The sequence below is a fragment of the Leguminivora glycinivorella genome, chromosome 5 (genome assembly GCF_023078275.1).
Source record: "Leguminivora glycinivorella isolate SPB_JAAS2020 chromosome 5, LegGlyc_1.1, whole genome shotgun sequence".
NCBI classification, from domain to species: domain Eukaryota; kingdom Metazoa; phylum Arthropoda; class Insecta; order Lepidoptera; family Tortricidae; genus Leguminivora; species Leguminivora glycinivorella.
The window spans coordinates 4,422,172-4,566,350 of record NC_062975.1 but is presented as its reverse complement, the minus strand read 5'-3'; the positions used below and the strand labels follow the sequence as shown (position 1 = coordinate 4,566,350).

Genomic DNA, 144,179 nt, shown 5'->3' with positions numbered 1-144,179 from the left:
ATATAAGTATTTAAGTATGTATATCGTCGCTTAGCACCCATAGTAGAAGCTTTGCTTAGTTTGGGGATAAGTTGATCTGTGTAAGGTATCCCGATTATTTTTATTTTTTTAAATTAATATTTTATATGTACATTATGATTTCAAGTTCAGTATTTTTTCAAGTTCTAAGTTGGGCGATTTTTGTTTTGCGTTTTTTTGAGACACATTTATTCTCGTAGTAAAGACTTATTCTGAGTAGAAAAATTAAGAAAATATCGGATAAAAATGACATTGACAACAGAATAGAAATCGGGGCATGTATTGATAGCCTATCAAATTTGTATTGATATAAATATAATGCTTATGAGTTGTCACGAACGATGTATGAAGGATAAAGTAATTTCCTAAATGAATTAATATTAAGGTATAAATACATTTAGTGTCGGTTATAACTCAAGAAGTACCGTACTTATTTGACAATACGAATTAAGAAACATAATGTTAGTTATTAAGAAGCAAATGGATATGTGTCATTAGATATATGTAAGTGGAGAATTATGACCAAAATAAAATTAATGTTACGACACTTTACTAGTGATGTTATTGTCCATTGACTGCATTATAAGACCAGTAATAAATAACTGTTGTAACAAACGTACGCCGCAGCACATGTAAGCCGATGTGAAACATTGATTCAAGTAATAGTTAAATAAATCAAACATATCACCTGAATTAAGTATATTTGCTGAAAAACTGCATTATTGGAAGATATGCATTGCATTTTTTTTAGTATGAATAGGTAGACGTTTGACCATGATCACACCTGATGGTAAGTGATGATGCGGTATACGGTGGAGCATGCTTACCTATGAGATACCTATTTACTCTTGCTTTCTTGAAGAGACCTGGATTGTACTCATGTGAAAACACAGACTCAGGCAGGGCATTCCACTCCTTGGCGGTTCGCAAAATAAATGTTGAAGCGATGACTATGACATCTGACTAGATAAATAATGTCGGTTTAATTAAGTAGGTATGTAACAAGAAACTAATTTATTTTATTATGTAGGTACCTAAAAGGTAACCTATTGTCATGCTGTTGTTTCAGTATTAATTTAGAGTTGCTGAAATTACCTTAATGAAAATCAGCCGCTCCTTTCATCGTCTGAAGTGATAATTTCTCACCCGACATATTTCACGCACGCCTCTCGTGTTATGATTATGACGTAGCACTTAAGGCGCGTTCAATTTTCGACACAACCACGCTCACCTATCAAAACAAATTACCCTTGTAACTTAACAAAATAATCTCGTAACAAAATAGCAACCTCAATATCCGAACGAAATCATTCAACTTTTTCAAACTTAATCTATATCGGCAACAAGCTGTTCAGAAATTCAATTTATAAACAAGTTAGCATCTCGTTAAAATTCTTCGGATGTAATAAGGCAAGTTGGCTCCTTTGTCAGGCATTTGTTGAATTTAGATCTTCAGTCGGCGAACTCGCAACATTCTTGCGAAAGTTGGATAATAACCCCCCGTTTTTGGTATCGCTTATAGGTTTTTGAGCTATTCGCGAGTGCTTTAAGTTTTGTGATGTGTGGTGAACTTATATTGGTCGATCACTTTACAGTGAACGAATATCGTCGTTATGCGGGACGAAGTTGTGAAATTTCCACGAGTACTTACTTGTTTTGATCTTGTAAAGTTTCTTGAACATTTTAGCACTTAAATGGTATAACTTATGTATACTTGATTATAACTTTATAACTTAACAAGTCTCATTTGTAGATATATAATCACGCCATTTTTATAAGTCTTTTATTAAAGTGCCTATTTAATGAAAACAGGTAATTTAGGTACACTACTTCAAATGTTTCAGTTATTTAATTGGTGAGGTACAAATTAATATTGGCAATTTTATTGTAGCCGACTCTTAAACCAATATTGTGGTTTTTAAACAGATGTAAGGGTTGATTGGGTGGGTCCTTGCAAAATAAGATTCATAAATCGTCAGATCACCATCTATCTCCTTGCGTTATCTCGGCATCTGCCACGGCTCATGAGAGCTTGGGGTCCGCTTTGACAACTAACTCCAAGATTTGGCGTAGGCACTAGTTTTAGGAAAACGACTGCTATCTGACATAAATCGTCAGATATTTTCAGCTAAAAAAAACACTGATTCAAGTTACCTATTGTTAAACGCATAATGATAACAGTTCAAACCTAGTATTGATTTAAAGTGTTTATTAATTGATTGTCTAAACAAAGGAGCTTCAGCTATAAGGATATTTCAAGCATAAGAATCTTCTGTAAGTATTTTTTTATATCATTTTGTTTTTTTTTAACCCCCGACGCAAAAACGACGGGGTGTTATAAGTTTGACGTGTCTGTTTATCTGTCTGTCTGTGGCATCATAGCTTTCGAACGGATGAACCGATTTAGATTTTTTTTTTATTGAAAGCTGAATTAGTCAAGAGTGCTCGATGAAAATTGGTCGGTTTTCAAAATGTAAATTTTGTAATGTGGTTATTCGAAAGGTTGTTGATGTGCCTAACTTGTTGAGAGTTACATTATGGCGACGATCTGCGTAAATTCAGTTGGACGTGTGTAGTTTAGGCGACAATGAAGGATTAAACAGCGTGTGATGTGCCGTAATTTGCGTGGCGTGGAAAATTACACGTACGTAGCGGGTACATAAGGCTGCGGCCTTGAATGTGGCGATTTCATTTCATTTATTCATTCATTTAACTATATAAATTGTAGACTGAAATAGATACCATACAATAAAGAAAAAGCGATCAAGCCTATTGGTGGCGAAGCCGTGAATCGAAACCGGGTCTCCAGATAACGCGGCTGAAGGGATAAACCGCTACACCACTCCGACCGCGACTTAAAAAAACAAATCAAAAAATATTTAATAAAAATAATTTAATTTGTTCCCTACATCGATATATCGTCACTACTTTAAAAAAAAACTTGTATCTTCGTCTGTCAATGAAAAGAAAATTGTAGTAAGTATGTATGGAATGCATATAGACTTACTGCGTTTTAACTTTGAGGAGCAGCGTGAGATACGAGATTTTTTCAAAGTAGTGACGATATATATTGGGTTTGAACAGATAGTAATAATATTTATGTCCCAAGACACGGGCAAGGGCAACATGCGCTCGGTGCATGCGCGCCCTTACAATCCATTTAAGTGTCAGAAGGGCATCTACGTGTTGGCTTACGGTTTCTATCATGGGAAAGACATCCAAAATATTTATAACATTAAAAATAACTTTAAAATTACAATCTAAAAGTAACTGTCAACAGTAAAAAATGATAGTACTTACGCTATAGAAAAAACATTTTTTTTTCTTTATACCGCTTTTCCGTATCGGCGCGACAGTGTCAGACTGCGTTTCCATCGGCGTCTAGCGTCAACGATTGTCATGTCGGTAGGCCGGCAGGTTTTGATTGAAACCTCAGCTCTCTCGGCCACAGCCTTACATAGCCCCACTAAATTATGATTTACCGCCGGTATTAGGTAGAGTTATGTAAATGAGCTCATCTCCAATTCCCACGGCCCTGAGTTACGGCGGTAGCATTGATTTATAGTAATTGACCGTCATTGGTCATTTATTCGATATTTATTAGCTTTAACTTTCTAAACATGCAAATGCGTAAGTAATGCTGCCTATGGGAATATATCGGTTTTTATTTAGCTAAAATCGGGTATGAAATTACAGTTAAATTTATTAGGCATCTCACGATTCTTATAACGTTGCTATAAAGTTTAATTTCACTAAATTCGTCGGGAAGGTTAATTCAATGTCTATGATATATGTATGTTTAGTTTAACTGGTTATACTGATCTTGTGTATATGATTTGCATACTTACTCCTTCATTGTTACTATAATAGTTATTTGTGCAATATGAGAGCAAAGTTGATATTTCCATCGAAAGACTACAATTTGAGTCTCGAGGTAGCGAAAAATTATTGAAGTTTGAGTAGTTGCTAACGGGTGGTAGGACAGGAATACGTGTAAATGATTCTGACGCTTTGTTTTCCTCACTTTATCTACGCTTACCTGACTTATTTACTTTTCTTTACCCGGTGGAGCCAAACTAGCGAGTCATTACACATCTATCTGCCCGCGCCATTACCCGCCGTTTATCAAAACGTCATTAATCTCCGCGAAGTGCAGCGGTGATTAAGACTTCTTGCAGGATCCGGTGTATACTGGCGGACAGTTTAAGAAAAAACTTGCGTAGGTCCCAAATAATACGGAATTGTACGAGGAAAATTCAAAATCGAAATTTGCAAACTAAATTAGATCCGTTAGGTAATGTTAAAAGTGACGTTTTTGGTTCGCATGGCATTTTTGGACACTGACAGCTCAGATCCATATCAATATTGAATAGTAAAAGTCCGACTAGTCTGCGTCTTGGCCAAATGTTTGGAATTCATAATATTAATATCATAATCTGGCAGTTATATTTATATAAAATGATATGTAGGCCACATCATATATTATAACCATAATATATCGTGAATGATATAGGCATATAAGTTTACATTTCAAGAAATTTCCCAACTATACCGCTGACTGACCGTTGGCTGACCGGTGGGACTCACCGTTGCTGAGGCATTGGGTGCAGCTAAATGCCCCACTGTGTGTTAATTTATAATTATTAATTTTAATTTTATGTTCTTTACTAACCCTAGATCTAAGTGTTAATGTATTACTAACAAAATATGGACTTTTGTTCGAAATAAATGCTTTATTATTATTATTAGTATACGAGTTAGCCACGATATCTCATATTTTACAAATGAGGCTACCAGATAGTAGTGAGGGATGTATTATAAATTCATTATTCGTTTCCCTAGTTTTATTTCAGCGGTAAATATAGCGCTAACCGAAGATAATATCACAGTAGCTTACACATAACTAAAAAGACAGTAGGTATTATGCATAATAAACATACAACAATATACAATCACGCCTGTATCCCATAAAGGGGTAGGCAGAGCACATGAACTACAAGTCTCAGTGCTACTCTTGGCAAAAAGGGGTTGAAAGAAAACGAAAATATTGACATTGCAGTGACAGGTTGCCAGCCTCTCGCCTACGCCACAATTTAACCCGTATCCCACAGTCGACTACTACGACACCCACGGGAAGAAAGGGGATGGTGAAATTTTTAACCCGTCACCACACGGGCATTATGCATAATATGATTTGGAATTTGTCTGTGACAAAAAGTAGGAACTTAGTAGATATATTAAAGACATACCCATTTACCGGAACTTTAATCTTATACTTTTAAACGAGCAATTCTTGTATATTTATTTATTTATTTATTTATATGTATATTTATTTACACTGACGATCTCGGAAACCGCTCTAACGATTTCGCAGAAATTTGTTATGTGGGGGTTTTTGGGGGTGAAAAATCGGTCTAACTTATCCTTAGGTCCCGGAAAACGCGAATTTTCGAGTTTTCATGCGTTTTTCTTCGCGCGCCATCTCGTGTGCAGTAGTTGTACTGTTAAGACAGAATTCTTTCGGTCGATGTAAGTACTATTTATTGCAAACACTAGATGGCGACACAGGTCAAGGCTAAAACGAATAAAAAATACACTATTTGAGTTTTTGTGGCGAAATGCGCGCCATCTCGTGTGGAGTAGTTGTGTTGTTAAGGCTGAGAATTCTTTCGCTCGATGTAGGTACTATTCATTTTTGAACTAGATGGCGACACATGTCAAGGATACGAAACAGAACCGAGCGAAGCTCGGTTGCCCAGATATTAAGATAAAAAGTTACACTTTAAATGAACTGCACTGTAAACTCGTTCCTTTAATTTTTAGTGAAGCCGAGGCGAGGTCGTGGCTAAGGGTTGTAATGTATCTCGCGCTATTGAAGCTAGGGTTGGTGTTCATTAATCAATTTATTTATGCTTCCTAATTCTGTTGTAAGTACACCGATACACAGTTTATTGAGCGCTTGGGGAGAAAGAATAATTAATTAAAAAGCTTTGGGGGATTTTGAAATATGTATCTTCTGTTTTCGGCTTTGCGTAGAGTATGGTGGTCGATAACAGTTTTGTGTCCCTTTTTTGGCCAGTTTCCGTGCCAATATAAATTTTACATCTTTTTGGTACCTAGATATTGCGCAGTCTATAATTCTGTATGAGTTATAACTTATAATTTTTATAAATTTAACCATTAAGAAGAGTTACAAATGTGATTGTTTCATCGCAAAAAAACTCGTTTAAAATTAAGTGACTTGGATAAAATTCGTTGCTACGACAATTAAATTAGCAACTAAAGATGTACTATATAGTAGGTAATAAAACTGACCCAAGTTAACCCTTCGTCTGTGTTTTATAAGAATCCTAATATAAGGCGTTAGATTTTAACTATATCAAAGTTAATTTAATTATTTTATGTCACTTTTTGACAGTAACATACGACGGGTTAAAACAAAAATAAATACAATGACACTTATTATACTAGTTTTGAAATTGATTTTACAAACCAGAATAAACACAACAGCAAAATCGCAAAAATATCTCACCACATAGTACTGAATGCCCTGAAAAGCATAATTTCCGTCCTCAGAGCATTTCCGTCGTTCGATCCTCAAAACTTGACCGGGAAAGCTAATTCCAAGAACTCGGATAACTAGCCTGTTTACAAAAACCGCCAATACTTAGCTCCACTTATTCTCTTCAACTTATCAAGGCTTTTCTAAGGCTAAGAGGAATTAAATTAGAAACCCGACCGCTCTCCCTGTCCGGCAATTAAAGCCGGATCAAAGAGCGATTTCTTTCTTTATTTTATTTTGCACGACCGTAAAGATAAATTATGGTTTTTAATTTCGGCCATGATAGCGGCGTAATGACTGAAAAGTCAGGGTTATTTTTGTATATTTAAATTTTGTATCATCATCATCATATCTGCCATTTATCGCCCACTGCTGAGCATAGGCCTCTCTTCTAGTAGGCCACTTCTCCCAGTCCTGGGCTAGTGTCATTTAGTTGTGACCCGCTATTTTCCGGATGGTGTCGAACCAACGAGCCAACGGATGCCAGGCATTTCTGACTTTTTATGATAAATATAGAGAACTAATATAGTTACCATACCAGAGGGGTAGGCAGAGATCACGGATTTCTATTTACTACGATCCTGACAAACCACTGCCTACCTCTGGGAAACAGGCGTGATTGTATGTATGTAATATAGTACCTACTTCAGCTCGGTGACTGAATCTGTAAAGTTAAAAATAGTACATTACGATACAAGTGCGTAAAAAAGGAAGTTCGAAACGAGTGGCGATAAATTAAAACACGACCGAAGGGAGTGTTTTAAATCGACACGAGTTACGAACCCTTCGGTCGTGTTTTAATTTATCGCCACTCGTTTCGAACTTCCTTTTGTACGCACTTGTATCGTAATGTACTGTTTTATCATACGATACGAGTCATACGATGTGGCAAATTACCTATATTATTTTAAAAAATCAGAAAAGTTCATATTAAAAAGTTCTGCTGAAACATTTTATTGATATTTTTACCTCTGGCTTTCCCATTTAACCAATAAGAAAATAAAGAGAATCAAAACTAAAATTTTCAATGTATTTTTTTCGGCTCTAATAAACTTTTTGTAGTGGACATGAAATCCGTTCGTCAGCGTGAATACCGAAGCAATATATTGTGTGAAGATATTAAGCTTTATTCAATATCCTGGGCGCTGCATTTTTTTAGTTTTAACTATACATTTTTTTATGATGTTCGAATGTTGTTTCCAAAATACACAAACATATACAAGGTGCTCGCGAGGAACCCGCATAACCTTAACCACGCGTTTCTGAGGCAAAAAGAAAGAAAGAAACGTTTTACGAATTTGAAAACTTTTTGCAATTTTTTTTTTTACTTTTTTGAACGTATTTTCATATAAGTAAAAAGTAAATTTTATTCATACAGTTGACAATTAAAATGAGTTTAATATTTTTTTTTTGCAAAATCCAAATTTTTTTTTAAGTTTTTCTTGTCACATTTTGGCATCTATCAATGACGCCTGTGAGACTATGCCCCATAATAGCGCATCAGCGCCGTTAATAAGGCCTTTTGTACTGAGTAACAAAACGGAAATGTTTTTTAATCGGCAATAACTCTGAAACTAGACGAAATCTAGAAAAGTTTATATGACATTTTAGTTTTAAAATGTGACCAAGAATACGCTGCTAAAGTTATTCGGGTTCCTCGCCAGCACCTTGTATACATAGGTTCTATAACTAATTAATCTGAAAATAAATGTTGCATAAATTGAAGGAAATTCATTTATTTACACTAACGAATATATAAACTAAAATGGGTATCGCACACGAAAGTAAAAGTCTAAGAAGACCACGTATAAAACTTTTTTTATGTAATAGGCAGCAAACGTGCAGACGAGATAAAGATAAAGATAAAAAAAGTTTATTGCCACAAACTAGAAATCTTAATACTATACAAGCTAAACAATTAATTATTAAAATACAGCTTTATCCTAAATAATTACTTAAACAATAACAGTTCTTATTCGAAAACAAACTCCAAATTCATATAGGTATAAGTAGTTTTAGGCAATGGGCCCCAGTCTCAGCTTGTGCTAGATATGTGGTGTGCATATACTAGCGCTGATTTTCAGTCTACGAGCCGCCTGATGGGAAGCAGTCATCGCCGCCCATGGACATAAGCAACATCAGGGGTGTCACTTATGCGTTGCCGACCTTTGAGAACCCTAAATAGCTAAAACTGAATAGATACCTTAAATCTAAAGTTGTGATATGCAGGATGATTTTGCAAGTACTAGCCGAACGTTGTTTAGTGAATTTTGAGGTTATAATAATTTGATTTATGGTTATTCAAAATTGAAAATAATTTGATATAAGTACCTAAGTTTTCATTGTAATTTTCTTTTCTTTCTTTCTTTTCTTTTGTGAATATGTGTATCTATGGACTAAAGTTGCCTGAAATAAATGATTTAATAAATAATAATAACTTTTATTAAGGGACCAATTCTGAAATCGCGAAGAGAAATTGTCCGTTTCATACATTTCGAAAGACGTGACGCCGCTCATTTCTATGAAACGTATTTTTTTTATTTCGCATTGGTCCCATAATAAAAGTCGTTGTTCATTATGACCTTGATGAAAAAAGCATACATCCATCTTAAAGGCTGGCAACGCACCTCCAACAGTTCTGGTGTTTCGGGTGTCCATGGGCAGCATCCTATCCCATATAAAAGGACCTCAAAAGACACTATGCAAAAACGACCATGTTTCTGTTTCTACTAGTTCAGCGCCACGTGTTCTAAAAAACCCTTTCCTTCAATAACCAGGTCCCTTTCATCAAGAATTGTGCTGAAGTTTGTTCCGTCACGTCCCTTTTTTATTCCCGATAGTACTGGCAGACTGTTCCTGTTAAATTATGAACGCCGCTGCATACAAATGCGAGTGGGATTGCGATCAGAACTGAAGTTTTAGGTTTATTTGTCGCTAGACTTAAGTGACACGGGAAGGGGGGTAATTGCTATTTGGATAGCACTGATCTGACAGTACGAGCAAAATGTGTAATATGATTAGAATCAAGTTCTAGGTACAACGCAAGCGAATTTATAATAAGTAGTCGTAGTTCAGTGTCGAACTCGCGGTAAATCTACGTAAAATGTTTTTTTAACGAGCGAAAATAAACAATTGAAGAATGTTCGTTACTTAAAGATACAAATCTTAATATATTGAAAGAGAATGGAGTCTCAGTAATAATACTAATAATTATCAACGTAAGTTTGTAGTAGCATCATTTTCTCTGCCATCTCTCGACATAGGGTTAGAGTTTTAGAATTTCAGTTAACAATTTGACCCATACTATTAAGTGATATATGCCGAAGTTGTTTGTCATCTAACCGAATATCAACCAAAGGTGTGGTTTAAGCAAGTATCAATTTTAGACTTGTTGTGGGCCTTTATTAATATTTTACATAAGTACTTCTTTCCCATCACGGAACAATGGTATTCCGGACCTTTGGGAGGCGTGCGCGGGGCCGAAGCCAACACGTAGAGGCCCTTTCAACACTTTAATGAAATGTAAGGGGTACACCGAGCGGATGTTGCCCTTGCCCGTATACATAAGTACTTATTATTATAATATCTTTGATATTAAACAGTGTAAACCTTATACAGGCGATAAATTAAACCAGACATAAAATTCCTTCGTGTCATCATTAATTAAAAGTTGTTTTTGTGATACTCTTGATTTTAACCTTAATCATTTTTGAAAATTTTCTCAGCAGCAATGGACTGTAAATATGGTTGCGATAACAGTTAACGAGCGTTTAACGCGAATGTGTTTGATTTCATTGCGGGCGAATTATTTTGTATAGAAACCATTTTTATTCTAATTTCAAGTATAAGTTATCTAATTACACTTTTTATGTCCTATCTTCTTCTTGTCCTAAGCCTTATCCCGTCATCTAGGGTCGGCTCTCCTTGTCTGCCGTTTCCACTGTTCCCGGTTCTGGACTACGGTGTTGTCCACTCCTATCTCTTTCACTTTTTATGTCCTATATTCATCGTATTTAAGAGATTCTCCCGTATTAGATTTACACACTGTATACTTATAGGTTTGGTATGGGCTACTTGTAGTTTTCACTCGGAGCTCGTGAGTAATGTGTGCGTACAGACAATGGCTGTCTGCGATGACAGGCCATTTAGCCGCGTGACATCTCTACACGTTTCCTTCTGGTGTGCGTGCAATGTACGAACACCGAGTATATCAATAGAAAATAGGGAAACTCAGTTAAGTTTTATGACCTATTCAAAATTTGTGTAAATACAGCTTAGAGTTTGTAGGCACAAAGTTTGAAGAAAGTAAAGGTGGAGAGTCCCTAACACATTATAGCGATATTTTCGAACTCTATTTATATAACTGTTATTAATTATATGTACCTATGTATGTATGTATAAGCTTTATTGTACATAAAAGAAACAAAAGAGACACAGTTACAGAGTCAGTAATATACAATGTAGGCGGACTTATCCCTTAATGGGATCTCTTCCAGTCAACCTTTGAGGAAATGAGTAGAAGCGAATTAACGATGAGTAACCAATTTAAAAATGTACAAACACTAAAAGAATTAAATGCAAATTTTGTATTTTCTAATTTTGTAATTTTGTGTAATTATGTTAGGAAGCGGTACTTAGTAATTTTAGTTTCACGTACAGTGAGGAAAATTATTCGTTTTATCACCATACATATTATACTCATTACTCTCTTACTACATATATTAACACATAGGTGACATATTATGGTATAATTAATGATAAGTACTTTGATATTGTTTTGTTGAAGTTTTTGTCTAAGAGTGTCTTCTCTATCGGTCACAAGTAAGGCTTGATTGAACTTTACTTTTGTACACGTACGTCAGCATTAATAGTGTGAAACAATGCTCCAAAAGTATCTGATCTCCTGAATAACTTTTCTAATTATAGATAAATCTGTAGAATGCGCGGTCAGAAATGTAAAGAGTTTTTTTTTCTGTCTCTTTTTGATTAGAGGTTACAGATGGTACTTACTTGTCTTGTAAAGTGTTGTTTGATCCGTTACATTTGATGTTGACTGTTACCTAAATCTCAATTCACAAACTATTATGACATCTGTCACTGTATTCAAGTCAAGTGAAAAATATAATAAGTGAGTTGTCATAGTGTGAACTGACGCCTGTACAAAGGTGGCACTTGTGGAGACATCGCCACAATGGCTAGGGCTGCTACAAAAGGCACTCGCTGCCTTCCGCCGCGGTCGGATGCGATATCATATGCCAACTTTGGTATAGATCTGAAGTAGGAAAAGTGTCAGGGCCGCGTGCCTACGTATAAAAAAGGTATTAAGATTGCTATTTCAATTTTTGGCAACCTTATTGTGATACTTGGAGGATCCGAAAAATGCCGAGATTGCCGAGATCGAGGATTTACTGGTCGAACCTAATATCATCGGCGAAATGAAAGCCCACAGATTTAGCTGGTTCGGTCACTTAGAATGGGGGATGATCGGGTTATCAAAAATGTTCTTAGGTCGACCGACTGGGGGCCGATTTTTGAGTCTCACTGTCACTAAAATACCGGTTGAAAACGGTGAATTGTCTATTATTTTCAGTGACAATTTTCTGAATTCGAACGCCGTGAGACTCAAAAATCGGCCCCCTGGTGGCCGTCCGGCGGGTCGACCGAGGTATCGTTTAGGGGATAGTGTGGCGGCGGATCTGCGTCAGTGACTGTTTCGGTTATTGATTGAATTAAAATAGACGAAATCCCGAAATATACTTACTAAATTATCACGCAAAAATCTCTGAACATCACATGTAAATCAAAAATTCAAAACGCCATGAGTCCATCAGAATTTTTTAAACACAGCCGGTTTTAACCAGATATTGTTTTAAAAAGGATGTCGATTAAAGGCTGTGTATACGCGCTATAGCCAGAGGATGAGCAGCTACGAGGGATGTGCGAGGGACACGCACCCCTTATGTTTCATTAACGACGGTCGTTGTAGACTTGTGGAGGACTAGACATGGCACAGATTACCTTTTGCTTTTATGCTTTTTCATCTTTTTAGTATCTAAATCACATGACAACTTTTAGTAAAGCCTGACCAGAAATATAAGACTACGCGCCATGTTGCGGAATTTCATTAGAACTACTTTCTTCATACTATACTGAACTGTCACCGCATACATCAGAACAGCGCGCAAATAAATCTGTAAACTAGAAAGTATACACAAGAGGTCACCACCGACGTTGGGTGCAGTGGCGATGGCGCGACGATGCTGAACTTCGCTGGACATGTTAGCAGCTTAGAGCCAAGTCTGGCAATGTTGCAACACGTATAATAGGATATTTCAAGATATTTGTCCCCTATTATTATAACCCTGGCTGTAGTTATAAGACTCAAAGAGGATTGCACCCCGCATCAGTAGGACGACCTTGACACAGGTATACCTCCGCAGTTATCAAACTGACGCGTGTATTTAAATCACTGCTTTGATTTTGAATAGTGCTGCTCTCATATTGTGGGTTCTCTTATGTTAAATCTTATCAATTTAGTTCCAAGTCTCAACGGCTGCTGCTATATAGCATTAATTACGTATATATATACGTAATCACGCCTGTACTCATAAGGGGGAAGGCAGAGCACATGAAACTACTCAAGTTTCAGTGCCACTCTTGGCAAATAAGGGTTGAAAGAAAACTAAACTGTGACATTGCAGTGACAGGTTTCCAGTTCATATTCCAGCACAGTCGACTTCTATGACACCCACGGGAAGAAAAGGGGTGTTGAAATTCTTAACTCGACATTACGTATATTTGTGATAATCAGCATCTCGTTCTTCTTTCATGCACGGTGCAAATAGTCCTTTTCCTAATTCTGCGTGTTTCCTAGTCCAAGAGCGTCGACACAATGACCCCGCGTAAATCTCCGGCCCCCGGACCAACACCGGAATTCATAAATTATGATTCACTTGCTCACTGAAAACCTTTTTTATGGTAACGCTTATTCGGTGAAAAGCGGCCATTTTTATTTTACTCGCTTGTCGCTTAACATTGTTTTTATTGAGGGGGACGCTCTCGGCCTATATTCTTGTTTTCGGTATTTGGGTTTACGTATTTTGGAAAAACCGGGGTGAATAAAATACTATGTTACAATATAAGGTTCCGGGTGTAGTCCAGTTTATGTAAAGCGGATCAGGAAATAGGCTTGTTATTTTTACCCATGTAATATGGAGGAATGAATGAATATTCTATAAATTCAGTCAAGTTACGAGCTTCGTGAGTAAAAATAAGGAGACAGTATATTTCAGACATTGAAAGTTGAAAATTGGAAAATTTTATAGCTATAATTAAACATTCATCATCATCCTCCTTGCGTTATCCCGGCATTTGCCACGGCTCATGGGAGCCTGGGGTCCGTTTTGACAACTAATCCCAAGATTTGGCGTAGGCACCAGTTTTTACGAAAGCGACTGCCCTCTGACCTTCCAACCCGAAGGGTAAACTAGACCTTATTGGAATTAGTCCGGTTTCCTGACGATGTTTTCCTTCACAGAAAAGCGACTAGCAAATATCAAATGACATTTCGCACATAAATTCCGAAAAACTCATTGGTGCGAGCCGAGGTTCGAACCCGCGACCTCCGGAACGAAAGTCGCACGTACTTACCGCTAGGCTACCAGCGCTTTATATAGCTATAATTAAACATTATCGATGTATTATATGTGTAGCTCCATTTAGACCACTCAAGAACTTGAATGTAATTTTCGTCACATTGCGATATTTTGGTTGATCGACTAAAATCATGCTAGATATCTAGGTACTATGCGTTGCCTGCAAGTTGATGAACCGTCTACATCCGACAAGAATTGTAGAAATTGGAAAGTCGCAATTGACATTGTCGCCTCGCACGGAGTCTAAAATAAATTGATTTGCAGGGGACGACACTACAGTGTTGCCACTTTTTAATTTATACAATTTCAAAGACTCTAAAAAGGGCTTTTACGCACAGATATGTCATCAGAAGCAATAAACCGTGTCAATGACAGACGCATAGCATAGCATCTTGACATAAACTTTATAGTGACGGGGGGCACTTATAAATGTACATAAAACGTCATAAAATTTACGAACTGTAAGGATATTCACGCCGAATTTTTATACGACTGGAGTTTACGGCTTTTCATCTTTGACTAACATACAATTTACAAGAGATGAGCGGGGATATAAACACAATGTATGAACCTTCAAATCAAGAGTGAACAGGCATCTTCTGGGCGAGCTCACTCCGTCTTAGGCCACGTCTTTGCCTTTGGCCACTGTCTTTGCCTTTAAAAATTCATAATCTTAAAAAAAACTTGTATGCAATCTGACAGTTCAAACTGACACTGACAAGACACTGACAGATCTGAACTGTCAGATTGCATACAAGTTTTTTTTAAGATTATGAATTTTTAAGACTTTATAATTTAAAAAAAAACGTCAACATGTTTTAGACTAATGTAACCGCTCTCAATGTTTTTTGTTCATGCAAAAAAGAAGCTTAAGACTCACTTAGACGGCGTGCGAATACGCTTTCGATTTTAGTTACATTGCAAGCTTTTGAGGTTACATACGATTCAGTGCACCGATCAGGTACCGCAATAGTTATTTGTTATACAAGAGTGCAAAGTTGTATTTTAACGCCGAGTGTGGAATTGAAAAACGAGCAAGCGAAAGGAGTCTATAGTTGAACCACGAGCGAAGCGAGTGGTTCGAGAACAGAATCCTGAGCTTGCGATTTTTTCAACACACGAGAAGTAAAATACATTTGCACTCGTGTGTAACACAAAACTTTTCCCCTCACTATAGCGAGGAAAGTACAAAACGCAAAAAACGCGTTTATTACGCGCTTCCAGTAGTTCCACAGGTGGTAAAACATCTTCATCACTAGATTAATCCACTTTTATCAATTTTAAAGCAGAAAATTTGCCTCTATTCAAGGTCAAATTGCCTTATCCACTAGTGGATAAAATGCGTTTTACCCGCTGGTATTAAAGGACAAAACACGTGTTTCCGAGCTAGTGAGGGGAAAAAATATTATGTAAATGGTCCTTTGCACTGGTCAAACACCAAACATATAGGTAGACCCTTATGTCTAACAAATAAGGTGCCGTAGCCGAATGGCATTTCTGCGACGCGAAACGAACTCGAAACGCCGCGAAAAAGAGCGTTGGAGATAGATATCTACGAGCGTTTCGTTTCGTGAGCGTTTCGTGAGCATTTGTGCCATTCGGCTACGAACCCAGGTCTCCAAATGGATAAGGATAAATTCGTACGATGTAGATTGAAGATGACGTTTACATTCAAGAGGCTTTAAACAGTACAGTGCTTTATTCACTGTACCTTTTAATACTCAATAGTGGTCTATTTGTAATTCTTTTTATTTAGATTTTGGTTCGTTTACAATCTACGGTCAACTGGGGTGACTTTAAAACGCAGGGGCTACTTTGAAAATTTAGTTTTAAAGTGATACTGTAAGTAAATTCGGGATTTTCTATGGTACATTTACAAGAATATTTATTGATCTAACTAGTTGTATGAACAGTTTCAGTAAATAATGAATAATATTAATTTTAAAGCCGTTCAAAGACCATCAAAGTAACCCCAAAATTTCCTAAAGTCACCCCGGTTGACGGTACATAATTTGAACATGTAATCATCATCTAGGTAGGTATTCATTCGAAGTATCTCAAGGTTAGGTTAAGTTAGATTAAAAACATATTTTAGAAGTAAGTCCCCATGTTTTTAAGAAATATGCGGATTATCATCATACGAGGATCCTTATGTCTTAAGTCGAATAAAGTAGTTTTCATCAAAATTCTTCCTTAAAACATCCGTCCTTATTGCAGATGAGACATAAGGGTCCTTTAGTACAACAACGCTACAATATACACTCTCAAAACTATAATTTCGCTTTTAATTTATTCCCATTTATTTTCAATAAGACTGTACTTCAATAAGAGTGTCGAGTTTCTTATAAAGTTTAGCTCCAAAATGCTCATATCTGTCTGCGCCACGTGTAGGCTATAAAGCAGTTGTATAATAGTCGTAAAACAGCATCGCCGCTTTACTCGACTTTAATGATCGCTTGTTGTCGTCGCTCGCTACTGACATGATTCGCGCAACGATGAGTCAATAGTAGGCGAGGGGTTGAAAAAATATGGCGATGATATTGAAAAGGACATGGTTTTGATTTTAATAATTTTTGTTCAGACATAATCTTCTTCTTCTTCTTTGCATCCTGTTACCCTCTGCTGGGGTGTAGGGCTCGAATCATATTTCTCCATTTAGTCCAGTCTTGGGCAGTTTGGGTGACCTCCTCCCACCCCATGCCTAGCACCCTGAGCTCCTGCTGAACCGAACGACGCCAGGTCGATTTAGGGCGGCATGGTTCGCGCTTTCCGGGTACATTCCAGGTGAGGGCCATTTTGGATACGTGGGTATCAGGTTTTCTGAGGATGTGTCCAATCCAATGCCATTTCCGCGTCTGTATTTCTTCTTGTACGGGTGCTGTCCAGTTATTCTCCATAAGTGGGCGTTTGTGATCCAGTTAGGCCAAAAGATACGCAGGATCTGCCTCAAGCATTTGTTCACAAACACTTGGAGTTTTGACATTAGGTCTTTGCGGACAAACCAGGTCTCACACCCGTACAGTAATACGGCCTTTACATTGGAATTGAAAATCCTCATACACACATAGACATAATACACAGCTTATCCAATTAATATGTTAATTGCTCAAGTAGGTACTAAAACACTTAAACAACAAGTTGTTTTACCAAGGAATCACGAATTCATAGATGTGACACTGAATGTATGTGTGTGACTTTGCTATAGGTACGTAACTTGTAGGTAGGTAAAATACGAGATCTATTTCCTGCTACTTAACGATTATAACGATAATAAATAATTTGTAATAAATAAATTATCTGGAAGAGTTTCTATTAATTTAAATGACAAAGTTTACCGAATTTGTTAGGTTATTGCCTAGTTATATTTTCATCATTTTTCTCTGTTCGAGCTAATGAAACACACACAACATAAAAACTGCTTGATTTTCAAATTTGATTTATACAGGCGACGTTATCAACAATCTAATAATGTTTTCTAAGAAATTTAATTTAAATTGAAATCACCCCTTTTCGATCCGCCACTAAGGTGAGCACGCAATGTCAAAAGGCATTTTGCAAAAAAAGAACTCAACACTACGACAACTGCTCATTCACATATCGGAGACCGTTCGAGTAGAATTAAGTAATTGTAGAATATTAAATAAAGGTTACCTTTTGTATGTTGGCAGAACGATGAATACAAACTAAAAATGTATTTTTGTCAAAAATAACGGATGAAACAACGCACCAAAAGTATATGTTACAATCTGAATAACTTTTCTAGATGTACTTGTACATAGATAAATCTGTACAGTTCGAGGTCAGAAATGTCAAAGTTTAATTATATAGGTAAGTACTCGTATTATATGTAGACCACATCTCTTTTTGTAAAGCGCTTAAAAATTCTACTTTTGGTTCCGAATGTACAGGGTACAAAAGGCAAAAAAAACATAAATTGTTGTGCTGGCGACAATTTTTAAATATCTTAAATAAATAAGTCTACTCAAACCGTCCAACAGAGAAAATCAAGACGTCTCCCCTTTCGTCAAACATTTTCATTTAACCCCAATCATTTTAAAAGCACGCACCCTAATTGCGCCCCGCGGTGCAGCCGAGTGAATCACCATGTATAGGCTTTTCCGGGAAACAATGCCTTATAAGTAGCCGTTTTTAAGATTCGCTGTAGCTGGAAAATTTCCTTTTTGGAGTGGTAAAGTGGTAGAAATGTACCTTTTTATAGTTTCGACTGTTTGACTTGTTAGAAATAAAACTAAAACAATACTGTAAGTAAATGATGATCTAGGGCGTAACAAGCGCGGATCCAGCTTCGTGCCCAGGGGGGGGAGGGGGTCACGTCGTGGTAAAGGCCCAGGCCCCAGGGGGGTCACCTCGGCTCCAGGGGGGGTTTTATAAAAACCCCCCCCGGTTTTATAAAAAATGTATTATGGGATATAATTAAGTAGTAATTTTTCGTATAAATTGATTGAACTGTAAATGTAACACTGCTTCCTTCTATTTCAAATATTTAATTCAAAAGATGATGATGTACGAGAATCAACATTGCCGCTCGAGTTAATATCATAGGTACATATATTATATTACTTTGACGACCGGTCTGGCTCAGTTGGTAGTGACCCTGCCTGCTTCGCCGCGGTCCTGGGTTCGAATCCCGGTAAGGGCATTTATTTGTGTGATGATCACAGATATTTGTTCCTGAGTCATGGATGTTTTCTATGTATATAAGTATGTATTTATATATTTAAGTATGTATATCGTCGCTTAGCACCCATAGTACAAGCTTTGCTTAGTTTGGGGCTAAGTTGATCTGTGTAAGGTGTCCCCAATATTTATTTATTTATTTTATTTATTTATTACTAGCTTCTTCGCTCGCTTCTCGGCTTCGCTCGCGCTTAATTCGATAATTGCGGAATGCTCCATACAACTACTTCTTCCACCATTTTACGAAATTGGGGGGTTATGTCACTCTCTATCTCTAAAGATGGACAAACAAACAGACACACACTTGCCCATTTATAATATTAGTATGGATATGCATTGGCAGTATAGACTAATTATTTAAATCTTTCAGTAAGTAATTAAAATTCAATTCAATTAAAAATATACTTTTTCTACTCGTCGACTGTAATCTGTCAATTAGGACACCACAGACTAAACTATAAGTGCTAACTTTTCAGTGTTGGATACTCTATGGCAGTTCCGACTCAACTATAATAATATATGTAATCTCATTATAGTTGACTTTAAGTTAACTGTAATAATTTCAAAAATAGAACATCATACAATTTCTATACTAATTTGCGATACCTGGCAAATTTGTCTGCATCTGAAATACATTTTTTTTTATTTGTCGCGTTATCGGCCAATCAGAGACGGTTATTACAAACAATTGGTTGCTAGGTAATTCGATGTTGATACAAAGGTGAACGACGCTATTAACATTAATTTTAACTTGCATGAATGATGATATTTCCGTCCATTGATGATGAAGATGATGACTCGTAGAAAAAGTATTGTATACAATAGTGATATAACTAAGCTTTTCACTCTCGTACCGTACTATTAGGCCACTCAGCAAGCTTCGTGGCCTGAACATGGTACTCGACTGAAAAGCTTTGTATCACGATTGTATAAAATACTAGTGTATTTCCAAGTTCATCATTATGACATGTAAGTAATACTATGTTGACATTGCAAGCCGTTCTATACAAGTTTAAAACAAACCTTCGTCACATAAAAGAATAATACAAATTTTATGAAGTAATATGAGCTCAGCAAGTTGTTATCGATTTCCAATGCACTTGAGGTTTTAGTGTTATGGGTGTACTAAAAATACAGCAGATGTTACCATTCTACTGCGATAACAGGCCATTGCTGGTGAATCGCTTGTTCAACATGTGTGATTTCTTACAAAGGTGGCATATGTTGTGGTAAACCTTAACATGCATAAGATTTGGCTTAGGCAGTCGTGCAGCAGTAGGTACCAGCCGAGGTCTTTGGCTCTGAAACCATTGGTGTAGGTAAAAGAGAATTATGTTCGCGATTTGTGAACTTCGGTGTTCGCGACAGGCTCCTGGATGTAGTCAGTTCGAAACCCAGCTCTACTTAACGAGTTTCTGAGGAGATAATTTTATTAATAGGATGATGCGCTATTTAACATAGTGCAGAAGGAAGCAGATTACCATGGTATGGGCATGTAATGCGGAGGGATGAAAGCAATGTTATAAAATGAGTGGTAAATATGAAGGTAGATGGCGACAACGGTAGTGAAAGGCCTAAGAAAAGATGGATGGAATGTGTGAACAATGATATGAGAGTGAAAGGTGTTAGTATGGAAATGATGGCTGATAGAGAGAAATAGAGAAATGGAGGAAAAATCTGCTGCGCTGACTTTAAATACTGGGAACAGGGCAAGATAATGATGATGATATTTGTTAAAAAATATATATTTGAATGTCAATTTATGTGTGTACGTGTTTTGTTGTGTTGTGTGTGCACATAAAGAAACTTCCCAAAAAGTTGTATAAAACCTTTTAAGAATATTGCTTCCTGTACACATAATAAACGTTTTATGAACACACGTGTAAATACCTGAGAGTTACCTTTATTCATCAGCGTAATCCGGTCCCTAAACTTGAGTTTACGCGAAAGCTCCCAAGAACTAAGTTATAAGCACAGTTACCAAGTTACAACCGAGTTCAAGTCGACAGCACCTGTGCCCTGAAAAGGGTGTTTGAATCAGTCCGCGTCTGGAGATATCACGAAGTTTCGAACGTGTATACATCTTTAACGAAGTTTCGAACGTGTATACATCTTTAACGAAGTTTTGGGCGAAGATCGGTGCGTGATGAGTTGAATAAATTTGAATTTGAATGGGTGCCTTTAATTTGTAGATCGCCTGATGTTATTAACGCTCGGTATTCAAAAATAAATACAATTTTTTTATCCTTTGTAACAGAAACCAAAGTACACATTAAGTATACATATTAGAAATAATATGCCAATTTAATAAACCGAGATACTTAAAAGGAGCATTGATCAGATACCCGAAATGTATGTAATTGACAACACTTCATATCTTCAACTACTACTTTTATTGTTTGGTTTGAAAGAACTCTATTATTTAATGATACATATACGTATTTTTTTATTTTTCCCAAAAACTGCTACTTCAATGCGAAAATTCCTTTTTATTACTACTTCGAACAGAAAGAGCGTAAGTTACAAACGTCAAGACACAGCTTTATGACGTCACATGTGTTGGTTCATACACCTAAGAAAATGACGAAATTATTCCTAAAAAAAAGTTTTAACAGTCACTTCGCCTTTAAACTATATTTAAGAATTTTTTACTAAAAATTACGAAAAAAAATATTGTGAGTGTGTGTGTGTATAGTGATCTACAGGCGCATATCTCGAAATGGTTTCCGATTTAGGGATATTGAAAATTTTGAAACGTTGTTAATTATGTACGTCATATCGCAGACATTTTACTCTGGTCTGGGATCGAACTAACGTCTGCAGCATTCATGATCGTACATGCCTTACTTAAATGCACCGCCGAAAATTAAGGGTTTAACCCGAGGTTAATTCACCGAAATTCATCTTCCACAAAAACTTCAAAACCAACGTCCATACTAGAGCCGAATGGAAGGAGGGTCTGGAGACACCCACCCCTGACGACAACACCATCATCTGGTATACAGACGGGTCCAAGATGGCATCTGGTACGGGCGCAGGCATTTATGCAAATGACTACAGAGGTAGTATCAGCATGGGCAATTATGTCACGGTCTTCCAAGCCGAGACATATGCAATAATTGCCTGTGTACATGAGAATATAGTTAGACAAATCCAAGGTAAGACTATCTATATACTCAGCAACAGTCAAGCGGCACTCAAAGCCTTCACATCGCCCAGAGTTACCTCTAGACTGGTATTAAACGGCATCCAAGCTCTTAACAAGCTTGGAAGGCAAAACAAGGTGCAACTGGTATGGATACCGGGGCACGAAGGCTTCATTGGCAATGAAAACGCTGATGAACTTGCCAAGGCCGGATCTGCAGACAACTTCATAGGTCCGGAACCTTATGTGGGCCTTTCACAAGGAACCATCAGAACGGCTATGAAAGACCAAACAAAGGTTAGTCACCAAAAAGAGTGGGATGCCCTGGTTGGTCTGAAGCATTCAAAGCTCCTTATGCAGAGGGTAGACTCTGGATGGAGCAAAAAGCTAGGGAAACTAGGCAAAAGACAACTCCAAATTATAACGGGGGTGTTCACAGGCCATTACGGGGTCAAAGGAATTTTGGCCAAGATGGGACACGCCGACAACACTGATTGTCGCATGTGTGGCGAAGAGGAAGAGACCGTCAGACATTTAATGTGTGAATGTCACGCCCTCGCCAGACAAAGAATGAAGAACTTTGGAGCAGGCTACCTGGCACCAAAGGACTTCAGAGAGCTACCCATGAGCCTCATCATCCGATACGTGGAGATGGTCGAGAAGCTCCTGAATAGCTGAAGGATCTTAGGATCGTAGGGGGTAATTGCACAAAAGATCCCGATGGGTCGAACTGTATCCGTAAGGGCCCCCGCAGATTTAAGATAAGATAAGATAAGAGGTTAATCCACCATTTTATATGGAATTTGAGAGTTGACAGCCCACTAAGCTTGAGTTAAGCGGGTGGTGCAAGTAGCCCTAAGGTATTTAGACTACAAATTATCATCATCATCATCATTTTAGCCATTAATCGCCTACTGCTGAGCATAGGCCTCCCTTCGTGTACGCCACTTATCCCGATTCTGGGCTAATCTCATCCAGAAGTGCCCCGCAGTTTTTCGAATGTCGTCCACCCAACGAGCCAACGGATGCCAGGCTCTTCTTACATCCGATAGCGGCCACCATTCGGTCAACATTTTGGTCCACCTGCCATCACTCTGCCTGCTACAAATTATAATATTGAGTAACATATTTTGATCGATTGCTAGTTTTGTATATTTTATACAAGTGCTCTGTTTGCTCCTTTATCTCTTCCATTGTCCATTTCATTCAATCGATTCAACAGATCCGGTTCGAAGGATCAAAAGGCGTTATAATCGTATTTCTACTTATTCGTGGCGCGAAATTGAATTATAATTGACGGGAAGGCTGGTGTCCAGAAAAGTGCCCGGGTGACATACTTTGCCCGAAGTTCCGAGAATATTTGGAGGTTTATCTAGTGGAAACATACGAGCCTGGATTACGGACGATGACGCTGATAATGATACCTAAATGAAGCTAGATATAAACGATATCGCGATAAGCTTTTTATGGCCTTTCGCTGTTTAAGTCCTTTGTGACCAGTGCCGTATTTTAAATCATCATTATCCTCCTTCCGTTGCCCCGGCATTTGCCACGGCCCATGAGAGCCTCCTGGGTCTATATTAATTCGCATAACTGAATACTCCTAATATGAATTGGCATACCGTTTATTACGCATAACGTTTAATACGCATATCATTATTTCGCATAACGGATTTCGTATAATGCTAATGCGCATAATGTAAATTGTTATAACGATGAATTGGTATAAGTATAATAAGCATAACTTTGTTTCGTAGAATGTTTAAATGGCATACAAGAAAATTATATTTTCACCACACTAACGGGTAACGGCTTACTTTTCTGTTCGAAAACAGATAGCAAAATTGCATTTTATCCACAAGAGTGCAAAGTAATTTCATACAAATTTTAACTTGATGTCTTAAGCTAGCTGATAGAATTTTACCTACAAATGATGATTTTGAATCATAAATATTGAAGAAATGGATGGATTTGATTTAGTTTGATGTTTTATAGTCAGTATTTTGTTCGTGTTGGGGTGGTGAACAATTTGGTTTTCAAACTCGGTGGCAATGTTTAACGTGCCGTACGAAGGTTAATGTGCCTTGAAACCCTCGCAACGCTCAAGATTCCACTTTTTGAACCACTCGCTACGCTCGCGGTTCAATATTGGAATCTTCCGCTTACTCGGGTATCAGTATCGGCACGTGCGATCAGTGAAAATCTGAACGATGAAATAATATTATTTAAATATAAGTACTATCCATTTTCAATTTCTTTAGTAAGGTACAGCGGGGCAAATCTAGACTAAAAGGCAATTGTAACTAATCCATTTTTTCCATTATTACACTATTTCCATTATTCCATTATTTCATGTACCCACTGAACACGCTTTACTACATAACTGGTAGACACTCTATTTTCTGAAAAACACTTATGAAAAACGAAAAAACTTAATAAGTAATGTATAAATAAAATAAAGAGTCCTTAACTCAAATAATCTTTTTAATTTAAGATTAGCATATAAATGCATGTATGTTTCTTAAAATTAAACAGTTTTTTTTAATAATGCAAACATTGTAAAACATGGAAGAAATTGACCAGTTACATTTGCCCCCCACTCGAGATTTGCCCCGCTGTACCTTACTTACCCCTATTTTTTTCATGCTTAATAAGTGAGACAGTATAAAATTAAACACTCAAAATCGAGCGCTCGAAATTGGAAAATCAGCCCCTAATTGATCCAATCGCTTGCTCCATACAGTTAGTAAGTATGGCAATTCATTTTAGGATAATTAAAGTTATACGAAATAATAGTATGCAAATTTCAATTATGCAGATTCATCGTTATGCGAAATAAGAATTATGCATTTTTAATATTATGCTTATTCAATGTTATGAACAATTATGTTATGCCAAATCTGTTATGAGAATTCAAATTATGCGAATTAATGATAGGCGAAATAGAGGGCACCCGAGCCTCCTTCCGGTCCGCTTTAACAACTATTAATTTAAATTTTTTTAATGAAATAAAAAAATTCAATTTGTTAACAAAATTCGAGTACATAATTGCGACCAGAAGAGAAGAGAAGGAATACCCGGAGATACTAAGGCATATTGTATTACCCGATCGAAAATCGTAAGCTTTTAGGTCAGTGATGCACAATTAATCGTAATTATAGTGAGGTGTCCCTGCCAAGGAGTAAGTTTGCCAGAACACAACTAGGATGCAGAATGTGTGAGTCGGTAAGCAACACCTCTGTATTCGCAGACGTCCATAGGCTACGGTGACTGTCTACCATCAGACGGGCCGTATACTTATTTGTCACCGACGATTAAAAGTAATCAAATCATGGTACATTTTGCCCATTGGGCGTTTAAGTCTTAAGAAAACGCCCGTACGTCCCGAAGCTATCAGGACCTCGCCCGGGGCCGGAATTTGTTTGTCTCTCTCCCTTTGACGAGCCGTATTTAGGACAAAAAAACCCTTCCGAGGGACAGTTAGCCGTCTTCATTTCGCGTTGTTTACTATCGACTCGCCAAATACAGCCTTTATCTCGTTAGGTGCATTTAGGGTTTGTTTGAAGGGAAAAATCATAAAATGGTTCTGAAATGACGGTGCGTAAATATATGATTTTTTTTCTTCTTTATGTAAATTATATGTATAGCGTATAATTTGTGTCATGTATTATGGTGAAAAATTTCCAATGCTGCTTAAATCTAAGACTGACTGTATTCTAATTGGGATGTTTAACGATATGCGTACGTTTGCTAATGGGCATTGGAGCACATTTGTCATTAGTTGTATCATTTTATAATGTTAAAACATTAATTGCATAAAATATACACGACATTGCCTTATAACTTTACCATCGCTTTTGAATTTTATTCAATCTTTTTGAGAAAATTTCTATGATTTTTCTGTTTTATTTATTTAATTCACAAGAACGATTACAGTAGGTATACCAGTTACACTTGCTGCTAAAAGTAGGATTAAACATATTAATAGTTTCTAAACAAAGAAACTCATTAACAACAGTATTTAGACTATTAACTATTATACATTTACTAAGTAAAGAAATAGAATATGTTGTGTAGTATAGGAGACATTCATCATCTCATGTACGTCACATGTTAATGCACTCTCTTATTTCTGATACACACTCATAACTTTACTTATTGTAAAGAGTTGTAATATAATCAGAGTGAGTTTTTTCTCCTGAATTGAATTATCGATTTTCTTTGCATTACTTTAACAAAAAAGGCATTTCCAAAACCCAATTTCCTACATGCGGCTGTTTGGCGGTTTTTCAGCTCGGTTAACCCGTGCTAACCTTCACGGATGAAAGGATACCATACCTGACCCGCTACCATGAGTGTTAGACGATTAAGAATACGTCTCTTGTGAGAAAACCGGACTAATCCCATTATCCCAATAGGGCATCTAGATTGGAAGGTCCGACTGTCATAAATAACAATAATAAATAAATAAATATTATAGGACATTCTTACACAGATTGGTTGAGTCCCACGGTAAGCTCAAGGAGGCTTGTATTGTGGGTATTCAGACAACGATATATATAATAGATAATCAAACGAACTTACCTGTAAGTGATGTTCGATGACTATTAAACGATGTGATTCGCCCGAGTGATTACACTATACTTTACATGTAGTAGCACGCGAATGTGCTGCCATCGTACACAATTTTAGAGTAACATTTTTAACAAAAAAATATCTCGCCTAAATTGGGGGTATTTCATACACGTTTCTTATAAAAAAGGCCATCAAATACGTGTGCTATTTCGTGACCAATTGGGTAGAATCTGGAGCTTGACCAGTTCGGGTCAGGGAGGGTTGTAATCACTCGGGCGAATCACATCGTTTAATAGTCATCGAACATCACTTACAGGTAAGTTCGTTTGATTATCTATTAAACTTCTGTGATTCGCCCTTCGTGATTACACTATACTTTACATGTAGATGTTTAGAGTTACACGAAATAGCAGATTAAATGAAACATGTATGTTTGAAAAATATAAATAAAACAAACGTTTACGTCAGTTTAACTGTAATCAACAGACACTTCAATTATTATTACCATGTAATATTGTACGAGCAAATACTTCGGACGAGTCCGCCAGAACATCTCTATTATAGAACCTAGCGAACGTCAAGGAATTATCTGACCAACCGGCGGTCTTCTTAATCAGTTCTATATTAACCCCGAGCCGGTTGGCTGCTGACGTACTTGCGTGTCTCGTACTATGCGATTTGAAGATCGATGTATCAATACCACTCTCGAGCAAAGTGGTTTTGATCCATCGACTCAAGGTCTGTGAACACACTTTTCTAAATGGTTTTTTAAAACTTGTAAAAAGAAAATCACAATCGCTTGGGCGATTGGTAGATGAGACAACCAAATAACGTTCTAAAGTCCTTGCAGGACAAATTGACTGATTTTCATCGAAATAAGGCAGAATCAGTTTTGGCTGAATGCGATTAACTGCGGATGTCTTAATGTTATCTGTAATGTTAATAATATATTTCTTATTATATTTATGAATATTACTTAGCTTGATTAACGATAAGGTTTGCACACGGTGTGCCGTAACTAATGCCAAAATAGTTATTAACTTCCTAGAAAGATGCTCGTAAGAAAGGCTTTCATTTGGATACCAACAACTTAAATGATTAAGAACGATTGAAGGGTCCCAAGTAAAATCATATCGAGGATTTGGAGACCGCAGTTTGTATACTCCCGTCATAAAACGTTTCACAGTTGGATTATTTATAACATTATTATTCAATATTAATGACAAAACTGCTTTCGCAGTATTAATTGATCCAAATTGACAACCTTGATTAAAAAGTAATGTGAAATAATCTAATACTTCTGCTACGCCGACATCAAAAATATCATAACATTTTTCCTTACAAAATATATACCATTTCTTTAAATAACAATTATATTGCTTAAGTGTGGTTTCTGTAAGTGACGCTAGCATGATGTCTGCCGCTTCTGCAGGAGTGCCTTGCCTCATGAACGCCGCCCGGACAACACTCCGGCAACCAGGGTAAGGCTCCTGTGCAGCTTGTGTTCGACACTGTAAGGGGAGGACAATAAATTTGGTTTAGGTGGGAGTTCTATTCGTTCAGAAATCAATAATCTCTCAAAAAGAGGAAACCAGGGTTGTGTAGGCCATAGTGGCACAACAACAATGCCCTCCGCTTTATCTGTTATTATCTTTTGCAACATCCTAAGTATTAGACAAAATGGTGGAAAGGCGTAAAAGAAATACGACGACCAAGATATGGTAAACGCGTCGATATTGTACGCGTCAGGATCACGATGCCACGAAACAAATCTAGTACATTTTTTGTTTATTCGACTCGCAAAGAGGTCGATCTCTGGACTTTTGTTTAAAAAATTACAAATTTTCCGAAAGGCGCTGTCGGCTAGCTCCCACTCAATGTCTGCATGTTTCCGGCGTGATTCTGCATCTGCTATATCGTTGTTTTCTGAACGAACGTACGAAGCAAATATATGTATATCGCGTTCCTCGCACCATTGCCATATCTGTCGGCTTAATTCACTCAGATGTGGGAATCGAACACCACCCATGTGATTGATATATGAAATCGCAGTGGTATTGTCTATCCTTAGCAAAATCTCACAATTTTTGTAATCTTTAGCAAATATTTTTAAACCAAAAAACGCGGCAGTTAACTCTAGACAATTAATGTGTTGCCCAAGCTCATGACTGGACCACTGACCACTGGCTGTCATATCTGAGCAACTTGCTCCCCAGCCTGTTAGCGACGCATCAGAAAATATCTCTAATTGATAATTTCCTGTCTTGATCGGATTACTACATGTTTCTATATTATATATCCACCAATCTAGATCATCATCTAAGCTACCCGGAATGCTAATGTATTGATCATAGTCATCATTTTTACTTAAATAAAGAAATTTGATTCTTTCCAATCTCTTAGTATACAACCAGCCGTATGGTACTGCCGGACAAACAGAAACTAATAATCCTATCAAATGTGCGAAATTACGAAGTTTACATCTTCGAATGGATTTAAAGTATAAAAGTTCGTCTTTAATCCTCTCTCGTTTTTCGCATGGAATATTAATTGTCAAATTTGCAGAATTGAAACTAAACCCAAGAAAATTTGCCGTTCGACTTGGTGTACCTATTGATTTATCAACATTTATTGTAAATCCTAATGATTCTAACAAGTCTTTCGTTACATTAAAGTTATGTAAGCAGTTAGAATACGTGTCACCGAAGAGTAACAAGTCGTCTAAGTAAACGACTGATAAAAAACCTTGATTGCGCAAAAACTGCACAACAGGACGCATTAACTTCGTGAATATGTACGGAGCAATATTTAGGCCGAATGGACATACCAAGAATTCGTATGTTTTGTTTTTCCAAAGAAATCGTAAATATTTTCTGTAATCAGGATCAATATTTATCGCAAAATAGGCGTCTTTCAAATCTATTGAACACATGTAAGCGTTTTTTGATAAAAGTCTCATTGCTGTCCTATAATCTTCGAGTTTGAAGTGCGGGGTACATATAAACTTATTCAATGATTTTAAATTTAGAATGAATCTATTTTTTCCATTACTCTTTTTAATAAGAAAAATACTGGACAAGAATTGATCCTGACACGGATCACATTCTTGTATGGCACCAACACTAATAAGTTTTTTGACTTCCTCGTTCATACTCGTCTCGTGTGCAACCGACTCGGGTTTGTTAACAGGAATATTCGATTGAGATATACAATCCGATATTGGAATACGCACACCACGGACCCAAGACAATACGGTGGGATCCTTGGTAATGCCTAACCATACTTTATAAAAGAATTGAAGTCTACCAGCCTGAGGTTGTGTATCAGCATCCGATGCTAGCGGCGCGAGGTCCGGGTGTGCGGCCGCGGCGGCGGCGCTCGGCGGTCGCTCGCGCGGCGGGACGGCGGCGGCGGTCTGCGCCCGCCACGCGTGTAGCTCGTCCTCGCTGGCGTCTGGCGACTCTGGCGAGGCGGCGGCCGCGACGCCGACGACGGCTGCCCCCTCCAGTTTAAAGCCCTCGATGTCGACGGTCCTGCTCCTGCCTGTTGGTGCTTGGGCGTCCATTTAGGCTTTGTGACAGTCGGTCTCAATTCTGCTCCGGTTTTAGTCATTGCTTTTATTGACTTCAGACTTTCTTGTAAGTCTTTACCAAAAAGCAAACTATCGCGCTTTAAGTCCTTAATATTATCCTTGATCTCCTTATTTAAACTAGGCACCAAGAAATTACGCCTGCTCTGAGTCTCTGAAAAATGTAAGTGACATAATAGTCTACCTGTATCGCTCAGTGACTTTATGATCCCCTGTTTGTTGTTGTCTAAAGTTGAATCTGTTGTCAAGATATTCGACAATGTATTGGCAACTCCTGTTATAATAGTCGAGAGCAACTTTTGCTTGTCACTTAGAATATTATCCCGTTTTAAAACATTATCATTACACGCCACCTTAATCTCGGGATTGAGTATAGGAGCTTGCGCTAATTTTAAATTTTCTGGTATTTCGTAACGTTTTAAAATATCATTCTTAATATAAGTCCTTCATACCATTAACTAGAATGTCGGACCATCTCGTCGAGATATCGTCGTGAATGACCAAATGTTTCTTCTTTTACGGGCTCATCGCCCAACAAACATAATAAACCGGGATCAAGCGCGGTCACAATCGGCGTAGATTTTTGTAAACCAATTTGTTCACCGGTCACCAAGGTGTGTGGTGGTAGCTGCGGATGTAGGCGCGGGAGCGGGCGCAGCCGGCGTGGTGGTCGCGGCCGCGGGCGCGCACGCCGGCGCGGCGGCGGCGGCGGGTGCGGGAGGGGGCGCGGGGGCCGGCGCGTCCACCGCGCGGGGCCCGGCGGCGCTTTTATTCTGTATGACCACCGATCGCAGCCCGCCAGCAGCAGGCAGCGCACCCGACGTTGAAGCACCGGCCTCATCATCGGTTAAGTCGTATACAGTATTGTTGGTCAATGGGGATTCTGTAACAATACGGTCAAATAGCCTTCACAATGCTGCTCTAATTTCAGTAACAAAAAATAAGTGTCCATTATCTTTGACCCTTATCTCTGGACATGATGTTTTCAATCAGAGACCAACGCTTATACTGGTCAGACATCATAAGCAGCTCGGTGATCTTTGTGAATTGCCCATTTGGTAGGGTAATAGGTAGTGTTTCTACCGCCTACTTCCGCGATGTTGGATGTTATACTATGACTACGTACGTATCTACATATCTATATACCTACGTATAAAATAGTACATATAAGCCGTTGTAATTAACGTAATTAATGTTCTTAAACATAGGCAGTCGTGCTACAGTCTCGCGGACTGTAGTCTAGACTGATAGCATTGACAATTCGCCGCAACCAGGTATTTTACCTATAGTATTCCGGCATAGCCTCACGGACTGATGCTCTAGGAATATATGTGCTTCCCTTTTACACAGCGATCAACCTCTCGGATTGAACTGAAGGTATAAATTAGGGTCGGTAATAGCCTTACAGACTATACTCATTGCACAATGTATCTATTTAATAAAACAAAGCTGGCATGTACATAAGACACAAGATCAAATGATTAGACGAAGATAACTGAAAATCTTACCTTCATATTGCGAATCCTCTAGCAAGGGATCGGGTTCACCGATATCTTGGTCCGCATACTCATATTCATTATCTGTATATGAGGACGTACTAGGGCTATAACTACGATGACGGCGCCTGCGACGAATCTTCAATCTTTTCCTCTCGAGACTTCGGATTTTTCTTTCCAAGTAATCTTCCTCATCTTCCTCACGATGTTTGCGTTTTCCCATTTTATCCGCAAACACAAAACACTACACTAAATTTAGTAAAAACACAATTATTTCACTAACAAAGGAAAAGTACGTGCACGTAATAGACAAATACTTATATAGATAGAAAACGCCCATGACACAGGAATAAATATTTCGTGTCATTTGTTTGTGTGATGAGCACAGATATTTGTTCCTGAGTCATAGATGTTTTCTATGTATATAAGTATGTATTTATCTATTTAAGTATGTATATCGTCGCTTAGCACCCATAGTACAAGCTTTGCTTAGTTTGGGGCTAAGTTGATCTGTGTAAGGTGTCCCCAATTTTTTTTTTATGTCATCAGACGTCAGTGGCTTTCTTAAAAACTAGTGTCTACGCTAAATCAAAATTAGTAGCCAAAGTGGACAGCAGCCTCTATGAGCATTGGCAGAATGAAGAGATAGCGCTAGGAACAACAAAAGTGAATAGTGCCCTCAACCGTTACTTACTAGAACCAAATACGAGTACATATATTATTGCATAGGCACATATGTTATCGAGTAGGTCGAAGGTAATTTAAAAGTCAAAAACATATGTTATGTGGTTGATGTACGTTTTGTACTCAAATTTCTGCCCCGCACAGCTACACTGTGGAATGAATTGTCGCCTGCGGTATTTCCGGACCGACACGACCTTCAAATCTTCAAGAAAAGAGAGGCCGGAAACGCACCGCCAACACCTCTGGTGTTTCTGGTGTCCATGGGTGGCAGTATCGATTATGTATGTTTTGCCGCGATGAGGGAAGGGACAGCCTTTTAAGAGGCCGTGAAACCCATGATATGTCTAGGGTACGTAGCCGAATGGCACAAACGCTCACGAAACGCTCACGTATTGGCGCGACACAGCCGGACTACCTTTTGCGGCGTTTCGTTTTCGTTTCGGATCGCAGAAATGCCATTCGGCTACGGCACCTGGTTTCAAAACTTAGCCCGAAAACGGGCAATAAGGCACAATGAGGATCGCTTTCGTGCGGACTGCCATTTTAGTTTTAATTGTGACAGATGTGGTAGATTATGCCGATCACGAATTAGGTTATACATATAGCCACAAGCGGTGCAGTCGCTGGATCAGAGATGTTGTTTAAATCGTTTGTAAAGATGCACAAGTCCTAATGATGATATATATTTCCATTCCGAAAAAAATCTACGAGCTATCGGTATTTATTTCACGTGCCGATATGTAGGTACTAGATAGGTTTAACGCATTCACTGACAGGAGGCGTGATTTTTAAGTATTATGTACTTGTTTTTATTATGTATCTGTATGCCAAATAAATATTTTCTATTTCTATTTCTATTTTTTTGTGCGCATTCTAAAACCAACGTCAGTATCCCGTGGTTGAGGGTCTGCTCTTGTATTCGGGCCACGTAAAACTGTGACGTGACCAGTTTTCAGGGTAATTCGGGACATATTTCAACAAAGAGATCTCGGGTCCGCATAATATGCACACACGACATGTTTTGCCGTAGGGATATTATCTGTTAAAAGTAATATTTTACAATTTTTTTACTTGTTGATATTTAACAAATTATTTCCTATTTTAGATGGCACTTTTTTGCTTACCAGTTTTAATTAATAGTGGTAGGGTCACTACTACCTGCTAAGCCAATGGTCATGTGTTCGAATCCCTGTACAAGCATTGTGTGATGAGCACAAATACCTGTTCTTGAGATATAGGTGTTCCCTATGTATGTATACATACATAAGTATTTACAAATATTATTCTATGTATCGCTGTCTGAGTACCTTCAACAACACAAGCCTTCTTGAGCATAGTTACATTAGTTACTTACCGTGGAACTCAGTTAGTCTATGTAAGAAAAACTCACGAAAGCTCGAAAATTTGCGCGTCTCGGGACCTAAGACTAGAATAGCTAGACTAGAAAGAAGCTAGATCGATTTTTCGCTCCCGAAAACCCCCACATAACAAATTTCAGCGAATCGTTAGATTTAATAAATTGCTCATTTAATAGTTATTTGTTATACAAGGGGGCAAAGTTGTATTTTAACGCCGAGTGTGGAATTGAAAAACGAGCAAGTGAAAGGATTCTATAGTTGAACCACGAGCGAAGCGATTGGTTCGAGAATAGAATCCTGAACTTGCGAGTTTTTTAACACACGAGAAGTAAAATACATTTGCACCCGAGTGTAACACAAAACTTTTCCCCTCACTATAGCGAGGAAACTACAACGCAAAAAAATGCGTTTATCACTGCTTCCAGTAGTTACACAGGTGGTAAATCATCTTTATTACTAGATTCACCTACTTTTATCAATTTTAAAGCAGTTGATTTGACTTTATTCAAGGTCAAATTACTTTACCCACTAGTGGATAAAATGCGTTTTTACCCGCTGGTATTAAAGGACAAAACACGTGTTTCCGAGCTAGTGAGGGGAAAAGGTTTTGACTTAAATCTAAATCGAAATCGTATTAAATTTATACCTTATATTCACTTAAATTCGTCAAAGTTGCCATGAAAATCCTACTCACTATAGGTAGGTACTCACTATCTCACAGATATCTCTTACACAAATCAAACAACATTGCTGGGACAAAACGCCACTGTGTCCATTGATTCTCCACAAATAGCAAATCGAACTCGAAATACCAAACAACTAAATCTAACAAAGTATATTCTTCGGTAGCCGAGTGAACGGCGAGTAAGTAGTTCCTTCAATTTCGAACTAGAAAAAACGATACGCTTTTCAAATTATTAAGGCGAAACTGAACTTGTGTTACGGCTTTCGAGATTGCATTGGTTAGAAAGTTAGGTAAGCGGTGGCTACTGAGCTTCTGCCTTTTTGAATTTTTAGAAAAAACCCGGCCAAGAGCGTGTCGGGCCACGCTCAGTGTAGGGTTCCGTAGTTTTCCGTATTTTTCTCAAAAACTACTGAACCTATCAAGTTCAAAACAATTTTCCTAGAAAGTCTTTATAAAGTTCTACTTTTGTGATTTATTTCATATTTTTTAAACATATGGTTCAAAAGTTAGAGGGGGGGGGACGCACTTTTTTTTCCTTTAGGAGCGATTATTTCCGAAAATATTAATACTATCAAAAAACGATCTTAGTAAACCCTTATTCATTTTCAAATACCTATACAACAATATATCACACGTTGGGGTTAGAATGAAAAAAAATATCAGCCCCCACTTTACATGTAGGGGGGGTACCCTAATAAAACATTTTTTTCCATTTTTTATTTTTGCACTATGTTGGCGCGATTGATATACATATTGGTACCAAATTTCAGCTTTCTAGTGCTGACGGTTACTGAGATTATCCGCGGACGGACGGACGGACGGACGGACAGACAGACATGGCGAAACTATAAGGGTTCCTAGTTGACTACGGAACCCTAAAAAGATGTAGTGCGAAAAGATTTGCCTTCGTATTGTTACGGAAACGTACGAACGTGTCATGCTATTTCAGTCAGTCTCAGTACACGACGTATTGACACCGTTTGAACTAGCATGACTAACGTTTTCGGAAAAAAATACAAAGAAAAAGCTCTTCGCACTACGTCTGTACGTCTTATTTTTTTTTTTTATTAAAAACAAAGATTACAGTTATACAGTTTCTAGTGTTATCGCCAAACTTACGTTTAACGGCGAAATGAAGCACTCATTTTCAAAGACTATGCTATGGTAGACTATGCTATTACTACGCTATGGTAGAATTTTATTTTAATTGGGGAAAAAACTTGTCATTACAAGAAAATACTCTGTAGTAAATGTAAAAATAAGTAGAAAAAGTAGTTTTTGTAGTAAATAAACCAATACGTCAGAAAGCCTAATAGCGCGTGACGTCGTAAATAACGGGACGTCCCTCTGACGTCACGGGAAATAAATACCGCCGGTGATTTAGTCGCGGGCGGAAAAACGACTAGACGAGCGGGAGGTTTAGTTGGGATGGAAATGTTATTAGGATTCCACGGTCAACAGAGGCACTATCTGCTAGATTCGAAATTTGATAAGAATCGTCAAAACGTAGGTGCTATTAGATCGGAAATTAGGAAAGTACATCAGAGTCAAAAATACGTTTCTTTAAAACGTCACATTTGAATTCCGGTCCGGCCTACGGCAAATTTTTGACGTAAATTTAGTGTTGTGTCGTTGTCGCAAGTTTTAAAAGGTATTTACTTTAAATTTCTACTTTTTTTTGCGCGTAAAAAACGACTTGTATCTCTAAATATTCTTTATTTACTTAATTAAATTACTTGTATTAAATGCCTATTAGATGTTATTTTCGTGTGGTACGTGTTACTTTCGTATCATTTTTTTTTATAAAAAAATTAAGAAGTATTAAGTAAAAATATTAAAAAATTGGCGTAGAAACTCTAAATCCATGGGGTCCCAGCGCGAACAAGTTGTTCACAGACATCGCGAAGCGTCTGGTTGAGGTAACTGGTGACCGAAGAGCTGGCGACTTCCTCGCACAACGTATCAGCATTGCGATACAGCGAGGAAATGTCGCCAGTATCCTTGGTACAATGCCTCAAGGGCCTATTTTAGACATAAGCTAGCTTTTAAATATGTTCATTTGAATAAAGAGATATTAAGAAGAAAGTAAAATCAAAAATACCTTAGTACCTATATCACGTTAAGTGTATAAGTACTTACTAAATGGTTTTCCACGCAATGAAAATTATCACCATTACAGAGTTAATAAAAAAAATGTGGAATGGACTTATTTATTAGGAACTAGCTTTTATCCGCGGTTTAGCTCGAGTTAGAAAGAGACAAAAAGTAGCCTATGTCACTCTTCGTCCCTTCAAGTATCTCCACTTAAAAAATCACAACAATTCGTCGCTCCGTTTTGCCGTAAAAGACGGACAAACAAACAGACACACACACATTCCCATTTATAATATAAGTGTGGATAAGTAGGAAAAAAATCCGTTTATTTTTACCTAAATTCCTACCAGTACGCCCAAGTACAAAGGCCTGTAAGACTCGTTCAACAAGACTTCGAAGTGGACAGAGGAAAGCTAGTTTGGTTGAACAAAGCCCAGTTTAGTTCCTCGTGATTAAAGTTAACGAGTTGTGTTCGAGTTGGCGGCAGGTGGCTTGGAATCTTCGCTACGCGTTAAAAGGGTACACTTCAAAATGGGAATGGAATGAAGGCTCTGTACTCTAAGAATAAACTATTATTTATAGAAAATATTTATCAGCATTATTCAGTTCACACCTATTATTTAAGTATAGAAAAAGAAATGCATTCTTTTAGTGTTACTCTATACTTTTGAATAAATAAAAATACTATGCATTTGATATTCAGATAACGGTTTGTCGTTTTTAATTAAGCAAATGGATAGAAAAACAAGTTACAGAAGTAAGTAATATTCGTCTAGAAGTCTCGTAGCTTCTCTCGCAGTCTTAGAGGATAAAATAAAGATATTAATATAGATATTTCCTTGTCTATTTTAGGTAATATATAAATTGAGCAATCTGAGCTAATTCCTACTAGTAGATCTAGGTCAAGCGGGTAAACTACACCAAATTGTAATCAGCCTGTTTTTAGATTAGTGATTAGTTACTACGGATACAACCTATTTTTACAGGATTGCAGGCACCCTTTAGCGAGTACCTGTTGGGTAACATAGTTTAATTTTACACAACTCAAAGTAAATTACATCTACATGTCCCCTTCTTAAGAATTTAGTACTGTATTTCTGTTGATTATATTATCTTTGTTACCTAACTGAGCTTTAAGCTCCAGTATTATACCTACCTTAGTAATAAGTACCCAAATGAAAACCCTCCGAATGATTTGAAGTGGTGAACGGTGTTGGTCACACATACTGTAATTAGCGAGGGAATTAAGACTGAGTGCAGTGAGGGATTCAAGCGCCCAAGACAAAAACAGTTTTATTCCCGAGGTATATACTCTACTTTTCTCACCTTATGCGAGACAAGAAAAAACAGCTAATTCTTGAAATGGAGCTATAAAATGATACCGCCGCAACTTGTCACAACTCGTTTCTGACAGCATTTCAACAAATGAAGATCGTGCGTCAAATGAAAATCGAGTCGGTCGCGGCTTCGGTTTTTGAAAATCGAGTTGGCCATGCCCGCCGCGGGCATTACGGCTTAACGAAATTAGACTTTATCGTCATAGCAATAAGGTGCAATTATTTGGCAATTACATTATTGCGCCGTGTGTAATAATGAATTTTCATACAACATTATAATTATCACGGTTGTTGACAAGGGATATAATGTCATGCTTTCCGTGAAGTTCTAATGACATATAATCCGACTTTGTCGAGCATGAGGTGTGAAAACACTATTATACAATACAATACAAATACTCTTTATTGCACACCTTAATAAAATACAACAATACAAACAAGGAAGCAACACGAACAAAGGTAAACAACAGGCGGTCTTATCGCTAAAGAGCGATTTCTTCCAGACAACCTTAAGGTAGCGTAGGTATTATTACACTTTAAATAAGCCATGTTTGTAGTGACTGTTTGTTTACCTAAATAAATAGAAAAAAAAAAAAACCATAAAAATATGCTTTAATCAAAATTCCACTTGCGCTAATTATTATCTGCATCTAGAAGACGGTAAGATGAGCTAAAGATTTATACAATTTACTGATATAAAACTTTTAAAACTAGTTTAAAATTAAACTGTGCTTTAGTAACTGATATGCGCGAGTTCTTAAGTCGAAACAACTTTGCACCACCAAGTGGAAACTCTTCAACTAGAAACCACATCGAACTCGAAGCGGCACCTCGTCTAGACTTGTCCTTTTACTGAACTACGAGTAGAACTTGTTTGATAGAGTACATGACAGTAAAAGCTGAAATCTTTGAGAACTCTTAGTTTACTTTCAAGTTTGTCGGTTGATTTTATAGTTTTTATTTGAGTAAAACGCTATTGACTTGTGTGAGAAGTGGGGACGTTCAAGTTGAAACGGCTCATATTATTTTTATTACATCGTATTTTATTTGTTTTCTTCTTTTATAAGGTTCTCAATGAACAAACTATCCACTGTTCTACGTACTTAACCTATTGTTATGATTGGCTTACCCTATTAATTATTAGTGATGTAGTTCAGAATATTTATGAGTTTAAGATTTCTGCATGTATGCATTTGTAATTTAATGTTTGTAGTATACTTTTCAATAAACCTTTTAATATGAAACCCTAGGGAACATTTCGGAAGTTTAAGTATTAGCAAGTAATGTTTGCGCAAGGCGAGATTTTTGCAATTAAGTATGTATTTATTTAATTAAAACTAAGAAATAAATTTTAGAAACCTAAACTGAAGAAGTGATTCTATTGATCGATGCTATACCTACATTCATCGTGATAATATTTGCAAGCAATTAAACGCAGGCATAGCAATCAGAACCGTGATTTGTTACTTTATCGCATATTCCAAACATTTTCCGACAGAAACTGACGAAAATGCTTTCATGTCGTAAATGACACGACGTCATTTGAACCCCGTCATGATCAACAATGCGCGTCCCTTGCACCAGCATTGCACCTAATTTATGTCGTCACGGCCTATTACTGCAGTGCTAATAGGTTTACCGCGCCTTGGGGAGGGCTGTCTTGAGGTTGACGATAGATTTAAGAATCTCGAATGCATGAATTCGCCGTTCGAAAGTTTGTGGAAAACGACGTAATGCTACGACTATCGTACGGCGAATTCATGCGTTCGAGATTAAAACATCGGTCCCCTGGACAATGAATGTTATGAGTGCTTGGTATTTGGGGATTGACCGAATGCGGTTTATGTAGAGGGCTGATTGATCACCGAGTATTTACTTAGGTTTGTGTGGCAGTTACCTACGAGGTTTTATAAAAAAGTACATGGCTAGTGAGTAGTGATAATAATTTACTACGAATGTGAATTTTTGGATTATACCTACTACGTCGGTGACAAATAAGTCTATCTGATGGTAATCAGGTACCTTCATCTATGGATGGCTGCACTACAAATATTACTCGTACATATGCGTTGTCGACCCCTTAAAAATCGGTAGGTCTGTATTCTTTTTGAAGAATTCCATACTTACATCAGTTAAAAACGCCCTTTAGTCGCGTTTTAGAGATATGTTATACAGATGACATATATATTTAACAACTTTCTCGTGAATTTGTAAGCATCAGAACTAAAGCAACATCATTTTGTTACAAGGAATAAAATTTGTGTTAACGATTACTGTATAAGGTACTTTATATACTACTTTTGAATGTCTCCAAAAATCCCATTCACATATAAAAAATACATAAATTATCTACTATCAACAGTACCTACATTTTATCGACTATCATTAGAGTCCGTATATCTCGTTGCACCGAACGCTAAGCACGATGACGTCAGAGGCATCCCCATTGCATTGAATTTATGACGTCACGGCCTATTAGTCGTTCCCGGAATGTCGCTAAAATATGTTTAGTATGACTTGAGCGAGGGGACATGTATGTACAGTCAACCAATCCAGGCCACTGTAGAACCTTTGCGCAGTAAACGTCAATGTGACTTCTTATGGCGAATAGAACACGGTTTAAATGAGACAGGGTTCTAGAATGGCCTAGGATTCAATATGGTTGACCGTACATGTATAATTGTATATGTGTTGTGTAAGATATTACTAAGTTATAGTTTGGAGGGTGCTTGGTGAAAATTGTTTGGTGTTTTCTGGTGATTTGTTGATGGGACTTGTGATATGTATGTGTAATGTTATAGTTTTAGTAAGAGAGTTTTCTTTTGTTATAATTAGAAATCTTTAAGGGGAAAAAATTGTTTTACTCAATCTATATTCATTTTAAAAGCTTTTAATATTGTTATCGTTATGGTTACATACGTGTGATTTGGTCCATTGAAAACGACGCATATTTGATTAGGTAGAGGTAACATTTACCTATTACTTAAACTCTTACCTACTAAAACATAAAATATAGCATGTGCTCATTTTATCTTTTTAAATATAGCATAATATTTAATACCCAAAATAGATGTAAGTACTTGATTGAAACCATTTCGACAGTCAATAAAATACCATAAAGTAATAATATCACCATACCCATAAATTACATCAAAACAAACCCCGAATTGGAGACCTCAATCAATCTCAGTGTCAAAGTGTTTGGCATTTAGAATTCCCATACGATTTCAATTCTTTTCATACCCCGTCATTGTGCCATAATAACTTTGTGCCTATGGAACCCTACGTTGTGGAACCCTCCGCGGAACCCTCTGGCTCAACCCTCGTGAAGGAATGCACTCCACGAGGATATTAAACTCAAATCATCGAGGGTGAGGGTAGTCAGTGCAAGCATAGTCCAAGAGCAGCACCGTATTTTTTACGTACGATACAATATAACCGTAAAATTTTCTGTAGGGTAGAATATTTAAGGCATAGGCGCTTTGTTTATAAATAATCAATATTGTAAATAAAATAAGTCTTAGCGTTGTAACAATGCTAGCGCGTACTGATTTAAAAAAGTCGGATATAGTTGTGAACTATTTACGACAACCACAATGAATGGATTGATTAATGCAATTAATTATGAAACTTTCCATACGATAAAATTTAGTAAACAATTTAATGGTCAGAAACAGGTTGGTGCAATCAATCTTTAATGTGCCTATTTTGTAATACTTAGTTGAGTGCTGATATTTTTTTTAGTAAAGTAAATAAAAAAGGAGATTGCTACATCTGTGCATATTTATTCGTCTATTTTTACATACTAGAAGTTAAGTTGATGCATCACTTTAGGTAAAATTTATTTACTTTTTTTGACGCTGCCTCTTGGCCTACCCTCTTAAGTGCAACCACCGTCCACCGAATGGTGAATGCAACTAATGACCGCCTGTCACTGGGATGAGCAAACCGATACTTGCAAGTAACGGCCCCTTAATTGTTTTTGACAGTTTACAGTACCTACTCGCAGTTAATGCGAAAAGTTTAGCTTCAAAAAGTTACCTAGCCGTAATAGCCTTAAATACTTTGGAATAAGGTGCTAGCGAAAAATTGTTAATTTCAGCTCTTAGCTTAAGTACCTTTTTGAAAACTCATTTGAATACAAACCATGTTTTCTTTAAAATATGCTATACAGTGACTTGAGTTTGAAATTGCAAATAAGGTAGGTATGGTAATAATACTTATAAATTTGGAAGAATATTATGTTGAAAATTCTTTTAATGAATGAAATAAGAAAACGCTTACTCATTTCGATGATTAAGCTGCTCGTTTTTTTTTCTATACCAAAAACATATGTAACTCCGTATAGACGGATAAAGTCTAAAAATAAAACGTAAGTACTTCAAAACCATAATGAAAAAGGTACGCGCGATATTCCATACATTATAGTTACCATCTTGGATTTTTTCCATTGATTTCTTCCCGACATCCGATATCGGATCGGATAATGTGAAAACGGACTTATTTTCAGTTTTGCATATTATTAGACGCTAACCAACACTGAAGTAAATACCTACCTTGTATTGTACGCGAAATAGTCGTAACAACGTCTATTAGATATACGAACAACATTCCTTACCACAACGTACCGACACTTCAGTCTGGGTACTAACTTAGCTTAAATAAACATCATTTAGTATGCAACACCCCGTTTCAAGGCACCAAAAGCACTCGTACGTAATATCTCAAAGAGCAATATATCCTAGTAAACATAACCCTAGATCATACGAACACGAAAACCGCCGCGTCACCACTAAATCTTACGCGAATTTAATATAAAGACCGTCCCAAATCCTACCGCCATATTTTATTTATAAGTTGAACCCCGCTGTTCGATGAAGGCTGTATATCACTCCTTTCAGACTGGCCACAATGCCTTTTATTCGCTTCAGCCTCTTAATTGTGGCTGAATGTGTATAGCTCAAGCCTTTTTGTGGAATTTGAATTTGTGAGGGCACCTTCAAAAGAAGCGGTGACAGTCGTTTTCTTTAATAGTTTTTTGGGAACAGTGATTTGGAAATTGTATAGAAAACATAAGCGTAGGTATTGAACGATCGGAACAACTACTGAACGTTGGTGCTTTATTTTCGTTTGCCAATTCATTTAAAAACAATTGCATAGGAGCTTTAAAAAAAAAACTGGTTATTTTATTTTTTCTTATTGTGTCTTTTTGTATATTACATTGTTAATTAAAAATAATGCTAAGGCATTTTTGTGTTAGGTAAACTCTTCTTTAGTAGTATCAGCAATAAACCTGATGCACCTTGTTATAAGACTTATAAGTAGTCTAGTGTGCTAAGGAGTCTTGTTATGTCGAACAATATATTTTTACTTAAACGTCTGCAATCTGAATTACAACTGCAACAACTGCAGTTAATAATTGAATATGTAGGTCACGTTAAACAACTTCTTTACAAACCTTACACCCACGAGTTAGGTATTCCTGTCTTTCAGTACAAAAAACTCCGGCACCTTGTTATACTTCAGCGGTAGAACGGAGCTAGCGGCATCATAACTGCAGGCGGTCGTGGTCCCGCATCAAATTGCACTTCCCGGATATAACGCTGTTCTAGAACTGCCTTTATTCTGTTTTATCAGTTTGTCTGATTCTTCTTTCAGTGCCATCTCCTACCGGAGGTAACTTTAGATACAGCCAAGTGGAATAATGACCGAGTGCTTTGTTTAAACCATGTTACGAACGTGGTTTAAAGAGTTTAAACAAAGCCCAATTTATGAGCCAGCAGTTACGTCGTCGTCTGGATGATCTTTTCATTTGGATCTTTCTCTGGATTATGAGTTGAAGGAGAACACTTTAAATCACGTTCGTAGCATGGTTTAAACAAAGCACTCGGTCATTATTCCACTTGGCTGTATCTAAAGTTACCTGCGGTAGGAGATGGCACTGAAATACTTCTCGTTCCGCATGATATGACTAAGAGACTGTAATTTGCGTTTTTTCGTTGTTGCAACTGCAAAACTCGTTCGTTAGTCACTCTATCCGTCCGTGATTATTTTGTTTGATTATTCGAGGTAAATATTACTCCCCCATTTCTACCTTGTGTGGGACGGGCTAAGAATTGCATCACCGCTTTTCCTCTCGTGGGTCTCCTAGGTCAACTCTGGGACTTACTTACTAAGTACTTGGGTTCAATTCAGCTGAGCTAGCAATATGTCACTGCGATATCACTAAAATCGCACTGACGATTTCTTTCGACTCAATACTTATGTAATTGATAAGAGTGGCACTGAGACTTCAGTCATCTTGGACTCTGTCTTGACTATCCCTTTTGGGAATACAGGCGTGAATGATGTAAATATAAATTAATAGAAAACTTACGCCTCGCGGTTTTTATAATAATAATAATAATAACGGCACCCTAGGTTAGGTTTTTTATAATGTGTTTATATATTTTGTATTGTTTTGTATGTGCTTTTGTATTTTAATTTTATAATCATATTATAAAATAGCCTAATCTAAGAGAAAAGATAAATAAAGGAAAAAATAATAATAATTTTGTTTATTTCGAATATCATGATCCATACATTACAATAACTAAAGATCGTTATCAGCGTGCTGTATTGGTGGCAGAGTATGGTTGACAAAAAAACAAATACACAAGTATTTAAAACACTACATATACTTAACAAATTATGAAATATATACATATTTATCATTTCTTAGCCAAATTACATTGAATAAATAACTAAAATTTGTTCAACATATTTGGCTTTCAGTTGTTCACGTCGATTAGAAAAAATCCATTTTAAATAACTAAATGACCTTTCTACGTTGACAGAAGTTACAAGAAGGTTGTTATAAAATCTAGTTATTGTGTCATATCCATACTGTGAATGAAGATACTGGGATTATTCGTGCACTTTATTACACTCCTCCGTGCTCGTCTTACTTCGTGCACTACTTTTGACTTGAACTACTTGAATAACAATTCTAGATAATTAGTCGTATCTAGAGTGCATTTGATTATTTGGATTTAAATAATATAATTACACTTCGCGTAATGTATTTTTATGGCATACATAATTAATGTCATTTGACGTATATTGTTTCAAAAATATAGGTGTAATCCTAAGAAGGGTAGTATTTATTTTGTAGTTAAGAACAAAGTGAATATTTAAATGTATTTGTTTTTTTTTGGCCAACCGTACCACTTGCCACGAAAAGTGCACCCTGATAACGATCTTTAACAATAACAATATTTACATTAAAAAAAAACTAAAAACTAATTTCTTAATTCTAACATACCTTAATAACACACATCATCAAACCATAACATATAAATTAAAACATCACTTTCTACAAATAAATTAAAAAGAAAGAAATAAAATCAAATAAAAATAAAAAACAAATAAAATAAATATTTTAATACTATGATGTCCCAATTTAAAATGTCACGATTTGTAAATACATGCAATACCAATTCAATAAAATTTACTAGCACTCGTATTGTCCATGTGCATAGCATTCCACTTAACAACTATTGGACTATGGAAATCGTCAATAATAGTGTTCAGAAGGCTGCTGGGGCTGTCCCTAACACGGCGCATCATGGAGGCCACTCTTTTGCGCATTATGGCGTGAAAGCCATCCACTCGGGCCTCGGTAAACATCCCCGATGTTTTTAGTGAAGGTTAAAATTTAGAAAACGTAATTTTAATAAAACTTAAAGTACTTATGCCTACTTCGTTTTCATAGCTCATAAACAATGAGTTTTATGGGACATATGTCCACCGCATCGAAAACTGTATTACTATAAAGATGACTGATTTCAAGTATAAATAAATAAATGGCACAGTACAGGTACATTCGATATCATACTATCCATAGTAACTAAACTATAAAATATAACAGCTTATCCAGTAGCTGTATAGGAACCTTGCTGCTATCCCCAGCAACACTACGGGCACGTCCTACCTGACCCAGATTTTTTATATCTCTACAGAATGAAATTGCTCGTAGTGGGGGTAGTTGTGTCGCGGCTTTTTGTTTCATTACCCGCGCATTGTGCGCCAATGGATTAAAATGCATTGTTTTTATGGGCCAGTTTCTATTAGCCTGTTGTTAGGAATATTGTGCATGTTTTTTAATATTTTCTACACGAGACGCATTCAGAAAAGTAATGTTTAATAGTAATTTGATATAAATATTCTCCAAGTTTGACGCATTGATATATGAATCCAAAAAAAACCCCAAAAACGAATACAACGACGACAATGTAGCACAATATGTAGGTACTGTCTGTGCACGTAAAAAAAAAGACTTATTATTTTTTTTCCATTGCTGTACTCTTTTTTGTGTTATGGTAATAAACGTATTATTTTTTTTTAATAATATTTTGCTCACTCACCGTTTTTGCATCGTTAATATTTGTGGTAGGTAAAGTGTGCCTGCCATACGGGGCTGTAAGTGTCTGTAAGTGGCTCTGGTCTTTTTGGTCATTGACACAGGTGTTTTTTTGATACTTTTGCTACTCACGTAGTAATGTATGCTCTAATGTGGCTGGCCAATAAGCTTTCCAGAGTTCAACGCCCGCCCGGTAGTTACTAACTGGATAGACTAAGCTTATTATTTACTTTTGGGTTATTGAGCAAGACGTTAACCTGTAAGAGGTACAGTCAGCAAACTATAAGCTTGACATCTCTGCAAACAAACGTACTTATCTGTGTGTATAGTGTTGCTGACTCTTCAGTGTTCATGCAATAATACTGTTGTGAGTGTTGGAATTAACATGATCCATTTACGTTTAACCCTTCGTCTGTGTTTGATAAGGATTTTAACATAAGGCGTTGGACTTTAAAAATGTATATCAAAGTGAATTATTATATGACAACTTTTTGACAAAAACAGACGACGGGTTAAAGAGTTCGATTATATTTGTGTTTTTTTAAATTCTACATGGGCTTACTCTTGGCCACTGACTTAGCTAAAGGCAAAGACGTGGCCTACGATAGAGTGAGCTGGCCCAAAAGATGCCTGTTCACTCTAAGAGATTTGAAGGTGTCTCTGAAAGAAGAAGAAAACAAGTTTATATTATTAAGGTTCTACTCGCAAGTCTTATCAAAAGATTTGTACGTTCGACTCAGTCTATGTAAAAGATTTTCCGAGCTCAGTATATCTATTCAAAACCTTGCGCTACGCTGCGTAGCACTTGGTCATACGTAGCACATTTTCCGCATTGAATGTAGCGAAATATCGCTAAGATACAAGTGACGAATATAAAGAGCAAAGACATAAGAGCAAAGTCGACGATACAAATTGCAACTTCCCTAGTAACATTTTGCTGAGACAATGAAACCATACGGTTCGTATAAACGCACAGAGAAAAATGTCAATTCTAATAACAGCTCCGTAGTCAAAGACGTTGCAGATAATGGCCGTACGTCCATTATACTTTGTCTACCGGGGTGTACTTCCTATGCATCGGTCGCAGGACGTCCGTAGGGGCTGCGCGCGACGCAAAATTGGCAGTGAGACGCTCTGCTGGCCACAGCGGAATATTGCAAATTGGGGACTGCTGTATCGTGTGGGCATATCAGGGTACATAGCCAATGACACTATTGCTTACATTTCGTAAGTAATCTCTCTCTATCGCTCGTCTGTAGGCCTAGCACATGATGTCGCCGCGAGATACACTACCCATCCTTAATGTCATTATCGTTAATAGTACAGTTAGAAGAAGACGTGTCCTCTCCTCTATCTCGCGGCAATTATGTGCTAACCCTGCTGTATTGGCACGACAGGACACTCCGGACAATGGCGATCAAACATATGAAAGAGGCGCATTCCTACGCACACAGTCTAAGCTCGTGTAGGTGAACGCGTATGAGTGCTTGTATGAGTGAGATATGACAAGTCGATAGGTCGCGTTTTTGACAGGCAATAACTATGAAGTAACCGAGAGCAGGTGGGCGGCACTCTCAGCGGGGAGCGGGAGTGGCCATACTGTACGATAGTACTCTTTATTACCTCTATACTGTGGCGACAGGGTCAGTTGCCTTTTTATCGGCACGTAGCGTTAACGAAAGTCGCTTCGGCTAGGCCGCCGGAGGGATTATATCTGTGACGCATGGATGACCACTGTGATCGGGGTCTCAATTGTTGGATAAGCGAGGTGCCTTATTGTTACAAATGTTATGTGCACATAGTGGGTAAATAATTGTTTGGATCCGTCTGCATGAACGGTGTAAGCACATAACTGTGCCTTTTACATTACGCAAGTACAAAGTATAAATTACGTTCATATTTATTTTATTTACTACGGAGAATGTCCTAGTTCACCTAGCTTTAAAGGTATCGTCTTAACGATATTCCTTCGGTGTTGGGCGTATGCACTTCCGGGCAGGGATATCGCACCTTTAGAATTGTACTGACCTAATGTTCATACTAGTTGTATGAACATTAGGCCGGTACAATTCTAAAGGTGCGAATGTACCTAAGCAAGTCTAGTGTAGAATGCGATTACGGGCTTCCACAGGCGAGTTTTAGTGAACGAAGAAATTTTAGAAGATTGGTGATGACAGATGAAACAAGTTATTTATTTACGTATTAGTGAATCGTCAGTTAGATTGTAAGAGGCTGTGTGGAAAGAGAATGTACCTATAGCTGCTTCATACATTCCAAAACTATTATCTTCTTGAGCAGACCCACGGGCTCGGATAAACTAATGTACATCTACTCATCCACGTCATTATCTATTCCGTCTTGAGCTTAAATAACAGTGTACATTTATCTCGATGAAATTTTCACAATCTGTTTCAGAGGTCTCAAATGTTTTTTAAAAGACAATTCCGAAGATATCCCAAAGTCACTAAAGATCCGCACTCGTAAATAAGAGGCTGGCCCTAAACAAGTCTGCCAAAGGGTTGGGCCGGAATCCCCGGCGCGCCGGCGGACGTATTCCACGAACGCCCGGCATGCCGTGGCGGGGAGGTACGAATTTTGGCAGCCTTGATAGTTCCCGACGCTAGTGCTTCCTTGTTACCGCTGTTCATTTTGTAAGCTGCACCAAAAACATTCCTACGTTCTTGAACTGAATTTAAAGCTGTGTAATATCAAGTGAATAAAATGGACCAAGTAGCAGGTAGATGAGAAAGAATGAAATTTTCCAAGTACCTACTTAGCAACTTTGTTGTTAAAGGGTCAATGGTGGAAAAATCTTTGTCATTTATAACATGATATTATGTAACTGCAACTCTAGAAAGTAAATCTTTTATAACTGAGGTAAATGATAATTTTAAGACCAATGAAGGCTTGAGAAAATTTGGCTTCCACGTGCAGTTAAATATTTAAATGTAATTTGGTATGTAGTTAGGATAATAAGGATATAAACTAAACTTCAACGAAACATTTTTTTCTGGTACAGTTTTGCCTTTATAGCTTCATGTTTTAGGCCTATGGCTATGAGTCCTAAGTCTATATCGCCGGGTACCTAGGACCAAATTGCTTTTTACCTTTTTGCGACCTTGATGAAACGATCAGCGGAATACAGTCGAGTTGGCACGACATAGTAATGGTCAACCTTTTTAGCAAGGATTTTTTTTTTAACACCAATAATAAAAAGTCTGTAATCTGCAGAGCAAAGGAATCGTGTAAAAAGTCGGAAAAACAAATTTAGATGAGTAGCAAAGTGTTTTATAAAGCTTTGTAGTACCTATAATTTATGTAAATGTTTTTGATAGGTATTCACTATAAATCTTTGATACACGGTGTGTGAACCCCAAACATCTGTATTTAGAGATGGGTAGGGGTGAGTAAATACTGAGTATTTACCCGTAATTTACTCAAAGCACCGAGTAAATACTCGTATTTACTCATTTGGGTGAGTAGAAACTGTTGCCTAAAAATAATTTAAAAAATGAGATTTAAGTACTTAGTCGTGTTTATTTTAACTGTGTGGACATCTTTAAATGAGATTTATATTATTAGAAGCTTATGGGAGTCTTAGTTTGTCGAAAAAGAGGTAATCATTGTGAGAAAAAAATAGTGATAATGTTTAGTTAGCAGTTTTGTTTTTAAATAGCTGGTATTTACAGCAAAAGTATGAGACTTAAATTAAATTGATGTTACGACACTTACGACCTTTTATTAAGGGTTTTCTAAAGAAAACTCAAAAATGGCTCAGCTGATGACGTTTAAAGTACTAGTTTTGTATTTTGTATTATATGGGCAATAATTTAATGGTTTCTGGATATTTTTCCTACAGCGAATTCGAAAGTTATAAAGGTATAAACATTATTTCGGCCTTAATTATCGTTTTATTCCAAAACTGTTCATATTATTTGAAAACTTTTTTAGAAACATTCAATTAATTTTTAAAGACCTATCAGATGATGTATAATGGTAATTTCTGAATTTTATTTTTGTGAAAAATAGTTACATGTATGGAGAGCACGTCTTTAAAATAAAATTCATATAAATTTGATTACTTAATTTAGTAGCCGATAACAAAATACACCAATATTTCTAATTTGTATTTCCATTTCAGCACGCTAAATAGTTTATAAATACCCACCAATTTGAGTAAAAACGAGTAAATACGGGTATTTTGAGTAAATACTGAGTATTTACTCGATATTTACTCTTGAGTATTTACTCACTACCCATCTCTATCTGTATTTGATAGGTACTTATTCCATACCTTTACGGATGCTCAAATATTTTTTTGATAAGTATTTAAAATACCATTAATCATTTACACCATTATTCTGCTTTCTTAATCAAACTCATTAGCGTTGATTTCTTTTTATTTTACCAAAATATTCACTTAGGTAATCGCGAGTTTAGGTTACGTCATTAAGTAAGCAGCAGGGGTAATAAAATATATTAATTAAATGCAGAATAAAAAGGAGTTTTTATTAATTAAACAAGGAAAGGGCTCGTCCCAAATAATAATAAAGATCGTTAGGGTGAGTGTAGTCGAGGCATCATTACCTAGAGACTTGGAAGTGGGGCGTCACTGTTCGCGATCTGACGTAAGTTTTTGAATGTAAAGGATTTCAAAAAACTGATACTCAAGTGCCAGCAAATAGTATTTTGTAATAGAATATATAGATTAGATTAGATTCATTTATTTCATAATACAAATTACAATATATATAATTCATATTACGTAAGTCAAATACAAGAATGTAAATTATTTCATAATAATTCTAAAAATAAACAATGAAGCAAAATCTAATTAATCTCAAAGTATTATCTCCTGTGGCGGTTTCATTTCATTAAACGATGTTCTATTATATCGTATAGTTCTTACTGATAGCCAAGTTGTTTTAGCTAGACAATGCTATAAAATTTTACCACAATTGGACAAATAGATGCCTTTAAATTATTTTCATTGATTCTAAGTATTTAATTTTATGAACTACCTACATATATGTTGAAAACCCTTGTTTGCTTTGTTTTAGGCCGATAGTCCACTATCATTTGTTTATCATAGAAATATGATTAGGCAACATGCCGTCCTTTTTCTTCACGTTGGAGAAAAAGGGAGGCATACAGACCTATGATCATATTTCTATGATAAACATATGACCGGTTCCTTAGACGACCGGTCTGGCTCAGTCGGTAGTGACCCTGCCTGCTGAGCCGCGGTCCCGGGTTCGAATCCCGGTAAGGGCATTTATTTGTGTGATGAGCACAGATATTTGTTCCTGAGTCATGGATGTTTTCTATGTATATAAATATGTATACATACATACATACATACATACAATCACGCCTGCATCCCACAAAGGGGTAGGCAGAACACATGAAACCACTAAAGCTTCAGTGCCACTCCTGGCAAACAAGGGTTGAAAGAAAACGAAACTGTGACATTGCAGTGACAGGTTGCCAGCCTCTCGACTACGCCACAATTTAACCCATTTCCCATAGTCGCTTTCTACGACACCCACGGGAAGAAAGGGGGTGGTGAAATTCTTAACCCGTCACCACACAGGTCAATAGATAAATATGTATTTATCTATTTAAGTATGTATATCGTCGCTTAGCACCCATAGTACAAGCTTTGCTTAGTTTGGGGCTAAGTTGGTCTGTGTCCCCAATATTTATTTATTTATTTATTTATAGTGGACTATCGGCCTTACATCAACAGTCTAATTCTCCGCTAGTACTCGGCCTACAACTTAACTGCAGATGCTTTCTCCTTTTATTTTATAGGTGAAGCAATTAGGAGTCGAGGCCTTTTTTAAGATAAGACTGAGTGAAAATAAAAATTCTAAATTGCACATTATGGGCTTTTTATTCTTAAACGCTTATGTTAAAATCTTTTGCTATAGTGTTAATTTGTCTTTTCTGTAGCTATCTCGATTATTATAACTTATTTAATCGTAAAACTATTTTAAATACTTTTATGTTACAACATTAAACTTTCGCATTTTTATCACAAATAGAACCGTTTTTCCCCCGAAGGGTAAAAAACGGATATTTAGGTTCCTGCCGAAGCTTGAACCACTAATGAGATTAACACCTTCATAACTCGGCCCTAATCGAGTGAATTCCTCGACTAGTAGCGCCATCTGGCGCGCCAGTCAAGTACTAGTGTCGCCCGGTTACCAGCGCTCGGCTGCTTTTTCCTCAGTACCTTTAGCCGGCAAGGCCCTTAAGGGTGGTTCAAGCTTCGGCAGGAACCTAAATATCCGTTTTTACCCTTCGGGGGAAAAACGGTTCTATTTAGGTGTCCGTGCCTTCGCTTGAACCACTAATGAGACGTGTTTAAACCTCTGCCGGCGCTGGTTAGGGCGTACTGTGACTGATATACTTTATTTATACAGAAATTTCATAATAAGAAATAGGAAGGTATACAAAGGGAAGTTTCAAAATTTAGCCACTAAGGTTTCATGAGTTGAAACTGACAGCACATCACAGTTATCCATTATGACTCTATGATGGTGGTGAATCACTTAATTTATGTATAACATAAAACCGACAGGAAGCCAGTAATTAATAGATCGGTATTATAATATTTACGGAAATAAAACCTGTTATTTCAATAACATTTTTGTGAGAAAATATCTGTAGCAACCCAAACTCTGAAGAGCTTCCCTTCATCAATGGGTGTTACATCAACGTCGGCAAAATTTGTCTCACGTTTCCCTTACAACAGTCCCTAGTCAGAAGAAGATCATATACATGTTTTTTGTCTTATAAATTCACCAAGATACTATTCTTCTGCTTAAGATAACTTTAATTATATCATGTAACTATAATACACAATTATATCATAGCACTGCCATGAGCATTATGACATTATGTTGAAATTTTTATTTTTCATGTAAATTGATTACTGTACCATAAGTAATGTATCTCCGAATATGCACATATTATTGTTAGTATACAGAGTAATAAGCAATATTGACATAGCTTAAACATTGTCTTACATAGCCCACTGCCAAATGTCAACGTTTCCCATTGCATAATGTGATATGAATTCTGTATATGAAATATACATTTGTCAAAACAATTGAAATGGACGCTTGAGTTGGGAGAAATTGCACGCTATCATATGTTAATTTGTAATGTATACCCACATCACGATAATGTATGCGTTACTGCTGGACTGGTAGCAAAACGTAAAAAAAATAAGATGATAATACATTTTCGGCTTCTGACTGAATTGACAATACCATGGCCATGATTAGCTAAGGATCCATATAATAAAAGGTAAGCTCCTACTCAAAGTCTTTACGAGAACGGAAACTATGCAAATTTTTCCTATTACATTAAAATGGGTCAACTGAGCAAAAAGCTTTGGGATACAAGCGATTGAAACGAATCAATGATCTAATGAGTCACACACACTTAGGCGAAGATCAAAATGAAGGCAATTATTTCTAATTAAATTGACTTTGATACTTCCATGAATATACATGAAAGTTAATGCGGGAATCCTCTCTACACTGTACGCGTCAACTTTATTTAGTCTTTTACTATGTCTAGCTAGTATGCTTTTTTCGATATTTGAAATATTTAATTTGTGTTTGAATAATTATGAATATGTGATGCATATATTTTTAGGCTTATAATTTTTATGGCTTATGTGCTGACTAGCCGAATTTATAAAGGCAAAATTGTACGATTCGTGAGCTAGTAATTCTAAAACATTACGACTTATGGCTCTTTAGTCCATTTCGATATTCTAATAAGAATGTAAGACGACAGATAACTCTTCTAATAAGGGTTAATGATGTACGATTACCCATTTATAATAAAAATTCAGTCATCAGCTTAAGATAGTAAATACATAGTTTTCTTTTCAGAACCTTCGTAATTTATCACCAAATTGCAATGCAATATATTCTATATTGCTCTTTTGTGCGTATAATATAAATGTCTCACGTTATATATAAACTGATGTATGTATACACATAAACATACGGGTTAATATTTACTGTATTCTTGCTTATTTCCCAAAATCCATATGCAGCGGGACTTCCCACAAACAAGATGCAACTGTTATGTAGGGTAATACCTGATTCTACAATTATACCGAGATGACAATTATTTATTTATCGTATGGCATATAATTAGAATTTTCTTAAAAGTCGTACGTGCGCACGGCTGTAGCATGTAGCACCACGGACGATGACAATGGTATTTACACTTGCCTGTCATCCGAGACCAATAGGTCAAAATATCGTAGCTATAAGTACTGCGTACCTTAAGCGCTGAGCTTTTATTTTTCATTTAGGTTTCAAGACCTTACTTTTGATAAATATAGTTCATCAATATCTATTTAAACGGCAATAATTTTAAGTTTTCTGTTATCACTAGAAACCCATTTTGCCTAGAATCTGCGCTCCCTTTTATGAGTGTCCTAACAAATTCTTGTATGTCAGGTATATTAGGAGTCCGAAGTCTTTTAAATTAAGTCATAAGCACAGTAATGTTATAAACATCATATTTCTAGTTCCTTACACTAAATTCAATTGGGACTGGGACTCGTCCTCTGACCTTACGAACCGTTTTTGAATAAGTTGTGGCGTCTACTCTGTTACTGACAAATAGTCGCGCCGCAAAATTCTAATAAATGGCGCTTAGTAAGCAACTGCGGAAATGTGTATCGATCCTACAACGCGCTAATGGAGTTCCAAAAGTTAATTGTAAATATACAACTTCTGTTAATCTCTCTAGGCCCCAGAAACCTATTCAGAAAACATTTGTCAAATGAAATAAACGGGAACTTTCTGTTAGTAATACCGCAGTAGCGGGCGATAATTTTAGGATGCGAGCGCTTCTTTATTTGTAAGAGGAAACTGTGTTCTAAAATCGTAAGAGATTCATCCTTCAATTTCCGTTTAATTTATTATTTCAGAAACAGGCCTCCACATTCAGTGACTACCTTTCAACATTTTATCCATAGAGTGCCTTAGCAAATTGTGAAAATCGGCTTCTCTCGGAAAATGTATTGCCCTATTGGTTTTAATGAGCTTAAAGTGTTTTCGATATATCATACTCATACAACAAATAAGCACTTTGAATACAATTTACCTACATGGTTTCTTGCTTTGTTTTGTGTAATTGTTTAAGTTTAGGACCAACTTAATTTACTTCGGTCAAGAGATGTAAGCCATAGTTCTTCGCTGTAAATAGTTTGAGAATATTGTTCGGTCGTCTCTTTAATCTAATTCGTTAGTTATTTATAGAAACATAGGATTCGTAACATTACGCCATTGAACTGGGCAACCGACAAATCCTTTTACGACGAGAGTCCGTCCTGAGTAACAATGCAACAAGGCATACTAAAATGCTATTGTACTAAATAACATATCCTTTAAGTCATTTTGCCAAACTATCCACAAAATATCGTATATATTTGGGAGTCAGATTTCCGGTACGAGTTTGTTGTCTTTGTATTAACCTCTTCAAGGATTGTCTGTAACCTTGGTCTAGCTAACGTTAGTAATAATGCATGATTGAGTATTCTAACCGTTGGTCGATTAACGGCAGTTTGAGGTCAATTTGTAGTACATATATGTATATATCGTACTTAGAAAACTTTCCGAGCTGTAGCTTTTTATTTCTAAATGAATTGGTTCAGAAGTCTCTACTGGGTCGATTGTTACAGAAGTAATACTTTTATCAGTTCGGTATACTGAACAACATATACTGGAACATTATCCGCCATTAGTCCGACTGGAAGTTTCAGCCGGACAGCTATAAGTTTGCTGAAATACAGACGAATATCCAGGTTTCACAGAGTAATGAGCCTAGTACAAGAATTTTCCTTTGCGGTAAGTTATTTTGTAGCTAATAGTCAACATTTTCTAAGTACCTGAGTGGTTATTCTGCATTTCTAAAGTCCGTATCAAGACCCAAGACCATGCGTCAATTATTGACGCCCGTGAGCTGATGAGACTAGAGCTCTAATCATTCATTTAAAAGAATCTGCACTCGAGGAATAGCGTAAAACAGTGGCATAAATTAATGGATTTTCTTTTTCCCATTGGTAATTTCGCCGCCCCCTCTCCCTTTCTGATTGGGCAAGAAGGGCTTTGTAATATAAAGTGGTTTTTCATTCTGTTTAGCATCACTATTATATATATATTTCTTAATTCGCTTAGTATCTGGCAACAAAGTGCTAGTTAATTGCTACCGAAGCTCCACCCACACGTTTTTAGATGTGGAAGTGGATTTTCACAACGTCAAACCTGCTAATAAACCTCTATCATGACGAGCATTCTAAAAGTTGACATGACAAATTAGGTTGGCAATAACGGCGTTGCTTTACAGTAATTGGATCACACATTCGTCATCATTATGGCCATTCAGATATTTACGAGTGAGAGAAATTTGGACATTCCTCACAATCATTCAATTGAGACGACGCCGATGTCGTTCACTTTACCTGTCTAAAACGACCCCACTTATGGGAACCCATCACGTGATGATTTTTGTCTAATAAGACAATGACTAAACTGTGTAATTGTGTATGTCTCAGGTTAACACGTACGCTGTGGTTCTGATTCGAAAGACCTTCTACGAAGTACATATGTTTAGAAATACCTTATACAAAGTATGTTTAGTTAAGAGTTGTGCTAATTACCGTAAAGTAGATGTTAAAGCGACATAATCTCATTGAGATTCGAGTACAAATACAACATTTTGCCTCGTGATCATAACGCTCGTCTCATGACACGAAAGGTGAATTAGTGCATAGCATGTAATAGCCCAATGGGTTTTCACAGGATGTCGTAAATCATCGCATAGGGCAACGAAATCCAAATTCCAAGTCGCTGCAAAGTTTAATCTTTTACGGGGCGACGCTTCTCAATTTATATGACAGTGTACTTTTTCGCACAGCACAACTTTACTCATGTTGTCTCTAATGACGAATCATGTCTGCACAATGAATGATCTCCTTTGTCATATCACGAGGCGATGCCCTATCGGATCGTGGGCCCTATCTTTTCATAGGCCAGGTTATCTAATGGGACCTCATCTGTCGTTTCAAGACATCTCTCGTGTCCTGTTACCTCACGAGGCGAAGCTATGACTTTTCAAGGGACGAACCTATGTCGTCTCACGGGACGTCGCTCTGTCTCGTCTTACGTGAGCGTAGCATTTGTCCCTTATATTCTTTATGACGGTGCATAGGATTACACTGCGTCCCATCGCTGTCAATTTTCTTCATCGTCTCCATGCCACCACACAGGAACAACCCTGTCGTCTCGCGGGACAATGCAATGTCGTCTCATTGGACGACGCCTGTCGTGTCACGGCACGACGCCATGTCGTCTAACGGGACGACACCAGTCGTCTCACGGGACGACGCTTGTCGTCTCACGGGACTACGCCATGTCATCTCACTGGACGACGTCATGTCGTCTCACGGGACGACGCCTGTCGTCTCACGGGACGACGTCTTTCGTCTCACGGGACGACGTCTGTTGTCTCACGGGACGACATCTGTCGTCTCACAGGACGACGTATATCGTCTCACAGGACGACGTATATCGTCTCACAGGACAACGTCTATCTTCTTACGGGACGACATCTTTCGTCTCACGGGACGACGTCTGTCGTCTCACAGGACGACGTCTGTTGTCTCATGGGACGACGTCTGTCGTCTCACAGGACGACGTCTGTCGTCTCACGGGGCGATGTCTGTCGTCTCACGGGACGACGCCATGTCTGTCTCACGTGAGTGAGGCATATGTATCCGCGTACTTATGACGGTGCCTACAGGAGGTCACTGCGTCTCGTCGCTGGGCCAAAGGCACCGAGCGGAATATCACGAAGTTAGAAGTAATCATAATCTTTTCGATGTTTTAAATTTCTCGAACTTTTTAAGACTTGCTTTTGTAAACGTGTTGCTCGGCCGAGTTACAAAAGCGTACTGAGGAAAAAGCAGCCGAGCGCTGGTAACCGGGCGACACTAGTACTTGACTGGCGCGCCAGATGGCGCTACTAGTCGAGGAATTCACTCGATTAGGGCCGAGTTATGAAGGTGTTAATCTCATTAGTGGTTCAAGCGAAGGCACGGACACCTAAATTAAACAATTTAATTACCTTTTTTCCGACGCTTTTACCAAGTTTCAATATACATAGGTTATACTGGCCGTGGTCGCGGTTAACCCCAGGCATCCCTATTCCCTATGTTTACTATAACATTTTTATCAATTTTAAATACCTATGTTAAAAAAAAATCTAATCTTTATTAATTTTGAATATAAAAATACTATTTTCGTGATTACAATTACACTCCCATGACAAAATTAGGATTGAAAAGAAAACGATTTAAATATCTAGTCATAGGTGTACATTAAAAGTTGTGTATACAGATTTCTAAAGAGTCGGAAACGCACACATTCGTCATTAGGGTACGATGATTACCACCGAATGGGCTGTTTGGGTTTGTTGATTAATTTCCAATGCGTGGATTGGATCAACCATTTTTTTTTTAAACTTAACGAAAATACATAATATTGACGACCGGTCTGGCTCAGTCGGTAGTGGCCCTGCCTGCCTGCTAACCCGCGGTCCTGGGTTCGAATCCCGATAAGGGCATTTATTTGTGTGATGAGCACGGATATTTGTTCCTGAGTCATGGATATTTTCTATGTAACATATAAGTATGTATTTATCTATTTAAGTAAGTATATATATCGTCTCTTAGCACCCATAGTACAAGCTTTGCTTAGTTTGGGGCTAAGTTGGTCTGTGTCAGGTGTCCCCAATATTTATTTATTTATTTATTTTTATTTATAAAAAGATAGTTACAAATATTACAAATACGTATCAAGCATCAACAAAACAGGGAAATTTATCAAGTGGAGGAAGGATTGGGTAGGGCTGCGCCATCATTTAAGCCAAAGAAGTTTTTGAATGTGTTAAATATGTATCGCGTACCCCGGATACACAATTACACATGCTTGTAGCACGGATTATGGAAATTGTAATTTCCAATCCATGTTTTATTTTCTACCAGCAGCTATCAAACTACAATGATAAATTGTACTAAACAAGTTTAGACAATGACACGACAAGTGTAGTTTAATCTATCGGTTTGCGGCCAGTAATTACGTTCGGGAACGTTATGAGCCGGGAAGTAAATGTTTGCGGGTCAACAGACTAATATTGGTCAAATGAGGTTCGATGGGTTGATATTTGCAGCGCCATTTTGAATTTTGTTTGATGTGCTAGCTGGTATGTAACGACGATTAGGTGGGTTAGGTACAAACAACAATATTGTTAGCTTAGCACTTTTGAATAGAAACTTATATGCAGAGTGGAGGGTATCTTGTCTTTTACACCTGACTAGGGCTGCCATCTCGAATTTCGCCAAACCCGGACAATGATACAAAAAACCCGGACATTTGGCGTAAATCGCATTTTTTCCCCGGACGAGTCAGAATTTATTTTTAAAAAACATGACCTTTAATTTTCATGCATTTATTTTTTTAATTTAATTTGTGTAATGTGTAATTTTTCTTACAAAAAAAAATGTCTCTTTTAGGTAACTAAGTTACTAGGTCAAATGGGGTGCTTCCTTACGTGAAAAGTGTCCGGGTTTTCCCCGGACACCTCTTGACTCCCCGCCCGGACGGTCCCCGGACGGCCTCCAAACTAGGACAAATCCGGGGAAACCCGGACGGATGGCAGCCCTACACCTGACTGTACTTACGTGTGTTAGGTAACTGCTTACTAAAATGTCATATGACATATTAACTGAACATTAAATAAATGTCATATACAAAGAAAAAGTGACCAAAGCCTCCAGTGCTCTGAGCTGGAATCGAACCAGCGTACTCCGCTTACCGGGCGCATGCCAGAACCACTCGGCTATCGGTCCACGAAAGCAAGGGTCGAAATTTCTAAGTATAATTATGACATTTCCGAAGGCTCGTGGCGCCCTCTGGCCATCCCTGAGGTAGAACAGTATGGTTCGACCTCCTAGCCGAATCAACTCAGGTGATTACAAGCTAGCGAAGAGAGATGGCGCTGCCATTAACACTCTAAGAACAAATTGAATTACTTTCATAGAAAATATTTTAACTTGTTATTTTAAGTAGTAACACGAGCCTTCGGAAATGTCATAATTATACTTAGAAATTTCGACCCTTGCTTTCGTGGACCGATAGCCGAGTGGCTCTGGCATTCGCCCGGTAAGCGGAGTACGCTGGTTCGATTCCAGCTCGGAGCACTGGAGGCTTTGGTCACTTTTTCTTTGTATATGATATTTATTTAATGTTTAGAACATAATAGTAGTGTTACTACTTAAAATAACAAGTTAAAATATTTTCTATGAAAGTAATTTAATTTGTTCTTAGAGGGACATATTAACTGGCTATAGAGTCGACAGCAAATTACAAGTAATATTTTAATATTATGTGCTCAGTTTCCATTGACTAATTTTCAGCTGCGTTATTTGTACCTCATTATCATCCTCCTTGCGTTATCCCGGCATTTGCCACCGCTCATGAGAGCCTGGGGTCCGCCTTGACAACTAATCCCAAGATTAGTCGTAGACACTAGTTTTTACGAAAGCGACTGCCATCTGACATTCCAACCCGAAGGGTAAACTAGACCTTTTTGGAATTAGTCCGGTTTTAGTGATGAACATCGTGATGTTTTCCTCCACTGAAAAGCGACTAGCAAATATCAAATGACATTTCGCACATAAATTCTGAAAAACTTATTGGTGCGAGCCGGGGTTCGAACCCGCGAGCTCCGGAACGAAAGTCGCACATACTTACCGCTAGGCTACCAGAGCTTTTCTTGCGTTATTTGTATATATAAATTCAAAATTACAGTCGAGTTCATAAATACGTGTACATTTCTTCACCTTATTACAACTCGACTGTACCTAAGCGTTAAAAATACTTCTAAAAGTATTGCAAACATAATAAAAAAAACTATAAAATGTCTAATGGAACAAGACGCTCAGAAAACATAATTGTTTTGCACACATTTGTTTAAACCAACAACATTAATGTACATTAAATAGATACAGAGGATAAGAAAATCCTGTTAGGTACTTCATAAAACCCATAAATCAGAAAGAACAACGCAAAACTCAGTTTACGCCAATAGATTACCTAATACTTAACCAGTTACAAAGTGCACTCCACAGAGTACACAGTGCTCCCCATTATAATGATAAGCGGTTTAAAGAAAGCTGCTTAGTCGTACTTAGGTACTTTGCACGGGAAAGAAAAGTTACAGGAAAATAATGCTGATGAAAAGTTGAGAATAAAATTTGATTCGTAGGAATTGATGGTAATATATTAATCGAGTATTCGCGGATCGGCTCCCTAAGGCTAAGCCCTGCGTATAATAGGCTACTAGACTTATATCGAATTTGGCACAATAAATATTTGACTCCTGTAGTATTTGACATAAAAAAAGATAGATTTTGGGTATTAAAAGTGTATGATGACTACATATTTTCGATTTAAAATGTGTGTAATTTTTATTTTATTTTGGCCACCGAAAACGCTGTCAGCGGTTCGAATTCGAATTTACTTCATGTCAAAACAATCACTGACATAATGAACTTTTATGCCTCATAATTATTATTTATTTATTATTTGTATGTCTTTCCCATCACGGAACAATGGTATTCCGGACCTTTGGGAGGCGTGCGCGGGGCCGAAGCCAACGCGTAGAGGCCCTTTCGACACTTTAATGAAATGTAAGGGGTACACCGAGCGGATGTTGCCCTTGCTCGTATCATGGGACACACGCAGAGGCAACATCCAACAGGGTGTAAGGACTATTTGAGAGTTAATGGAATCTAAAATGAACTGGTCTATTTTGATGAAAGTGATGGACTAAATACTGGGCTATGGATAAAAAACCGGACGCCTGCCTAATAAAACGGTATCCAATTTTATTTCCGGCAGACGGTGACTCGTCCCCACAAGATGGGCCCCCACGAAAAGCGACATCCAAGATGGCTCAAGGGTAACACCGGTGTGAGAACTCAAGGGTGTCGAGAGGTGTACACCGCTTTCTGCCCAGTGGCTGTTAAGCCACTGTACCAACTCGTACGTTATATTATGAACATGCGCGCAGCATTAGAATGTAGGTAATTCATTGATAAATGAACTACTGATACGCCGCATCGTTTACGTGCGTATTGCATTATTTTATAAATTAGCATGTATCTAAGAAAATTAGTCTTTAGTCTAGTGAGTAACGTCTAGTTGTTTAATTAGTCTCTTAAAAAAATCCTTGTAATATTTAGTGGTGTTGAACGGTATAATAAATAAGTGGTGTAAATTGAATTTTGAGTTTTGTTTGGAAGAGACTCCCCGGAAGCTGCCCTATAACAAATTGGTGGCAGCGGTGGGATAACGCAAAGAGACAACTCGTAGAGTCGCGTCGCGTTATTCCGAATCCAAGGCCAGCTTCCAGATCGACGGTTAGTCTCAGCCTCTCGCTGAGCCCGCATCATAACGAGATCGACGGTCAGCCTTAGCATCTCCGCCAAGCCCGCATCTCAGCCCCGGATCGACGGTCAGCCTCAGCATCCTTGCTGAGCCCGCATTCGGAACACCCCCGTTCAGCCCACACCAGGTCGACGATCAGCCTCGTACACAGACGAGCCCGCACCACACCTAACGCAACGCTTCACGGCAAAACCTCAAAGCATCCAGTTACTGACATCGCCAAGGATGTTCCTGCGCCTAATCATCTTCCTGTGAGTCAATTTCATTATTATCAGTGAAAGTACTTAAGTTTCAAAAGAAAACCAAGTTCAAGTGAATAAGTGCTCAACGTATACTCGCCGTTAAACTTAATTTTACATAATTTAATTAGTACTTACCTATATCTATAATTTAAGACTTACACCTGTTGTCCTGTACATGCATAACTAACTTTAATGTCATTAGTGAAAGAAGAACAATCTGAAGACAAATTCAAGTCTGAAAAATCGAGTTCGTTTTCCACAGATAGTTCATCTGACACCGAAAACGAAATTAAACAAGTACCAGAAATTTCAAAAATCAAAATGAGTGACAAAGTAACTCTATCTGTTTTGACCAAATTCATCAAACCCTATAACGGGGATCGCGAATCACTTCCGGCGTTTTTAACAAATTGCGAAAACGCCATAAGCCTAGCCAGTACAGAACAACAGAATGTATTATGTAAATATATTGTGTCACAATTAGAAGGCAAAGCTCAACTAGCGTGTTGCCTAAAAACCTTCACATCATGGGCCGAAATAAAATCCTTTCTTAAAACTACATTTGGTGAAAAGAAACATTCCATACATTTACTTTTAGAACTTCAAAAATGTAAGCAACTTATTACTGAATCAGTCACAGATTATTCGCTGCGTGTCGAGTCATGTTTAACTAGAATTTTAGCCGATATTCAATACTCTTGTCAAGATGCAAAACAACTGCCGGGTCGCATAGCCGCCATGGAAGATCTTGCCCTTAATACCTTCCTTCTCGGTCTAAACCCCGATTTCTCACACATTGTCCGAAGTCAAAACCCTTCTACCCTTAATGAAGGAATCAGTTACGCGATTGAGGAAGAAAAGATATTTAATCTTAACCGTAGCACTCCTAAAACACCTAAAACATGCAACGTCTGTCGCAAACCGGGCCATACCTCATCTGAATGTTTCCATTCTAAAAAGGAACGTTATTCCTACTACATAAAACCTCGTCAGCATCCCGATTCTTTCAACAGGCCCCCTACAAACTCAGATTATCCTCCAAATCAATTCCCAAATAAACCAAAGGTCTGTGCCTATTGTAAAAATGTAGGACATACAATAAATGAGTGTCGCAAGAGACAATACATTAATAATATGCGCCTTAACGGCGGCGGCGCTTCAAATTTCGCGTCAGCAGCTAATGCCGGTGCTCAAAGTTCAAACACACCGGGTAACCAGGTCAATACGCATTATTGCGAAGTGCAATTAGAAACTAATTATGATGATCATTTAAACTAAATAAGATCCCGGTCGCGTGTCTGCCGAGATCACCTTCATTAAAGGACACGACCACTGTCTCTCGCTGTTTCCCAAATTTGTATACCAATCTCACATCTCCTGAAAATCGGAGTCTTACTATTCCTTATTCATCTCAACCACATAGAATGCAGTTGAGTCTTACTAAACCCAATACCAAGCCTACATCTCCACAAACTCGGAGTCTTACTATTCCTTATTCATCTCAACCACATAGAATGCAGTTGAGTCATATTAAATCCAATACTAAGCCTACATCTCCACAAATTCGGAGTCCTACTATTCCTTATTCATCTCAACCACATATAATGCAGTTGAGTCATACTAAATCCAATACCAAACCTACATCTCCACAAATTCGGAGTCCTACTATTCCTTATTCATCTCAACCACATATAATGCAGTTGAGTCATACTAAATCCAATGCTAAGCTTACATCTCCACAAATTCGGAGTCCTACTATTCCTTGTTCATCTCAACCACACAGACTGCAGTTGAGTCGTTCTAAATCTCATGACAATCTCACACCTCCTTCCAAAGGGAGTCCTACTTCCCAGTCTCTATTGAACCTTAACGTAAACAAACTAAGCCCTTCCTCATCTTTAGAATCAATACCTAAATTATCTCTCACTGAATCAAGCACAAAAATGCCCACCGAGTCTAAGAAAGAACCTGCCCCTGCTCTTCACGATACCGTATCTGAAATACCATGCTACGAAATTAATTCATTGAAAAAGGGGATATCTTTGCCTTACACATACTTGACGATGTCTGACTCTGAACAACCTCTCTGTTTCCTTATCGACACAGGCGCTAGTGTCAGTATTATAAAATACTCCAGTTTCAAAGAAAAACCATGCCTTTCCTCTGAGATTATTAAACTTAAAGGAATAAACGACACAGACTCTTATTGTGAAACACTAGGGTCCTCACAATTACAATTCCCTCTCCTAGATGATACTATTTCATACAAGTTTCACGTCATTAAAGACGAAGTCAATCTCAAATATGACGGCATTATAGGTAACGATTTCCTAAAATTCTTCACATGCAACATAGATTATAGAACTAACACTCTGTCTCTACAGGGCCACACTTTACAAATCCATTTTAATCAACAATCTTACGTAATCCCAGCTCGATCCGAAGGCGTAATAGAATGTGTTATTTCTAATCCAGATTCTGAACTCGCGGGTATCAAAGAGGGCCTCATTTTAGACCACAAGCTCAAGGACGGTGTTTACTTAGCCAATTGTATAGTTACTATAAAATGCAACAAACGCGCCAACGTATCTATTTTAAATACTACCGACTCTTCCATCGAAATTAAAGAATGTAATGTCACTATTACTCCAATAGATTACTCCGCTCTTATGAGTGACTCATCAGAACACACTACTTGTGTAAGCAATGTAACCTCAGGTCAGTCCAATCGTATTCAGCGCGTGTTAGACCTCATACGTCACGAACATTTGAACCCAGAAGAGAGAAAGTCACTACTACAATGTTGCAGTAAATACGCAGATATATTTTACCTCGAAGGGGATTCCTTGAGTCATACCCCAGCTCTGAAACATTCCATTAACACAGGCAACGCTGCGCCTATCAATGCTAAGTCCTACAGGTTCCCAGAATGTCATCGACAAGAAGTTGATAAGCAAATTAAGAAAATGCTAGACCAAAACATTATCAAACCCTCTATATCTCCCTGGAGTGCACCAGTCTGGATCGTCCCTAAAAAAATCGACGCCTCAGGTCAAAGAAAATGGCGCATCGTAATCGATTACAGGCGCCTGAATGACGTCACGGTAACCGAAGTTTATCCAATTCCACTTATAACTGATATCCTTGATCAATTAGGAAAATCTAAATACTTCTCGACATTAGACCTCGTTTCCGGTTTTCACCAAATTCCAATGGACCCTGCTGACTCAGCGAAAACAGGCTTTACGATTCTCAACCCCAGTGGAATATCGGGCCATTTCCAATTTAATAGAATGCCCTTTGGTCTCAAAAACGCACCTTCTACCTTCCAACGACTTATGAACCTCGTCCTTTCAGGCCTACAAGGCCTACACTGCTACATATACTTAGATGATTGTATCATATACTCACATGACCTCGAGAGTCATATCCAAAAACTTCATCTCGTCTTCGACAGATTCCGAGAATATAATCTAAAATTGCAACCCGATAAGTGTGAATTTCTCCGACGTGAAGTGACGTACTTAGGTCATATAATCACCGACAAAGGCGTGCAACCTAACCCCGATAAAGTTAGGGCTGTCACTCAATTCCCTGTTCCGCGAAACGCTAAAGAAGTAAAATCCTTTCTTGGATTAGTTGGATACTACCGCAGATTTATAAACAACTTTTCTCAAATAACTAAACCACTTACCTCCCTTTTAAAGAAAGATGTTACATTTAATTGGACTTCAGAACAAGATCTTTCATTTAATCATCTCAAAGAAAAACTAACTGCAGCACCTCTACTCCAATATCCTGACTTTTCACAACCTTTTGTAGTTACGACTGACGCAAGTAACAGTTCAGTTGGTGCCGTGCTTTCACAAGGTCCTATAGGAAAGGACCTTCCCATCGCGTATGCGTCCCGTACGATGAACAAGGCGGAATGTAATTACTCTACTACCGAAAAGGAACTCTTAGCTATAATCTTTGCAGTAAAATGTTTCCGTCCGTATTTATACGGAAACAAATTCAAAATTGTCACCGATCACCGACCACTCACATGGCTTTTTAATGTGAAAGATCCGGGAAGCAGACTTATACGCTGGAGGCTAAAATTAGAAGAATATAATTATGAAGTTATTTACAAGCAAGGCAAACTTAATTCCAATGCTGACGCCCTATCTCGCATCCCGGTACATGCTATAACCCGAAACCAAATTGCAAACACACCTAACCAAGATACTTATGAACAATATTCTAAAAAGCAATTTATTAACGCTACTGGGAAAAATAACACTAAAATTGAAGAGCATTCTGAAAACTTATTGCGGTCTAAAATTAATTCAATCGCATGTCCTACCTCACTAGATTTTGACCCCTCTATGCCGAACCTCGAAGAAATATTAAACAATTTACCAAACCAAGGCGAATTACGTAACTCCGAACGCGAACCCTATACTGTACTGCCATTTCCTAATAACGGAAAGACTTACTATTTCTTATTCACAAAAATAAATCACTACGAGGAAACAAATTATAAATCTATTTTTAACCTGCTCGTGTCCCTACGAGATATTATTTTACAAAACAATCCCACACTCACCGACTTAGCGATATCAGATTTCACAGAGCCATTCACAAAAATCTCTTACAGCAAAATATATAACATGATTTCCTTTATCTTCCATAATACAAACATAAAAATACACATATACAAGAACAAAATGATATACCCTACCCCAGCCGAAGTCCCTCAAATTCTTAAAGAAAATCACGATTCCACCATCGCCGGACACCCCGGAATGAACCGTATGCTTAATCGAATAAAAGCCTCGTACTATTGGAAAACAATGCGCATGGACATCGAAAATTACGTTAAATCCTGTAAACTATGTCAAATCAATAAGCCACTAAGAAAATGCAATAAGGCTCCTATGGTGATAACTTCGTCCAGTACACAACCATTTGAACGTTTAGCACTCGACATAGTAGGTCCCCTTCCGGAAGCCGGACCTCAGAAATTCAAATTTATCTTAACCATCCAAGATGATCTCACCAAATTCTCATGCGCATACCCACAAGTCACAGCTACAAGTGAAGAAGTAGCTCGTAGCCTTGTACATTTCATGGCCCTATTCGGTATCCCAAAAATGGTTTTAACCGATCTGGGCACCTGTTTTACTTCTGACCTTTTTAAACAGATTAACAATATCTTTAAGATAAAATCACTTTTTTCTACACCCTATCACCCACAGACAAACGGTGCCCTTGAACGAAATAACGGGACCTTGAAAGAATACTTGAAATCGTTTGTGAATGAAAATCAGAATGATTGGCACTGCTATATATATACAGCTATCCTTTGCTACAACACCACTCCTCATAGTGTAACTCAATACACACCTTACGAACTTCTCTACGGACACAAACCTCATATTCCTAATTCTCTGTATGAAACAAGTGATAATCTGACTTACAATGAGTATGTACGAGCCCTTCAATATCGTATGCGCTTTAGCCGTGAAAAAGCCTTAGAGCATATTCTTAAAAGCAAAGAAACTTCTAAACAATATTACGACTCTCCATCTCGTGAAATATCGTATAAAACTGGTGACCTTGTCTATTTGAAACAACATCATAGACTTCGCAAGGCTCTATCCCCAGTGTGGAAAGGCCCTTACAAAATAATCAAAATCAATAACAAACATAACGTCACTCTTTGTATTAACCGCCGTCATACCAAGTATCATGTCAATGAAATAAAACCCGCTCATCCCTAATTATACGATCACTTCTACTCAGCATAAATGCATTCAACTCTAAATGCAAACGAATTTAAAATAAACATTAAACTCGAGCACATGAACCGAGCCTTACCGGCTCAGGTTACAGAGATAAACGAACAGCTGACCGTTGCCGCGCGTCAACAACCTAGTAAATGTAATAAAGAGTTCATTGATTGCGGCATCCAATTGCCTAGATTCCGTCTTGAATGCAATTTTACTTTCCAAAATGAATATTTTACACCCCTCAGTCCTCTCACCCTTTAACTTATATAATGAATTATTAAAAAATAATATCAATTTTAATCATAACTTAGATTTTCCTGTTCCAATAACTTTAGAAAACATACCCACTATAATTAACATTTCTAAATTAACTACTTACTATTTTAACCGAAAGCTAGTTTCTGTTTTAAGTATCCCATTGATTTATCCCGAAAAATACACCGTTTATAAAGCTCTCCCTTTGCCTATACCTCACGAAGTAGAAAATCCTAACAATTTCTCTCTCATACACCCTTCTAGCTCTTTCATGGCGATAACCGATGATAAGTTACATTACGCACTATTTGAAAATCTAGATACATGTACCACAGTCAGTAGCGAATATTCCATTTGCCCGTTAATAACTATTTACTCTAGCATAAAAAACCCATGTTGTGAAATACTGAAGTATCGAAATCTTTACCCAAAGAATGTGATTCTAAATTGATTGAATTGTTATTAAATTGATTTGGCATGTCCTAAATAACAATAAATGTATTTATATAGCCAAAACCTCACCTTAATGTAAAATGTAATGATAAATGATAATATAAAAAAAAATGCTATATTTGGCACTGGTATTTTAAAATTAAGATAAGATTTGTATTGGATACTCCAAAGCTATCAGTACCTCTAAAAATGTATTGATCCCAATAATATGCGATCAGATTTCAATATCATAGAAGATGACTGCTGTAAGGTAAGAAAGGAAAGTTCAATAATACAGTACCTGTACTAACACCCATCTCCCTCAGTAATAATTATAAATCTCGACTATTTAAAATCCGCATCTCATAAACTAGCTGTTTAGAAAACGACATAGATAACTTACAGCAGCAATCTCACCTTATGAAATATGGTAGATACATACTATTCTAGTGTTACCTTATCTTTAGTTGGCTTTATGATGCTAAGCTTTATATTTAAGTGTTTCAAGTGTTATTATATTAATGGTAATTATAAGCGTTCAGCATCTAACTATTGTACTCAAATATTTAACCAGCGTAATAATGAAAGCAAAAGTAAACCTCATAATAATGTTAACTCCATCGAAATGACAGAAGTTTCCTTTGTACTCAGCTTCATCTATTTGAGATAAAGCTTCGTCTTATCGGGGGGGCTGTTATATGCAGCGCCAGCATTAGAATGTAGGTAACACGTGTGAACTACTTACGCCGCATCGTTTACGTCATTGCATTATTTTATAAAAGCATGTATCTAAGAAAATTAGTCTAGTCTAGTGTGTAACGTCTAGTTGTTTAATTAGTTCTTAAAATCCTTGTAATATTTAGTGGTGTTGAACGGTATAATAAATAAGTGGTGTAAATTGAATTTTGAGTTTTGTTTGGAAGAGACTCCCCCGGAAGCTGCCCTATAACAATTTCTCAATTTTCATACATAAAATGCGGCTCGATGCTGATAGATGTGATTTCACCCTTACTCGCTAACCACGTATTCAGGAGAGTGAGGGCTCCGCCCGATTCAAATTTAATGTGCGACAAAACTCAGCTCGGTATAGGATAAATCAGTGTCAAAGTAGCTTTTTTTTATGAAAAGTCGCTTTTGAGACTGATTGACATGGCTGATAAATTATAATTTTCCTACATACTAAAAATAGGAGCCTTGTTGGAGTGTTGACTAAGAGACATGACGAATATTTTTACATTTCACAATCTGCCTAAAGGAGTTACACAAACATATAGCATCAATATAGTTTAAAATGGCATTATATGCTCGTGGCAAGAGCCTTTTTGACAGAAGATGGCATTCATAATTCGCTAACCATGTATCCAGGAGAGTGAAGGCTTAATCTCGGCGTGACTTCGGCAAAATATCGAGTTTATTACAAACAACGAGCACGCAATTTGACGCTCGAACGAGCGCTGTAATACATCGTGTGCGCAGAACACGTTTTGAGAACAGTAACAATACGAAATTTAAATTATGAAAAAAGCCCTGACATAGTGGACTGACTTCACTGAGAGAAAATACAACCAGTTTTCATGTTCGTTCAACAAGTTTTTTGGTTAAAATAGCGCCTACGTGCTCTTTGGTTCAAACAACAAGCTACTTGTCATTTGAATCGGCAATATATTTGAATCAACAAGTCGATTTTATAAAAACAACCTGACACATATTGTTTTAAACATACGTTTGGCTGATTCAAACGGATAATCCGCAACAAGTCGAACTTGTTAAATTCACAATGCAAATTTCTCTCAGTGTTCCATTAAACATGGCTAAGAACACTCGCGATTAACTCAGCTTAAAAAAAAAACTAAATCTAAATCAGTTCATACGTTTGTAAGCTACGATGACACAGACAGACAAACACACGTCAAACTTATAATAAGACGTCGTTTTTGCGTCGGGGTTTCAAAATACTCGTAATACTGAAATCAATAGGTACCAGAAAAACGAAAAAGAGGCACAAACAACAGACCGTCTATCGTCGTCGTCGATCTACAACGATCGATCTGCCGGCAGCGATCTGTTAATAAAATACTGAGAAATATCGGTCAAAAATATAGATCGCATAAGTAAACAGTTTATGACAAATTCATATATTATTATACTTACTTAAGTCATTTTTATATAAATTCATCAAGCCCTTAGCTCAAAAAGCGATAAAACCGCCTGTAGTCTCCTATAGTTAAACTAATGTTCTTAATTTTTTATGTCACGATCTTTTAATATTGGTGAGCTTAAAAGAATATTTGTATTTTATTGTAAATTTCCATACGAGGAAGAATTCAAGGCCCACCGGCATCATTTTTTTTTATACTACGTCGGTGGCAAACAAGCATACGGTCCGCCTGATGGAAAGCGGTCACGGTAACCTATGGACGCCTACAACTCAAAGAGTGTCACAAGCGCGTTGCCACCCCATTAGAAACTTGTACACTCCCCTTTGCTGTGTTAAGTATAAGTACACAGCAAAAAGGAGTGTACAAGTTCAAAGGAGGATTTGGGTTGCCGACGACTCAAAGGACAATAGACGGAACAAATTAGTTCCGTAAGTCCTCCCGTCGTCAGCACCCCGCTCCCTCGTTGAGCTCTGGCAACACTATGAGTAGGGTCTAGTGCTATTTGGCTGCGGTCTTCTGTAAGGCGGAGGTACTTCCCCAGTTGGGCTCTGCTCTAGATTCGAGCGAGACGATATCCGCTGTGCTGTGCCCTACCACACAAAGCGGAATATCATACGCCATGCCCTACCTCCTTCATCATAGGCACTAGTAACACTACACATTAGGCAAGACACCCGGAGGTCGTCAAAAGTCACAAGTTTGTATTGCGATTGCTTTAATTTTTAAGTAAGTACTGACTACAATAATATAAATTGGCAAACGATTCAAATTATTAGGGCTATAAAAACTTACTTAGGAACTTTATTAAGGAAAAAAATAATGCTACTGTTTTAGTAGGATTTACTGCGCATGTAAAGTGCCATTCAGGTGGCATATTCAATTCCTCGCCCAACATCGTTACAAAGATTTGGTTAAGAGTTTGAACAAATAAACGAATCTCAGTTACTTTGCGACAAAATGAAAATATGATTGGCCTTAATGTCATATAAAAAGAAAAAAAATATTTTGTTTGGGTTGAACTTTAAGGGCTATCGTGCAGAGTTTTATATGAGAAAATTGGGATTTCATAAGAGAAAACTTTTTAACAAAAAATAAAACCGCCTTCAAAAATAAGCGCGTTACAAAACACGGAGAAACTAAAAAGCCAAAAATAATAAACCTTCGAATTCAGATTTCTTATCGGATTGCAATAATCTGAACATCCAAATTATAAACAAATCAATTATTTTTGGAGTCGGTTCCAGACCTGTTCGTCGCCTTGCTATTTCCTGTTTGCCCCACCCAACCATACGCAGGCTGGCCCCGACTCCAAAAATAATTGATTTGTTTATAATTTGGATGTTCAGATTATTGCAATCCGATAAGAAATCTGAATTCGAAGGTTTATTATTTTTGGCTTTTTAGTTTCTCCGTGTTTTGTAACGCGCTTATTTTTGAAGGCGGTTTTATTTTTTGTTAAAAAGTTTATTTATTTGTTGATTTTTAGTGGTTTAGTGGTGGGTTAAATTGTGGCGTAGGCGAGAGGCTGGCAACCTGTCACTGCAATGTCACAGTTTAATTTTCTTTCAACCCCTTACTTGCCAAGAGTGGCACTGAAGCTTTAGTAGTTTCATGTGCTCTGCCTACCCCTTTATGGGATACAGGCGTGATTGTATGTATGTATGTATGTTTTAGTGGTTCCTAGTGATATTATATGTATCAGTCCGAATACATGTACAGTAGTGAAAGAATTATCCTTTAACTCCTAACCATTGAGGAGTTGACCTTCCATCATCAGCTCAGTTGATTTTTAGTGGTTCCTAGTGATATTATATGTATCAGTCCGAATACGTGTACAGTAGTGAAAGAATTATCCTTTAACCCCTAACCATTGAGGAGTTGACCTTCCATCATCAGCTCAGCCACATAAAATTATTACCATCAGACGTAAATACTGGTGTACCTTTGAAAAATAGACTAAAAACATTACATGTGCCTATAACATTTGAAGAGTTCCCTCGATTTCTCCAGGATCCCATCATCAGACCCTGACTTGGTGCCAATGGGACCATCTCGGGGTTATACCGGTTCGATCAAAAAAAAAATTTTGAAAATCGGTCCACGATTCTCGGAGATATCGAGTAACATACATACAAAAAAAAAAAAAAAAAATCAGTCGAATTGAGAACCTCCTCCTTTTTTGAAGTCGGTTAAAAATAGGTTTTTTTTGTATCTATATAGCCTGCCAATTTTAGTTTATTTTTATTTTTTATGCTACACTATGTTACACTATGATGTTGAGTTCTACATGTATCCACTGACAAGCGCGGATCCAGCTTCGTGCCCAGGGGGGGGTCACGTGATAAAGGCCCAGGTCCCAAGGGGGGGGGTCATGACCCCCATGACCCCCCTCCACTGAACAGTTGAACACGCCTAACATACGTGTATAACCGGTGGACACTCTATTTAAAAATGCAAACATTGTAAAACATGGAAAAAATGGATCAGTTACATTTGCCCCAAAGTCGGGATTTTTCCCGCTGTACCTTATTGTGTACTTTTTTAACATTCATTACATAAACATATTAGCTTGTCTATTTTAAAGTGATTCCGATATCATAGTGGTTTGCTATTTTTGAAGTATCAGCCTAGAAAAATTAAACATGGCGGGGTAACTTTCGAAATTCGATTTTGGAAATTCCTAGGACGCGTTCCCTTGAATGCCGCGCCATGCGGACGCCTCAGCGCGCACACATCGCTTCCAAATTCAAACGGTTCACATAGTATACGAGTTATACAGAAGAACTACAAATTTTATGTGTGAAATTCATGTTTTCTTAAACATTATGTGACATCAATCATCATGCTATGGGTGTTTTTAATGATACAAGGCATAATATACCAACAACATTCTGACCCGGTTCACTGAAGGATCGGAGCAAATATGGAGAAGGGACAATGAGCGTCGTGAGACCCAAAGTTAGATGAATATTTATGTTTCAAAATATTGGTCTTTTAGGTAACACTTCCAATACATGCATCTTTTTGAGAAAAGCATGTAGAACACAACTCCTTACAACGAAAGAAATGAGAAACGGCGACGAGCACGACACGAGGAATGCCTTAAGGCTTCCTCATTTGTACTTTATATTGCGCAATAAAGGTTAAATAAATTTGTATAGGGTAAACCTACTGCGCTACTATTTTACGTTCTAGCGACGGTTGACGTACCAAATTGGAATTGTTTTTCATTTTTGTACCGTTAAGCGAGTGCGGCCAGTGATTTTTGGCGCAAAATTCGTCTACACGTAGAATTTAACTGGTATGTGACTGCTAGTCACACTATGCGGGTTTGGCGTGGCCAGAATAAAAACGGATTTTGGTCTTTGAGGTTTGGATGGAATTCGCTTGCTTTTTTTGTTACCTATTAGGCATATGCTGTAACACTTGTAACTATCGGTCGGTCAACGTCTAGTACTGTAAATGTTAAGAAAAGACACAGACCAAACCCTATAGACATCCATTACAAGACGACTCGCGGTCACCAGCCTTACTTGTATTTGCCATGATATAAGCGCAGGCGCTCGCCGTGCCCGATCAGTAACGACCAAGTAACCGACCCGAAAGCAGCTCGTGTTAAAAAAATTGCAGCAATAAAAAAATTGAAAAAGGGTATTTTGATGCCTTAAAGATGTCCACCTGTAGTGTGAAATGGTGTGGAAAGGTAACAAGAAGATCAAATTTAAAAACGGATGGTATTACATTAGGGTGTTTCATATTTGTATGGGAAAAAAAAAATTGTGATATTTTTTCTGATTTCGCTCGGCTTTCGGTTCTAGCTTATCTTAAACGCCTATATACCAATTTTCAAGTGATTTGGACGTTGTTTAGAGGTCGCACACATGAACAGTTTGAAAAAAAGTCGCTAAAAAGTAATGTTACTCAATTTTATTTTCAAATAAAACAATAGAGTAGTTGTAACTTATTTGAAAGTAAAACTAAACTTAAAATACAACAGTTGTAACATCCATTCTTGATAAAATAAGTCATCATCATCATTTAGCTTACATGTGTAAGCCGCAACCTTATCTTTTGTTCGCAAGTAGTAACGCATTTTCTGTGATGTTCGACGACTTTCAGCGAGAACCGTTTTGCTCTTCATCTTTGACTGGAGCGTTAATTTTTTTTATTAAATATATAGGTATACTTACTCTTCTTTGCGGTATGATAGACTATTGTTAGACTATCGACCAAGTCTGGTGTTAGGGCTACAATAATCGCTAACATCCTGAACATTAAATAGTTCTAAGATAAAAATCAAAAATGTAAGTAGGGTCTATATCCCGGTCAATATACTTAAGTCAAAGAACGATCTTGTTTTCTTCTTTGTCGTCACACTCTTGGCAGAGTGGTCGTGGCCGTCACATCAGGGGTGGTAGCAAGCTTAACAATGCATCGACATTCCTTACGCATTCGTAGAGTGGGCCACTAAGTGCAGCCTTGACTTGGCTGGTCCATCGCATCTGAACCTTCTGCAGGATACTCTTAGCTTTCTTCTGCAGCACCACATTTCTAGGAAATCTATCTTCTTTTCCCTTGAAGTCCACGTCTCAGCACCGTAAAGAAATATGGGAAAGTTGGGAGATACTAATGCCCTGACAAGTCGCATTTTAGTGGCATTTGTGATGAAGATTCTCCATATTTTGCCGAGCCGGTCCATGGCGGACCTGATGATAGCCAATGTACCGCTTGATATCATCCACCTATCCTGTTATCAGTGCCCCGAGAGGGCCGAGAGACCACTGCTTCATGCCAAAAACAGGACAAAAAACTAAAAAAAACTTGTTCCTTAGAAGGAAGTCGAGCGTCCAAAAAAATACCATAAGAAACCTTGCCTAGAAACTAAATGCCACGTCAACTAGTATTTTTTTTTAAAAGAACTTGCTTCAATATAAAAACTTTTCATTAAAATCACTTTTAAACCACCTACTACAAAAAGTGACATAAATTTTGTTTCTAGCCTTTCCTGCGCCCATACTAACTTCTTCAGACAAAAGTTGCCACAGTGTGCGACCTCTAAATATTGTCCGATTTCCCTGATTTTTGGTATATGGGCTCTGTATAGGTGTCGAAACAAGAAGAAAAGCGAAGTCAAAGATAAATCAAAATTTTGGAAAAATGAAACACCCTATATTACATTCCACAAATAAGTCATAATTATAATTTATTCAGAGCCGGCATAGGTCAACTTACACTGGCTACTTACGAGACTCCCTTTTCATCTGGCGCGACTGTCCGCCGTCCTTGAAACGACCAATCGCAGCGCGCTAAACACATTCCCCTCCCGCTCCTCGCGCCCCAAGCACTGGTGATTTGTAGCGCGCACAAAATTTACAATATTGGCACTCTATAGGAGGTTCTCTGTGAGAAAAGATAACCGTCTCATAATATTGTATCCACAATCCACTATAGATTTCTTACCTTACTTATTTGAATGGGGCTACTTATTGAGACAAATATCAGACATTTCCTTATACACTAAGCTTATTTACTCTGCAACGATATCAACACCACAGAAAGAGTAATATTTAGTCCTAATACTTTTGGATTGTTCTACAGTATTAATAGAGATGATTAATATGTATTTTGACAACAGGTAAGTACATCCATGAGCATTATTCTTCAATATGTATACAACAAACATTGCCAGTAGAGCTCTTCCTTATAAAAGGAATGGGTCTACCGTTTGTAATATGAGTTGTAAAATAGTTATGCAATAGGCCCCTGGGGCCTATTTCTCGAAGCTACAAGTTACAATTTACAAGCGTTTGTCAATGTCCAATATGACAGGTTGGATAGAGACTTCCGCTTGTAAGTTGTAACTTTCAGTTTTGAGGACTGGTCTATTCATATTTTATTTGGTTTTCAAGTTGATTCACTGCAAAGTTATCTGTCTATTCATTTATATTGTAAAACTAACCTTCAATCTCTCTCCTACTATAAGATTAAAATTCTTCAAGATCCAAGCTCGACCTTTGACTTTAATGCATACCAGTTAAATTGCATTAGAATTTACAATAAACGATTTGCAGACAGATGTTTTTCGGTCGTTACTCTATAGACGTCCTTATGAAACGGCTTACAGCAAGGTTCAAACTTTAAGGTGATGTTGGGATACGTCAAATATTGTTCGAGATACGTTTAGAGTGATATGTCAGTATCAAATATGATGTTTCTTTAACCAAAAACGTAATTTTCCTCGATCTTGGCAGAATTCACCTTGCTAAAATTAGCGAGGAGTAAAGGCGGTATTTTTAACAGGGACATAATGGGCATATCGATGGCTGTGAATAATCGCTTAAATATGCAGATTGACCCCGAACACGAGGTTGACTCACACATCCCTCAATATCTAATCCGTATCGCACCTTTAGCAATATTAGTAAACAGTACTAAGGTATCATTTTGGCGCTGAAACTCTAGGCTAATTTATAGTCTGAATCATCTTCGATAAACGTTTCGCATGCGCTCTTATCTGTTAAACAAATTTATGAAGCCCAGCACGTATAAGTTTTTCGCAGAAATCGCGAAGTTTGTGGTTGACATAACTGGTGATGGCGACGGACTGCTGACTGGCGACTTCCTCATACAACGAATCAGCATTGTGATACAGCGAGGTATAGCATCCTTGGTACAATGCCTTAAGGGGCTATGTTATAAGCTACGTATTAAGTTTTCTGATTAGTCTTAGTTTCTACATGTTTGTTTAAAATGTAGATAAATTCTTTTAGATTTCATTTTTGACGTATCTTAACATCATCTTAAACTTCAAATCACACCGTTAGCTCCCCCGAGAGGTATGCTCAATAAATGCGTTATAAAATTAAATTTGGAATTTAATTTTGTCATTCGAATGTTAAGAGGTGTTTTAATAAAAGTGTCTCGTAAAAATATTTCGTGTTTAATTTTAAGGGTGACGTGATGTCATCATTTTCTGGATTCCTGTCTTGCCTTTAGAAATTATCTTCCCATCTGTGAAAGTCTTTGAGAATTTAATAAACATTATATGCTTGTGAATTTATAAATGTAATGCCTTAAGGTTTATTTTCAAATATTTATACCTTGTTGCATATTTCTTGACGTTCAAATACATTTTTAACAATGACGCCTACTGTTTGTAATGCTACGATTTCGTGAATACGACGGATCATTTCCACTAGCCATAGTAAGGAAGGCCTTGTTATCTTTCTATTCTAAGGTACACGCTATAAATAACGCCATTTAAAAGTTTAAAGGTCAACCTACACCAATAAATTATTATGTATCAAATTTTCGTTTTCTTTCAACACCTTGATTGTCAAGAGTGGCACATTGAGACTTGATCAGTTTCATGTGATGAGTTGATGTGTGTATTTATTAAATACCTACTGACATGGTCCTAAATTATTTGGTTTTAAAAATGTATAAAACGTAACATTCTTGCATGACAAACTTTTGTAGCAGGCACATAAAACTATTTTACGAGATATACTGGTAATCACGAATAAATCAGCATATCAAACGCAACTACTGTTGTATTTCCACTCGATCAATTCTATTCGGTCATATCACAAACCAATAAACTTAATAAGAAAACAAAGAGCGATCGCTACGACATGTTAAGGTTCTGTAGGTTTGGTTATTCTCTCATTCTCGCTGAGCGTGTTGAAATTGCTGTGTATGACAGAGAGAGAGCTTCAGTATTGCGTAAATCATGTTTTGAGTAGAATTTTAAATTTCAATAACTAAGTAATCGGTGAGTTCAATAACATAAAAACATAATTTTACATGAACTTTTTGCGCATTTTTAAAAGGATTTACAGTTTGACAACCAATTAATAACAACATTTCGTTATTTTAAGTCGGTATATCGTGCAAAAGTTTCAAAACAATGAAATTACTACAAAATACACAAGTAATTATCGTTAAAGTTTTACCCAGTGTAATTTAATTAGTAATAAAATTTTATAATCGGTAACTTAGTTGATTGATTCCATACTATTACTACTGCTACTGGCCTCAGCGTCTATTTCAAACTAAAGCTTTTGATGACTAAAGAGACCTATGCGAGAGCGACATATTTTGCCACATAGCTGACAAGGGAAGCTTGCAACCTATTGCGACGTTTCGCTATGGTGTCTTCTTTCCCTTTTATCAGCAAGTGCCCCAAACCAGGTCTCATAACACTTAAAACACCTTGATTCCATAACACTTTAAAGAATCATTCTGATCCTACGTCGCCTTAAATAAGAATGTCATGAAGGAGCCCCAAAGACTCGGCATTAGATTCGGCTATCGGAGCACTCGTAAAAGGTTATGCGCTGGCCGTTATGAGGCGTAATTCGATATAGTGACTGCTAATGTAACCTTACCATTATATGTGGCTTTCCAGTTGAGAAGAGTCCCTATACTTCAAACTCTTCAAAGGAGTTTCCCATCGGAAATCCCAAAATAAATTTTGATTAAAAGGTAGCATAAAACGTTTGCGCATAGAATAGAATGCAACATGATGATGTGGTTTCCAATCAAAAAAGGATTGTTAATGATTCAAGCGCAATTAAAATCTCTCTTTTTTAATTTCTCTTGGAACTGTAAATGCATAAAAACTTCTGCATTTGAAGAATAATCAAAAAATTTTTACCCTTTTGTGGTAAAAATCCACAAAAAACGGCATGTTACTAGTGTACCTTTTAGTTGTAATTCGACATTTAGAGACCATTACATCTCTAATTCATTGTAGTAAGATTAGTATTATCAACTACTACCCCTTATCAACTAGTGCCCCTGTGGCCTATTTGCTGAATAAATTATTTTGATTTTGATTTAAAAAAAAAGCTTTAGCGACGTCTATGGTTAATAAGTTAAAGGTATAAGTAACGCCTGGTGTAATTTAAGAGTAATAAAAAAAGTGTAGATCCTACCAAACTTGTAGGTACCACCTCAAACGAAGCTGCTAGACTAAGGGCCAGTTGCATCAACCACATTTGACAGACACATCATCGTCACACAGCAGATGTCTATGGAACTTCCCATACAATAAAAAATTAACGAATGCTTTAACGGTAACAGACGGTTTGATGCAACCGGTCCTAAGTGTTGACGATCCAGATTCGGTATTTGTACATCATTTGAATGCGCAATATTTGTTGCTCTGTTTTATTTATTTATTTATTTATTATTTATTTAAACTTTATTGCACAGTAAAAATATACAGTTACAAAAGGCGGACTTAATGCTACATGGCATTCTCTACCAGTCAACCTTTAGGCCAAACAGAGAAGACCAAAAAAGGTGCGGAATATGTAAAGAACGCTAAAGACTTGATTTTATTGGACTACGTTATAGAAAAAAATAGGGACTTATATAAATATATAAGTCCCTATTTTTCATTTAGTTTTCATCTAACAATTAATCAATGACAATAAAATTAAAATAGTAGATTTATTTCCAGAAGAAGTCGTATCTTCTAAAATGTTTGCCATTAATTTTATAGAGCCCCAAAGGTTTTTCCGTCTTCTTTTCCTCTACTTCCGTTAGGACCGACTCATTTTCCAAGTTGTCTCCGTCAGGAGGAGGTGTATCCATTAGACTCATCAGAACCTGCTTTGGAAATAAGACCCTATAAAACATGCTTTGTTAAAAATATATAACTTAACATAACTGATATTTCTAAAAAACAAAAATCTGCAATGTTTTTTTCATAACAGAGAACACCTAAGAGGAATAAGAAAATACACGCTTCGTAAAAATAAGCAACACCCTGCTAGAAGAACTAAAAAGAAAAAAAGAAACAAGGATTAGTTCTTACAGTAAGTAATAAAAAGAAATAAAGAATTCTTAATATGTATATGTATAAATTAAATGGAGGGAAAAGATGCAGAAAATAAAAGCAAAACGATGGATGGATAACCGTAAGCGTTGAATAACAATGGACGGGTCAACCAAATTTTGGCACTAAAGAAGGCGGTAAATTTTAAAACGTTGTCGGAATCATCGACGAGCGACTTCAAAATTGATTGAAAATGTAGGGGCAAAGATTTAATTCCTATATAAAATTTTTGGTTGGTCGTCCATAGAAAAGAGTTTAAGGCTGTGGTAAATGAGTTTGTAAAGAATATGGCACTAAAAGAAGAACAGTACCTGTTCACTTCTTCTTTCTTCAGAAGAAGCTCTGTCGCTGGTTTTTAGTTTAGATTTGGTTTTCATTTCCTTTTTACCATCATCTATAGGTACTTTATCGGCCAAAACTAATCGGTGCGACCCCTAAAATAAAAATAGTTTCTGTAAAAATAAGCGACGAAAAGGTATTCATTGTCACTTACTGAGTATAATATTATATTGCTTGACCTACTGACGCTTTACGAAGTTTTTTTGTGTTTTGTTCTGATTGAAGTGTCTTTGAAGGTTGATGTTGTGGGACTTTGGGTGATTCATCCAATCGTTCTCGTGTAGCACTGAAAATTAATAAAAGTTTTTTTTAATAAATTATTAAACAAGTAATTTAATGTATGTCATCAGCCGGCGTAGCTGAATGGCAATCGTCGACGTCAGACGTTGTCAGAAATGCAATCTGGTTCTATCGCAACAATACGCATAAAAGCGATAAGAAACAGGTATTATCGTGAGCGTTTGTGCATTTGGCGACGTACCCTGGACAGAAAAGTTCAGAATTTACAAGGGCGAAAACTTAACAGACATATAATTTTATCCATAAGCATATTGGTGAATTCTTGTTATATCTGGTTCAGGAAGCAATCTTGGATCTCTCCATAACCAGGTAATAAACCACAAGGGAAACATGGAGCACATAAATCGTATATAAAAAGCTAGAGCACTCTGCAAGCCTGAGGTCTAATTACTTAACACTACGTGAGATCCACTGCAGTGCAGCACGTGGCTGCATTAATCTGTATTAAGTGCTCCGTCTTTTATAACCGTAAGTTATAGTTGAGGGCCCGAATGACGTACGATAAAATACGTACTTTAAGATCTTGTGGCCTGGTGATGTCACTTAGACAAATTTTAGCACTGTGTTTAGAAGGCCTCAGGGGTTCAATTTAAGAGCAACTTTGTAAAGTGAGGGCCTAGTACACTGGTGTGATGTAGCCTATCGCATCGCCATCGGTGCGTCTTTTTCGTATTAATAAAAAGTACATACGTGATAGGCCATATTTCCTGCTGATAATTCTACCTATGAACCCTATATGTATATACGAGTATAACCCTATATCTATGCTCTACACTTGCATTTAAGTTATTATTTAACATAATGCTCTAATGTCTGCTAATCATATCTTAAGCCATTTTGAGCTTAACGTGTGGCAAATTGTGTAATGTGGTTTCTTAATATCTGTTGTGATGCATCTTATTTTTTTTTATATATGAGTAGAATAACATTTTATTACGTTTAAAAATACGTACGTATTTTTCTCCTTTTTCAGTTGTTTAATAAATTGTTCCGCAGCTTTAAGCGCAAATTCATCAGCAAGTTTTTGAAAATATCCTGAGCTCTTCAACGCCTGCAATGTGCTGATCAAAGTTTCAGGTTTCAGTTGTAAAACTACTTCATTCTTTGTAGCTGTAACTAGCGATACGAACACAGTGCACAGTATGGCGGATAACATAATTGAAATCCAAGAATTGTTATTCAAGATTTTTTAATTAATAATTCATATTGGCTGTAAAATCGATATAAAATAACATGTAACAATCAGTTTTAGGTTGACTCATATTGGCAACTGCTATAAAAGTCGGCTTGCGAAATTTAAAAGTACAGTATACCGGATGTTAGATTAATAAAAATGTTTTTATATAATCACTAAAGAGAAGGACTTTTTGTTAAATTTATATTTGTACAAAATTTAATTATACCTACTAAACAACTTACCCAAAAATGGTTTTAATTTACCTCAAGAACTTAGTCTCTGGCAATAATATTGCACTAAAAATGGCCGTAAAATATCTGACATAATCTTATTTCTAGAGCCATAAGAACGAGTCGGATGTTTATATGCGGCCTTCATTTTTTACGATGATATTGCCGGTGACTGTACCTACTAAATCAGATCTAAATCCGAGTATGCATTGTGACGATCCGATAATCTCGTTTCGTACAAACCTATGCATGCATAAATATAATCGTTATTTTCATTCCAAGTAGAAACATCATTCAAAACATCGGTAGCAAGAGTTCTAGGAAAACAGGTCGGAACTCGTCTTGGCGTCAGGCGATGGTGCGCAACCAATCACGATCGAGATGAGCGCGTCGGCGCTGGAGGGTGCGCTTCGGATGCCCATATATGGTAATACAAGCGAGCAATGCCGTCGGGGCTCCGGGGGGACGCTAGCGTGGCAGGTTCGGGCGGGGCCGTCACCCGAGCGGGCTATATAAGCCAGTACACGGGGCGCAGAGGGAACTTTCAGGAACGAGTCGCGGGTCGAAGCAGCCACGGGGAGATCTCTCCAAAGATAAGAAGGAGTCATGTGAGTTCTTTATTATTTATCACTGTTTTTCTTTGTGATTTCATTATGATGTTCTATTGTGCTTTATTATATGACTATTTTGTGATACTTTGAAACATAACTGATTTATTAAGGTTTTTTATTATACACTTTGAATAATCTATAGATTTTAAATAATTCTCTGAAATTCTGGAGCATATTATATTATAATTTTATTACAATGCTTATCTGCATATTTTCTGTGTATGAGATCCAAGGGTCTTCCATTAATTCCAATGAATGCTGAAGCAAACTAAATTATTTTATATGAGAACTTATTACAATGTTAATTATATGGTTATTTATACAAGCTTTTGCTTTTAAGTGAACTAAGGTTCTAAACAACTTCAGAAAAACAATGCTTAACTACATGCTTTTGTGTTTGAGATCCAAGGGTCTTACTTTATGTCCAAGGAGTTCTGAAGCAAACTAAATGATATTTTATGTGTTAATTATATGGTTATTCTGTACAAGCTTTTGCTTTTAAATGAACTAAGGTTCTTAATCAACTTCAGAAAATGCTGAAGCCAATTATATTTTATTTATTCTTCAGAAATAAAAGATTATTTTTATTTCTTCATACGTGATATTATATTTTTATTATTTATTATATCTGTAGAATGAGCTGCTAATGGGGACTATATCTTTGGAGGTTTAATTGCTGAAGTATATGGGATAGCTGGGTTTTGAGAAGCTTAGGGACTAGGTTCTGTCGGGAATGCCAGTTTGAATTAAATATTTTTATTTCGGATTTGTTTTTGATAAATTAAAGAGACTCAGGTCTTTTCTCTTGCTACTTGGCATTGAAGTTATGATGCTTGTTTGGGCAGGAGGTCCAGGCTTGAGTATATCAGCTAAGCGTAACGTGACAGTTGAGGCAAGTCTTGTATAGCAATGCGTACGAGCTTACCACATACGATGATGGCCATTAAATGGAATGTTCTTGTTCAAATATAGTAATTGTAGTCTTCATTTGTCGATATGTTGGAGGAGAGTCTGGGGTTCTATGGTTTATAAAGTTCAAAATTTTTAAGAGAACCGGTTGATAGGTTCACATTCCAGAAAAGATGATTCTAAGAAAGGATCCAAGGCCTGGCATTTTAGATGACAGAATAGGCGACCTTACCTCATGCGCAAACCAGGGGTATTTGCCTAAATAAAGCCCTAAATACAAAATAAAACAAGGGGTTCTTGGAATTCTTGAATTGCTGAGAGTTTTCCTTTAATTATCTTTGAATAGTATTAATAGTGAAGTTGTATTCTCATTTTCGCTGATTCTCACTGATAATTTAAAATAGAAACAATAGAAATAGAGTTCCAATTTTATATTCGATTCAAAGAAAGAATTGAACTGGCAAATAGCTCTACGTTGATGGTCCAGTCTCGTATGTATTACCGACTATGTATTGTAATTCATACTAAGACGCGTCGGGGATAAAACACCTTTAAAAATAAAATTCCTAAAAATTTGACTAATAAATTGAAATTTTCACCTTAATTATTGTATTTTATTTCTTTCTACTTCATAAAGTGTATATTTGACTATGAAAATTGAATGAACATGTTGGTTGTAATTGCTCTATAAAATAAATTATGTATCGGTACTGATCTATAGGGAATATCAGAATAGCGGAGACTATTATTACCTAGGAGGTAGAATTTCTAAATGTTAGGGGAATATCCAGTGTGTTGAAACTTCCTACACTTGAGAAAAGGATTTGTGGTTACTTCGTACAGCTTAGGCGTCCTACCTTTACTAAACGATCACATTTTATTATTTTTCTTATGGCCAAACATTTTAAATGCAGAACAAAACAAACAAAATAAATTGGGATTAAATTCAGGGGTAGTTATTGAGCTTAATGGGTCTTGGGTTGTTAAATATATGGGATGCTTAGAGTAGAGTATAGGCTAGGGTAGGTAGGTCACCTTTTGACTGTTACAATTTGGTGCCGTGACCAGCACGGGCTATTTGTGATCAGGACGGGCATTCGTATGCCATGTTGCGGTTGTTTGCCACATTAGAATGTTGTTAGCTTCATTTGTTTACATTTGTTCATGTTTTTGTTATACTTAAGAGTGTGTTTGTTTTGTCTTGCAAGTGACATGTTTTAATGTCACAATTTGTTGCAGTGAAAAAGGACTCAAGTTGTAGTTTCAACTCATTGTATTAAGTTTGAGTAGTTTTGATTATGCGCATCTTATTTATATACAGTGTAACTATAAATTGATTACTAACCTTACAGCATTCAACGGGTTTGAAGACAATAAATGGTGATTGACCATTTTCTTTCCACATATCACTTAACATTAGTTCACAATTCACTTACACAACATGTGGTAGTTACTGAATATCTAACACATTACACATTTTAACTAGATTTGTTATATTTCGTTTCACAGTAAATGATGAATTTCACTGATAGGTTACGTTGTTTTGCCGGCTTCAATAGTCGTGGAATTGCGGTTAAATTATCACTTATTTTTGTACGGGGGGTTTACCTCATTGATTGTTATGTATGCGAATATATTTCCACTTGATAATAGAATAAATATTACGTTAAAAACTTGATAAACAAGTGAAAACACGGAGAAAGTTGTTTGTTTTTTTTTGACAAACTATGGAACTATTGTTACTAGTGAGGAAAAGTGCCATCTGTCAGTAAACTTTAGCGGGCAACACTGACAGAGCGAGTATAGTCTGGTGGACTACGTGGTTACTAGACGGTGCGCTCAGGTTGAAAATATACGAGGGATTCAAAATTTCATCACAAAACGGATTTTGATTTTTAGAGGGTTTTATGTCTTTTTTCGACAAAATTGTTCAATATACTGTAAACAGGGGTTTGGTAGGTTAAGTTAGTATTGTATTGTCACTAGGATTAGATAAATAATAATAGATACCTAGTTATTTATTTTACAAGGGGGCAAAGTTGTTGTTTAATCGTATTTGTTAATGTTGATATTCGCGTAAGCGAGATTCTAGTATTGAACCGCGAGCGTAGTGAGGGGTTTGTTGTTTGACCGGCTGTGCCAATGTTGATACTTGAGTACTTAAGCGAGGGATTCTAGTATTGAACAGCGAGCGTAGCGAGTGGTTTGTTGTTTGACCGGTCATGCCAAAGTTGATAGTAGGGTATTGAACCACGAGCGTAGCGAGTAAAAACGACGCGCTACGGAGTGCTATAAGTCTGTCTGTATGTATGTATGTATGTCTGACTGTCTGTCTGTACGTCTGTCTGTCTGTTCGACTGTCCGTGTGTCTGTCTGTATGTATGTATGTATGTCTGACTGTCTGTCTGTACGTCTGTCTGTCTGTTCGACTGTCCGTGTGTCTGTCTGTCTGTCTGTACGTATGTCTGTCTGTCTGTCTGTATGTAAGTATGTCTTTCTGTCTGTTCGACTGTCTGTCTGTCTGTGTGTGTGTTTGTCTGTGCTATCGTAGCTCCCGAACGCAGGAACCAACTTAGATTATTTTTTGTTTGAAAACTGAATTAGTCGGGAGTGTACTTAGTCATGTTTCATAAGAAAGCGTAGGAAAGTTAGTTTTAGTATTTAGTAATGTTAGCGAGCTAAAATTTAAGCTAAAATCTTTTACAGGTAAAATTGATCAAAGCTTTAGGGATTGTGGGGTTTTCAAACTATGTCACACGGGTGGATAGTGGTCAACAAATTCGTATTTATGCTAACAGCGTAAGTGGCTCAGCGGCAGTACGTCGGACATGTGATTCGAGGGTCCAGAGTTCGAACCTCCGATGGGATAATCAAATTTTTCTGTTTTTTTACTTTTCCTGTTTTTCTAGGATATTTGGGTAATTTATATTTATATACAGTTATATTTTTGATTTTTTGATTTTGATTATCTATAGAATTTATGAATATACTGTTATGTTATTGTTTGTAAAGTTGTCGCCGATTTATTGTTACACCTACGTTTCGATACGTAATGAATGATTCAGTTTAAAGTTCTAACGACCATTATAGATTTTGTTGTTGGATCAGCGAGAAAGAAAAATATTTACTTAGAATAAAAAGGGAGATTCCAAAAAGGATACATCACAATTTGTATTCACATATTTTTAGGTAGCTTAAGTTTCTTGTTTTAAGTTTTATTTTTAGTTTAAGTATTATTTTTAGGTAGTTTTAGTTTATTACTGTAAGTTTTATTTTGTAAGTACATAGGTGCCATAGTTTAGTTTCAATGACTTCAACATACCTACTTGTTTAGCATTTATTTAGTATTTTACGTGTAGTAAGATCAGTCGATAGTCGCTTTCGTAAAACTAGTGCCTACGCCAAATCTTGAGATTCAAACGAGAAGAGGGACGGCCGGGCTCGCACCCGCGCCGCCGCCTCGTCGCCTACCGTCGCCGCCTCACCTCACCGTGTCGTCACGCGCCACGCGTTTGTCAGCCTTCGCCGCCGCCGCCTCATGCACCGCCTCGCCTAGTCATGCTCCATGGGCTAGTCAGATCGCTTACCGCCGTCGCCGCCGCCTCGCCGCCGCCTCGCGTCCGCCTCGCGCCGCCGCCTCGCCGCCGCCGCCCGCCGTCGCCGACTAGTCCCAACTGGTTGACGACTACTTCAGATAGAGAGCTCTGGAAAACCTTGGAGCAGGACTTTATCCTATAGAATAGGGGTTCTTACTTAAAACTTAACATGTTCTGAACTTACCTTTACTTAACTTATTTTTATCTTTACTTAAGCTTAGTGTTGATAGGACAGGTATAGGTCTATTGTATGGTTATCAGCATTAGAATATGAAGTCCTTTAATTTGATATATGGTCAAATTAGAATAGATTTGTGTTTACCAACGGCAAACAGGATAGTCTAGTGAGTTGGATTTTGTTAGTTAGTATGGCACAAACTTAACGCCTGTCATTTTGTAATAGCAATTCTACGTAGTGAACGATTGTCGTCCTCAACATTTAGGATATCATTGTTTATATACGCGGTTAGTGTAAGGTTTCATGTAATCTTTATTCAATTAATTAATTGAATAAAGATTACAACACACATTAATTAACATGTATTAGTTCTTATTTAGTCTCAAAGCTCGTTTTAATCCTTCAGTTTTTGTAATGAGCTGCCATATAGTTTATAAGACGTTCTTATGACGTCAGGGTTTTAGTGTTAGCAACTAAAGCAAATATTACTTCAGCTTTCTTTGTATGAATAGTGGCACTGAAACTTGGTAGTTCATGTGCTCTGTCTACCTCTTTATGGGATATAGCCGTGATTATATGTATGTATGAGTAGGAATATGAAAGGGTTTCAAGAACAACACTGAAGGAACGTTTTTGTAGGGATTGTTTTAAGGACATAACACTTTAAGTACATATCATTAAGTAATCATCATCACTTAATATTATAAGTAAGTAAGTATGTAAACATACTTTATTGCACCATTTTACTCATTACATTTATGTATACAGAATGTTGAGTGAGAGTATAACTAGGTAACAATAGGTAGTCTTATCGCTAAAAAGGAATAAAATATAGTCCATATCAGCGACTTTTACAACTTTCTTTTATGAATATGTATAAGTATGGCTCGCAAATCCGAACTTGGTTTTAAATGTCTTCGATTGTTATGTCTGCCCCATACAGCTAAACAGTAGAATGAATCGTCATCGCCGTTATTTCCGGACCGGAACGATACTACTTTGAAATCTTCAAAAAAAAAGTGTACTTACACCTATCTTAAAGGCCGGCAACGCACCTTCCAACACTTTTGGTGTTTCCGGTGTCCATGGATGGCAGTGATCGCTTACCAGTAGGCGACCTGTCTGCTTGTTTGCCTCCTACCCCATAAAAAGTCATATGTTTTACCAAACATAGTCACATAATGTGTAGATATTATGTAAGTATGTTTAGGCTGAAACTTCTGTTGAAGGCGGGTTCTTGTCCAACCAAGTCTTTCAGTAAAGTTCTAAATCAGAATAAAAGTAGAGAGAGCATGATTTATAACATTGTGTTTTTATTTTTAGGTCTACACTACTTATCTTGTTCTTGTATAATGGTGGGTCAAGACTTTACTATAAGGGGGGAGGGGGCACGTGAAGATGCAGGAAGTTCGAAGTTGGAAGAAACCAAGATTTACAAGTTAACGGGACATATTTGAAATGTTTATTTACCTTTTTGTTGTTTTATACTAACCCTATTTATTTTTGTTGTGTACTGTTATGTTTTTCCATTGTTTTGTTTCCCCATTTATAGCTTAGTAAACTTAGAAGTTTATGTGAATTGACTCAAGGCACAGTGGAGTAAATATCAGCCAGAAGATACTAAAAGGTTTCAAAAATTGTTGCGGGGACCGTTTTCCATCCGGCGGGCCGTATAATTACCTGTTTGTCATCGACGAGGTAGAAGAAATTGGTAAAATGGTAAATGAAGTCAGACTAGTTAGAGTCAGTTAGCAGTTTCATATTATGTCGAGGTAAGTGAGCATGTCTGAATTATTATAATCTTCGTGTTTTACTTATGTAACTTTATAGATTCGGCGAGATAGATCTACAATATAATGCATTCGATTAAATTCGAATCTTCTTGTGATTAGGTAGGTAGGTACTTTATTGGTTCGAACCATGTCGCAACAGTAGCGATATAACAACGTGAGTGCAACCGTAGTTTCATTGAGTTTTATTGTAGATTATGTTGCTCCGTAATTGTCAGTTTTAACATTACTCCGTTTATTTAAAATTAGAAAGGATTTTCATGTTATTCTTTTATATTTCCTTGAACAAAACTAGAGACGTAGTATATTAAACGTTTTAGTCCTTAAATTTAACTAGTCTTTTAAATTTTGATAAACACTCTTAAGAGTAAACTTTTATATTACCATTAGAGTCAAGTACGGTCAAATAGAGTCAACTATATTATGAAACGTTTCACTCTTAACTTTAACTAGTTCCTTAAACCAAGGTAAGTGTTTGTTTTACTAGATATATTATTAGATTACCATTATCGTCGAGTATTCATAATATTACTTTCGTCAACGTCCAGCTCAAGGAAGTCTACCTCCACTCTATCGTATCGCGGCGTTCTCCCATGCTCTCAAGGCGAATGTGAGGTAACGATACCGCTCAAGACCGAACGAAACGGCGTGTTCTTGTGTTGAAGGACGAAACTCATTTTGGGTTATCGTGCCAGCGAAGTAAGTAGTAAGTAATAGGTATAAGTACCAAGTAAGTAGTAAGTATTTGTTCTATTATATATTCTGTGGAAGTAGGTATGTAAGTAGGTATTCATAATATTGCATGTCAAAGGAAAATTATTTTTCATACCTACTCAGTAAAACCTGTGTCTATTATATTCAATTGTTTAAATCCAATTTTACATTCCAATTCTATAGCATCGAATCAGTAAATAAGGGATAGTTCATTACGTTTTTCATAAACGTAGGTATTTATACTTTCTAGCTATTTGATTTTGATTTGGATAATATACCTACATGTGACTTACTTAGAAATAGGAAAATTTTTGTTTGTCAAATTTCAACTCAATGTAACTGTCAGCAGAGGGTAAGAGTATGTACTAACTATTGTATGATATTGTATTGTAGTACGGGCGATTGTCCACAACCAATTTCTTGCGCGTATTTTGCGTGATGTATAAGCTAACTATTATCAATAGGTATTCTAATTATACGCAGATTGACGAAATAAGACGTAGTTTGTCATTACCATCATTATACATAGATAAACTTACATTAAGAGGTTAAAGGTACACCTACTCAGGGAGTTTTCGCATTCGATATCGGTCGGATCGGATAGTGTGAGAACACACTTAAAGACAAATTTCAATTTACGTAGTTGTGTGTTTTCTGAATGTATGTATAGTTGTGTTTGAATGTAAGTATGTATAGTTTTGTTTTTGAATGTAGGTATGTAATGTATGTATGTTACGAGACTATTTAGAAGTCATTTATTTTCTATTAAGGGCTATTCATCTATTCATTTCTTTTGAAATCGTTGACGTAATTAAATAAAGCTTAAAGTAAGAGAAATAAACTATTTTCATCACCAAAACCTAAATCATAGAATTTTTGTCTGTAATTTGTGATAGATGAAGAAGAGTTAGTTTCGCAAAGAGGACCTGAAGTAGGCCAACAAGTATGTAAAGGAACACTTTTGTATTTTAAATGTAATTGTAGGTATGTGTATGTATGTTATTTTAGTATTCGCTTGTTTCAAGTGATACGGTAATGCTTGTGGTTGAAACATGATGTTTTAGCATAACATCGCATTACATGATCCTAATAACGCCATCTAGTTTCAATTTGTTGTCTTTAGAGGGTAATGGGTAGATTGGTGACAACATACATTTTTTTTATTTTAAAATGTAGGGTGTCGCGAAGAAAAGAAGGAAAGTGGACCGTCAAGAAGAAGAAGATGAGAGGTCAATGAGAAATTACGTCATTTTAGAAATGTAAACTGGAAAGTTTAATTGTTTTACGTACGTACGTGAAAAGGACGGTGTATACCGTAATCATATGTACGAGCGGTACGTGTTCGTTTATGTTTATCGTGCGACATTTTGTCCGCAACTTTTGGTAACGCTCTAGCTTCTACGGTGGTAAAATAATCAGAAAAAATAAAAGAGAAATTAAATATCAAGGCAATCTGTCTTCGTCGATATACATTGCCTATTTCACCACAGTCGCCGTAGCACACTTAGTTCAGTGGATTGGGCTACGAAGCGGTAGATTACCGGTTCGAACCCGGCAATGAAATATTTTTGTGTATTTTATTGTTTGATTTTTTTCCTTTTAATTTGTTTTAGTTTAGTTTTAAGGTTCTTCCTCTATATTTATTTTAGTTTTGTTTTTAATCTTATTGTTCAAGTTTATCCATTTGTGACTAAACTTTGGTCAATTGTTTCCTTTATTTAGCTTCTCACAATTTGAACCCTTTAGATAGAATACGCTAAATTTTAGTTGTCACGGGGGCATGTATGCCAGCGAGTAAAGGGAGTTGTAATTATTTTGTGTGTGATAAAGATGACTTTTGTTGTGAGTTATCCTCGAGTCTGGTTATCACAACTGAGTATGTAAAAGTTTAGTTCGCAGGGGGGCACGTGTGCCAGCATGTAAAATTGTAATTAGTTTGTGTAAGCACCAGATGAATTAAATTGTAAGTGTATGTGTTTGTTATTTTTGTTTCCGTTTGACTTAATTAGTAACTGGGGGGGGGGTGCTCATCATTATCATAATGTTGCAAGGGTTAGAAGCCAGTATCTAATAGTTTTACATTTACAGAGTTAGTCAATAGCATAAAACTTGCAATGACATGGGGGCAAGTTTAGTGTTAGGATATCTAGTTATGGTAGCGTAGTAGTATCTATTCACGCATCGTTACATGACAATATTGTTCTTTAAAGTATGTTTCTTATCATGTGGATGGGAAATGAATAGAAATATTTTATTCAAGGACCTAACAACAATGAACTACAATGTAATGACTATGTGCGAAGTTGTACGAGAACCTATTAATTAGACCTTAGTTTGATGAACCAATTAGCTACTTACACTAAAATTTATTATTTTGTTTATCAGGCATAGATTTAGTCATGTTTTTCTATTTCCAAGTAAAACTGATTGTAAATAAGGGACATCCGTCTTTAAGTCGTCATTTTATCCTCCACCTAGCTAAAAATATCGTGTAACTGTAACAGTATTAATTTTGCAATGTTGTGTTGGGGAAACTAAAAATAAAGGATAATCCAAAGTTCATATTTTGTTTGTAATTACGGTAACTCGACGCGTTTCGTGCTTCGAGCTTTTGAGTTACAGAGCCGGCAGCAGTTGTACTGTACGGGTCAGCAGTAGTTGTACGAGCCGCAGTTGCAGTAGCAGATCTATGAATTGGAGTGGCCGTCTTCGCCTGAAGCCCCTCCAAGAACATATTTGTGCAGTCAGTAGGATCTGCTACTTCGGCAGAATAAACAAGTTCAAAAACATCTGAAGAGGATCTGGATAATGAAGAATGAGACGTGGGTAATCGTTTGGTTCAGGATATTTGTGGCTGGTCAAATGTAAGATGAACATGTTACCATTTTGTAGTTAGAATACCTAAGTTAAGTGGCATAGCGTGTAATAATTTTGATTAAAGCAATTGGCGTAACTAATTTAGCGTAAATTAAAATACATTTTGCGTAAATTTAATTGCAATTTAGCGTAAATAATTAAGCGTAATTTTTAGAGCATATAAGGCGTAACCTAGCGTAATTTTTAGAGCATATAAGGCGTAACTTAGTGTAATTTTTAGAGCATATAAGGCGTAACTTTTATGGTTGAAGTGATGTGGGATTGGTTTTTGGTGGTTGTGGGTGGCCAGTGCATGTGCGGGGCTATGGCTTTTTGTTGAACAGCAAGTCATGGTTTCGTATGTGTAAGGGTTTATTCATGACTATCAGGAATTAATTCTAACGTTGCTCTGACTATATTTATTTTTAGCGTAATTTGTCTCAACCAATTACGTTAAACATTAAGCGTAAGCGTAAACTTTAATTATAAGTTATGTTTTGTAGTATAGTATACTATGTAGATTTTTTCAATATAAAGCACAATGCAGTAAATATTTTATTCAAAAGGAAATGGGATTAACTTTTTTTTTACTGTCAATATTTTGATTGTTTGCAACTTTGTATTAAACTGTATGAAAGAGCGAGTGAGGAAGAATAAAAGATGATTGAATGGAACATGTATGATATGTGTGTACGACTCAGATGATGTATGTTATGTGTAGATGTAAGAGAGGATGGATGAAAGAATTGATGTATGATTTTGTATGAGAGAGTTTATTAAGAGTTGTTTATCATCAAATATTGACAACAGTTATTGTTATTTGCAAACGGGGAAAAGGGGAACAAAGATGTGTTATCAAGAGAATATTGGTGTTAGGTTAAGGTCATACCTTTTATAGGTAAATTCTTTTTGATAACACAATACTCTACAAGAAGCTATCACTATTCGTCCGTCACACTCTCTATGAACGAGTGGGTTTGCAGAAGGAGTGTTTTGATTTAGTTTGCTTAACCTATCTTAGGGGATCCGGGGTACCGGGCTGCACAGCAAGCACGTGGAAAAAAAAAAAAAAAAAGAACCATGTGTTTGAATTGCAGTGACGTGGCGGTCCTACCTTTGGAGAGAAATGTGTGCTTCTGATAGACAGTTTTGGTTATTGCTATTTAACTGAAAAGCTTTCTATAGAAATGATTTCTTTGAAATCAATTGCATTGTAGATTAGTATGGCATTTTGCAGCCGATATACATCCAGATATGTATAATTTTTATAGTAATTTTACATCATAAGTAGGATTATGATAATAATAACTTCCACAAAATAAAATAAAGTTATTATTAATGTAATAGCAAGGCTGAGGCTGTCCAGGAGTTCCTTCCTGTCCATTTGTAGTACCAGTAACTCGGTCGAGACTTTCAAATACTTTTAAGGATGTCTTCTACATTCTTAACTGACCATTTGGCTGACTCCTGAGCTTACGTGATGTGGGGTGGTCAAGCATGTGAATTAAAACACATGTTTGAATTACTTCGTGTCCATCTATCCTGACGCTAACCTCAGATAAGGACTTTAGAGTTCGTTTGGGTTCCACACGAATAAAAAAAAAAAAAAAATCGAGTGGAAATCATTTGAGCCATAACGTAATATATATGAATTCAAAATACTTCTAGCTTTCTTGCTTGGAAATAGAGTACTACATCAAGCCAAGAAAGAAAGGAACCGGTTGTCCTGTGTGGGTTATTGACTGGAGTTATTGCCACTGGGAAAAAGTGTTGGAGGTTACCGCAAAGGTTTTTCCATTCTTTATGGGGAGGTTTTCGTTGTTTCTGGACATCTGGGCAATGTAGGTGGTGGAATCTCAATGGCTACGGTCGTAGATTCCGGATGAAACGCGAGGACTTTGCTACATAGGGCTCACTTGCCTCACAACCAAGTGTCGCATGGAGGGTGGAAATTCTGTCTGAAAACAATTGGACTCATGGGTCATAATTCTGTGGGTTTATAATTTCATGCCGGATAATTTGTTTCCTTTCTAGTATTGGTCACTTTACACACCACATTTACATCAAAGGGTTAAATAACAATATCTGATTTAGAGTGGGAACATTTGTGCTCCGAGTCAAGGTTTACAAAACCTTTCCTCTGTGACAAATGTTGGGGGCAATTGTGACGATCCGATAATCTCGTTTCGTACAAACCTATGCATGCATAAATATAATCGTTATTTTCATTCCAAGTAGAAACATCATTCAAAACATCGGTAGCAAGAGTTCTAGGAAAACAGGTCGGAACTCGTCTTGGCGTCAGGCGATGGTGCGCAACCAATCACGATCGAGATGAGCGCGTCGGCGCTGGAGGGTGCGCTTCGGATGCCCATATATGGTAATACAAGCGAGCAATGCCGTCGGGGCTCCGGGGGGACGCTAGCGTGGCAGGTTCGGGCGGGGCCGTCACCCGAGCGGGCTATATAAGCCAGTACACGGGGCGCAGAGGGAACTTTCAGGAACGAGTCGCGGGTCGAAGCAGCCACGGGGAGATCTCTCCAAAGATAAGAAGGAGTCATGTGAGTTCTTTATTATTTATCACTGTTTTTCTTTGTGATTTCATTATGATGTTCTATTGTGCTTTATTATATGACTATTTTGTGATACTTTGAAACATAACTGATTTATTAAGGTTTTTTATTATACACTTTGAATAATCTATAGATTTTAAATAATTCTCTGAAATTCTGGAGCATATTATATTATAATTTTATTACAATGCTTATCTGCATATTTTCTGTGTATGAGATCCAAGGGTCTTCCATTAATTCCAATGAATGCTGAAGCAAACTAAATTATTTTATATGAGAACTTATTACAATGTTAATTATATGGTTATTTATACAAGCTTTTGCTTTTAAGTGAACTAAGGTTCTAAACAACTTCAGAAAAACAATGCTTAACTACATGCTTTTGTGTTTGAGATCCAAGGGTCTTACTTTATGTCCAAGGAGTTCTGAAGCAAACTAAATGATATTTTATGTGTTAATTATATGGTTATTCTGTACAAGCTTTTGCTTTTAAATGAACTAAGGTTCTTAATCAACTTCAGAAAATGCTGAAGCCAATTATATTTTATTTATTCTTCAGAAATAAAAGATTATTTTTATTTCTTCATACGTGATATTATATTTTTATTATTTATTATATCTGTAGAATGAGCTGCTAATGGGGACTATATCTTTGGAGGTTTAATTGCTGAAGTATATGGGATAGCTGGGTTTTGAGAAGCTTAGGGACTAGGTTCTGTCGGGAATGCCAGTTTGAATTAAATATTTTTATTTCGGATTTGTTTTTGATAAATTAAAGAGACTCAGGTCTTTTCTCTTGCTACTTGGCATTGAAGTTATGATGCTTGTTTGGGCAGGAGGTCCAGGCTTGAGTATATCAGCTAAGCGTAACGTGACAGTTGAGGCAAGTCTTGTATAGCAATGCGTACGAGCTTACCACATACAATGATGGCCATTAAATGGAATGTTCTTGTTCAAATATAGTAATTGTAGTCTTCATTTGTCGATATGTTGGAGGAGAGTCTGGGGTTCTATGGTTTATAAAGTTCAAAATTTTTAAGAGAACCGGTTGATAGGTTCACATTCCAGAAAAGATGATTCTAAGAAAGGATCCAAGGCCTGGCATTTTAGATGACAGAATAGGCGACCTTACCTCATGCGCAAACCAGGGGGTATTTGCCTAAATAAAGCCCTAAATACAAAATAAAACAAGGGGTTCTTGGAATTCTTGAATTGCTGAGAGTTTTCCTTTAATTATCTTTGAATAGTATTAATAGTGAAGTTGTATTCTCATTTTCGCTGATTCTCACTGATAATTTAAAATAGAAACAATAGAAATAGAGTTCCAATTTTATATTCGATTCAAAGAAAGAATTGAACTGGCAAATAGCTCTACGTTGATGGTCCAGTCTCGTATGTATTACCGACTATGTATTGTAATTCATACTAAGACGCGTCGGGGATAAAACACCTTTAAAAATAAAATTCCTAAAAATTTGACTAATAAATTGAAATTTTCACCTTAATTATTGTATTTTATTTCTTTCTACTTCATAAAGTGTATATTTGACTATGAAAATTGAATGAACATGTTGGTTGTAATTGCTCTATAAAATAAATTATGTATCGGTACTGATCTATAGGGAATATCAGAATAGCGGAGACTATTATTACCTAGGAGGTAGAATTTCTAAATGTTAGGGGAATATCCAGTGTGTTGAAACTTCCTACACTTGAGAAAAGGATTTGTGGTTACTTCGTACAGCTTAGGCGTCCTACCTTTACTAAACGATCACATTTTATTATTTTTCTTATGGCCAAACATTTTAAATGCAGAACAAAACAAACAAAATAAATTGGGATTAAATTCAGGGGTAGTTATTGAGCTTAATGGGTCTTGGGTTGTTAAATATATGGGATGCTTAGAGTAGAGTATAGGCTAGGGTAGGTAGGTCACCTTTTGACTGTTACAGCCTGTTAGGTAGTCCTAACAGGCATACTCGGATTTAGATCTGCCAGTGTCACCTACAATACTGATGGATCGAAAAAATAAAAGCCAAATTTGCCTGGTACACGCGACCCAGCAAATGCAAAACTTGGACGAAATGTTCAGTGGTCGAAGTAAAGACGCCATTCATTTTCGTCAGTTTAAAAACCCGCCATTTTAGATGTCTTAAAAACGCATTATAAATTCCGGCATGGAGCCACCTCGTTTATTTATCGTTTAATATCAGACGCCATTGTGGGAGCATCAATAATTCATGCTCTGTGAGTTACAGGGCACCTAGTCAACGTGACAATCGCTTACACTTCTTAGCTAGCTCTCCCATCGCTCTTCTGTAGTGGCGCGACAGAGCGCTACTGCGTTTCAATCGTCACGTAGCGTCAAAGATTGTCACTTTGGTTAGGTCATCCGGTCCACAACTTTATCTTCGATCATTTCAAGTTCTTATCCTATTGGTAGAAGGTCTGATATGGCGCGATTCTTTTTTTCAGATAAGTTTGTGCGAGTGTACTGATGCGACGACGATCTAGGATTTTAGCTCTCAGTTTTCAGATTTTTTTGTGATGCCTTTGTTTTGGATGGTAAAAGATATTGCCTGTGAAATTCAGGTACGATAGTCGGAGATCTCATTTTTTTGTAAAATGGTAATCATAGGGACAAGCCTTGTTGTTAATATTAATCTAAACCTCAGAATAGAGGCACTTGAACCTCAACCATTCACGTTACGTCAAGAAATTAATATCCCTAATCGAAACCAATCCAGCAGGTATCAATTAATTTGGTGTACCTACATCCTTTATTATAAGGTCGGTATTCGGTAACATATCACTTCCTTGTAAATTTAATGATGCATGTCGGGGTTTGAATGCCTTGCCTTGTCAATAATTGATGCGGTGTTGCCATTGTGGTATGATCGATAGCTTAGAAATAATTCAAGGAACCGCATGTAGGATATGGTTAAATTTAATTCTTACAAAACGAAATAAATAAATATTATAGGACATCCTTACACAGATTGTCTGAGTCCCACGATAAAATTTAGAAGGCTTGTGTTTTGGGTAGGTACTCGATAGGTTTATTATATAATGTTACTGTACAGCTGCAAAATTGCATGGAGAAATTATGAATGAATTCAGTGATAAATTCGCCATGAACTTTTGCAGCTGATAGTACAAATACTTACCTATATATAATAGAAAACCTCCATGACTTAGGGTTAAATAATCTGTGCTCATCACACTAATTAATTCCCTAACTGGGATTCGGACCCAGGCCCCGTAGCCGAATGGCATTTCTCCGACGCCAAACGAAAGCGATACGCCGCTGGCTCTGTCGCGCCAATACGCAAGCGCGATAGAGATAGATATCTACTAGCGCTTCGTTTCGTGAGCGATTGTGCCATTCGGCTAGCCACCCTGGCCCCGTAGCCGAATGGCATTTCTCCGACGCGAAACGAAAACGAAACGCCGCGAAAGGTAGTCCGGCTCTGTCGCGCCAATACGCAAGAGCGATAGAGATAGATATCTACTAGCGTTTCGTTTCGTGAGCGTTTCGTGCACGTTTGTGCCATTCGGCTACGCACCTGGACCGCGACAGGCCGGGTCACTATCACTACCGACTAGTTCACTAGATACCGACCAAAAATGTGTAAAATCGAGCTGCATTGGTGCATGTCCACTTTATGAATGAATTTCATGAAATGTAAAAAAATTAACAAAATATAGTACGAAGACAGATAGTATGACATATTTTTTGTCTTAAGCGTGTATTCAATGAATGTCTAGAGACAGGCGAAAGTACACACATTTCAGACAGGTTCACACAAGATGAATAGGTGTCGCGTGTTATTGGCATGTGTGACGAAGCCTCTCTGAAAGGACGTGGCTCAGTAGGGATTTCATGGCGGTTACTACCTTCTGTGGCCGGATATGATGGTATACAAAAGCGCGGAGGCTGCAGTCTTTACATGGAGCTAGAATGGGATATGACTTGGCCGAACGTTTGCTCTAGTCTACTCAGACTCTTTAGTTATTACAAGTTTAACTGAGATTGTAATGTATTTGAGAAAACGAATCGAACTTGTACTTAGGTCTTAGCTAAAATTTGGAATCTATTTTAACGAGGACAATTAAGGCATACATACGATAGTACTCTTTATTTATACTGTGAGCTCACTCCATCGTAGGCCACGTCTTTGCCTTTGGCTAGTCTGTGGCCAAGAGTAAGCCCATTTATAATAATAAAAAAAAACTGTGATTAATGTGATATTCGGAAGTAAATAGCAATTTGGTTTGTTTATACTGTATTTAAATATTCAGTTTTGCCGTAAACACCCCTGATGGACTCGAACCTCCTTTGTTCAAAATCAGTACGATAAAGTCAATCATAAGTTCTAGTCAAAATGCAAAAACCAGTGTAAGCAGTAGAAAATGAAAATCTTTCTATGAATCTTCCATATTGAGATGTGCTGTTACTTAAAAAATAAACATAAACACTTGCCTTCTCCAATACATCCGAAGTACTACTTCTAGTGACCCGTTATCAATACCTGCCGGGCGCTTTGTGCGAATCCATTTGCTAATTATCAGCCCTATTAGTACAGTTGAATGCGTAAGTAAAGGCCTGAAATCGTAGCTGTTCAAGAAAATTGCTCAATATTACTCTTTTTATACAATATCGTATTTTCTTAATATGAGCTTAGGAGTGATGAAAGTTGTAAGTATAAGTAGGTATACAAAAAGTTTACTTATCATGAATTTATATCGATTCTGTATTTGTATTCCTATGTATTATTTTTGTTTGATATAATTTAGCATTTATTAAAACTAATTACATACATAATTAAAAACTAGCTAAGAATAACATTTAATCACAAATTTAAGCTGCCTACAATACTGCAATACAAACACCTAAAAATATCAAAACCCACTACTAATATTTTAACTAGCTAGTCCGTATTTTGTACGGTGAGCTACAAAATTTCATAAATTCGCCATGCACATTAGCAGCACATCATTTGATATACATTACAATATAATATTGTAGGTTAACTAAGACAATATTAAATACATGGAATACTACATTTCACACAAAACTGTCCACATTTGTGTGTATTCTCAATATTTGCGTGAGTGTACCAGTGTTCGGAACACGTGCTTGTATGCCGTACTGCGATTGACATGAGCGCATTTATTATTTATTGTCTGTCTGTTTTCGATGGGATTGGTTTGTCAGACTGTATCATGCGTTGGGTTGTTCTGTAAATAATTAAGTAAATAAGTACTAAGGTACAACTGGGCAAATATCGACTGGGGAGCAATTATAATTGATCAATTTTTCCATGTTTTACAATGTTTGCGTTATTAAATAGAGTGTCCACCTGTTATACATGGCACGGGTGTTTAGTGGATACACGTGGAATTCAACTTAATAGTGTAATAATTGAAAAAATGGATCAGTTACAATGCTCCAGTTGATATTTGCCCCGCTGTACCTTACAGGGATTTGATTAAAAGGTAGCCGTTAAAACCTGCGATTTTAACTCGAACTGTCCTTTAAATGTTGGCAGATCACAGCTTAGTTTCACTTTTAATAATTGATTTATTTATTCATATAGCACTTTTAATACTAAAGTTATTTCATTTCGTTTATGTTGGATGTTGCAAATATATGCGACAAAGTCTCCTGTATAATAAATAACAGGCATAATTATAACACCTTAATGAATTGTCATATTTTGGTCGTAGGACTAAATAAAATAATAGCTATCGAAAAGTTAGGGAAGAAATAATGTAAACGACGTAAATATAAAATAAATAGCTACCTCATAAAATCCTATACCATACAAAAAAGCAACACCACACGTAATTTGTGTAATAAATAAATAAATAAATATTTTAGGACATTCTTACACAGATTGACTGAGTCCCACGGTAAGCTCAAGAAGGCTTGTGTTGCAGTTACTCAGACAACGATATATATAATATACAAATACTTATATACGTAGAAAACATCCATGACTCAGGAAAAAATATCTGTGCTCATCACACAAATAAATGCCCTTACGAGGATTCGAACCCGGGACCGCGGCGCAGCAGGCAGGGTCACTACCAACTGCGCCAGACCGGTCGTCCGTAATACAAAAGCACACCATTTTTCGATGCAGGAATTTGACAAGCTAATACAAAAACAACAAAATTTCCTCATTTCCGTAACGGTCAATAAACTTAACATTATTTATCGTCATTCCTCAACATAAAAAAGTTCCTGTCCTATATTTTTACAATAAAAATACCCCGTCAGTCTTCCTTCGCCCTAAGTGGATTAAGGGTTTAAGCGGCATTAACGTCAGATAAATCAAGATGGCTGGCGTTGCTACCGTTTTTGGGGTTCCGTGCCGCAAAATAAAAAAAATAAAAACCTTGTTCTGTTGTTGTACGGCAATTCATTTACTTATATTTTTAAATTTAAGGATTAATTTAATTCACACCTCCGGCAGAACTCGAACCTGCGACCATATGCATTGCCCATGCGGAGATTAAAGTTAATATTAAGACTCTAACTCGTGAACAATGTAATCTGGATATTTAATAAAACTACGTACTTTTCACCAAAATGATTGTAAACGTGACCCGTTGGCAAAAAATGTAAGTGCCACGAAGAAACATCCTTTTCAGTACTGTGATGTTTTTTCCCGCACTAATTCGCAAAATAGTACATTTATTTGTAGTAGAATAGTACATGTACTGAAAAACGTTGTACGATACACTCCCTGTGAATTTGCTTCGAATTTCCTCGTTTCTGACACTTGTATCGTAATATAATGTAGGTACTATTTTCGGACGGCGTATTGTACTAAGTTACGGAACCCTTCATTACGCGTGTTCCGACTCGCACTAAGTTCGTTTTTTTGCTTACTCGATTTCATGTTAAAGGATTTACTTATTGAGCCGTTTGTTGCTTGACAGTTCGGGAATTGGAGCGGGTGATTTGGGTTTTAATACTTTTTCGGGTTTGAGGTACAGTTAGACGATTCTATTCACCCATCGTTCGATTTATAAAAATACCTAGGTACCGGAGTAGGTACTTATATGTATTTTATTAGAGTACCTATTTATCTATTTTTGCATGAAAGAAATATTTTTACCTTTTTGAAGCGAAACTTCTAATGTGACCCAACTGACAGTGTTAAACGCTCAGTGTTGCCAACTCGAATTTTGAAATACCCCTTCCAATTTTCATTTCCATATTACAAAGTTTCGCGTCTTCCGCGCGGAGTGAGTCCACGCAATATTTTTTTTAATAATGCCTATAGAGCAAAAGCACAGGGCCGCTAGACCTTCCTTATTCTCTCAAAGATGCCTACATCATGGCTATCATCTATTCATCGTTATGCCAATTATTTAATCCTTGAGAAAATTAGGAAGGTGTGACGGCTCTGGGCTCTTAGTCCACTGCGCATGCTCATAATTCTCTATACAGTGATACTTAAGTACTTGAAGTATGTTAATTTATACCAATTCATACATGTGCTGAAATCGAATCGATACTTAAAGAATCAAATCAATTTGCAAATACCGAGCCTCAAAAATAGTTTGTACCTAATTTGTTAAAAACTTATCATAATATTCTATTACATACCTATAATTTATTATCTTTAAATTTATAATTTTTATGTATTACTTTTATAAAGAACTAGCTTTTGCGGAATGCGGAGTTGGGGGAACGGGGTTAGAAAGATAAAAAGTAGCCCATGTCACTCTCCATCCCTTCAATTATCTCCACTTAAAAAATCACGTCAATTCGTCGCTCCGTTTTGCCGTGAAAGACGGACAAACAAACAGAAACACACACTTTCTCATTTATAATATTAGTATGGATTTTTATAAATATCCTTAGAAAAAATTATAAGTATAAAGTTATCTAAAAACTAATTAAAATTAAATAAAGCATGGCTATCCCGATCCTGAGAAAACAAATGTCTTTCATGCCCAGCTGCAGATTTCCTTCGGGTTCTTTTCCCTTCTTTTTCATTCTGTTGAAACGTCCACGTTTTCATAAACAATCAACATCGCAGGAAGCTAGATAAAGTTCATTAAAATCCATAAAAAGGGACTTAAAAAACTCACGGGACAAACTAGAATAAAAATAAAGTGAAACGAAATGTGCCTGGAATCTGAGGCAGATAAGCGGAATGGAAACGTGAGACAACATGGAGGTATGAATTGTTGGAGGCGGTACAGTCTGACCAAAAATAGTAGAAAGTAAAAAGTGGTATTATCGGCCCATCACTTTAACGCCAATTATCTCTAAAGTTATAGAGAAAGCCATGCATAGTCGCTTATCGTCTTTCCTAAACTGCATTTTAAACAAAGATCAATATGGCTTTCGGAAGGGCAGCTCAACAACATTAGCCTGTTTTAATCTCATAAAACTTGTGACAGACTCAATAAACGACAAAATACCAGTAGCAGCTATTTTCCTGGACTTGAGCAAGGCTTTCGATTTTGTTCACCATTCGATCCTTTTAAATAAAATAGAAAAATATGGTGTTAGAGGGAATGCCCACAGATGGATTGAAAGCTACCTTACAGATCGCAAGCAATGTACAGAAATACAGACTATTGAAAATGGAGAACTTATAACTAAGAGATCACATTATAGTCCCAACATATGCGGTGTGCCACAGGGGAGTATTTTAGGGCCCCTTTTCTTTATTCTTTATATAAATGACATGCCACTACATATTAATCAAAATTGCATCATGTTTGCCGATGATACGACTCTAATAATTAAATCAGATGACATCAATAATTTTAACAATGACATTAATAAAACTCTGGCAGACATCATTGAATTTATTCATGTGTAGCCATACACATGAATAAATTAAGAATAAATATAAACAAGACTAATTTCATGCAATTTAGGACATACAAAAATACTGACATTAATCTTAATATAAATTACAAGAGTTACCAATTAGAAGAAGTAGAAACAACAAAATTTCTTGGAATAATTATTGACAAATTTTGTAACTGGAAAGACCATATTGCATCTTTGTGTGAAAGGCTAGAGAAGTTTGTTTTTGCATTAAGGAAATTAAGCAGAACCTCATCTAGAGACTTAGCACTAACTGCTTATCACGGGCACGTGTCATCTTTACTTAGCTACGGCTTGATTATTTGGGGCAATTCCGTAGATGTGAATGATGCATTTTTACTACAAAAAAATGTGTACGAGCCGTTTGTAACACTCACTACTTAGAGCCATGTAGACCTTTATTTAAAGAAATAAAAGTATTGCCACTTCCATGCTTGTACATCAAACAGATGTGCATGTTTGTAAGAGAACATCCTGAATTTTTTGAAAAGCAAAGTACATTCTATCCTAGATCTACCAGAAATAAAGATAAACTATTCCTACCGTATTCTAGAGTAAAGCTTCACAAAAATAACTCGTTCTGTATGGCAATTCAAATTTATAACCTGCTGCCTAAATCGATCTTAGAATGTCCTACAGATCGCTTTAAGAAATCACTTACGGAATGGCTACTAGACAAATGTTTTTACTCGGTAAAAGAATATTTAAGTTGCCAAGATCTCAATTTATTGTAAATCCTGAAATTAAGTAATTTATCTATGCCTATATTTGACATCTTAGCTGTGTAATTTATAAAATGTAATAAATTGACTCAATCCCTGTGTTTATTTGTAGTGAATTATTGTGTAACAAATTATATTGACATTATATTGTACATACTTGTAAATAATTGTTAAATATTGCATGCCTTGCTTGGTAGAACATAAGAACTGCTTTTCAATGTTATCATCTTATGTAATCTCACTATGTTCTTGCAATAAACTATTCAGATTCAGATTCAGATATATTTATTGATAAATGTACATCTCATTTACATGTCAAAAATAAGTTATTATAATTAAATTAAAATTAAAATAACAACAATATTACAATTAGAAATAAAATCTAAATATATAAAAGAAGAAGCTGACTGACTGACTGACTGACTGACTGACTGACTGACTGACTGACTGACATATCAACGCACAGCCGAAACCGCTGGTCCTAGAGATTTCAAATTTGGCACGTAGGTTCCTTATGTAGTGTAGAGGAGCACTAAGAAAGGATTTTCCAAAATTCACCTCCTAAGGGGGTCAAATGGGGGTTCAAAGTTTGTATGGGGAAACAAGATTAGTTTGACTATTTTATTCGAAACTTCACAGGAAGATTCCTTAAGACATATGACTGAATACGTGTGTCAGGTTTTTTTAAAATTTAACCCCTAAAAGGGTGAAAAGGGGGTGATAAAGTCAAAAAATCAATATGGGTATCGTTTTTATGGTTTATCGGGTCGCTGATCACGATAAATACAACGTTTTTAAAATATAACGAGGCGGAAGTGAAATACCTTCTCCCCTGTTGTGGTGCAATGGGGTTTAAATATCAAAAATATATATAAAAGAAGATATTGACTGACTGACTGACATATCAACGCACAGCCGAAACCGCTGGTCCTAGAGATGTCAAATTTGGCACGTAGGTTCCTTATATAGTGTAGAGGAGCACTAAGAAAGGATTTTTCAAAATTCGCCTCCTAAGGGACTCAAATGGGGGGTTCAAAGTTTGTATGGGGAAACAAGATTAGTTTGACTATTTTATACGAAACTTCACAGGAGGATTCCTAAAGACATATGACTAAATACATGTTTCAGGTTTTTTGAAAATTTGACCCCTAAAGGGGTGCAAAGGGGGTAAAGTCAAAAACACAATATGGGTATCGTTTTTATGGTTTATCGGGTCGCTGATTACGATAAATACAACGATTTTAAAATCTAATGAGGTGGAAAATAAATTTTCTCCCCTGTTGTAGTGCAATAGGGTTAAAATATCCAAAATAGCCATAAGAGGAGCACTAAGAAAGGATTTTTCAAAGTTCACCTCCTAGCCCGATAATTTGACAGGGACAAGGACAGGGACAGGGACAGGGACAGGAACGGGATAGGGTTAGGGTTAGGGATAGGTATAGGGACAGGGACAGGGACAGGGACAGGGACAGGGACAGGGACAGGGACAGGGACAGGGACAGGGACAGGGACAGGGACAGGGACAGGGACAGGGACAGGGACAGGGACAGGGACAGGGACAGGGACAGGGACAGGGACAGGGACAGGGACAGGGACAGGGACAGGGACAGGGATAGGGATAGGGATAGATAGGGATAGGGATAGAAATAGGGATAGGGATAGGAATAGGGGACGGGGATAGGGATAGGGGAGGGACGGGGATAGGGATAGGGGAGGGACGGGGATAGGGATAGGGATAGTGATAGGGATAGGGATAGGGATAGGGATAGGGATAGGGATAGGGATAGGGATAGGGATAGGGATAGGGATAGGGATAGGGATAGGGATAGGGATAGGAATAGGGATAGGGATAGGGATAGGGATAGGGATAGGGATAGGGATAGGGATAGGGATAGGGATAGGGATAGGGATAGGGATAGGGATAGGGATAGGGATAGGGATAGGGATAGGGGACGGGGACGGGGATAGGGATAGGGGAGGGACGGGGACAGGGAAGGGACGGGGACGGGGACGAGGACAAGGATAGAGATAGGGACGGGGATAAGAATAGGGATTGGGGTCGGAATAATCGGTCGGCAATCGATATCTAGGCAGTGTAAAATGTAGGTGGCTCAGTGGGAAGGGATTAGTAAGTAGGCATCGGCGAGTATCCTTCATCCGTGATAACTATTATATTCAATGTGCTGTAAGAAGATCGTTGTTTGCTTGCCTTTTATATGTTTACGTTTGCAATAAGTATAAGCAAAATGGAAAAAATTGTAAGCGATAATGCAAGGAAGTACTTTTACCCTACCGACCATAGCGTCGAGATACTGGCTATGTGGGTTGTATGAAGTTTCCCCAGTATAAATATTTATATAGGTAAAATACATACCTACATTCTACAATCATTGCAAGAATTTCTTTTAAAACAATAGTAATATGTGTAAGGTACAGTCAGCCAAAAAGCAGTGTAAGGTTCTTGGCTGACCGTACAGCAAATAGATCAGTTACAATGGCCGAGTCGAGAATTGCCCCGCTTTACCTTAATCAAAATAATCGCGGACAGATGTACCTACAAAGAAACCTACGGATCCAAATGAAAATCTTATTTTTTGTAAACGTTTCAATAAAAATACTTTTATTACGCGGGCGAAGCCGCGGGTAAAAGCTAGTACAGTTATAAATACATTGACTTTGACTTTGGTATCGTAGTGTCGTCCCGTTTTCTCACACATATTGATTTGAAAGGGATGACACTACAATGTTGCCACTTTTTAATTTTTACTCTTTTTGGTCAGACTATACTAATGTTTTTATTTTTATTATTCGTCGTCGGTGGCATGATGGTTTGAGAGTTCATCTAAAACCGCGATCATGATGCTGGTTGCATACGTAGGTATGTTTACTGCACGTAAACACCGCACTTCTTTACCGCACTGTACAACTGTTATTTAAACAGAACGCTTTTGGTCTGTCTAAAAATGTCTAATAGACCTCATTTGATAACCTAGATAAAGTACCATAAATGTTATATTATGTACTCAAAATACTTATGTAAGATTTACGTACAATAATACGTTTTGGTGACTTTATCTTGCAAGCAATACTCAGGAACTTAATTTTAATCCTGAAAACATAATAGACGTTTCCACATTATTGTTATTTTACTCGTATAATATTTTCTGCTTTTATATGCCCGACGTCCCACTGCTGGACACAACGGGGGCTTGACCGATAGTCCCCACTAGGGCCCAATATGGGTTTAGGAATTTCACATTTCTATAATACATCTTATTCGATCACATGAATTCCCACCTTTGAACTTACCACATCCATTTTATCAACAATCTATTTATAAATAGGTTTCGTGGCTCATCGCGCCGCCGCAGGGGACTGAAACTGTAGAAGTACGACCTATTTTGTATTTTCCTCAAAAAACTATAACCGCAATATTTTTATAGGACCACTCGCGTTTCCAATATCGGAATGTTTATCCTGCCGAGTTTGTTTGAAGTCTAGATTAAGTTTCGAGTCGCGCTGCGAGATAAATAACTTTGTTTGTGTTGAAAACATTATGGTAACGGTTTTACTCGCTGTTAGAATTGAATGTCGGGAATAGTATTGCATTTAGAATATTTTGTAATGTAAGTAATTACTCTCCATCTAGGTCAATGATGTCGAAAGGGAAATGACTAGAAATCAGCCACCCCACCCGGAATCGTTTGGCCAACGTCAAAGGACGTCATGACCATCAGCACTGCAGTAAATAATTACAGATCCCTGTTTTAAAATCACAGTATAACAATCTAAATAAGCAATTAAGGATGGTAAGGATTCAGTTGTGCCTGTACATACGACTTGCAATTACTTTACAATCGTTTTAAAGTGATAAACGTATTGCGAGCGACTTTTCATGATCAAATCAGCTCAATTTTTAAATAGGATGCGTATTACTTCTAGTCTAAGTTAAAAAGGAGTCTATGTAACGATAAATAACACCAACTGCCAGCCTAGCCGAAATGACAATCGTTGACCTTAGACGCCGATCGAAACGCAGTCTGTCTCTGTCGCACTGATACGGAAGAGCGATAGAAATACCTAGCTTGGATATTATCGTACCCTGGGGTTAGTAGGCTATATTTTACCTAAAAGCAACTTTTAGGTAAAATATAGCCTACTAACCCCAGCAACTTTTAGGTAAAATATAGCCAACATAACAATCTTATTAAAAAAATTAGGATATATTCTATATACTAGCAACTTTTACAAACTAAATTTAGTCTCTTCGACATAACCTGTTTCCACACTTCATTTTTCAAAAACCTGGTAATTTTACATAACAATGTTATTCATGATTTTTAGGATATATTCTAACATATTATGTAACCTGTCACTGCAATGTCACAGTTTCGTTTTCTTTCAACCCTTTATTTGCCAAGAGTGGCACTGAAGCTTTAGTAGTTTCATGTGTTCTGCCTACCTTTATGGGATACAGGCGTGATTGTATGTATGTATGTATGTATGTATGTATGTATGTATGTTATAGCAACTTTTACAAACGAAATTTAGTCTCTCCTACATAACCTGTTTCCCCACTTCATTTTTCTAAAACCTGGTCGGCAAGTTTTATTGCTAGTTGTGCGCCGGCCGGGGCGACTGTAACCTAATAAAAGGCAATCTCGCCCCGATTCTCGTCACGTGCACTGCTGAATTAGGGCATGTGGACTTCCTGGAGCTAGAATAGGTAGTACGGAACTAGAATGTTGGACATGTTTTCACTTGGATTCCTATGTAATTTATGCTGAACTAAAAAGAATTAAGCAGCTGCTTTGCACGTGCATCATCACTATAAGAAATGTTTGATGAATATTAGGTAACATACATACATACATACAATCACGCCTGTGTCCCATTAAGGGGTAGACAGAGCAAATGAAACTACATTAGGTAACAGTTTTACAACAATTGTGTCTTTTACCGATTAGTTACCAAGTAATTTTATAACCAGTGATCGGTTTTTTGGATTCGACATGGGGTGAACGACCTCAATCATTATGTTAGTATGGATATGCCCCGGGAATCCGGGCTTAATGTTGTTAGAAAAGGCAAAAAAATATGTACAATGTCCACAATGCCAAATGGTTTTATTGCTCAACCAAAAATATAAAGCAACAACATTAACATTATAAACTTAAACTAAAAATAGTACATAACGTAATAGGCCTTAGAGATAATTTCGTCGTATCAATATTAACTTTTCTACTTGATATCCCGCGAGGGTGAATCCAAAAAACCGATCACTGTTTATAACACATAATGTATACTTATTCATTATAAAATAAAATACTTTTACTACCATACATATTTAAAGTTACTCACAGGTAGAACGAATGGCACAAACGCTCTCACGAAACGAAACGCTCGTAGATATCTATCTCTATCGCTCTTGCGGGTAGGCGCGACAGAGCTAGACTAAATTTCGCGGCGTTTCGTTTTCGTCTCGCGTCGCAGAAATGCCACTCACTACGTACCCTGGTCCGAAGATAGATCTCTTGGCTTCAAAATTGGAATCACAGTGTCCCCATGTTGGCGATAATCTGCGATAACTTAAACTTTTCAGGGTATTTTTTTTTCAAACTTCGATCGCAGTACGTGTACAAAGTTTCCAAATTTAAATATGGATACCAAGGATTATTTATATAGGATTTACATACTTCATACTCAGAATCGTACCTCGATTTTTTAGCGCCACCTATTAAATACTATATCATAACTATATTTGTTTTTCAAAATGTGATCTTGATTTTAAAGTAAAGGAATATGTCATTTGTTCTTATAAAAAATAAAAATACGCAAAAATATTTGGGGAAAATATGATTTTGGCCACTTTCAGGCTGCGAAACAGCGCCATCTAGGTTTAAGCCTAAAAGGCCCATACATTTCAGGGGTACGCTTTTTTGTATGGGCTTTGTCAGTCCAATATTAAATCGTCCTTGATGTGTACAAAACGCGAGAATTTAAAGTGTTATACTAGAAGAGAGGCAGAATAATGGTTATAAGTATATAAAGTTTAACTCACACCAACCCCGCACCAACTAAGGTCTCAGAATAGAAGGGCGAGAGTTATTTGGCTAGACTCCACGGGATAGCAACTATAATATAACCAGGGGGCCGATTTTTGAATCTCACGGCGTTCGAATTCAGAAAATTGTCGCTGAAAATAATAGGCAATTTACCGTTTTCAACCGGTATTTTAGTGACAGTGAGACTCAAAAATCGGCCCCCAGATATCACTGATGTCTTACCTGACACTTTAAAGTTGTACCCGAAATCCTCTCTTGGGCTCCCAGACCACAAGACACCTCTAGTACAAAAGTAAAGGATTAACAAACAAACTATAACAGTAAAAGTCGCTCAGTGGTAGTTATTGGTTAGAATTAAACTGTGTAGTGGCAAACAAAAAGCCAACAGGAAAACCGTAAAATGTTATTGTTATGAGGTTTCATGCAATACTGTGTACAATCTGGTTTTCGCCAGTATCTGAATATTCCATTTTTCGTAACGATCCCCATTACGAGCATACGTGGGACAAGCCTCAGTAAAAAAAACATGCATTGTACGAAAACAAGGATTATCTTGATCTTTCTATTAATTTAAATTTTTAGTTTTTAAGGTTCCGTACCTCAAAAAAACACGGAACCCTTATAGGATCACTCGTGCTTCTGTCTGTCCGTCCGTCGCAGCCAATTTTCTCCAAACGTACTGAACCGATTAACTTGAAATTTGCATGGCACCACATATGTTAACCTGTGCCCCAAAGACGGATATGTAATTTAAATTAAGAAAATTTAATTGTAGGGGTCACTTTTTTATGTTCGTGACGGGGTTCCTTTATACAATGGTCAATGACTACCCATATTTTAGCAGCATAAGCATAAGCATGAATATAATGAACTTATTACATATCAGATTTGTTATAGGTACATGTATTGTGTATACAAACGTATATTAAAAGTAAAGTAAGAAAGTAAGTTTAAGTGGGAGATAGTTAGAAGGATGGAGAGTGACGTAGGCTACTTTGTGTCTCTTTCTAACTCCCCGCTTCCCAAAAATGGGGGTGGAAGATTGTATGGAAGCCACGGGCAAAAGCTAGTACTGAATACTGAAAATAAGATCGTCATACTTGTATTTTTCTTAGACCTTGTTAAAAATAATTCTGCACCGTATGTCAACAGACATGACTATTAATATTTTTCTTAAAGACCTTTTATAAAAAAATAAAGAATCTCAGCAGTGCACAGTGGGCGATTAATGGCTAAAATGATGACGATGATGATGCAGAATCTAATAACAACATAGCCTACCACTGTCGTGATGTGGTTAAATCTTTGTGGCAATGTGGTTGATCTTTCACAATGCTTTAATCTACAAAGCCAACTGGCTTAGGAAATTAAAAATTAAAGTACGAACTTTATTCGTTTACCCTCATTAGAGTCATGCTTTGTCCAAACCTCACTTTGCCCGTTTATAAGCACGAGAGGTTTTCTTTTTTCTTTCTTTATTTTCTTTTAATTAAATCCGTTTGTTAGAACAGCTGTTTTTAATAAGGTTCGGGGCAAAAGAATTACAAATGAAAGTCATTTTTCTGTATGAATTTGTAAGTTTTCTTTCATTATAATATCAACTACAAGATTGTACCTACTTATTCGAATTAATAAACCAGCCATTAAATATCTGGTGTAGGTGAAGACTAATTCGAGCATTTTCAGAATTTGGGACCCCCCGATTAGCGTAAGTTGTTAACAAAAATTAACTCGCTGTCAGTTTTGTGACGTCAATTAAGCATAAAATCTATCTAATAATTTACTTTTTTCACATTCTGCACGGGAAGCATGGTCGCGCGATAGACGATAAAATATCAGGCCGTCCCTATCGCACTTACAAATAGTGCGATAGGGACGGCCTGCTATTTTATCGTCTATCGCGCGACCATGCTTCCCGTGCTGAATGTATAGGTTATCGCTCAAAATTTATGTAACCAACACAAAAACAATATTTTTATAGAAATATCTTGCTTAATTATCGTCACAAAACTGACAGTGAGTTAATTTTTGTTAACAATTTACGCTAATTGGGGTTCCCAAATAATGAAAATGCCCATTCAATTAATTCAGAATGCCAGTAAAATATAGGTATTACTTAATAAAGTCATCATTAATGATATACTCGTAAGTAATAGACTTGAAAAATTTAAAAACTGGTAGCCGAGCCAATATAATACGTGAAACCAAAGCACATCGTCTCCATTGGCTATGTCACCTGGAAAGAATGGGTTAAGATCGGGCAGTCAAAAGGGCCTACTTGGGGAGACCGATTGGACGCCGTCCTGGGTGCGTAGCCGAATGGCACAAACGCTCACGAAACGCTCACGAAACGAAACGCTAGTAGATATCTATCTCTATCGCTCTTGCATATTGGCGCGACAGAGCCCGACTAACTGGCGCGGCGTTTCGTTTCCGTTTGGCGTCGGAGAAATGCCATTCGGCTACGGGGCCTGGGGCGTAGCCGAATGGCACACGCCAAACAATTATCGTTGTCGCGCCAATACGCACGATAGAGTGATATCTACTAGCGTGTCGTTTCGTGGTTTCGTGAACGTTAGTGCCATTCGTGAGCTACGCACCCTGGACACCCACAATATTGTTGGGCGGATAGAGTGGAGGTAGACCTCCGTGAGTTCGGTGTCGGCGAAAGCTGGCGCGATACCGCTCAAGACCGAGTCAAATGGCGTGATCTTGTGTTGGAGGCCAAAACTCATTTTGGGTTATCGAGCCAGCCAAGTAAGTAAGTAGTAGCCAAATACATACATTTTGGAATCACGCCTTATCCCATGAGCCAGCCAAGTAAGTAAGTAGGGGTTGAAAGACAGTCATTGCAGTGACAGGTTTTTTATCTTTTAGCTCCCAGTTTGATCCCACGGGAAGAAAGAGGGTGGTGAAATTCTTAATCCGTCACCACAATACTTAGTAGACTAATTTTTTATCTTTTAGCTCAGTTTGATCGTAAATACTTACAATACTTACCTTACTGTATCTTTTTTCTGTATCTTTTGCTGAGGTGTGCCAATAAAGAGTATTCTATCTATCTACTTACATATATCGTATATTATTTACTCAACAGTATGAGTATTACCTATTCTCTAGCAACGATGATGTAACATGTCCTCCGAAGTAGTCGATGACTTGGTAAGTTTTTTAATATGTAAAAGATACCTACAATATTCAATTCAATTTTTTCAATTCAATGATTTATTCATAAAATTTACATTTTATACGTCAACAGGTAAGTACATAAATCCAAATGATTATTTTACACTTCAAATAGGTACAAATATGTTATTCAATTAATATGCTTAGATTATTACAATTTAGGTATATATTATACTATTTACATGAAGAAGTCCTCAATAGAGTACAGTGCATCTCCACTCAGTCTTGTTTTCATTTGTCGCACAAATGAAGCAAAAATGGGGGCCTGCTTAATTTCCGGAGGGATTTTATTATAGATCCTTGGACCAATAGAGTTAAGGCATTTTTTACTTTTAGCAAGTCGTGTGTGTGGCAGACTCAGGTCATATAAATAAACTTTAAATATTTGTCAAGACTTAATTAACGTACTTTGCTAAAACCTGTACACAGCGTACACCACACAGACGGATCACTCGCTGTAAATTTATGCTAATAACCGCCAGGCGGGATTCGCTGTGGATTTATTGCCCCTCTACACGGCTGAGATTAAAACTTGCTACAATATACGAGTGACTTGAATTGTTACACTTTAGTGAAGCTGGGATCATCTGTTCTACGTTGCTTCATTTATATTTATTGAGATAGATATTTCACAATCGTAAATCGTTTCAGTGGAAGGCATAAGTATGTATACTCGCAGCCACAGGTTTCATAGATAATACGAATAGAATAAAGATTGTTATTAAGTTGGTACCATGGATGTTTTTGGAAATTGGAAATTTTTGCATCTTTACTCACACCTTTCGTATACCTTCAAATTTTTCGGAAATATAGGCGAATTTACTATCACCCAGCCGACAACTGCTTGATTTTCAATTCAAACAATTATGTTCTATACCATATGAAATGGCACGTGACTGCGGAGCCTCTGTCCAGACAATAGAACACATAATTCATGACTGCCCAAAGAGGAAATATACAGGCCATTTTCCTGGACTTGCTCAGCCCTGATGTGAACGCAGCCCGTTGGATGCAGAAGCTAGATATAAAATTGTAGTCCTTAAGTTAATAATATTTTGATAGTAAGCGACCAGTGTAGAGCCATACGATGAAATAAATAAACATATGAAATCCTTCTTCCAAATTTTAATCTTACCTATCATCATAGTAAATGTTGGTCCAAAAATTGAGTTTAATAGTTCGGTTTGGTTCGGTGCACAATTTTACAGCTATATACCTGTGAAATCAGAATTCCCCAGTTACTCTTTTTTCCGCTACCGTCCACCAACTAAAAAAAATTCTAACAACTACCGCGCGATTCGATCAACGCGACGCAACGACATTCTGACTCTATTTTCAGTTCCACAACTTTAAATTACTAGCCAATGCAAACGGGGCACAGTTATGCAACTTTAATAGCTTTCTGAAATGGCGGCACTATGGAAAAACATCACTACAGTATTAAACAACCTATAATATTTCTAACTAAATATTTCTCGCTAGTTATCTAATCCATTGCGGGGTTTCTATACAATGTCTACATGTCACTGCTTTCCATGCGCGCAATGAATGTAATCTTATTGAAAGTGTCGTGCTTGAAATAGTTCATGAGTAGGGTGTAGCGTATATTTGTTTTACGTTCATTCAATCAAGCTTCAGTGGATGTTGATTGGTAAATAAGGTGTCAGATATGTTGTTTTAGCGAACATTGATCGCAGGACATGGTTTAACCATGTGTCAATAGCAGTGATATCGTTTTATTATTCAAACGCTTTTACAGATGGAATTAGGTTTTTGCGTGGGATTATTGCACTTGAGTAATCTTTGCTTTGTTAGATTCGTTTGACGTTTCAATATTTGATAATTCAAAACATTTCACAATACATAAATAGGTATAATTATAGAATATAATAAGAATACTAAATGTATAAACTACCTACATGAATATTATTGAATTTTGACTACTCTCATACCTACTCGATTTTTTCCATGTTTTTTAAAATCGATAAGTTAATAAAGTGTTATTTACGTAAGTAACCTCTTTCAGGATTTGCCGTACTAATGTCACAATATGGGTACTTATCATGCATGTCTACCCAAGTAGCTGGTATTTAGGGTTCTCAAAGGTCGGCAACGCATAATTGGCTCCCCTGATGTTGCTTATGTCCATGGGCGGCGAAGACTGCTTACCATCAGGCGGCTCGTCTGCTCGTTTGCTGCCTTTTTCATAAAAAATAAATAAATAGGTAGATACGTAAAATAATGTACTTTGCGAAATGGGATCGGGTGGCTGCTACAAATACTCTTTAATACTTACGCAGCAAGAACCATTAAGGGGCAAGGGAGTATTATTATATGCCTGGGAAAGCATTTCTTTTCAGCCTTTAATATTTAAGCTACCATCTTGTTAAATAAATAGGATAAAATCGAAAATGTCACCGTTAACGACCTTTACCAAATCGGCCGAGTTAAGCCCCCGCCATCCGCGGCAATGCCTTCGGTATCATTACGCTGTCTAAGAATTTCAGATATCATTATCTATTTTTAACTTTGAAGATACTAGATAAGGTCGGAAACGCTTTGTATTCGGCCCGCAACATTCACAAAAGGCAAGTGCCGTTTGATCTTCAAATAGAGAGATTTTCAATTTACATCGTTCCTTATACGCCTCGTGTGGTAGGGCCTTATTTTTGACGACGGAATATTAGATGCTTTGATGCTTTCGGATCATTTGGCTGGTACGGTTTTGGCTAGGATTTCTGAAAGGGTAGGCGGCTTTGTTCCTTCCCGAGGGAATATTTGGCCTAATGGTGTATCATTAATAAGTTTATGGGAATTTTGTATTTAAATTTCGTTAGTCAATAGGTAAAAATATCCGATTTTATTTATATCTGCGTTGAAAATTTGCGTACAGTTTTAAAAAGCTTGTATCTTATTTTTTCATTTTTTATCTCGCGCAAAAAATATAACCCTGTTATTATTATCTTCATATGTAAAAACCGGGTATTTTATGTTCAGTAATAAAATTATTCTGTGGTTTATAATCCCTAGCCATCAATCCCTGCTTATTCAAATTATAATATCTTCGATAGTTTAAATAAATAAAATAAAATAAAAATCACTTATTTTGGACCACAAAATCCATACAAGGTTAATTAAATTATACCTAAATACTAGCACCAAGTTAATTGCCTTTATTAGTACCTAATTACAATTTATTTTTCAAAATTAGCTAGGGAGAGGTGCAGGTTCGACCAGTGTTGCATAATATAGTGAGTATCATAGTGAGTATCATATTCAAGCCTGCCCGCTATCGCACTCAGGATACCGTTGCTGCTGCCAAACACTCTGCGACGTGTTGCTGCGGCACGCTTTCTTAATGTTTTTTTTTTATACTACGTCGGTGGCAAACAAGCATACGGCCCGCCTGATGTAAAGCGGTCACCGTAACCTATGGATGCCTGCAACTCAAACAGTGTCACATGCGCGTTTTCACCCTATTAGAAACTTGTACATTCCCTTTTGCTGTGTTATGTACACAGCAAAAAGGAGTGTACAAGTTCCAAGGAGGGTTCGGATTGCCGACGACTCAAAGGACAATAGACGGAACAAGTTAGTTCCGTAAGTCCTCCCGTCATCAGCACACCGCACCCTCGTTGAACTCTGGCAGCCTTACTCACCGGCAGGAACACAACACTATGAGTAGGGTCTAGTGCTATTTGGCTGCGGTCTTCTGTAAGGCGGAGGTACTACCCCAGTTGGGCTCTGCTCTAGATTCGAACGAGATGATATCCGCTGTGCTGTGCCCTACCACACAAAGCGGAATATAATAAATATTATAAGACATTCTTACACAAATCGACTGAGGCCCACGGTAAGCTCAAGGAGGCTTGTGTTGTGGGTACTCAGACAACGATATATATAATATATAAATACTTATATACATAGAAAACATCCATGACTCAGGAACAAATATCTGTGCTCATCACACTAATAAATGCCCTTACCGGGATTCGAACCCGGGACCGCGGCGTAGCAGGCAGGGTCACTACCGACTGCGCCAGACCGGTCGTCATATCATTCGATATGACGACCGGTCATTCATAATATCATTCGATTATCATGCCCTACCTCCTACAATAGCATAATGTGGCATAGAAACTGTTTACTTGAGCGTCCGCAAACTTATCCGACGAGGTACAGAAGTTTATTATAAGTTTTTGAGTCAGATTGGTGAAAATGAACATATCTCATTAAGTTAGAAGGTTTCTGGCTTATTGAAATCACATTAACGATTACTGTGTAAAAGTTCTACTAGCCTAGAATTCAAGTTGACTGTACTGACATCATTATTTACATTTTACTTTCGCAGAATACTATAGCATATTTAAGCTCCTGTGTGTCGGGCCGTGTGGTGATGGGTTAAGTGTTTCACCACTCCCTTTCATCCCGTGGGCATAGAAGGCGACTGTGGGATATGGGTTAAATTGTGGCGTGGGCGAGAGGCTGGCAACCTGTTACTGCAATGTCACAGTTTCGTATTTTTCAACTCAATTTTTGCGAAGAGTGGCACTGAATCTTGAGTTTCATGTTTTCTGTCTAGCCCTTTATGGGATACAGGCGTTATGTATGTATGTATGGATGTATTTAATAAAGCTCATTTATCTTACTTCTGAAGTATTACCATTTACGTGTCGTTATTAACAATGGTAGGTAATAAAATACAAACAATTAATCATCTATTAAGTTATTCTATTATAACAAACTACATTTGTTGTCCATTTTTTATTTAATCAAGCTAATGATGTCCAATTTTTACCAATTCGAGTGAATACCGCAACGACCAACGATGATTAATGATCATTTAATTTGATTGAGTGTCTGTTTGTTGAAATGATTGGTACTTATGTGTACATGATACTTGTAATATTAAATGTATGGTAAGATTGAAATTAGTTGATATACATACAAATACATATGTCTAATCACGCCTGTATTAGGGGTAGGCAGACACATGAACTAGGTACTAAGTTTCAGTGCCACTCTTGGCAAAAAGGGGTTGAAAGAAATCCAAATTGTGACATTGCAGTGACAGGTTGCCAACCTCTCGCCTACGCCACAATTTAACCCATATCCCACAGTCGACTTCAACGACACCCACGGGAAGAAACGGGGTGGTGAAATTTATAACCCGTCACCACACCAAATTAGTTGATTTAACTATTTAATAGATAAGGTAACGTGCACCATGCGAGTTAATTCGTATTTAGATGTGGAAATAATAAAATCTTTAAATGTGTTTTTCATAAATCTCTAAAGATTTTATTGAGAATATCATAGCGTTCGTATTTCAAATCTGGCCACTTCTATTCTTCCAAAGAGAATGAAATTGTAACCTATTTACTTGCATACAATTTTTTTTGTGATCGTTCATAATTCCTCTTATAACACGGGGCGAAAACTTTTCTACACAGAATTTATTTTCATTCAATAAGTCGGCTATAATTATGTATATACTGTTTCACATCGTCCTTCACACAGTCCTGTTTTGAGATTTTCAATTTCATATAATACGCTTAAAAACTTGTCACCACCACAGCTAAAACTGGCGTATCACAAACGCAACCCACCCTCCAACATATTAACATATAGTAACATATATAATCGCCATTGTCTCCCCTCGCATCCGGAGGGTCCCGTACAATGGGCCAGATATTGGCATTCCGTACTACAGCATTGTGTTTGGGCTAATGACAAATCAGAGGCATATAATCGTTCAATACTATGTTATTGATTTTATGAGGGCGATTAAGACGTAGGGTAAGGCCACTAGCGCCACGTTCGATATTTTTTTTTATATCTTCAAAATTAGATATTTTTTCAGTAATATTTCTATATCAGTGTAATTTTATAAAACACTGTATACAATTGTTCCTTGTATAGTTATTTATTCCCAGTTATCCCCAGAAACTTACATAGGTAGGTAAAAATGGTGACTTTTATTTTATGTAAGTTTTTGAGGATAATTACAAAACAATAAAGTGTATAAAATGTTTTATAAAATACCTACTAAAGGTGTTTTATTAGTGACTGATGTTGAGATATTTCTGAAAAATATATAATTATGAAGATGGGTGAATCAACATTTTCTTGCCTGTTATTGCCATGGTTACGGTCCTCTGAGTCACGCGTGTTTTATGCAAAATTATGCTACTGAAATTATGCAAGCATGCATGTAGTCCATGTTGTAGGTGGCAAATTAAGGAAAGGGCTTGTTGACACCGGAAAAATGCATGTTTGCATAGTTTAAGTAGCATAATCTTGCATAAAACCAGCGTGACTCAGGGAACCGGAACCATGGTAATATCAGGCAAAAAAAAGTTGATTCACCCAGATATTGATGGTGCTAAGTTTTTTAGCATGTAAGATCAAAACTCTTAAGGAGTACTTAGGTTCATTATTTGATAAGTTCTCGCAGATATTGGTTTGAGGTTTTCCTAGGCTTCGAAGAAATTTGAAAAGTGATATGTTTGATAATATATATTAAATGGTTATATGTTTTGAATAGGGTTATATTTCTTATAAACGAGCAAATATCATCATTACGTTATAAGCGACAAAGTGGTACATTTTACTTGAAGGCGTCACATATCTTGTGCTATGAATAAGTAGGTGTCAATTAATTTTGCTATTTAATTAACTTAAAAATAATTAAGTACATTTTCCGTTTCCTAAATTTCAGTTTAAATCCTAAGTCGATACGTCTGCTGTCGTGGATGACGGGTAAATTCATTATACGCGACTTTCTCCGTTTCGTATAGTTTTATTTATGGGTTAACTATCGCGGTAAGGCGAAGACAAACCTTACTCACTAATAAAAAACACAGTGTCACAGTTTCGTTTTCTTTCAACCCCTTACTTGCCAAGAGTGGCACTGAAGCTTTAGTAGTTTCATGTGTTCTGCCTACCCCTTTATGGGATACAGGCGTGATTGTATGTTGTATGAATGTAATAATAAAAAAACATTTTCCGTTTTCTAAGTTTCATTCTTAAGTTTCACGAAAATATTACCCGATTTAGTAGGTGCACATACTTTGTAATACAATGCGTAGGAAGTTGTGAAAGATTTACCGTGGAGCTCAGTTACTTTAAGTTGTTTTATACGCGAAATAAAAGAAGGGTGCATAAAATAACAATGTATAAGTCGATACCTTTAGATTATCCTGAGGTACATTGAAACACGTAAATCTAGATACATTTTATATTAAGTGTCGTAGGTTTATTTTGGCAATGTGAAATAAATACTTAACCTTAATTTAATCTAGGTAATTTAATTATAATGTCATTGTCATATAACACGTTTCCTCCTTTTTTGTTTTCTCTGAAGTTGAGAAAGGTATCTGATATTTGGAAAATTATTTTTTATAAAGATTAATGGCTTGTTTCAACGGTGAGAATATCATATTGCGGAATTTGATCAACTGGAATGTATCAACCTCAATAGTTCGCAACGCAAATCAAAATCACATGCTTGTAAATAATCTACCGAAATAATAAATTAGACATGTTTCTTATAATATATTATTAATCTACATACCTACAAGTACCTATAAAAATTATATCGAAAATATTAGCTCATCCCTTCAAAAGAAGTATATATACTATATATTATATAAATCCTCCTTCAGATTACATCGCCATATTTTCTATAACACTTCACGATTACTTTTTCGAATTTCAAAATGTGCTATCGAAACCTGTCAGCGACACAAATCTCTAAACCCACTTCTTATCAGCCGAGATACCTTGCTTGTGCCAGATGCACTAACGATCCCAATAATATCGTTATTGGCGCTCGCTCTTCCGTATTGGCGCGACAGAGCCAGATAGCCTTTCGATCGGCGTCTAGCGTCAACGCTTGTCATTTCGGCTAGGCCCACGAAAGCCGAGATACCTCGCATGTGCCAGATGCACCCAATGCAATTCCGGAAGGCGGTATCGAAAATTTAATGCGGCCAGTATTCGTTGATTAATCCTGTTTCACGGATATTGCCTTTGTCGGGCTGCCTGTGTTAGTGGATTTGTAAGGATAATAGTAAGGCATTATTCAATTTATTTTAAGTAAATAGTAAAAATTCTAATTTTGTTTCATGAAACGGACCATTGGATAATTTAGTCGGTGCAAGGGTAGTGAGACCTTAATTAAACGATGACTATTCAGTGTACGATTAGTACAATACCAATACAAATAAATTAAATGCAGTATAGTAAATAAAAAAGTTCTACCGAAGCAGATATCGCGCTGAAAATTATTTTGAACTTTACTTTACTAGTACGTTAATGTATGCAAAGTGAAAGTGAATATTTTTGCAAGTTTAAGGAGTAAAGTTTAGTGCTCAGGCTAAAAGTCTATTTTCAAGATGTAAGTAGGTCGAAGTTGGAACTAAATATACAGATATAGAACTAAGCATGTAACTAAAGTAGTTACATAAACTCGCTGGTAGTTAGCACGCGGCAGCCAGCTAAAATTTTTTTTTTTACATCACCATTTCGGAAGGCGGCTGTTTTGAGAAATGGCTTCCATCAGGATATTATGTAATTTTACTCAATTTTGATATAATCAATGATAGTTTATAAATACATATGTACCCAAAACATCTGAGTATTCTTGGTTAAACTTAGTATATATTTAGTATGTATCGAGTAAAAAAAAATAACATAGTTTTCGCATTTACATCATTCTTCACCCTTAGTAGGGCGAGGAAGTCAGGAAAGTAATTATTTATTGATTGAAATATCGCCTCTTGGACGACCTGATTGATCCACATGTTCTTTCATTAGGTAGAGCCTTATTCTGAGAGTTCCTTTACAAAAAATGTTGGGAATATTGTTCTACTTTCATAAAGTATCCTCTGCGAATGAATAATTATTGTTTCTTTCCATTAAACGTAATCGGGACAAATCTCGACTGGGGCCACTGGGGGGCAAATGTAACTGGTCCATTTATCCATGTTTTACAATGTTTGCATTATTAAATGTGTTCAGTGGACACATGTAGAACTCAACAGTGTAAAATAATCATAGTGTAATAGCGGAAAAAAAGGATCAGTTACAGTTGTCCCCCAGTCGAGATTTGCCCCGCTGTTAAGGTACAGTAATCATTGAAATCGAGACATTTGTATTGAAAATAAAAAAGAATATTACTAGGTAAATGTGATATTGACGCCAGTGTCACAATAATGACAGTTGTCGCCCGACAGTGACACTTCGGTTTATTGCCCTGTTCAACAAAGAAATACTGGCGATGAGTAACAAATTAACCCTGATATAGACTTAGAATTGTCAGTTTCAAGTGTCAATGTCACTATGATGAAAAGGCCCTAGAAAATCAATTCGAAACTATTTATTTTTGAACCTATTTGTTACTAGACTTATATTGATCGGGATATAGACCGTGATTACCTTTTAGATACCGAGCTCCCGATATTTTGACGCAGTTGCATGCATCATGATTACGGAAAACTGAAGGAGGCGTATATCAAAGTGTGCAACTGCGTATATCGGGAGCTCGGCAAAAATGAGAGAGGTGATCACGGTCTATATCCCGGTCAATATAAGTTTAATGAAAATAACCGTGAATCATTCAAAACTCATATTTGTTACTTTTTAATTTTCCTATGTATAACGTATAGTCTGTAGTGCTTCTACGATCTTTGCCAGCGCTACGACGTAGAAGCGTAGCACGCTCTACGTCAATAACTATAATGTAAACATTTAAATGTATTTAGCTGGCTGTGTGACTCAACCTTGCATGTTACATATGTTCGGCCTTACCATTCAAATGCTTTGCTCGAATTCAGGTAAGGACCGTTATTTGGGTGATAAGCACAGATATTTGTTCCTAAGTATCCATGACTCAGGAACAAATATCTGTGCTCTATTTTCTATGTATACAAGTATGTATTTTATTTATTTAAGAAAGTAGATATATCGTCGCTTAGTACCCTAAGTACAAGGTTTGCTTAATTTGGGGCTGAGTTGATCTATGTAAGGTGTCCCTAATTTTATTTATTTATTCATTTTTAAACCTCGGTTTTCAAAGGTGTAACCGCCTATTTAAAATTGCAAACGGGACTTAATTGCGTGCTATTTACTATGTTTTATAACCGCTTGATGGCACGAATTTAATTTGACAGTAATTATACAAAACGATGACGATTTTACTATTAAATTCAGAATACGGCGACAGAACTGGCCGGTCCATTAAGGTAATGGACGCCGTGATGAATCTCCATTGCAAATTTATCTGCCCGTTTTTGAGCACCTATTTGTATCGGGTAAATATACAAATAAAAATAAATAGGTTTTGGATGCGTGTAAATTTTATTTTATAATTTGGTAGTGGAAATATTTCAAACAGTGTGAAACAATTAACCTTTAATTTTGACGTTGGTTGCATTGCAATGCTTATGTAAGCTGATTACTGGTGTCCCAGCAAAGTGTTGAAACAGATTTTTCAGTACAGATGATGTTTTTATACGCACTAGTGCGAGAAGTGGTTCATTATATGCCAGATCGAAACTTCAGAGGCTCATTTGCGAAAAGGAAATTCGTAACTTCCTTTTTTACGCACCTGTATCGTAATGTACTATTTCAGATATGTAAATCACATGACAATGCAATAATTATTATGGTACCATGGAGCTGATCTGATGATGGATCAGAAAGGTGGTCATAGGAACTCTGCTATGAAACGTCGTATCCCCATCGAGTAAGGGTTCTTAGAAACGTCTCGGAGAGCAGTGACTGTTGAAAGAAAGGTACAGTCGGCGATAAAAGCTTGTGCTAAAAATGAAATTTTTGCAAAAAAACTTATTACCTTACCTGTTTGTTACATTTTCCTGATTCCTAATCTCCTTCGAAAACAAACTTTATATAAGACGAAAACTCCAAAAGCAATTCAACAACTCCAACCTCGAGGGCAAAAGTACCACGTTTTCTCACATATTCTTATCGCCCCATAACTTTTACAGATCTCACTACATTTCTAAAAGGGCATAACTGCTCTAAATTTCTTATAATATTGCACTCTTTTTAGATAAAGGTACTAACCATTTCTCCGTCTGAAATACTAGATCTAAAAGCACTCGCCAGACGATCCGATCATTTGTTACATTCGTATTAACGTCTAGAAGATCCTTTGAGTGTTCATTGTTAATGCAACCGAGAAGAGACCATGCGGGGAAGAGGCATGGCTTTGTTTTCAATGAGATGAGGTTACGAATGTAAAATAAATAAAATAAGTGGGTAACAAACATTTATATAAGTATTAGCTTAAGGTTTTAGGTAAACGTAAGGAATATCTTCCTCACTACAGATGGTGTTTTTATACGCACTTCAAACTCAAACTCAAACTCAGAGTTAGCTTGTTATTTATTTGTTATTTAAGTTTTATAAACCTTAATAAAGTTTTCTTATCCAAGATAGAATCGTATTAATGACATAAGGGCGCTCTCTCGCGCCGAAATAATAACTAAGTATGCGCCAATTATGTACTAAACTAGATTTGCAGACGTAGGTAGACAGCAAAGCATCAAGATATTTTAAACCTTCTTTTTTCAAAACAAACCGCACACATCCCGCTATTCGCCATTACGGGAATTGGCGAACGCAGGTGAAAGTTTGCGGGACATAAATAACAAGCAATAACGCCGAGTAGAGGGGGGGGGGGCGGCTCTAAATTTCCCGTAATTATTTCTTATGGGGATTTCCTACTGTCTTCGTGGTTTGAAAGTAGGACTTGATTTATATGCTTAGACATTAGTATTATTCAATCTTAATATAAAAATACTTTTATTTTATATAAGTAGTTACGGTTCTACATAAAAAATATAGCTGGTGTCAAGTTCGTCATTTTAACTTTAATCTTCACAAAGAGGATTGAGTATTATAGAAAGTTACTGTCAAAGTAAAATGTGTACCTAATCACAGTGCATAGACTGCCATCTCTCGGCACAAGCTTAAAACTTTTGAACCTCAGTTTTGACAATTTGGCCCATATTGTTAGCTTAATGTGTTAAAATGTCAAATATTAATATTAGCGCCATCTAGCCGAGCGTTCCCCAAAGGTGTAACGCCATCTAGGCCACCGTACCTTTTTCTCTATGGCTTTTAGGTAAGTTTTTTTCTTAGACTTTATCCGTCTATACGGAGTTACATATGTCTTTGGTCTTCATATACAATCGATAATATATCGTCTATGTTTAATTTCGTAATACCTATCTGAAAGAACTGAAAAAATATGAAAAACTTCAGAAAATATCTTTAGATATATATTTTGGAAATTCCGAATATATTGACTTCAAACAAATATACATATAAGTATAAATGAAGAACATTGCTGGCCTATTTTTTTTAAACTACAAAGGATCGCTTGTAAAAAAACACACAAATACACATTGTCGCTTCACCGGCTTCACCCATTTACCTAATTTAAGTGCTGTGATGCCACACACATAACGGCTAAACTAATACTCTTGCATCAGGGCTAATATTAAAAGAAGCTTATTTTTAAATTAGCAGTACCTACTCATCTGATAACATAAGATTATCCTATAAATAAACAAAAAAAACCTAACGCAAAACTTATTCAAACCAGCTTTATCACATTCGGATACGTATATTCGTACAAAGTTGCCCGGAGACGTTCAAAGGGATATTAATCCCAGATATTCGAATTGGAATATGAAATGCCGGAAGCAATTCTTGCGTACCTGCCGGCCTAGCCCAAGTGACAATCGTTGACGCCACGTGGCGAAACTCAGTCTGGCTCTGTCGCGCCACTACAGAACAGCGATAGCACATTAGAAGAAAAGAGTACCTCCCACCCGCTCTCGGTAATCTCACTGTCACCGGCTGTCAAAGACGAGACCAACCAGTCTTAAGAAACTAGAAAACTCGTCACATACTTAGACAAACTAACAAAATAAATAATACAATGTCAATGTGGGGATTGTTGTCATAGCACTCACACACGCATGGTATGCGTTCACCTATACAAGCTTAGACTGTGTGTGTAGGGTAGGAGGTAGAGCATAGCGAATGATATTTCGCTTTGTGTGGTAGGGCACAGCACAGCGGATATCGTCTCGCTCGAATGTAGAGCAGAGCCCAACTGGGGTAGTACCTCCGCCTTACAGAAGACCGCAGCCAAATAGCACTAGACCCTACTCATAGTGTTGTGTTCCCGCCGGTGAGTAAGGCTGCCAGAGCTCAACGAGGGTGCGGTGTGCTGATGACGGGAGGACTTACGGAACTAACTTGTTCCGTCTATTGTCCTTTGAGTCGTTGGCAACCCGAACCCTCCTTAGAACTTGTACACTCCTTTTTGCTGTGTACTTAACACAGCAAAAGGGAGTGTACAAGTTTCTAATGGGGTGGCAACGCGCATGTGACACTGTTTGAGTTGCAGCCGTCTATAGGTTACGGTGACCGCTTTACATCAGGCGGGCCGCATGCTTGTTTGCCATCGACGTAGTATAAAAAAAAAACGCGTTTGTTTCGTATATTTGATCGCCATTTTATTTTATTTTCTTTATTGGGGAAAAAAACAGATACAGACCAATAATATTTACAGACAAGTTATAAAATCTTACTTATAGCCTACATCCTAACACAATTCCCACTAGGAGGTGTGTCCGAGGACACATTGTCCGAGGTGTGTCGATAGCTAGCTATGATTCGCTTATGAAGCGTTAGCGATCGTGACGTTGGCTAGGTGCCCTGGGGACAGCGGGGTACAGGCATAATCCTGTGTAGAAACGAGTCGATTGGTACTGGGAATATAGGCGATCATATCTTTTCCTCGTATGTAAAAGTTGACAGTAGATATAGCGGAAAGTATTGATGGCAGTATTGAACTGCTTAGGGTCGGTTGCACCAAACCCTCTGTCACCGTTAAAGCGCTCGTTAAATTTTATTATATGGAAAGTTCCATAGACGTCTGCTGCGTGACGATGATGTGTCTGTAGTAGATGCAACTGGCCCTTAGTAAGTAAAGTCAATATTAGAACCTGCTAAATATTTTTCACAGGACAAATAGAACTAGCTGCAGCATCGTTTCGTATAGGTATGGTATATCATTCGGATAGGTATGGCTGCTAGGCCAAAACGGTTTGTGTTAAGTGAAAACACCCTTAAATCACACCTCGGACAGTGGCGATAAAATATATGAAAGAGGCGCGTTCCTACGCACACAGTCTAAGCTCGTGTAGGTGAACGCGTACCATGCTTGTGTGAGTGAGATAAGACAACAATACCCCCGTTGACATTTCATTATTTATTTTGTTAGGTTGTCTATGTGGCGAGTTTTCCATACATTACTTTTTATATAACGCGTTTTTGACAGTCGGTAACTGTGAGGTTACCGAGAGTGGACGGGCGGCACTTTAGCGGGTGGAATCTAATTTCATTTCTGTGTTGTTGCATGAAATGTAAAAAAATATTTTCGGTTTAAGTTTCTACAAATAAGGCTAAATTGTGATACTTGACTTCTATTACTTTTATTATGAGACCCATTTTTAACCACATTTAATGCAAATAAAGAGTTTACTTTACTTTTTAAAAACTTTGAAGCCATTTAATATTTAATTTCAGTTGGTTGCTTGAAAATATTCGGAAACATTTCAAAATACAATGCAAATTTAATTATATCATTGCGGAGGGTATCGGCTCCGTACATACATTGTTACATCGCTATTGTACCACGGGACAGTCCGCATCAGTAGGTAACTATGAAGAATATTTTATGATACGATGAATTGTATTATAGGTATGTTTAGGTATATTGGGGGTTGTATTTTTATACATAAACGGTGAAATAAAAATGACCGCTCAAACCAACGATTATTTATATAGGATTTACATACTTCATACTAAAAATCGTACCTCGATTTTTTAGCGCCACCTATTAAATACTATCATAACTAAGTACACTGATGATGCCAACAATTTTTTTTTTCAAAAGTTGTATTGACGTGATAACATGATTTTAAAATAAAGAAATATGTCTTTTGTTCTTATAAAAAATAAAAACACGCAAAAATATTTGGGGAAAATATTATTTTGGCCACTTTCAGGCTGCGAAACAGCGCCATCTAGGTTTATGCCTAAAAGGCCCAAACATTTCAGGGGTACGCTTTTTTGTATGGGCTTTGTCAGTCAGTTAAATCGTCCTTGGTTCAAACATAGTGACTATTGAGGTCATAATTAATGTATAATTCTATTTCTATTTTTGTAAACGTAAAATTTGTATAGAAGCACCCAAATCATGACCAAGTACTACTTAAAAACGTACCTATATTTTAAATAAAGATAATGTTGAAAAGACAAAAATAATTTTGGCCGCACAGATCGCGAAATTACCCCCATCAAAGAGGATCGAGTATTATAGAGAGTTACTGTCAAAGTAAAATGTGTAATCACAGTGCATAGACAGCCATCTCTTGACACAAGCTTAAAACTTTTGAACCTTAGTTGTGACAATTTGGCTCATATTCTTAGCTTGATATGTGTTAAAATGTCTAATTTATATTAATATTAGCGCCATCTAGCTGAGCGTACCCTAAAGGTGTAATGCCATCTAAGCCACCGCTCCTGTTTCTGTATGGTACTGAGGTACGCTTTTTTCATAGACTTTATCTGTCTATATGGAGTTATATATGTCTTTGGTAAGAAGTAAAAGCGAGAGCCCCATAGAACTACGCGTGTGCGCCTTTAGTCTCATTCAATGATTTCACTTGAGATAAAATAGATAGCGAATGTTATTTTATTTGTCATTTATAATTATAAACTCAAACGAATGCCGACTGTACAAACCATTGTTATTCACACAGCGTTTCACACAATGCCCAACATTATTAATAAAATAAATCCTGAAACCGGAAACCCGTGGATCATTTGTCCCGCGACATGATCATTAAAACAATACTTATTCGAATTTCTACATTTCTGAACAATGGAGCGCTATTGATTTCGTTTCATCTGTCGTTTCGATGAAACCGCTTTTCTTTTTTTTTGTTTAGTTCTTTTATTTCGTGGTCTATGATTACGAAAAGATATATTATTGAGAGTGGACTAGATCTGATACGTTTATCGTGCAGTGCAGCAGAACAGCCAAGCACATGTTGGGCCACCGGTTTGTTTGGAGGCTATTTTTAGGGTTCCGTAGTCAACTAGGAACCCTTATAGTTTCGCCATGTCTGTCCGTCCGTCCGTCCGTCCGTCCGCGGATAATCTCAGTAACAGTTAGCACTAGAAAGCTGAAATTTGGTATCAATATGTATATATTGTCAACAAAGTGCAAAATTAAAAAATGGAAAAAAATGTTTTATTAGGGCCCCCCTGCATGTAAAGTGGGGGCTGATATTTTTTTTAATTCCAACCCCAACGAGTGATATATATTGTTGGATAGGTAAGTATTTAAAAATGAATAAGGGTTTACTAAGATCGTTTTTTCATAATATTAATATTTTCGGAAATAATCGCTCCTAAAGGAAAAAAAGTGCGCCCCCCCCTAACTTTTGAACCATATGTTTAAAAAATATAAAAAAAATCACAAAAGTAGAACTTTATAAAGACTCTAGGAAAATTGTTTTGAACTTGATAGATTCAGTAGATTTTGAGAAAAATACGGAAAACTACGGAACCCTACACTGAGCGTGGCCCGACACGCTCTTGGCCGGTTTTTTTATTTATATTTTTTACCCACATTGCATTGTTTTTGCATATATTCATACTGTAAAAGTAAAAGATGACAACAAAACCCTGAATAGCAAAGGGTCACTTTGAGCTACATTACATAGTCAAGCCTTTATTAAGTACCTATAATAAACTGTCATATAATTATTAAAATCTTAGTTCCCGTCAATGTAAAAGAAAGGAGTAGTTTATATTTTGGTGGAGTGGACTCCGAATAATCTATCAATTTGCGTTTTATTAAAAGGACCTTAACATATCATAGCAGTCAGTATATTTATAAAAATATGTAATTATAAATATAAAACCCACTACGAGATGGCAACACGACATCACCAAAACTGCCGGGCCAAATTGGATACAAGTGGCCAAGGATAGAGATACATGGAAGGCTTTGGAGGAGGCCTACCTGTGAAAACGGGGTTCTTGAATAATTTAATAGTAACTTACATTAATACAAATTAGCAGATAAGAAAACTTGTAAAAAATTCAAGAAATAAAAGGCTTTTTATTTTATTTTATTTTATTTTTATTTTATTTATTATAAATATAAAACCAATATTGTCACTGTATGTTGTATTAAGTTAACCAGCTTCTCACCTGTCAGTAGATAATCCGAGTAGCTGCTGTAATATATTCCGGACGCAGAGACATCTCATTTCAAGCGTACACACGTGAGTGGAAAGGTATGTATGTAGCATATCGCGGCACAGAATGTAACTCAAATAACACTCATTACTTACCGTAGTGGCATCTCAATTAGCATTTTTATTAAAACAACGCACATTATTCAAAATTTAAATGATCTGTCACGCGCCGGACAGTCGAAATCATACATTTAGTTACTCCTAGATGACGAGTATTATGGCACCACTTTTCCATTACGAGAATATATGAATATATGTTATATAAGTTTCTGTATAACTTGGTCCTATAATAAATTATGGTTCATTAAGATCAAAAAAATATTTGAATGATAGCCAGTAGTTCACCAAAAATTCAAGTAACTTTGAAGTTGAAGAGAAAAAGCGGTACCATGGTACTAATTGAAGATGAGTAACTACATCAGTACATACTTCATGACATACAGGATAGAATATTTACAGATGTAGTGCGAAAAGCTTTTCATTCGTAATTTTACGGAAACGTCCGAACGTGTCATGCTATTTCAGTTAGTCTCAATACAAGACGTACTGACACAGTCTGAACTAAGTATCATGTTAACACTTTCGAAACCGGGCTATCACATATTTCGTTAAATACGAACGTTTCAGTCGGGTTCTTGGTAGCGAAAGTGTTAAATACGAACGATTCCGTAAAAATACGAACGAATAGCTTTTCGTACTACATCTGTAATAATATTTAAATCCTGCTTAAAATTTTCCGTCTATATTTTTACCTGTGTCTGTGGTTGCAGTGGGATCAATACAGTTGATGATTATTTTACTCGCGCTGTGTAATTTGTGGGAAACAATTGACGCGTGCGGTTGCGGCGGACAATAGTGGAGTGGACTTGTTTTGATTTATTTCGCGATTTATTATGAAACTTCATTCAAGATAATTTTGTGATAAATAGGTGAAATTGGATGCTCGTTTGGCTTACAGACTCAAATATCTATTTGAGTCTGTAAGCCAATCTGACGATCAGCAGCCGTACAGCACGGGAATCATGGTCGCGCGATAGACGATAAAATAGCAGGCCGTCCCTATCGCACTATATGTAAGTGCGATAGGGACGACCTGATATTTTATCATCTATCGCACGACCATGCTTCCCGTGTAGGACGTAATAAAATGTGTATGTAGTATTCATCTAAGTCTTAGTAACATATGATATGGTCTACTGGACGCCCGGAATCGGCGAGCTCCTTTGCTATGTCAAAAATATTTATGTTTATCTTCTCATCATGATAGTTAAAAACCGGCCAAGTGCGAGTCGGACTCGCCCACCGAGGGTTCCGTACAAACTTTCTTTCAAACTACCTAGTAAAAATAATCTCAATCTCATATTTTCATATAACTCTAATGACTTGACTAGAAGACAAAAGTATAGGCACTAATGAGTATTATAGTGTATAGCGCCATCTCCCGGTCAATTTGCTAACTAATTTGCGCGACCTGGTTTTTCAGGGATAATTCTTTATAATGTTAACCGATTTAAACAGTTTTTACTTTATTGGACAGAAGATGGTTTACGTAACACCTCGTATTAATTTGAAGTACGATATACATCCGCAAGGGTGGGTAAATTGAAAGTAAAAATCTGAAAAGTTTTTTGTGAATGAAAAAAAAAGTATTCAAAATACAAACACGATTATATTTTTCCTGTAATATATAGCATAAAACCAATGTTTACTAAAATTTTCATAATTTTTCGTTGGTAAACTTCGGAGATAAGGGGGGGGGGACGGTATTTTTTTTTACATTTTCCTTCAAAATTCTTTTTTTTTTTCCACAACAAAAAAATTATAAAAAATAGCTTATTTACGTTCAATTTGAGCTCTTTCCAACGATACCCCACTTGACCTAGTAACTTGAAATTTACAGTTTGCCCCCCTTTCATTTTGGCCATTTTCTACAATTAAAATTAATATATTAAAAAAAATTATACTTTCTATTTGTAGAGGTTTACAATGTTCACAATTATTCCAAATTTCAAGTTGATAGCATTAGTAGTCCTCGAGATATTTAGGAATGTGACAGACGGACAGACAGACGGACAGAGTCGCACCATAAGGGTTCCTGTTGTACCTTTTTGGTACGGAACCCTAAAAATGACATCAAAAATTCTAAATATAAAACAAATTGTGTCATCCAATAATGATCTTAGTACCTACAAATTGTCTGCCGTCCTATCACTAGAACCCCTCTAAGCTGCATATTACCAGTTTTCATTTGGATAAATATTCTTAATTAGGAAAGAATTCCCCATCGACTGGTCTTGGAATCATATTTTTATCATTTTTAGTTACCGAGATACAGAGTCGACATACCTCGCTAAGTGCACTATTTTATAACCCTTTTCAATAGTATAACACCGCAAACCCACATTTGTCTTCTATAACTTATATTAAAGCGCTTAGCAGTTGTTTATCTTCATAGTTTTATCACACGATACATAACTATAACAACGTTACTTGACATAAGCTTCATAAATTCCCATTAAAGCCGTTTAATTGCGTTATTACATTTTATAACATTCACTTTTTTAAATAAAATACTACGCTTAAACACGGCTAAAGTCCTTTAACCGTGTATTTAAAGACTTTCATTGTAATTTCGGTTACAAATACATCACTAAAACCTAGTTACTGCGCTTTACGGTGAATTTATTACTAAAAAATATTCATAATGCCACACTGAAACAGGACAAACCAGCAAAGCTACGCTAAAACCCCGCTAGTTGTAAAAGTATACCTTCCAAAGTTATTGCGCCAGTCCGACAGTCGGCCGAGCGGCTCGCGCGCAGAAGGTTGTGCGAAGGCTGTAGTGACCGGTGAATGAACATTTTCTCCTTAAAATGTTAAGAAACCGAAGACCAGGTAAGTGTTAAATATCTTTTTTTTAAGGTTTTTTCAAGCACAACTTGCGTTTTGCTAACGTATTATCACACGTTTGCCGCGACAAGTAAATACCTAACTCATAAGTTATTCGATCAAGAGCCCAGTTAAAACTATTGTGTACAAATAAAGCGTAAACAAAAAAGTCAAGAAATTACATTGTACCATCCTATTGCTATGTAGGCATTGCCATAGCCACATACATTTTGTAAGCATTTATTTACCTTACAATGTTTTAGTACCTATGTAGGTATGGATTACTTGCGCAACATTATATTACCCTCAAGCTGATTTAATAATGCAGTCAAAAATCAAATTAATTAATGTTATTTCTTTTAGGCTTGTTACGAACTTCAGGATACAAACGATAACAGAGATCTGCGAATAAAATGAATACCGAAAAACCGACCACAAGTCATCACACCAGCAGTAAGTTTAATAAATGTAGAACAGAAGGGGATTGCTCAACTCGATCTTTACTAAGGAACATTCTATCGTTGTGTATTGTTTTAAGAATTTTTGAGATTGATACCTCAGAATTCTTTGCCTAACTTAGCCACGTCGAACGTTTCTGCTTTAATTTTCAATGCTGGCGAAAATGCATCAATTTTAAAACTCCCTTTTACTGGTCCAAGCTAAAACCGTTGCTGACGATCATCGAATTTGGGTTTATCCTTCGTTGTAACAAAATCGAACAACGTTTACTTCTTTAATCATTCGTAAAATGCTTCTCATCTTGATATAAGGAAAGAAGGTTTTTGACTATTCCGTCGCAGACGCATTGAAACTACAAGTGATGACTCGAAAGAAGAAGAACTCTATACCTAGCATGTAAAAATTGTAAAATGACAACATATGTATCATCCAAAATGAAGCTTTATCTTGATTTATCCGCTCCAATTCATACAAACAACAGAGAAACAGACTTAAATTTAACCTAGTTAATACAATTTTAAGCAATGATGCACCTGATTTTACCAGAATTTGTTAACAAAGATCTCTATATTGATTCTAGTTTAAAGAAAAAAAAAAGATGTATGATATATAAGTATTCTGCTGTACCAATTCATTCAGACCCTTCAAATCCAGAAGTTTTACATACAGAAAAGAAAAGGAGGACTGACCTACACATAAGTACATATAACCATTTATCGATGTAGAACCACCGTCGATATAGAGCACTACACTCGTAATATTAATATTAATAATACAACTGTCGAAAACCAAACGCACAAAAAAAGAAAAATAAATTTTAAGAAGAACGGAATCAAGCGGAAAGAGAGAAAATTATTATGTCAAACAATCGTAAATGTATTTTTAATTTTTGAAGTATAAAATAAATAAATATTGCTATTTTCACTTGCTTGGCGAATAATAAATGAAATCCGTGTTTCTTTTTGTAAGAACTGCCAATGTCAACCGTTTTTAACCTTATATAACTCGGTAATAAAAACATTATTTTAATAGTGTATTATAGTAATAATACGAATAACTTTGGATATCCAAGAGCGACACCTTTCGCCGTGTCGGTATAGCAAATTGATTTGTTGCAATGTAAAAAGCGAATTTTATTGTTTCATATTAATGTTATGTTAGTTTTCACTAATGTTAGAATATTATATTAAGTTTAAATATGTTAATTTGTAACATAACTTATAACGAGGTTTTTTATGCATGCAAATAAATGGTTACAATATCATACAGTTGTCTTTTATTCATTTAAAAAATTGAATTGCTCTTGAAACTTAGTTCAGGTACTGCAGGTAAACGGGACATTGCTAAAATGATAAACTCCTTTTAAAAAGAATGACAATGCTAAAACCTAGTAATCGTCGCTGGTTTGTCATATAGCGGGCTTTTAGACTAGGAATGCATACAAATTATTTCGATGTTAGTAGTCATTGCATAGCTTAAAAACGGTTACAGCATTTTTTTAGAGCATATACGATAGTATAAAATTGTTTAGTGTCTTTGCGGTTATTAAGCTATGTTTTTAGATTATTATGCAATGCTCAGTTACGATTACTATAAACACGTAAATTTACTTTGCCGTTATTAAGCCATGTTTTATGTATTATTCAATCCTAAAAAACGGCTAAAGTATACTTAACCGTGTTTTAACAGTAAAATCATACATATTTTAGGAATTATTTGCATAACTTAAACACAAAATGGCGAATTTCTAATAAATTAAACAATATTTAATTAAATTGATTTTAAATAATGTTAGCGTGAATTTGGTTTTTATGTTTTTTGCCCATATCTCAAAACTATCATTTGTGGGTTAGATGGGTTTTAGTGATAGGACGGCAGTTGTATCCGTATCTTTCGTGTTATGAACTGAATTTAAATGTCTTGACAACCACAGCCAGTTAAACATGCATTGAAAAAAAAATCCAAAAGAGGTGTTTAAAAAAACTATAGATAAACATTTCATAAAAAAAAATATATTAATAATTTTCAATCACAACATACTAACAAAATCAATCGAAAAGCTACGCTCCACTTATCCCCGTGTGCCCCTGCAGTGTAAATAAAACTCGTCGGTTAAAATTTCACGAGTCAGACCGCAACGGCTCGCGAGCGTTGTCTGCATTCACAGTCGGCGTGTTTTTGTTGCAGTTGTTAATTAATTATTAGAGGGACAAGTGGAGCGTACTTGTATTGTTTGGGGAATATTCACTTGGATTCGTGTATTTTGTAAATCATTTTGGTGGAAACGGAGTCGGTGTTATATGTATAAGGGGTTCCGGGATAACTCGAAAAAGACTACCTTAGCAACACCCTCCGGTCCCTCCGGGTGTCTGTCTGTGTTACCTGTAAATTCTGTAATTCCTGTAAGCAACCAAATATATCATATTTTTTTATTTTTGGAAGAGTATTTAAATGTCAATTAGAGGTATATAGTGAGATTTTAGTAAGTATTTAAATATTACGTTATTATTTTGTGTGTTACATAATATGCACTTTCTTGGTTAATTTGTTTTACAATTTGAAATGATATTATATGATTTTAACATTAATATAATACGGTCGAAATTAAAAACGATTCAGAAAAATAAAAACATATTTTGTGCAATAATATGAGCATCAACGAAGTTAAGTGTTAAAGAAAATTTAGGTATAAGTTAGTAAATTATATTTGATTATTTTTAAAAAGACAGATGCCCTGTTATGTAGATTCAGCGTCAATATTTCCTTATTGAACAGGCAATGAATGCTGAAGTGTCACTTGCAGGCGATTATTGTTACTATGTATATTGAAATAGGTTACTGCACAATGCAAATTTTGACATTTATACAGGTTGGCGCAGTAGCAAATATTGATATCTAAGTAGATACAACAAAAGGTTCGGCCAGTGAATAGTATGAACTGAAAAGTTTAATTAGAGGGTAAGACTGTCTTTAAGTCCTTTTTTGGTTTGAGACTAGTGTCTTAAGTCCCCGCCTGAATAAGCCCCATTATCGCGTAGTGCAGGTCCTCACAATGCGCTTGTTTTTGCGCGTCTCTGCCGAGCATCTTCAGTTCCGGCTGGCATACAAAGGAAATAGAGTAATTTACACACTACCTGTAAGTGCGATAGGGACAAGCACCGATGCGATAAAGTTTATCCTACTAGTATGCTACGCCCGCAGATCCATTGTTAGGGTTCCGTAGTCAACTAGGAACCCTTATAAAATAAAACTATGGAAACGGATTAAATCGCGTATAATGAATTTACGATTCATCCCGACGCTTCGGACACTTTACAGCGTTCGTGGTCAACGGGTGACTGAGGAAAAATTACAATGTGCAAAAGATACCCAAATACAAGAAATATTAACGAACCATGACCATAAATAATATAGATTTCTAAGGCAGGTTCACACATTATAAATAAAGCTAGTTATACAATATTTAAAAAAAATACCATTACTATGTTAAAAAACAATCAATCAATTAATCTACACAAAATTGACAAAAACAAACTGCAAATGTCCAACACTATACAACATAAATGCCTCACAGTCTTCGTCGTGCTTGTTCCATTATCGGGATGTACTACTGGATCCCAAGCCGGTGGTAAAGTAAAGCCATCTTCTCTATTAAAGTTTGGATATTTCTTGATCTCAATGGCCTCGCGCAACATTCTGGGTATATACCGCTTCTCCTTAGAAAGAACCAGAGGCTTATCAAACTTTATAGCATGATTGACTTTATCCATGACATGTTCAGAGACTGCAGACTGCGGGATGAGTTGTAAATTCATTATACGCGATTTAATCCGTTTCCATAGTTTTATTTTTTGAACCATAAGTTTAAAGAATATAAAAAAAATCATAAAAGTAGAACTTCATAAAGATATTCTAGGAAAATTATTTTGAACTTGATAGGTTGAACAGTTTTTGAAAACAAACAACGGGAAAATACGGAACCCTACACTGAGCGTGGCCCGACACGCTCTTGGTGGTTTTTTTACGAAACTGGAGGCAAAATAGCAGCAGGTGGGCAAAAACATAATATATTTCGATTTGTACAAGGCAAATTCAAATGTTAAAGCTATAAGGTATAAAATGCTCGTGTACATCATGCGACTTGGGAATTATTACTGAGTTTTTACCGAAAAATTTAATCTGTTGTTTTGTTTTAAATAAAATCCATAATATCAAACCGGCCTGTAACGACCGGATTAATAATCAATTTAATTTCACAACTCTTAAGTTGTAGGCACTACCCTAGGTATAAGATATACCATATTTAAAAAAAATAGGATGCATTGGATTGTAGAATATAGTTGCGGAATATAGTTCCCTATAAAAAAAAAAACATTTTTATCGTACAATGCTATTCCAAAAAATGTTTTGCGAGTTCAAATCTATTCATATGGCATCACTTGTATGACAGCCTGCCTCTTTAACCAGCTTTATTAAGAGAACACTCGAGCGCTTGAGCTTTAAGTTAGTTAGCGACGAAGCAGTTACCGGCGTTTTAGTTAAACTTAACTTGATACCTTCTATCGCAATTACAGTTAAGTGATCCGTTAAAGGTGTAGCTTAAAGAAAACTTGAACTGTGTTTAAGTTTCATTTCGTGTGAACTCGGGGTTAGCTTTGTTTTTATTCTCTTTTATGAGACATTTTATGCTAAATGAAATATGAACAAGAGGCTTTTCGAATTTGATGTTACGTGTTTTTGTTTTAGTTTGATGGTGACCTGATGAGTACGTAGCCGAATGGCGCAAACGCTCACGAAACGAAACGCTCGTAGATATTTATCTATCGTTCGTCAGCCAGCTTACCAGCCAGCTTATAAGTATGAATTTTCTGAGATGAACTTTTCGCTTTAGCCGTAATCTGTTAAACAAAGGCCTTTTCTGTCTATTGTTCACGGCGGCTAGCTCCCGTTTAAACGGCACGCGCTATAGTCTCAGTGTAGTTAAAAAGCAACTATCATGTAATAAGGTTCAAATACATAAAAAGCCCTTTCGGAGATAACACGTTTTGTCATCTTCAATAGCCAGATTACCTTTCGCGGCGTTACGTCTTCGTTTGGCGTCGGAGAAATGCCATTCGGCTACGCACGCTGTAATAAAAAAATAGAGTGTGTGTGTGGATTGAGTGAGCACCTTCCGAAAATAAAAAAAAATATGCTGATCATTTAGTAAAAGTTCTAAAACAATTGTAAAACGAATCTCTGAATTTGTAAAAAGATAAATCAAAAGATACAGCCATTAACATGTGCTCACTCAGTTCTCACAAACTACCAACGAAAACAGTGAATATATTAATTTAACATATAATATTTATATACTAACATTTAGTAAAAAATAGGCCAACCTACCTCTATAAATATTAGATCACCTAGTGACGTATTTAATTTTTTACAAATAGTTTCTTATGGTCACTCAATCCTCACACTTTTGAAAAGCCGAATTTTGATGAAAAACATAAGATTTAGACCGCTATTATATGTGTATAGTTTAGTAAAAGTGAAATGGGAATTTGTAAAATACAAAACGAACCACTAACGTGTCAGGTTTTTTTATAATAAATTTTTGTAAGTGCTCACTCAGTCCACACGTTTTGAGAAAGTTAGAAATGTAAATATCTTACGATTTGTAGCACCTAAGACACTCGAAAGTACTTCAACATTTAGTAAAAATTTTTACTAAATATCCACCATCTAATATTTTATATTCGTTGTCTGGTTTTAAAGATATTCAGACACAGATTGGGGAGTTTCGTTCAATTTTGATAATAGTTTATATTAAACTAATACCATATTAATTCTCCATCTGCAAACTGTTTTTTAGGTTATGTTCTTGACCTAGTGATGATGTGTATTGTGTAATTTTTATCGACGTCAGGATAATAACCATATCGACATTCATGCATTAAAAAGGACATGAATGATAATTGGTAAGAAACAAAGAATATAATACTTCACTAATAAGAAACCAGAAATCAGGAGCCGACATAGTGTGGTCACCCTACATGATACATTTGTATGAGAAAAGTTATGTCTGAATATCTTTAAAACCAGACAACGAATATAAAATATTAGATGGTGGATATTTAGTAAAAATTTTTACTAAATGTTGAAGTACTTTCGAGTGTCTTAGGTGCTACAAATCGTAAGATATTTACATTTTTAACTTTCTCAAAACGTGTGGACTGAGTGAGCACTTACAAAATTTATTATAAAAAAACCTGACACGTTAGTGGTTCGTTTTGTATTTTACAAATTCCCATTTCACTTTTACTAAACTATACACATATAATAGCGGTCTAAATTTTATGTTTTTCATCAAAATTCGGCTTTTCAAAAGTGTGAGGATTGAGTGAGCATAAGAAACTATTTGTAAAAAATTAAATACGTCACTAGGTGATCTAATATTTATAGAGGTAGGTTGGCCTATTTTTTACTAAATGTTAGTATATAAATATTATATGTTAAATGAATATATTCACTGTTTTCGTTGGTAGTTTGTGAGAACTGAGTGAGCACATGTTAATGGCTGTATCTTTTGATTTATCTTTTTACAAATTCAGAGATTCGTTTTACAATTGTTTTGAAACTTTTACTAAATGATCAGCATATTTTTTTTTATTTTCGGAAGGTGCTCACTCAATCCACACACACACAAAAATAGAGCGTGGAGTCCCTTCGCACGGAAGAAGTGAAACTTAGTAACATAACTTGAAAACCATTCTGTCAAGTGACCATCGCGTTTTTTGGCGTTTAGTTACGTCCATCTTTTTACTGTTTTAAATATTTTACATTGCTATTTGCTCAAATTATTGAAAAAACAAACATAAACTCATTTTTCATCACGCAGGCGGAGCGTGAGTTATAGAAAAATCGTTCTCCCAAGGGAATAAAGAAATTTCTTGTACCGTACTTAACTTTTTTAAATCTATTTACATATTTTTTACATTGCAAGTGTGATGAAAAACATTGTGTGTAACTCCGGTAGTATGAATATTACTAACTAGAGTCTTTAAATCGTTCCGGCAAGCCGTCGCGATTTAACTTACTCTCGTTAGTAATATTCAACTTCCACCCCTTGTTGCACAATGTACTATTGCACTCCATCTAAATATAAAACACATACATTTCAATCCATTTCTGTTAGCTATCTGAGTGAATAAGTGAATGAATGGAATGAGAGAGAATGAACGACACTGACAGAATGTTACGCGCTGAGTGAGTCGGCATTTCACGTAACGACAGTGTTATGCGCTGTCAGCTGAAAGACGAATTAGAAGTTTCACTTCAAAAACACATCTTGTTGTAAAACTTTCGTTCTAGCTAGAAATACCTCAGACAGTCCATTCCAAAGTTTAGCTGTGCGAGGCAGGAAGTTTCTGATACATTGATAAACTGTACTTAATTATGAATTACAACCTCGACTCTACACTGATTCAAACTCGATTTATTAAACATGGTAAGGTATAATCAATAATCAAATAACAAGCAATCAGCGACTCAAGAAATCATTTCCAGAATAATTCAAAGTAGAAAACATTCACGTTCTGAGTTATGATCAAGGAAATAGATAAAAAAAGCGGTTAACCATTTTGGTTATCTTCATTCACAGCAATAAAAGTAGATGGGGTATTTTGATGCTAATGTTGCGTGTTTTCCTATTTCATACTTTTCTGTAAAGTGTTATTGCCAGCCCAATAATGTCCTTAAAAAAATGGTTTTTCCATGAATGTGTGCAATTAGAAGAGA

At 36.7% G+C, this 144,179-nt stretch overlaps 3 protein-coding genes across 6 annotated transcripts; all 3 read right to left on the bottom strand.

Moving 5' to 3' along the window:
* Positions 1-27,801: 27,801 nt before the first annotated feature.
* LOC125226744 lies at positions 27,802-30,646 on the bottom strand. The gene is made up of 2 exons (XM_048130831.1): positions 29,960-30,646; positions 27,802-28,164 (listed from the first exon to the last, which is right to left on the bottom strand). Exons 1-2 carry the CDS (start codon positions 30,216-30,218, stop codon positions 28,034-28,036), a joined length of 390 nt encoding a protein of 129 aa, XP_047986788.1. The 5' UTR covers positions 30,219-30,646; the 3' UTR covers positions 27,802-28,033.
* Positions 30,647-30,841: 195 nt separating this feature from the next.
* LOC125226439 (translation initiation factor IF-3-like) lies at positions 30,842-32,010 on the bottom strand. Its single transcript, XM_048130422.1, has 2 exons — positions 31,751-32,010; positions 30,842-31,125 (listed from the first exon to the last, which is right to left on the bottom strand). The coding sequence occupies exons 1-2, from the start codon at positions 31,959-31,961 to the stop codon at positions 30,842-30,844; spliced, it is 495 nt and encodes a 164-aa protein (XP_047986379.1). The 5' UTR covers positions 31,962-32,010.
* A 49,150-nt stretch (positions 32,011-81,160) lies between these two features.
* LOC125226369 lies at positions 81,161-112,830 on the bottom strand. Of its 4 annotated transcripts, XR_007177078.1 has the most exons (5): positions 112,705-112,830; positions 83,149-83,305; positions 82,079-82,181; positions 81,868-81,990; positions 81,161-81,327 (listed from the first exon to the last, which is right to left on the bottom strand). XR_007177078.1 is itself a non-coding variant. In XM_048130334.1 (4 exons), the coding sequence occupies exons 1-4, from the start codon at positions 83,349-83,351 to the stop codon at positions 81,169-81,171; spliced, it is 591 nt and encodes a 196-aa protein (XP_047986291.1). In that variant the 5' UTR covers positions 83,352-83,572; the 3' UTR covers positions 81,161-81,168. The 4 variants fall into 4 exon arrangements, 3 of the variants coding, with proteins under 3 accessions (XP_047986291.1, XP_047986293.1, XP_047986292.1); XM_048130334.1 differs by lacking the exon at positions 112,705-112,830 and having other exon boundaries at positions 81,161-81,330; positions 83,149-83,572; XM_048130336.1 differs by lacking the exon at positions 112,705-112,830 and having other exon boundaries at positions 81,161-81,346; positions 83,149-83,564.
* Between the last annotated feature and the right edge of the window lie 31,349 nt (positions 112,831-144,179).

Coding starts and splice junctions, on each gene's coding strand:
- LOC125226744 (XM_048130831.1), bottom strand. CDS start 30,218: ATGGACGCCCAAGCACCAACAGGCAGGAGCAGGACCGTCGACATCGAG. Junction 28,165..29,959: donor TGATACACAACCTCAGGCTG/GTAGACTTCAAT, acceptor CTCCCCTTACAG/TGTCGAACACAAGCTGCACA.
- LOC125226369 (XM_048130334.1), bottom strand. CDS start 83,351: ATGTTATCCGCCATACTGTGCACTGTGTTCGTATCGCTAGTTACAGCT. Junction 81,991..82,078: donor AAAAACTTCGTAAAGCGTCA/GTAGGTCAAGCA, acceptor TTTTTATTTTAG/GGGTCGCACCGATTAGTTTT. Junction 81,331..81,867: donor AAGAAAGAAGAAGTGAACAG/GTACTGTTCTTC, acceptor TTATTTCCAAAG/CAGGTTCTGATGAGTCTAAT.
- LOC125226439 (XM_048130422.1), bottom strand. CDS start 31,961: ATGGGAAAACGCAAACATCGTGAGGAAGATGAGGAAGATTACTTGGAA. Junction 31,126..31,750: donor AGAGGATTCGCAATATGAAG/GTAAGATTTTCA, acceptor GTATTGTTACAG/AATCCCCATTGACCAACAAT.